The 138,928-nt window shown below is 48.8% G+C and overlaps 7 protein-coding genes across 9 annotated transcripts in view; 3 read left to right on the top strand and 4 right to left on the bottom strand.

Annotated features, from left to right (window-relative positions):
- AREL1 (apoptosis resistant E3 ubiquitin protein ligase 1) overlaps positions 1–5,577 on the bottom strand; it is an 18,156-nt gene extending 12,579 nt beyond the window's left edge. The window contains exons 1-6 of one of the 2 annotated variants that reach the window (XM_009909365.2): positions 5,397–5,577; positions 4,200–4,259; positions 3,330–3,556; positions 1,430–1,667; positions 264–433; positions 5–185 (exon numbers count right to left, since the gene is read on the bottom strand). In XM_009909365.2, coding sequence (XP_009907667.1) covers positions 5–185; positions 264–433; positions 1,430–1,667; positions 3,330–3,556; positions 4,200–4,215 — 832 coding nt within the window. In that variant the 5' untranslated portion in view covers positions 4,216–4,259; positions 5,397–5,577. The remainder of the gene's footprint in view (positions 1–4; positions 186–263; positions 434–1,429; positions 1,668–3,329; positions 3,557–4,199; positions 4,260–5,396) is intronic. The other variant, XM_054162031.1, reaches the window with a different exon arrangement.
- Positions 5,578–10,354: 4,777 nt separating this feature from the next.
- FCF1 (FCF1 rRNA-processing protein) lies at positions 10,355–16,296 on the top strand. The gene is made up of 8 exons (XM_054162030.1): positions 10,355–10,447; positions 10,531–10,598; positions 10,706–10,777; positions 11,036–11,184; positions 12,341–12,413; positions 13,284–13,371; positions 13,813–13,907; positions 14,749–16,296. The coding sequence occupies exons 1-8, from the start codon at positions 10,445–10,447 to the stop codon at positions 14,795–14,797; spliced, it is 597 nt and encodes a 198-aa protein (XP_054018005.1). The 5' UTR covers positions 10,355–10,444; the 3' UTR covers positions 14,798–16,296.
- A 1,917-nt stretch (positions 16,297–18,213) lies between these two features.
- Positions 18,214–60,736, top strand: YLPM1 (YLP motif containing 1). The gene is made up of 20 exons (XM_054162028.1): positions 18,214–19,311; positions 25,556–25,798; positions 26,950–27,144; positions 28,228–28,970; positions 30,836–33,205; positions 36,660–36,765; positions 38,483–38,963; positions 40,769–40,861; positions 41,784–41,958; positions 43,145–43,290; positions 44,169–44,356; positions 45,191–45,253; positions 45,549–45,668; positions 46,416–46,592; positions 46,813–46,896; positions 47,164–47,247; positions 48,633–48,719; positions 51,754–51,805; positions 56,931–57,061; positions 60,588–60,736. The coding sequence occupies exons 1-20, from the start codon at positions 18,277–18,279 to the stop codon at positions 60,732–60,734; spliced, it is 6,720 nt and encodes a 2,239-aa protein (XP_054018003.1). The 5' UTR covers positions 18,214–18,276; the 3' UTR covers positions 60,735–60,736.
- Positions 60,737–80,182: 19,446 nt separating this feature from the next.
- Positions 80,183–83,312, bottom strand: PROX2 (prospero homeobox 2). The gene is made up of 4 exons (XM_054162226.1): positions 81,750–83,312; positions 81,090–81,194; positions 80,490–80,684; positions 80,183–80,378 (listed from the first exon to the last, which is right to left on the bottom strand). Exons 1-4 carry the CDS (start codon positions 83,310–83,312, stop codon positions 80,193–80,195), a joined length of 2,049 nt encoding a protein of 682 aa, XP_054018201.1. The 3' UTR covers positions 80,183–80,192.
- A 5,347-nt stretch (positions 83,313–88,659) lies between these two features.
- DLST (dihydrolipoamide S-succinyltransferase) lies at positions 88,660–107,880 on the top strand. Its single transcript, XM_054162027.1, has 15 exons — positions 88,660–88,795; positions 93,042–93,075; positions 94,404–94,452; positions 95,430–95,485; positions 95,847–95,921; positions 96,300–96,355; positions 97,058–97,169; positions 98,391–98,543; positions 98,832–98,917; positions 99,609–99,706; positions 101,712–101,842; positions 102,589–102,662; positions 103,709–103,792; positions 104,311–104,478; positions 105,677–107,880. The coding sequence occupies exons 1-15, from the start codon at positions 88,727–88,729 to the stop codon at positions 105,809–105,811; spliced, it is 1,380 nt and encodes a 459-aa protein (XP_054018002.1). The 5' UTR covers positions 88,660–88,726; the 3' UTR covers positions 105,812–107,880.
- Positions 107,881–109,258: 1,378 nt separating this feature from the next.
- Positions 109,259–117,622, bottom strand: RPS6KL1 (ribosomal protein S6 kinase like 1). Its single transcript, XM_054162026.1, has 11 exons — positions 117,581–117,622; positions 117,152–117,406; positions 116,743–116,867; positions 115,443–115,535; positions 114,604–114,651; positions 113,723–113,855; positions 111,530–112,423; positions 110,652–110,741; positions 110,419–110,501; positions 110,043–110,138; positions 109,259–109,917 (listed from the first exon to the last, which is right to left on the bottom strand). Exons 2-11 carry the CDS (start codon positions 117,387–117,389, stop codon positions 109,807–109,809), a joined length of 1,911 nt encoding a protein of 636 aa, XP_054018001.1. The 5' UTR covers positions 117,390–117,406; positions 117,581–117,622; the 3' UTR covers positions 109,259–109,806.
- A 1,961-nt stretch (positions 117,623–119,583) lies between these two features.
- On the bottom strand, positions 119,584–129,585 carry PGF (placental growth factor). Of its 2 annotated transcripts, XR_008462265.1 has the most exons (8): positions 129,417–129,585; positions 129,206–129,245; positions 128,333–128,529; positions 126,883–126,959; positions 125,072–125,101; positions 124,919–124,981; positions 122,948–123,157; positions 119,584–119,840 (listed from the first exon to the last, which is right to left on the bottom strand). XR_008462265.1 is itself a non-coding variant. In XM_054162025.1 (7 exons), the coding sequence occupies exons 1-7, from the start codon at positions 129,480–129,482 to the stop codon at positions 123,136–123,138; spliced, it is 495 nt and encodes a 164-aa protein (XP_054018000.1). In that variant the 5' UTR covers positions 129,483–129,585; the 3' UTR covers positions 122,549–123,135. The 2 variants fall into 2 exon arrangements, 1 of the variants encoding a protein (XP_054018000.1); XM_054162025.1 differs by lacking the exon at positions 119,584–119,840 and having other exon boundaries at positions 122,549–123,157.
- Positions 129,586–138,928: the final 9,343 nt, after the last annotated feature.

The following is a 138,928-nucleotide window of genomic DNA, read 5'->3' as shown; positions in this document are numbered from 1 at the left end:
TCACCACTTAAAACAATGATGTCAAAATCACCATTGCTTATGGGCTGGTTCTGGTAGGAGATGCAGGCATGGAAACACCCCCTACAGTGCAAGGTGAGTCGGAAGAACACTTCGCAAGTCTGGCGATTGGACACCACAGACTTCTCAAAAACAACATCAGAGCTCTCTTCTTCTTGAGGACCCAGCTAAACAGAAAACAAATTAATAAAGGAAGGTCTCTAGCTCACCTGAAGTCAAGCATCAAGGGTTGAAGCTGCACTCACCTCATGGATGGAGAGGCTGTAGTTGTGCTCATCTATCAGGGACACAGAATTGCTGGTGGGATTGTCATACTCATCTCTGGGAGCTATCTGCAGAGTGTGCTGCTGCCCACAGGTCAGCACCAGAGTGGAGAAATGGCAGACAATTTTGGTTTTGGAAGGAACCACCATTCCTGAGGCAGATAACAGCAATTTAGAGTCAAACAAACTCCAAAGTGCAGCTACAAAGACCTAAAGAAAGAGCAACTGCGGCACAAATTTGACCCCTTAAAAAGGGAGCAAATCTAACCACATTCTGTGCCCACAGACTGAAAAGCCAAAGTATCTGAGCACTGAAACACACGGTGTGGTGCACAGGGTTTGCCTTGGTCAGAAACTTAATTCTAGGAAATAAAGGAAATGTAGTCAATAGCCCTCAAAAAAAAAAATGCTTTTCCCACCATTCTAAGTACAAAATGCATAAAAAATGCAAGTCAGGTGACATCCAAGGAAACCTGCAAATTCACATTTTCAAACAAACTCTGACTTGGAGGGGATCCAAATGAAACTTGGGCTTCCTCTTTCTGAAGGGGGATCTTAGCAAGCTTGGTGCCTATTCACAATGGCATGGAATAGAGGTACTTTCAATGAATATATGCACTAAAGGTAAAAGATGATCAGTGGTGTCCAAAAAAACCCCAAAAAGCTGATGGAAACGAATTTTAAATGGCTCAAAAAGGAAATGTTTTTAAAGAAGTGCACAATCAAAAGCATGAACTGCTCCAAGAGTTTAAAGGAACAGAGTAGGGTATTCAAAAGAGGAAGAGTCAAACCATGATGACATTTCCAAACTAAATACAAATCACACCTTTGCAATAGGCATTCTCTGACTACTAAATGGCTTGCAAAGAAGTTAATACAAAATGGAGAACATGCTACAAGTGGTAAGGGAGTTTAAGCAGCACCAATGACTTATTCTGTCAGGCAGTCACTAATTTGCCAGGTACTGGCAGTCACAAGAATGTTTTAGCCGTGGGTCTGTGGCTGGGACATACACACGGCAAAAGGAAAATGGCGAAGGGTAACCCTTTCCCTGCCACCTACCTATTTTAGCTGGAAACAGATTTACCTAATCACCTCCAATATCCCCAGGTCTACTTTGAAGCATGAGAAGGCTAATTAGACCTTACCTGGCTGAAACACCTTGTAGTAGGGGCTGTAGGCCACATTCAAGCCACCGAGTTTTACAGAGATCTCATATCTCCCAGCCCTGCGCACAGTGAAGGCCACTTTCACCACATTGGAATTAGGCTCCTGAAGAACTTCCTGGGTTACAGGAATATCAATTGCTAGCTCCACATGGCAGATGTGAACTCGCAGCCCCACAGGCCGGTGAGCAGGGAAGGGTTGCCCGTTTTTATAGAACAACTGCATGGGAAATGGAGAAGTTCAGGTCAGCAAAAATACGGAGTGAACAGAGAAAGAGAAAGCAAGTTGCCTTGGGAAAACCAAGGGCAAGAACCCCAGCCCAGCAAAGGAAAAGAAAACGTACAGCCAGCTCTGTCACGCAGGCTGTGTCCTCCGAAGCAAACAGGGCACAAGCGGGCATTGAACGGCTTCATTCTCTTTTGTGCTGGGGCTCATTTGAGCGCCCTGAAAAGAATATGCCTCTAGGCATTTCTTCTCGGTACTATTAGTGCAGTATCAGAGCAGAAACCAAGAGAATCTGCTACTGAAAGGAAAAAAGCAAGGCCATGTCCTTTCAGAGGAACAAGCAGATCTTGTCCTTTTGCACAGCTACACTTTGGAAAAGCTCTCGCTAATAGAGAAGAAAGGATGTTACAGAAACAACGTGGAGAAGATGTTGACCTGAGGAGCTGACCCGTTCTGTACTGATGAAAGGCATCAGCATGAAGACAACACGTTAGATTAAATCCCAGGCAGTTCAATCACACAAGTGATCCCCAATTTCAGAAGGTAACACACCTCCAACAGTACTTCCTTACACAAAAAGAATTACACCTGGAAACCCTACGGCTCTTCAAGAGCACCAACTTGTGTGCCAGCTCCTGCCTTTCATCTGCAACCAGCCTGCAGTTGGCAGAAGGTTACTACTATTCTCTGTTTCTAAACAAAGGAGGGCATGGGGCTTAAAGTAGCATGTCCCTTGATTGTCAGTGAGAGAAACCAGTGCATGCAGCAGGAGCTGTTGATGAATAAAGGGCTAAGCACATGGGAGACAAGCATGAAGTGCAAGGGCACACTGCAGGACCTGCCTTGAGTAACAGTAAGGTGAAGCAATTAAATTTAATTGGCAGGAACAGAACAAGTCCCTTTCCCCTCAGCTCTTTTTCACTGCCTGCCCTGGGGTTAGGACTCTTCATTTAGCCTCCAACAGAAGGGGTTTCCTTGCCTTCCCAAGAGGGACAGGTATGTCAACCTAGCTGAACCATTTTTATTTCAATACCCTTCTGGGTTCAGAAGGTGGAGCAGAAAGATGGGCACACGAGCCCAGCAAAACCTGTTCAAACTTTGTCCACATAGCTCCAAACTCTCAGTGTTCAGGCCTCTCATTCATTTGTATTGCTTGTCCCATTCCCCTAGTCTTGGCCTTTTGGTATTGGAGGGAAATGAGTTCTTGGCAAGCTTTTCCAGGTCAGACAGAACAACACTCAAATTTTTGAGGAACAGGGAGTGGCCATGGAGCTTTATTGCTCTTGGGCTGGTAAAATGCCCACTCCCACGCTCCCAACTTCAGCTGCATAACCAAGATAGCACCAAGTCTGTTGAAGCCAAGGCTCAGCCCACTCACTTCCCAGTAAAGGAAGCAGTAGCTAGCACAAACCTCTGGCTCTTCAGAGAATTCTAAAGAGAGTGAGATAAAATTTTAAGGAGTGCAAACCTGAGATGTGCACTTACAGAGTTCTACAACAGTTACAGGGGGCAGAAGACATAAACAGATAGCTTTCCTGCTCCTGAGTTACACCCAGCTTGGTTCCAACCAAAAAAAAAACCCCAAACATTTGAAGAGCACATCCCTAGCTCTGTTCCTGCCCCCAAAATTGCATGGAAACAGAAATATTGCCTTACATGCACTCGGAAGGCCATGCTATGGCCCACCTCATAGGGGTCCTTCCAATCCCAGGAGATTTTGCAGGACCGGGGATCCAGGTAGTTGCCTCGCACGTAGTCATAAATCGTTCGCTCCCCTCGGCGTTCCCGGTCCTCATGCTGAAGGAAGCTGACTATACGTGCGGCAAGCTCAAAGAGGAACTTAATGGTGAAGAAGAAAGCTACCACAGATACTGTGATCCCACCTGCAGCAAGGAGAGAAACAGAGGGCGGTCGTAGCAGCACGGCTGAGTCAGGCCACAGAACCCCCTCCGCATCAGCCCACCACACCTTTGATTAATGACACTCTGCTCAGCTGCAAATTAGGGGGTTTGAGGCAGAAGCTGCTTTGTGAACGCACCACGGTTCGCCTTATTCTATGAGTAAGGTTAGAGAATAACAAGGCCCTTAAAACTCTGCAAATGGCTGCAAACAGAGGAAATGGGTAAAGGGGATACAGAGTCTCAGGTACAGCTAACAGACATCCCAACAGAAGCATGGAGTTGCGAATTAGAACTACAGAGATGCCTTTAAAGGAAACAGTCATAATACCACACAATCCCTGCATGCCTCTGTGATGCTTCTTAATCCAGCCTTAATGAGGTAACGACCCTGCACTAGCTCTCCAAAGAAAAAAGGGATAGCTTAGGAATGAGGTCAACAGCAGGACTTTAGGAACAAGAAGAATGGTGGAGAGGCAAGTCTGCTGGAGGGCACAGTACAAGGGGACAGTAACTTTATGTTTGTTAGGTAGACTCTGAGCTAAGACAAAAGCAGAAGCTTTCAAGAAACCCTTCTAAAGCCTACGGAGAGGTCAACAAATGTAGTGACAGCCTTTCCTTCACTTACCAATAATGTAAAACATCAGGTCCCTTCGGTGAGACACACAGCCGAGGATCACAGCTGCATCTAGAACACAAAATAGGCCAAGTCCAGTCCAATGACTCTTCCTCACACCCTTCGGCCTAAACTTAATCTGCGATTTCTCAGATACCTATCGATCACCTATCTTCCTCTCCAGGGACATCCCCATTCTGCAAGACTGTGAAATGTCCAAACAGCACAGCATCCTAGGATCCTACAGCATCCACCTGTACTCCCTCCATCACAGATTCCCATTCACACTCAGGCTCTAAAAGAAGGACAATATACAGTGAGGAGTGGGCTTTGGGTACCGGAATACGGAGCTACTTTGTGCAGAGTCCCCACCTTCAACAGCAGTGGCCAAAAGCCACTCAGCCACATTCTCATACCTATTTGCTTCTACAAGTAATAAAGCTAAATTCCAGTCTGCCATGAAAATTTATCACAGAGCTACCACCAAAATGGACAGAAGCTGACCCTCAACTAGCAACTTTAGAAGGAAAAGCTATGGAATAGAAGGGTTGTGGACAAGACCATCCTCATTCCCTCAGAAGAAACAAAATCCTTCTAGGCCAGAGTCCATTTTTTGCCTTGCACTCTACTAAGGAAAGTATCAATGCAACCATAAAACAGCCCTAGCTGTATTCTCCTACTCAATTCTGCAAAGCAGAGCATCTCTGCTGGAACTCTTTCTAATCAACATGCAAGCTAAAACCTTGGGTTTGTACACTGTGAAGACTACAGCAATTTTTAGAGACACCAGTCTAGAATCGAGCTCTCACTGAGGAGACTGCTAAACAAACATGTAGTAAAAAGACCACATCCAGAATAACAACATGCTGTTTGGTTGATAAGACATAGCTGACAGATGGAAGGAGAGCAGTGTGACAATTAAACAAACTATTTGGCATACACTAATGCATACAATATAGCTCATTATGTCACCATTTAGTTAGTGAGAAGATACATTGTGCATTAAACTGGTCTTTCTTTTGTTTTAAGCAAACACAAAGGGAGAGTTATTCATCAGTCATCTCAAAAGCAGCAGCAATGGACATCAGCACCAGAAAGCTTAAATGAGGTATTTCCCCCCAACAATAGCCAGGACTTCCAGCCCAGCAAGTCCCCTTTGCTGGCCTCCACAGATATTCCATCCCTCCAAACAGAAGAGCAATCACGTACCTTTACACAAGTGCCCATGTTCTAAAAGCCAAAAGGAGGGCACCCATTCTTCAGCATCCTTCCTTTTTGTGCCCAACACCAGGATAAACGTCAACAAGAAGAGGTCATAGAGAAGATGATCACAGAAAGAGAAACTCCTGGAACTTGCATCACAGAATCGCTGATGAAGGGTGAGGACCTGAGCACATCAATTTCTTCCTCTTTGTGGAAATGGGTTGTGCTACAATGCTGCTCCCTGTAGCCTGTTGCCCGCCAGCTTCCCTGGAAAAGTTAATAAAAAGGAGAAAAGTTGAATCTCCCATTGTTGTGGACAAATCTAGCAAATGTGAGAGGGTGCAAGACCCCAGAGTAATTGGACTGGATGTCAAATCTATAGAAGAGATGCTATTAAGGTATTGCTGTTGACGAAGAGCTAAACTTCACCATACCCTCAACCTCTACCTGTCACAATCTCGTTTCATCATATGACCCTCTGAAACTGTCAGGTTCAAGACAGAACAAAACAAAGCAGATCCCATAGATTTCATCAGGTTCATGAGTTTGACAGAGCAGCTAAGGACCTGCATGCTATCCATGAACGGTGCTAAGGATCAGGCACCACTTCAAGGCTCCACACCCTACAAAATGCCGTGTACTATTCTCACACTGATTTTGCCTAACTCTAAAAGGCTAGCTTAAAATAAATACATAAATCTTTGAAGGTTCTTGGATCTCAAATCGAACTGGATCATTTTATTTTGCTGCTGTTGGTCTTGGTATCCAGGAAACCTGCATCTTCATAAGGCGTTTCAGTTTCAGCAGCACCATCCACTAAATTACAGCTCACTGTCAGGATGGAGAATAAAATAAAATAAAAAATTAAAGCATGCCAGAAGTAAAGCCACAAAGCCTACACAGTCAGCATCTGCTCATTCAGAGCACAGACTATACAAAGGAGTTAGAATGAACAATGCCAGCTTTACCACAGTAGCTGTCTGTAAAGACAGTCACCTTTTCTGTGGATGCAAGTTATGTGCTCCTCCTGCCTGCCTCAGCTGTCACTTCTTCCTTACTTCCTCCTCAACCATCTTCCTCTTCAGGATGCCTGTTACTTCCTTCCATCCCAATAATCATATGGATCTGGCTGCCTTTGCACACTTGCACTGAGCTTTCTAATGCGTATGAAAACTGGCAGTTAAGTTTGTGCAGAGCCCCTTGATTGCACTGCAGAAGCAGCCAGACTCTCCCTGGGTTTTGCTCCCCCACATCTCAAGGAAAATACCACCCACTCAGCTATTTTCTTCTTTCCTCTGCTTGAGTGAACAGTGTTGCAGTCCCCAGGGCATAAGTTCTCATCCTCCTCCTAGATGAAGCTTCAGGTTTCTAAATTCCTATCTCTGTGTATTAGGAATCACAGACCTGGCAATCCCCTTGATGTTTTAGTTCTTTCACAGCACATATCCAAGACGGCCTACAAATGGTCTAGCTGAAAATCTACTCCAGCTTGGCTTGGTGGTGGAAAGTGTTACGGCTTCTCCTCACACAGCTGCAAAATTTCACAGGAACTTATCAATGTTTGGGAACCTATGAGATCTCCATCCACCGCGTTAGGGAATCAGTCCCTTCATGTCGCTGAAAAAAACAATAACACAAAACCAGCCCTGTGCCTTCATCAACCTGAGCTATTTCTGCTTCAGCCCCTAACTCTTTCCCTTCTGTGAAGCAAAGCACAAGTCACACAGTTTCTCCCTCAACAGCATGAAGAGACTCATCATTTCAACTACAACAGAATAGAACAGAATAGAACAGAACAGAACAAACCAGGTTGGAAGAGACCTTTGAGATCATCGAGTCCAACCTATCATCCAACACTATCTAATCAACTAAACCATGGCACCAAGCACCCCATCCAGTCTCTTCCTACACACCTCCAGTGATGGTGACTCCACCACCTCCTTGGGCAGCCCATTCCAATGGCCAACCACTCTTTCTATGAAGAACTTCTTTCTAACATCCAGCCTAAACCTCCCCTGGCACAGCTTGAGACTGTGTTCTCTTGTTCTGGTTGCCTGGGAGAAGAGACCAGCCCCCACCTGTCCACAACCTCCCTTCAGCAAGCTTAAAAAGAGGGTTACAAGGGTTAAGTCAATTGAAGCCTGAGTCTCTTGATCTGAGTTGCAGAATTTCAAAGCTCACTGGACACAGAGAATTAATGATGTCCTTCAATCAGCAGAGCAAATTCTATTATCTCTACATAAAATGGTAACCAAGACACCAACACCAAAGAGATGGCCACCAGCTGTCATACTTCCCTCTTGTATGCACACTGCCCACAGCTTTAAGCACACTCCTGAAGCCAGGATACACCGGGGTAAAGAACCTAGCTGTGAGCAACTGGTATCCAAGATATGTTGTCACTCACTTGTCAGAACGCAGATCCAAGTTAAAACAGTATCTCTGCTGAGAACTGCCAGCTAGCAATCTAGGAAATGCATTCTGAAAATCAGCAATACAAGGTGCCATCAGAGCTAGGATGGGAAAAAAGTGCTGAATTGTCTGACAGGTCTTAGTGATCTTGATCCAAGGACAGCGCAGGCAACGGTCTCCTGCCATCTGCAGGGAAAACAGGGATTTGGAAAGCTTCACCTTGGTTTGACTCAAGAAGCAGCATTGGCATTATCAGGATAGACAGCACAGAATCATAAAATAAATTCTACTAGTGCCATTGCTTCTCTCAAGTCAGCAAGGAAAGGAAAGCCAGTAATGGAAATACATTTTATTTGTACTGGTGCCGCTGTGAAGCCAGAGGAACACAGTGCAAAGCTCCAGAAGGAACCACAAGCTTAGCTGCACGTACAGAAGGATCTGTAACACTGTAGTGACACATTCACAAGGCTACAACTACAAAGCCACTTAGAGACATGCTGTACAGAACTGATTTACTGAGATGCTAGGAAATCTGGTGCGCCTCTTCAGTTTTTTTGCCGCACTGATAAATTTAACATCCTTTCTTCTCTCCCTTGACAAGTTCCAAAATTAAGAATAAAGATGAGTTTAAAACCTTTCTGCAGCTTGATGCTACCTCATCCAACCCAGATGAAAGAACCTTTCATCTCTGTGCAGAACATCCACTTGATTCCTGCACACAAACGTCCACCACCAATGGCCTGTCTCATGCCACACACAGGATGGCTAATCTCTCTTGAGTGGAAAGGTGCAGTATTTTCTCACACTAAGTAAAGCTTGCACAAACTACCCAACAAGACTGTCCATGCTGAAGAGTCAGTGCAAAAGGCTCTGAGCAGTCTCCAGCATCAGCTGTCAAGAACCAATACAAAACTGCCATTCTGCTATCAGGGCTGGAATTTGCCATATGCACTTACATACAAGCCAAATACAAGAGTGGCAACAGGAAAATGAAACAAAACATCAAAAATAGGTGAGCCTTTTGCCAGCTGCCTAAGTGTAAAGACTTTTGATCACAACTGAAGCACCACCAGGGCTGTCGGCTCCCTCCTCCTCAAATACAGCAAGCTAGCTTGATGGTAACATTCAGGCCAGTCTCCTCTTGACACCAGATCTGCTTCCCAAGCCAGAACATTCAGTTATTTGACACCCTATACACCCGTGAGGAAAGCAGATCACTCCCCTCCTCCTCAATTCTTTCCTTCAGCCCCACCACTCAGGTCTACTTAAGCAGCATCAGGGGAGCTTCACCAACTGTGTTTCCTCAACCAACAATGAAGCCTGGCACCATCCCCCAGGCAGAAAGCTCAGCTGTGGTTTCCCACAAGAACTCAGTTCTCCTATCAGTCTGATTTTCTTTCTCATTGTCAGAGTCTCAACCACGTTTCCACTGAGGCCAGTGCTTCAGGAATAAACTTCTGCACAATCCCTCACTGGCTGCATAGCTGCTTCTTCTGACCAGCACATCATAAAAAAGCAGTTGCTTTTGGAAGATACCAACAGCTACAAATTCTCACTAAGCCCAGAAGTTTGCATGAGAAAGGTAACAAGAGAGAAGTCTCTCACCCTATCCTGCACAGGATAATAAGAATCAAGAGCCTGGAACTAGTGTGAGAATTTGGAGAACGTTTCCTCACACGTGTAAAAACCAAGGTCTTTTAGGTCAGACCACACCATTACGACCACAGGAAAAGCACTGTTGAAATGATGCTCACTTGCTGAGGTTTCAGGTCACAAGTGTTGGTAAGATCTACAGATAATGACAACCGCGGCACAGCTTTCCATGAAGCTCACGAGCGAAGCCAGCGCACATTAGCTCTTCAAAAGACACCAGATCAGCAAGCTTGAGAAAGCAGGCTGGACGCCTCCATAACCTCTCATCTCCACAGAGCGGAAAACGGGGGGAAGGAGGACGATCGGTGTGCCGCGGTTGCCCTCCAGCACGCACCCTCGGTGCTCGGCGGGGCCGCCAAGCCGCGCGGTCTTTCCGCAGACGCCGGCGCGCCCAACCCACCCGGCGTTCCCGCGGCACACCGACAGCGCCGCGCAAACCGCACGGCTAAAACCGAAATAAGCAAGCTGGAGGACGCCGCGCTTCCTGCCGTGGGGCAAGCAGAGGCAGCCCTTCCCGCGCACCGAGAACCTCGCCCCCGCTACCGGCAGAGCGGGGACCCCCGCTGCGGTAGCACCGGGCCTGCCAAGGGCAACGGCGGAGCGCCCATGCTCCGGGCTGGCGCGGGAGCCACCCTCTTCCCTCCCGCTGCCACCCGCGACCGAGCGGGGCCGGGCACCACCCCGGGGAGATGTCCGAGCGCTGCGGAACGGCGGGGCTGCGGCTGCAGCTCCCCCGTCCCGGCAGCCTCGCTTCCCCGCCGCAGCAGCCCGCCCCGAGGCGCAAGAGAGGACGCGGAGTTCCGTTACCCAGGGCTGCGGTTAGAGCCGTAACGCCGGGCCCGCCTCGGCGCGCGACAAGCGCCGGCTCCCGCTGTCCCGGGCTGGCGTCCGGAAGTGACGGCAGCGCCAGACCTTCCCGGCGGGGCATAGTGACGCGTCGTGGCGGCACCGGAAGAAGCGGCGGCGGCGGTGACGGTAGCGGCGGCAGCATGGTGAGCCGGGCGCGGGCCGGAGGGTGGGGGGCAGTGGCGGCCTCTCCCCGCTTCGTGGCTGATGCGCGTCGGTCTCCTTGCAGGGGAAGCAGAAGAAGGCGCGGAAGTACGCGGTCATGAAGCGGATGATCAGCCTTCGGGACGAGCGCATGTGAGTGTGGCCGCGGCTGTCCCTGTGGCCCGTTCGGGAGGAGATCCCGGCCCGGACCCCCTTCCCTGTCGCCCCCACCCGCCCTGAGTACCTGTGTTTCCTCGTAGCAACGAGAAGGATCGGAAGAAAGCCCCCGTGAAGAAGAAGGAGGACCCGAGCGCCATCAAGGAGCGGGAGGTGTAAGTGCTGCCGACCCTGTGGGAGGGGAGGGCAGGCCGCGCTGCGGGCCGCAACCGGGAGCTTCTGTGAGCAAAACTGTCAAGAGTAGGAAATGGTGCCCCAGAACCAAAGGATTTGGCCTGGGAGGCGGCGGGAGGCTTGACAGATCCCCATCCCACGCTGCTTTGTGTTATTTCTGCTTGATACCCTTTCATTCTGTGCAAGTTGGATATTTTTTTAACTATAATTAACTGACTTGAATTTTGTCTTCCTGGCAGCCCCCAGCATCCCTCTTGCTTGTTCTTCCAGTATAATACACAGTTGGGGCCCCCTTATCACATCCTGGTTGACACTAACTTCATCAACTTCTCCATCAAGGCCAAGCTGGACCTAGTTCAGTCCATGATGGACTGTCTTTATGCCAAGTGTGAGTATCTGCATCACTTGCAGCATCATCTGGACCACACAGTGCCGCCATGGTGTGCCCATGATGTGCTTTTTCAGCCTCGTAACACTAGCTGAGGGTAACAGAAATATTACCAAAAAGGGATATGTGTTGTGGTCATCTAGTTGATTGTTCATGGCTGGAGAACCTGAGACTGCCACTTATTTCAGTCAGACAGTGGCCTTAAATGCAATCTCAACAAAGGTATCACAGTTTCACAGTAACCTAAAATTCCAAAATTGCCAAGGCATGGTCAAACTCAGTGCCTCTACGTTTTGTTACTTTGCAACCTCAGCAGTTCTCATTAGTTTAAGAATCTTGAGTAATATGTCACAGAGTTCTATGATAGTTCTTCTGCTACAGGCTGGGGTTGGAGTGGCTGGAGAGCTGCCAAACAGAAAGGGACCTGGGGTACTGATTGACAGCCAGATGAATATGAGCCAGCAGTGTGCCCAGGTGGCCAAGAAGGCCAATGGCATCCTGGTCTGTATGAGGAACAGTGTGGCCAGCAGGAGCAGGGAAGTCATTGTGCCCCTGTACTCTGCATTGGTTAGGCCACACCTTGAGTCCTGTGTCCAGTTCTGGGCCCCTCAATTTAAGAAGGACATTGAGACACTTGAACATGTCCAGAGAAGGGCAATGAGGCTGGGGAGAGGCCTTGAGCACAAGCCCTACAAGGAGAGGCTGAGGGAGCTGGGGTTGCTTAGCCTGGAGAGGAGGAAGCTCAGGGGAGACCTTATTGCTGTCCACAACTGCCTGAAGGGAGGTTGTAGCCAGGAGGGGGTTGGTCTCTTCTCCCAGGCAATCAGCATCAGAACAAGAGGACACAGTCTCAAGCTGTGCCAGGGGAAGTTTAGGCTCGAGGTGAGGAGAAAGTTCTTCACAGAGAGAGTTGTTAGCCATTGGACTGTGCTACCCAGGGAGGTGGTGGAGTCACCGTCCCTGGAGGTGTTCAAGAGGGCACTGGGCGTGGCACTTGGTGCCATGGTCTAGTAGTCATGAGGTGTTGGGTGACAGGTTGGACTTGATGATCTTTGAGGTGTTTTCCAACCTTGTTGATTCTATGATTCTATGTGGGCAGTATGTAGGAGTCAGGAGAACTGCTTTATTTTAATAAAGGGGGTTTTTTTGCATGCAGGTATTCCATGCATCACAGATTGTGTGATGGGTGAAATTGAGAAGCTAGGACAAAAGTACCGTGTGGCGTTAAGGTAGGTGCAAAATGTTCTCCATTTCTAGAGCTCAATGTTTTAACATAAGTAATTGAAAAACACTTTCCATGGTGGTGCTTTTGCACTAGAGAGTGATTAGTTTGTTGCAGAGTTTCAAAGCTGGTGTGTTATTTCTCTGGCTGTATGAGATCTACACAATGGCTTAAGTTTTAGATTCTTCCTTTCGTTAACTGAATACTGGGCACAATCTCTTAAATCTTTCTAAGACTTGCAAAATAACAATTGCTCCTGTTTGGGTGTGTGTATCTGTACATACATATATCTAAAAATTGATTCTGGAATAGTCTTATGAAACCTTTCAGCCATACCTCCTGTTATTCCTGCAGGAGTAGGTAGCACACACTGATAATCTCGAGACAGGCTATTGTGTGATCCGTACAAAACTAGTTCAATGTAGTTTGTGCTCTCCAGGTGTACTAGTCAGGTGCTTTATTGTTCTTTTCATTTTGGGATGTTGTGTTGTAAAGTATCCAAGTGCATCCCCTAAACAGTTTTGATGTTCCCCTTCAGAGAAGAAATGAGATGTTCCTAGATGCCTGGTATGAAGGATCAGATACTAGTTCTTCCCACAGATAATTTGTTTCAAATGACTTTGTTAGGCAAGAGATGAACATTGCAGGGAACTTGAATCTAAGTAAGATATAACTAAGAAATACCTAACCTATAGTAATTAGCAAGACAATTGCAATCTTTTATTGTCCCTCATTTCAGTTGACTGTTCTGTATCATTCAGTCCATCACTTCAGCTCTTGCCTTTAGAATAGCATGCTGTATGTCACAGAAAGGGGCATCTGTGTCACTGTGCACTCTGGTCTGATTGCTGCCATGCTCCCTCATACGTCCCCACAGAATTGCCAAGGACCCTCGCTTTGAACGCTTGCCCTGTATGCACAAAGGAACCTATGCAGATGACTGCTTGGTACAAAGAGTCACTCAGGTATTTATGATTTAGAAATTTTCTAAACTGTGCTAACATACTAAAAATCCCTGCACTCTCCTAGTTACTGATGACTGAAATTTCCCACAAAAGAACTGTAAAATCTCACTAAGGCGCAGTTTCAGTCCCTAGCACTTTATTTGAGGCAAGGTGTAGTCTTTCCTGAGCGTTCTTGTTGCATGGGACAGCATCAAGAAGCACTTCAGATAGGAAACCTATCAGCTGGGAAGGCTGGACAGACTTTGGGTGATTCTATGAGTCTATTTTGATGAGCAGAAATATGTTACTAGTCTGCCGTGGAATTCTGTACGGGTTCTAGTAGTGGCTCGCTAAGGACTTGTAGCCCTCTTGTTTTGAATGAAGTCACTGAGTAGAAGCTTTTGCTCAGCTTTGCCTCCTTCCAGGGTTTGCTGGTATTGAATCTGCCCTCTTTTTTTGCAGCACAAATGTTACATTGTGGCAACAGTGGATAAAGAGCTCAAGCGGAGAATACGAAAAATCCCAGGAGTGCCTATAATGTATATTTCCAGGCACAGGTAAGGGACCTCTGACAGGAACACTGCTGGGTACAGTCCTTGTCTGACAGGGACTCTGTTAGGACATATTTCTCTCCTGCATTGTCTCTAGGGCAGTGTGCAGCAAAGGGGCTAGTGTTAACACAGAAGTAGGTGTACAGCTGCTGCTGGGAAGAGACTAGTCACAAACCCACTTTTCATTGCAGCCTACATGTTCACTTGCTTTCACTTGGAAAACTAATTTCCTTGAGGCCACTGTTTCCACAGATCAGTTTTGCTTGCCAGCAGTAAGACTACCAAGCCAATGCATTCTACAGGTTCTCAAGGAAAAGAACCATTCTTGTTCCACATTCTATTTGGGTTCTTTGTGTACCCTCAGCTAAGAGCTGGAATTTGCTTCTTAGCTCAGAACCCAACCAGTATGTCAGAAATGAGGAGGCTGATTAAATATGTAAAGTCTGAACTGTTCTATAATTAGAACGTGGCTCAGAAGATTTTTCTCTCAAAACATACTTGCCCCTTATTCACAGTGGCCATGAATCATAGGCTGAATGGCCACAGTTTTATTCTCTGTCATGGTCTGCTCTTAAATACTAAGCCAGATCTTACAAAGCCACCACTTTGTTTCCTTCTCTGGAGGTGAGCCTTTCGAGATGCCTAATTTGTGAGTTAAGGTGAAGGATGGCAGCAGCCTTGTGAAGGCTTTTCACTTTCAGAAGTAATACTTTTCTTCTTGGGGATCTGAGCTGTGGATAGAAATAAAGCTGGTTGCTGTTCAATCTGCCTCTGGGGTGGTTGCTGCATGGGGAAGGGTCAATGTGGAGTGGGTTGCCTTCATCTGTTTTCCCTCTTTGTTTCTCAGATACAATATTGAGAGGATGCCAGATGATTATGGAGCGCCTCGATTCTAACTTCTCCAGCCAAGCCATCAGTGCCAGGACTCTGAGCCAGGACAAGGGACTTTCTGGTTCCAGCCCTCTGCTGATAGGACTGTGGGTGACAGGGACTGGCTTCATACCTGTGATCTTCTAAGAAAAAGACACTTGGAAGAGTCTTTTTATTCATCCTCGTTCTGACTTGGTCTGATTACCTGTAGCTTTGAGAAGAGTATAGGAGAAAGAGGATGGCAGTGCCCAGAACATGCCTCACTCCCTCTTTACCGGGGAGTAAAAAGTAATTTCATCACTCTGAATTAAATATTGGTGATCCAGCTCTGACTGACAGTGAAACCACAGAAATTTTAGAAGTTTCTTACTATTGCATCTGCAGCAGGACAAGAATTCCTCTGGGAAACTCTCCCACACCTGGAATGTGTGAGGGAACTGGAATCCATGTTCTGGAGAAAAGCCATCAAATCTGCACCAGTTGATGTGCCTTCTGTGGCCCAGTGGCCTGGAAGATTTTAATTTGGAACTGAAGGGCTTTTATTCCACTGCACAATGAATGAAGTTTGCTTAAGTGTGCTGCTCAGATTCTTGTGTCTGTACTGGACTAGCTGGCAGCCCAGTCCTTTTGCTTACATACAGAGTGGTGGCAGGAGGGCAGGGTAGGGCTGGGACAGGTCTCTCGTTTATTTGGCAACTATGCACCTCAAAGCTTCATCACTTTCGTTAGGTGTGAGGAAAGAGGAGGAAGATATCAGTGACAGGAAGATTAATTGAGTGTAATTGGCAAGACAGAAAAGACTTGGGTATTAATTCAGAAAGCCTAGTGAGAAGAGAAACAGGATGGGAAAGGACCACCTGGGTCATCAACTCCTTCCCCTGCTATCCCAGGTAACCTGCAGAGCAGATATTGGTGCATACCATGCATGAGCCCTATGGAATCCTAATCTCAGATCCAATTTAGAGTATATCAAAAGGGGAAAGATTATGACAGGAAAGGCTTTGGTAAACAAGAATGCTTTGGCATTGCTGTCAATGCAGAACTCATACCAGTCCAGACCAGAAGGGAGAGTCCTTCCTGACCTGTGGCACCAGCACTCAACTCAGATATCAGATGCCTGCAATGTTTCTCAGTTTCTAGGGAATCCTGCCTCCCCACTAACACGCTGTCTCTTGCTTTAGCCAGTTTCCATAGCTTCAGAAGATGGAGAACAATCAGAAGAGCCATTTAAAAAGTCTCAAATTAGGCAAAGGATGGAAAAAAAATAACCTCTGCTCCTTTCTGTGGGCCACCAGGAGGTCCAAGATTGCTACAGCATTACTACCCAATGCAGGAAAAGCCTGAACTATTAGCAAAAACTTGACTAAAATTAGCATGGCAACATACTTTTAATGTTACAGACTGTAAAAGAAGGTGGCATAATGTGGACTTAGCAGGGTTGTTTTAGGACAAGGTAACACTGGGTAAAGGCAACGTATCAGCTGGTAGGAGTCAACTCCAGTGCTGCCAAGGCCAGATTTGGGTATTGACATTGTCTGACAAGGAATTTGGAAGCAACACTTGTAGGATGGGAAACAATTGCTACTGACATGGTTGAGTGTGTGTACTTTTACATAAGGGAATACTGTGAAGGAATCTGTTAGCTAAGTAACCACAACAAACAGCGAGAATATTGAGAGGCTGCAGGAAATAACCTTGAGTAAACCAAGTGCAAGAGAACTCCCTGTTAATTATTTTGAAAGGACAGACTTTGTTTAGTGAATAAACTGGCCCAAAGCTTGGAGATACAAATAAATACATGTATGATGTGAAGGACATTGAGGGGGGGCTAAATAGAAAAGCTATCTGGAAGCCATGTTCACTGCAAGAGAAATTGTAATGGAATACCACCTTAGGAAAAAAAGGATCAATGATCACCTCTAAATAAAAACCAAACCAAAAAACTAAAGAATAGAAAAGGCAGCCCTATGTGTTTTAAATTAAGATAGCTTCCTTAAAAGATTTACATCTCGTAACTTCAGTTCATGCTCTGCTTGAAGCTTTTCTTGTAGATTGATGCTGTATCCCCCTCTGGGGACTACCTGGAATTTAACAACAAATGATGGCAAACTCCATTTTTTCCAGCAAAGAGGACAAAGCTTTTCCTCTGCCTAGCAAGGTCATTTTCCTGATTTTGCTCCGTATTGAAAAACTTTTTGTCTCCCAACACCTGCCTTTCTCCACTGGCCAGGGATCCTCAATTCACCAGCCATGAACTTGAGATTGGACATGTCAAAAATGGCTCATATTTTTGTATTTGGGAATCAGGGCAAGTAGCAAGATACTACAATGCTGGTGCACTGCTGACCAAAACAGCAATCGCCAGGCTTCGTTGTCCAGCTACTAGAATTCACACACACACACAAGCCCTCTTGTCCTCTCTGTAATGGGAGCCCAGCACTTTGCATAAATCTTTGCTGTCTGCAGGGCTACTTGTATATTTCTATCTCCAGAGGTCCCTTCCAACCCCTACACTTCTATGATTCTGTGATTCAGCGCAGGAAGAGAGAAACACAAGGAATAACAATTTTCCTGCTCTGTACACTTCTGTCACGGCAGAGTCAATTTCACACGTGCTGCTCCAGCCTGGTTTGTCTCCTGGGTTTAGCACCAGCGTATTCACTGCAGACAACACCGTTCCAGGGGAAGGACCACCCAGCACGGTCCTTATCCCGGCGCAGGCGCCCCGTGACCGCAGCAACTCTGTACTCGTAAGTCTTTCCCGAGGCCCCGCTCAGCTGGACTTCGCCTGCACTAACATCACCCTTCAGTCCCTGCAGCGATTAACGAGCGCTGCCATCGCACCTCGAGGCACACCGGGTTTGACGTCGCCGCGTGGGGCTGAAGTAGCGCGGCGACACCGGCTGTGGGCCAGAGCCGTTACCGGCAGCCGACGGCACCGGCTGTAGGCCAGAGTCGTTACCGGCAGGCAGGCGCGGGAACATGGCCGCCGCCTGGGGATAAGCGAGGTCATTAGTGTCTCCGCCTCGGCAGCACCACGGCCTGCGGGAGGCCGCGGGGCCAGGTCAGCCACATAACCTCGCCTGTGGGCCCGCGGCGGGACTTAGCGGCACCCGCCTGCTCCTTATCACCCTACACAAAACGGAACCCGTGCTGGGGTTTCCTCTAGCTCCCGTCTGTCGTCCGCCCCTCCCTCTTCCGAGCCGATCCGGGGCAGGCGGGCGGCGACGAAGCGGCGCCCTGGACTCGCCTCCGCTCTTCTTTACGAGCCCAGCCGCGGGCTTCGTGTCCTCCGTCCCGCGGTGATGACAACTTCCCGATAGGCGGTGCGCTGCCGGCGCCGAGCCCCGACGAGAAGCACCTAACTCCGCTCTAGCGCCCGGCTAGCGCTCTACTGCCCGGGAGGGCAGGGCACCTTCCTGCGCAGGCGCCGTGGGCCGCATGCGCCGCCGCCGCCGCGGCCTGCCGAGGCTCTGCGTTCCGCTCCCGCCGCCGCAGCCCCGCCATGTATCCGGCCTGGGGCTTGTATGGGGCGGCGGGGCATTACCCGCCGCCACCCACCTCCATCCCACCCCCGCCGCTGCCTATCCCTCCCCCCAGCGTGCCGCCTCCCGCCGTCCCACCGATGCCGATACCCAGTTACCCGCCGCCGGGGCCCGCGCCCGCCGCTCCGCCGCCGCCGCCCGCCGGTACCTCGGGGTTCCTGAGCCTGCAGGAGCAGCACCTAGCGCAGCTCCAGCAGCTCCAGCAGATGCACCAGAAGCAGCTACAGTCCGTTCTGCTGGGGCCGCCGCCGCCGCCGGGGCCGCCCCCTCCGGGGCTGCCGCCGCCGCCGCTGCCGGGCTCCTTCACCGACTGGCAGCAGCCGCCTCCGCCTGTGCCGCCGCCAGTCCGCAGCTACCAGAAGCAGTTCGCCCACCGAGACCCACCGCCTTCATCCCGCAAGCCGCCCGCCGGCCGGGAACGAGATGGCCAGGAGCCGCCGGGCGGTCACGGCGACTGGGGTGAGCCGGTACCATCCTCGCCGGTGCCCATGGACATGGAGCTGTCCTCGCCGCCTCAGTCCCCGCAGCCGGCCTCCCAGGCCTATCTGCCCCCCGCCCAGGCCTACCTGCCACCCCCCCAGACGGAGCCGTACCTACCCCCAACCCAGCCGCCCCCAGCCCAGTCTCCTCCGCTCCAGCCCTACCTGACCCGGGCACAGGCCTCCCAGCCCCCCCCCTCCTTCTCCGAGCCCCCACCCTCCTACCTCGAGCCCCCGCCGGCCACCGCTTCCCAGCCTTACCTGCCTCCCCCTGCCCAGGGCTACATGGCACACCCTCAGCCCTACCTGCTGTCCTCCCAGGCTTCTCCCTCCCAGACAGCGCAGCCCAGCCTGGCCACCTCCATCCCTCCCCCGGCCAAGCCATCGCAGGCCCATTTCCCCCCGCCGCAGCCGTCCTTACCCCTGCCCGCCGCTGCCCAGCCGGAGGCCGCTCAGGGTGCCGCCAAGGAGGCGAGCAGCACCGAACAGCCGGACCCCTCCACCATGACTCCCCAGGTAAGACAGCGCCACCTCCGCTCTCGCCCCTGTGGCCCAGGCTGGCAGCAGGGAGTCACCAGGGCAGTGGTGGCGATAAACAGCGGGCAAGTACGGGCGTTGCAAAGGTCCTTCGTGTTAAACACCCTGGTTTTGCATAATACCCAGAGTTCAGACACAACCTTTGGAAGTCTGGAAATGGCACAGCTCAGGCTAGGCTCTGCAATTGCTTCTTTAGCCAGTGGTGGGTTTGGGGAGGTAACAGATCGTCATTTTTCAAGAGCAAATGAGTTGTTTAGGGGAAAGTCAATCTCTGGGCTGAATTTAATTTTCTTGAGGGGTTTGTTGGTCTCGGGAGAATTGTTTTCCTGAGCACAGCATCGAACCTGTGTTGACTTCATCCAGCCTTTTGGGAGATGCAGCGGTCTGCTTATTGCACGTGTCAGGATGAGTGCCTTTTGTCATCAATCATTTCTTCGTTTAGTCTTCTCAGGGGGTTGTGTTTCAGTTGTCTGAGCAGTGTAGAATTGTGACTATTTTAACCTTACTACATGAATAGGTATGGAAGTGGTTCTGTCATAGTACAGCCTTCCAGTATCTGAAGGGGTCCTTTTTACATAGAATACATAGAATACATAGAATAAACCAGGTTGGAAGAGACCTTCAAGATCATCGCGTCCAACCCATCAACCAATCCAACACCACCCAAGCAACTAACCCACGGCACCAAGCACCCCGTCAAGTCTTCTCCTAAAAACCTCCAGTGATGGCGACTCCACCACCTCCCCAGGCAGCCCATTCCAATGTGCAATCACTCTGGGCTTGTAGTGATAGGATGAGGGGTAGTGGAAGAGGGTAGGTTTAGACTGGTTATTAGGAAGAGACTCTTTACAGTGAGGGTGGTGAGCACTGGAGCAGGTTGCCCAGGCAAGTGTTGGATGCCCCCTCCCTGGAATTGTCAAGGCCAGGTTGGATGGGGCCTTTAGCAACCTGGTCTAGTGGAAGGTGCCCCTGCCTGTGGCATGGAGGTTGAGGCAGATGATCTTTAATGTCCCTTGCAACCCAAACTATTCTGTAATTCTATACAGTAGCCCTTTACTTAGACTTACGGTTTGTGCTACATGTGCTTGATCTTCCAGTCAAAAGTTGCATGGAGCATTGGAGGGAAATGTTCTGAAATGGTTTTGAGGTGAAAAATATTCTGATTGCTTTTTTCTGTGTATGCTAGGGCCACAATGTCTGCAAAACGTTCACATTTCACTTCCTAAATGCAGTGATTCCAGTGAACTTGATAGGACCATTCATAAGTTAAGGACAGCTCAGTGGCTTAAGGTTCAGCGTGCACAGAGGCAAATGTATTTTGACCCCCAGTCAGATTCACTGAGGCTTGTGCGTGGGTTTAGGGCTGGCTTGTAGAGACCCAACTGAAAGAACAAAGTTGAAGTGCATGCTTTGAAGCTGCATTTAAGTTTGAAAGATGTCTGGTTTTGACAAATTGATCTTAGAATTCTTCTTTGAAACTTCAGTTTACAGAACCCTTGTTGTGTCATATTAGATTTGTTAATTGTTGGCATACTTTTTTTCCTGTATCCATTAAAATTCCATGCTGCTACCTGAACATTTTTGGGGATGTATTGTTTCAAAGGTTGCACCATAGAACTAATCAGTGCCTAGCAAGGGTGCTTTCAGTTCCTGAAATTAATTTTCCAAAGGTTTTGGACAGTACTGGCTGGTTTGGGGTTTTTTTTGTGCTGATAGCAACGGGAGACCCATTAAATCTTCTAATGACAAAGTTAAAACCTTGAAAAATCAGGTACAGAAAGTGATGCTAATTCAGTATTGAGGCTGCTTGCTGACTTCTTAAATTACTGAGCTCAAGATTAAATGGTGTGCTGTAATTCTTCCCCAGTTGCATAGCCTGAAGTTTCATTAATGTTATTTAATTGTTCCTCAACCACTGTCTTCTTTGCAGCAAAGGTGCACGTAGTGAGTTACTGTGGTGCACACACAGAAGCAGCAGGATACTGCTGAAATTCACCTATGGCTGCTTATACAAACAGCTTCTGTCTTGAATAGTTTTACTGTCATGCACAGTTCAGTGTTACTTCAAGAAGAATACAGTGCTTTGCTGGTCATAAATCTGTTAGGAGGACACAGTCTCAAGCTGCGCCAAGGAGGTTTAGGCTGGATGTTAGATGAAGAAGTTCTTCCCAGAAAGAGTGATTGCCCATTGGAATGTGCTGCCCAGGGAGGTGGTGGCATCACCATCACTGGAGGTGTTTAGGAAGAGACTTGATGGGGTGCTTGGTGCCATGGTTTAGTTGATTAGATGGTGTTGAATGATAGGTTGGACTCGATGATCTCAAAGGTCTCTTCCAACCTGGTTAATTCTATTCTATTCTATATGATTTTTGACTTTAAAATGAATTGGAATTTGGAGCAACAAGTCCTTACACGACAGAATCATAGAATGGCTTAGATTGGAGTGAACCTCAGAGATCAACTACTTCAACTTCCCCACCATGGGCAGGGACACCTCAGTTAGACCTGGCTACTCAGCCTGGCCTCAAACACCCCCAGGTGGAGACATCCACAACCTTTCTGGGCAGCTGATTCCAGAGTCCCACCACCTTCATGCTGAAGAACTCTTTCCTGAGATCCAGTCAAAACCTACTCTCCTGCAGCTTCACACCGTCCCCCCTTGTCCTATTGCTGGACACCCTTATGAAAAGTTCCTCTCCAGCCTTCCTGTAGAATCCCTTCAGGTACTGTAAGGCATTCATAAGGTCCCCACAGAGCCTTCTCTTCTCTAGGCTGAGCAACCCCAGCTCTCTCATGGGAATAGGAAAAGCAAAGCATTGTGATGCTCTCTTGCTAATGACCTTAAAAGCTGAGTACATAAATACTGTGATTTGTCATTTTTAAGGTCCCGTTTAGCCTTTCTTTAAACTGGTAACTGAAAGCAGCGTTTTCTGTTCTTATCCCACAGTAACAGTGGCTGCAGCCAGATAGAGCAGTGTTTTTCTCTCAACATTATGTGATTGGCTGTGAGTTAGTGTTTTATTATTTCCCTTTCCTGTCTCAAAATAAGACATCACTCTTTGCCTTGACAGTATTGTGAATTTAGCCTAGTTTCATAGGTGGATGTGTAGTTGGATTAAGTTGTTGGATTCTTGTCTTTTTCTATGATCAGATGTATTTTTTTTTGTCAAGTCCTGTTAAAACACCCATGGCATTTCATTGATGTTCCATCTGATACATGGATATGGTGTGCTGCTTTTTATTTACAGTAGTAAACAAATGTGTGGGTGAATCTGCATCCATAAATATGCATTTATATACATCTCTTAAAGTTACCTTAACTATCATGTCACGTGTCCAGAGGAGGGCAACAAAGCTGGGAAGGGGTTTGGAGCACAAGCCCTGTGAGGAGAGGCTGAGGGAGCTGGGGTTGCTTAGCCTGGAGAAAAGGAGGCTCAGGGGAGACCTTATTGCTCTCTACAACTACCTGAATGGAGGTTTTAGCCAGGTGGAGGTTGGTCTCTTCTCCCAGGCAACCATCACCAGAACAAGAGGACACAGTCTCAAGCTGCACCAGGGGAGGTTTAGGCTGGATGTTAGGAAGAAGTTCTTCATAGAAAGAGAGATTGGCCATTAGAATGTGCTGCCCAGGGAGGTGGTGGAGTCACCATCACTGAAGGTGTTTAGGAAGAGACTGGATGGGGTGCTTGGTGCCATGGTTTAGTTGATTAGATAGTGTTTGGTGATGGGTTGGACACGATCTCGAAGGTCTATTCTATTCTAAATTCCCTTCCTTGGTTTGTTTTTAAGGATGCTAAACCATTCTTTTGTTACCTTTACCAGAAAAGAACTGAATGTCCCACAAAATAGGCATTATGTTATGGCTGAGGGTCACCTAAATTTATTTTGAAGTAGCCTTTTGGTGTGGGCTTTTTATTAATGATTCTGGTGGTATGTCCTGTGGTCAGGAGCTCATAGGACTGGTTTCAGTGCAATACAATACAACAGGCACAGTCTCTTGATGCTGGTTTGTTCCTTGGGCTTAAGGATTGTAATTGGATTTAAAGAATGGCAATCATCATGTGGAGATAAGCATTCAAGTTCAGATTTTTGCCATCAGGAATTTTCTATCCTAGCACTTCTGTTTTGCTCAGACTAAGCTGTAGAAATCTGCCTTTCCACCTTTCTCTCACTTTTCAGATTGAACCTGCAATATATATGTCACTGGCTTCATCTACTGTGAAAAAAACAGGTGGCAGGATATTGTCATAGCTCTTGGTATGAACCCTGGTTGTATTATGGGGTTTAGCCCTTTGTCCAGTTGGTAGAATGGAAGGAACCAAAATGGATCCAGGGAGACAACAATTTTGTGACAATAGAACAGGGGCTCGCCAAACATAGCATCCGGTACCATCGTGGTCAATCACCTTCTGATGCCTTATGAGAGTGATAACTGAATCAGCTTTTGTATAGCTGGGGATCTGTGCTCCTCCCTGGTGTTAAATTTATTGCAGCACGTTGCTGAAGGTTTCTGAGAGAGTCTGTGCTGGAGTGTGAATGCACATCTTCCACCCAAAGCCACGACAGCTCTTCTGAGTCATATTCTTGTTAAAAAGATTCTTGGCAGGAGTTACTGCAGGGTCAACATAAAGTCCCAAGAAGCATAGCCTCTCCTTTCGTTGACCTCATCTCCACATTACCATTTTACAGAAGTATTTCTTAAAAAATACAGCCCCATGCTTCATTATCTGCTGGATTGCCACCAATAGAGACGTCACTTCTGGTTTGAGTGTGAGGTGGTCTTTTGGAAGAAGCTTGCACTTCTTTTAAACCTGTTTTCAGGTGGAGAGAATGGTCCAGTCTTGAGAAATCTCATCAGATTTGCTGTTGTCACACTTCCATTTTCAAACAGGTGCAGCTCTTGGATTTGCTCCTCTGAGTGGGTTTTGTATAGATGTCTTTACTATGCATGCTTGGATGGAAGGGAGGAACAGAGCACATGAAAGATGTAGGGCAGGCACAGATTCTCAGAACTAGTGAAGCTGACATGAGAGCACAAGAACGGTTGCACTAGGTCAGACCAAAAGTACAGTATGTTATCATCCTGTCTTTGACAGTGACTAAAAGCAGATGCTGAGAATAACTTAAAAATCAAGTGTATAGCAATACTTCTCTAAAATGTAGGGGCTGCCTTAACTGCAACTGAGGTCTTTATTTCTAAAATCCATAGATTTTTATTCTCTGAGTTTATGGAGCTGTGTCTTGAATCAAACAAATTTTAGTCCTTGCAGTAGTCTCTGGCAGGTACTTTGGTAGCACAAGACCATGTCAGGTGAAGAGCTGCCTCCCTGTGCTTTAAATCAGTGTCCTGCTAGTTTGATTTGGTGCCTGGCATTTCTTGTATGGGAAGAGATACAGAACTGTCAGTTCCTGTTCAGGTCTCTAGGATGCACCACTACTGGAGTGTCGAGATACTTATCTTTAGTCTTTTGTTCTTTATTTGTAGCAGCTGACACTGCTTTGAAGCTCCTGTCATCTGCCCAGAGTACTCTAATTCTAGCCTGAAATGCTTAAAAATGAATGCACTTCTTAAATGGATAATTTTGGGGGCATAACCATATGTTGAACGAATCAGAATTAATGAGAATTCTGATGATGAATAATCCTCACTATATGCTGCTTCTGGATGTTCTTTTTCCTTTCCACAGCCTTTATTCAAATGTCTCCACAATTTCTCACCTGCCCTTTTCACTCTGCTTGATGCTTCTGTTTTCTCTTCATACTCTTAATTATTATTTTTTTCACATTTCCTTCTTTTTCTCTTTACTTCTCCCTTACTCAGACTTGTCCTCTGTTTTCCCTTCATTTTACTGAAGTTAGTCTCATAATAAGTACCTATAATTGTTAGGAGTAAAAAGCACTAAAAACAAGAAGCCTGGTAGTTCTCACATGGCTGTAGTAATCTGGTTTCTTACTGATTGTATTTCTGCTTTTCATTTTTGTCCTCTTTGGCTGTAAACTCTTTGAGGTAAGAAGTAAATCTGCTGTGGATGCTGTGCCTCACAAAGTGGTTTCTGAATTTTGGTTTGGTCTTCTGACATCCATTGCAATACTGCTGATGAAGAAGTGAGTTTTCCTTCAAAAGAGATTTCAGAACTTTTCTAGAGTATTATTCCAGTGACTGTCATGAATCAATTTCTGTGTTTTTTCCTATGAAGTCTGAGAGAATTCCTGTATGTTGCAGGAGCAGCAGCAATACTGGTACCAGCAGCACCTGCTTAGCCTGCAGCAAAGGGCAAAAGCCCATGCTCAGGGACAGCAGCAAATGAAAGGTCCAGTAGTGAAGGATTCCTCTGAACAGAAAGAGAAGTCTGAAGAAGGGAAAATGAGTGCTTCAGCTCAGCAGTCTGAACCTCCTCCGCTTAATGAATCCCTGCCTCCAGCTTCCAAAGAAGATGAGTCTTCTCTTGCATCCACTGACACTCAGGTGGGCTTTGTAAAGTGATGCCACTCCATCGGTTGTGCTGGATGGGATAAAGAAATGGCAAAAGAATGCCATCAGATTCTTGTGTATACTGTGTGACATTAACTAAATACCATAAACAAGCTTAAAAGAACACTTTCTGAGGCTGCACCAATTAAATTACTGAAAATACCCTCCTTATATATGGGCTTAGGTAGTCCCCTACACGTGCACCAGGTGAGTCCAAGCTTGACTGGCTTGTACTTTCTCCAACATTGTCATCTTTGGCTTGTGATGCTAAGTGCAAAATCAGGTACTCAGTAAATGAGAAATGCTGTCCTTAAAACATGATTTCTTAATTCCTCTCTGTCAGTTTGTCAATTCTGGCTCTTCTCTCTGTGTTACAGTTTGTCTGAAAGCCAAGAACTTTGCACAGGGTCTTTTCCAACCCAAGTGGTTCTGTGATTCTGTGTCGGGGTAGTAGATTACCCTGCAGCAAGTGCTCTATTTTAACATACATTGTGTGGGTTTCCTATCAAGTGGCAGTAACAATGCAATGGGAGTTACTTTACCTCATTGTGAAAAAGCACAGTTATCCTGTATTTGCTGTGAGCAACAGAATCATAGAATTGTTAGGGTTGGGAGGGACCTCAAGGATCATCTAGTTCCAACCCCCTTGCCATGGGCAGGGACACCTCACACTAGATCAGGTTGCTCAGAGCCAGATCCAGCCTGGCCTTAAAAACCTCCAGGGATGGGGCTTCTACCACCTCCCTGGGCAACCTCTTCCAGTGTCTCACCACCCTTGTGGGTGAAGCATTTCTTCCTAACATCCAATCTGAACCTATCTCTTTCTATTTTTGTTCGGTCCACCCTAGTCCTGTCATTAGAGAACAGAGCAGGTCTGCTTTAATCTCTTTCCTGTGAGTAGTTTCTGTATGTACAAATACCCTAACTACCCTCATCCTAACATTTAGATCAGACTGTTCACATGAAGAACACATTAAGTAAAAATCAACCTTCCAGAAGGTGTGGGTGGTCAGAACACTGAACTGCAGATTGATAAAGTAACAGATACTGAAAAAGTTCCTGTAAACTGGATAGTCACCAAGTGTGTTTCTCTTCTGACAGAAGATTTCCTTTCCTTCATTCATACTATTTGCCTTTTTCTGTAGCTCAATATTGAACCTCCTGATGACCCTGAGGAAGATTTGAGATTGCAGCAATTGCAAGCAGCAGCAGCTCAGTGGCAGCAGCATCCCCATCAGCGGGTTGGATTTCAGTATCAGAGGATAATGCAGAAGCATGCCCAGCTGCAGCAGATCGTACAGCAGTATCAACAGATCATGCAACAGCCTCCACACTTACAGGTGAAATACTAAGGAGATAGTTTCTTATATATTTCATGAGTCATCTAGCATTCATGGTCAGTAGTAAAACAAGTAGTTGAATAATTTGTTCATGGCTGGCACCTTTTTGTCTAGCTACTTTTTATGCTTGGGTAGAAATCTGTATCCCCTTTTCCTACTGTCACTCAACTTCAGAATGAAAAAAAAAAACTGACAGATGGCAAGGAAGTTTCAGCAGGATGAGAAATACAAGACTTTACACCTATCATAAGACTTTTTTTCAGACATACCTAGGTGATACAGGAGCAAAGCTGAACACCGTATTGAATTTACTCAGTTTTGAATGTTTTACTGCTGGAGAAGGAGGTCAGGAAAAAAAAAAAAAGAGGTTTGGATAATTATACCAGTGTTGTAACCTTTAAGCTTTTAACTGGAAGTTGATTACTGTATTAGAGCTGAGTCAGCTTTCTCAGGGTTGGTGGAGTTTGTACATGAAGCATTTCTTTGTTGCTTGGGCTGTCAATGTGTTTTAAAAAAAATCGTTGCACTGTGAATCCTGAAAGTCTCAGGCAAGCTCATGCCATAACTATTAGGACCTGTATCTACAAATAATGAAAGACAGTACCTCCTTGAAAGCAGCTTTGTTGTGCAAATAAGAATATCTGGCAAAGGCTTAGAGAAAAACCAGAGCTGGCAGCTGAAGCAGCTCTGAGTGGGTTAATAACAGAAACTGAAAGCTTGAGAAATAGCCCTGTACTGTATGTATTGAAAGCACGAAGATTGATTTGGCCTTTGGCCATTGGCAGTATGCATAAGTAATACATCTTGGAGCCATTTGATTATAGATTTCTTCAACTGACCCCTTTGGAAAAAAAAAAATGGGGGGGGGGGGGCAAAAAGCAGCATTTTTTCCATGTCCTCTAGTTGTAAAATGTGTGTTCACAATGACTTCAGATGTCGCAGTTGATGTTTGCTTTTGTTTCACTGTAGTTCTTCCTCAAGCTTCTGCCTTTCAGAAGTCATGATATTGCAAGTGATACTGAAATGTGTCTCTGAAAATAACTAGGATGGCATTTTGAAGCTATTTTTGTCTTCTCATTGCAGACAATGTCAGTGGAGATGCAACTGCGACATTACGAGGCACAGCAAAAACAGTTCCAGCAGCTTCATAAAGATTGGGAGCGATCAATGAACCAACAGTGGCAGCATCAGCTTCAAACCTACCCTCACAAAGACCAGCTTCAAGAGTATGAGAAACAGTGGAAAGCGTGGGATGAACAGATGAAGGTCACTCAATCCCATCTGCAGGAGAAAGTGAGCTCACTCCAAAACCTGAAGAACCAGTATCCTGCAAATGCTTCTCTGCCACCTCCATTTGTTCCATATTCTCAAACCAGTCAAGGTGGCATTCCTGTTATGCCTCCAACTTTACCTTCAACTACACCTTCACTGGTCCTCCCTCCTCTCTCTTCTGTTTCTCAGTTATCTAATTCCTCTGTCCCTTCAGGATCCAGTTCTCAAAGCAGTCAATCTACTGAAACACCAAGGCCAGCTCTGCTTCCCACCCCTGGTACCTATGCAGCAAAAATAGCTAGTACAACTGTCTATTCATCTTACCATTCTCAAGTAAGTTCATCCTTTGGGTCTTCAGACCATGGAAAGTCTCAAGCTCATCTTGGTAAACAAACTGTCTCTAGTTCATCTGAGCAAGCATGTGGGGAACTGAAAGGGTCCTCTTCAGTGTCTTCCACACATGCACCTACAATGCAGGATAAACCAGTGAGGTCGGGTGGACTGCTTCCAGACCCTCCCAGATCAGCACGTTTTGAAGGCCCCAGAGGCCCTAGGTAAGAATGTTTTTGTGAGTGATCTATACATGTTCCAGGCTGCAAGACCTTCAGTGCTTGTATTAAGAAATTAAGCATACATCTAATTCTTGAAGCTTCCTGAGGTCATGTGAAATGTGTTTGCACAATGGAGGTTTTGGCTTTAACCTATGTACACCATGCTCTGTATTCATCTTATTAAAGGAAGGATAGGTAGATACCTTCCACGTGAGCATTATCTAGAGCAAAATGCATTAGGTTTTTTCCTGGTAAAAATGGTTGGGCACACTGCACCTTTTTCATTCCCAGAGGCATAATATCCTTCTTGTGAAAATAGGAAAGCTGTTGTAAACATTTGAGCAATGTTTGGTGTATTTAGTTTGGAGATGATAACTCAAACTTGCAAAAATGATCCTGCTATGAAAAGTGATCTGAATTCCCAGCATTTCATAGAGTGGTCTGGGTTGGAAGGGACCTCTAAAGATCATCTCTGCAGTAAGCAGGGATGTCCTCAACTAGACCAGGTTCCTGTGTGGTATTTGGAAGACAGGACAATCTAAAGCAAAAATATTGAAGGCTTGTTTTAATACATTGCTATGTATGGTAGCAGTGTAGTGTAGGCATTCTGAAAAGGGAATCAGGAGAGTATTTGGGGTATATATTCAGCTGACTATCTCAACATAGCTCATTACTGGCAGTTCAGATGCTGTATTTATTTTTTACAAACAAGAGAAATTGCTCTTTGTAATCCAACACTGATTGCAAAAAGAAATGAAAATTCAAAGCTGTTCAGTAGTACTTCAACTTCCAGTGTGAGAGAGTTGTGCAGCTATGTGATTGTCCTATTCAGTGCACTTCTCAGAATGGCTGTTTGATAACAGTGCTTGTCTCAAGTACAAATCAATAGTTTTCTACATGTGCAGCATTACTTAGCATTCAAACAGCTACAAACAAGACAGAAATGAAGATTAAAGCTTTAGGATCCTAGCATTAGAATTCTTTACTATGTTTTCTTTGGCATTACATCACGATGGTCTTGATTTTAAAGATTGCTGTGTTTAGCTTTCAATAAAATACCGTTTGATTCAAATTTAAAACTGCATTTCATCAGGGGGATAGCCTCCTGCCTTACTGTAAATCTACTCTGAGCCAGTGTTCTGTGACTTTGATGTGCTTTTATGCCTGCTATATGGTTTAATCCATTTATTTTTTTCCTGGAATGTTTTTCTTTCATACTTGACATGATACCAGGTTGCAAAAGCAACATTTTTTCTGTCTGGTCATTAATTGAAGATGGGTTCATCACAATGCCTGCTGAATCAGAGCATGGTGCTCTGTTGTTTCTATCCTTGCATACTCCACTAGACTTCACAGTCATATCTTCATATTTAGTTCTCTTCTCTTTGCTTCCCAAGTGAGCATGTTATCTTGTATGAAACTGGACAGTATCACAGTTTGTTGCACATTCTGAAATGATCTGTCCTTAGTTGTTTTTTTCTGAGTATGCTTCTTTCATGCTATTGAAGTTCAGCAAGAGTTGTTAACTGCAACCAGACCTTGGTTAAACAAAACTTGAAAGCTTTTTTTTTGAAGGGAGTTTGTCATCTTTTTTTTGCCAGTCAGGTTTCAGTCCTGAGATACTGAAGGAAAATTTCCCTGCAGGGTTCCATAATCTACAGATGGTTTAAATTAGTCTTCAGTGGACAATACTGAGTTGAAGAACATGTCTCTCTGCTTCTGCACTGGTTCAGTAGGAATTAATCCTAAGGCACAGCAGGATTCATCACTTAGAAGTGACTTTGGGGTCAGGGGGTGTGAAACTATCTTCTAGAGGATTTTAATTCAACATCTTCATTTGAATAAAATTGCCATTGTGTCCTCTATAGATTTGATGGACCTCGAGGAAGAGGATATGACAAATTTGAAGGCTCTAGACAGAGAGGGCCTCGTTTTGACTCCCAGCGCTCAGAAGGTTACAGGTCCCGTTTTGACCGCCAGAATACAGACGGACAGTCTTCAAGTAGATGGGGGACTATCCCACGAGGACCTGCAGCACAATTTTATACTTCAACAAATGCATCACATGGACATGGTTCCCGACCTAGTGGCCCTCGGTGGAGGGAGTCCAGGCCTCATTTGGGACAGCAGCAGCAGCAGCAGCAGCAGTCACATACGGACTCACAGGCAGAAAACAAAGAACCTTTTACAGACGTGGCTGGTAATCAGCAGACTGTAAGCAGGACAGAGTCTAGTCCTGATGCACAGAGTTCAGGTCCCATTGAAACAAATAATGAGGACCTGACAAACACTCAGCAGGAGCCATCCAAACCCGAAGTCAAAGAAACTATTTCAGACCCTCCTAAAAAGTGGACATGGAGTTCACATGATCCTAACCAGCAAGCAGAAGAGCCCAAAGCCCCTACTCCACCTATTCAGAACCAGACATCGACTTCCTTTTCTAGTAACCCTGTGGCTTTGCAGTCAGGTACTGCAAGAACAGGTGGTGCAGTAACCCCTGTAACAGAAAATCAGGATTTGGATTCACCAGATGGCCAGTTGATTGCTTCAGATAGCACCCAGGGCCTACCTGGACCAGATTGCCGAGGAAAAGGGCCCTTTATGCATGAAGATAGAGGCAAGGGACCACTAAGAGGAAGAGGCCAAGGCAGACTGGATGATGGCCGAGGCAGAGGGCAGGGAGATGGCCGTGGCTGGGGAATGGGCCGTGGAAGGGGCATGAGAAGGATGGATGGTGGCAGGGGGATGGGAAGGATGGATGGTGGTTGGGGAATGGGAAGGATGGATGATGGCCATGGCCGGGGAATGGGCAGGATGGACAATGGCCGTGGCAGAGGATATGTATACAGAGGCAGAGGGCAGGCTAGGCAGGCGTCCATCCGTGGTAGAGGAATGTTCAGGAGAGCAGGCAGCAGGGAGAGGATGCCAGATAGACGGTCAGGTAGCAGGGAGAGGATGCCAGATGGACGATCTGGCAGCAGAGAGAGGGGAGTGGGTGGACGCTCAGATAGCCACGAGAGGGTGTTCTCTAGCCGGGACAGAGAGCTAGCTGGGCGGACTGGTAATCGGGACAGGGGCCGGGCAGGGAGCCGGGAGCGGGAGCCCATGCGGCGGGCAGGGAGCCGGGAGCGGGAGCCCATGCGGCGGGCGGGTAGCCGGGAGAGGGGCCCTGTCAGGCGGGCGGGTAGCCGGGAGAGGGGCCCTGTCAGGCGGGCAGGGAGCCGGGAGAGGGGCCCTGTCAGGCGGGCAGGGAGCCGGGAGAGGGGTCCCATCAGGAGGCCAGGTAGCCACGAGAGAGAAGTAGGAAGATCTGAAACCGGCAGCATAGATAAAGCCATTCACCTGGGAGATGACCCTGACAAGCTGCCTCCGTACCATCGAGATGAGACACTCAGGGGTTCTTGGGATCATGAAGATGATAGAATGCAGGAGGAATTCCCTTTAGATACTCAGGATGACCCTTCTTTAGAGCACGAAGGATTGGACGACTGGGAAAGAGAACGATACTGGAGAGATCACAAGGCTGATTATCAGGATGATTCGGTTGATGTGTATGACAGAGATGACAGGTTGCAGTCGCACCATTCATTGCCTCCGTTGTCTCCCCTACCACCATTACCTCCTTTATCATCTGATCACGACAGACGAGACTCATGGTGGGATGACTGGAAAAGGCCAAGAGAAAGGGAACTAGACAGAGATCTAGACAGGACTGGAAGATCCTCAGATATTTATGATCAAGATTTAGACAGAGAATGGGATAGAGACTGGGACATGAGACCTATGGATGACAGAGAAATGGGGAATCGTGACCTGGATATCCCTCCTCTACCACCATTGCCACCTCTTCCACCCCTGGACAGATACCGTGAAGACAGGTGGAGGGAAGATAGGAACAGAGATCATTATGACAGAGACCTCAGAGACAGGGGGGAGCTGAGGATTCGAGAATATCCAGAGAGATATGATACATGGCGGGACAAGCAAGACTACCTTCCTGAGAGGACTGACTGGGAGAGGGAACGGTTGCCAGATAGGTGGTATCCAGATGATGGAGACAGACTGCGGTCTTTGGATGATCATTCAGACTCATCCCTTCCTCCACCTTCACATTCCTCTGATATGCTGGGAGCAGATTCAAACCTGGATTCTGACCAGTCCTTGGGAGGAGTGATGGTCCTTAGCCAAAGACAGCACGAGATAATTCTGAAGGCTGCCCAGGAGCTCAAAATGCTTCGGTGAGTCACCTGGTTCTGTTATTTTGGGGGGGAATCCCATTCTTTGAAGGTGTTGCTCCTTTCATAATTCATTCCTTGTATCAATGAATCAGTAATGGCTTCATTTCATAGAATGGTTTAAGTTGAGAGAAACCTTAGAGATCATTTACTTCCAACCCCTCTGGCATGGGCAGGGATGCCTTCCACTAGATCAGGTTGCTCAAAGGCCCATCCAATCTACCCTTTAACACTTCCAGGGAGGAAGTATCCACAACTTCTCTGGGCAACCTGCTCCAGTGCCTCACCACCCTCACAGTAAAGAATTTCTTCTTAATGTCCAGTCTAAATCTACCTTGTTCAGATTAAAACTGTTAAACTGTTGTCCCTCATCCTGTCACTGTATTAGAGTCTGTATTAGAGTCCCTCCCCATCTTTCCAGTAGGCCTCCCTTAAGTATTTGAAGGCTGCTGTGAGGAGCCTTCTCCAGGCTGAATAAGCACAACTCTGTTTAGTCTATCTTCAGCCTCCTGATCATCTTTGTGGCTCTCCTTTGGAACTGCTGGAGCAGATTTAGGTCTTTCTTACACTGGGGGCCCCAAAGCTGAGCACTGTGGTGCTTTGTACGTTTCGTTTTGCCACGACAGTTGCAGTTCATGCAGAAAAAAAATTACTTGGAATACCTTCATCACATCACTTTTATGGATGGGCCTTTGTTTCTTAAATAGACAGTTGTCCTTTCCCCCAGGAATATGGCATTCCCTGCTTGTTATTTTCCAGGAAGAGATCCATCAATGTCATCTGACTAATCTTTTTGTTATGCTTAAAGGAGTTTGTGGATAACTGCTTTTCAGTCTCCTCATTACTGTCAAATGAGCTTGTTAACTATGGGTTTTGAGTATTTTGCTGTCAAGACGTATGTTAACGTGGTTCTTGATTCACAGAATGAGAGCTATTTAATCTTTTGGGTAGTGCTTTCCCTTTCATTAAAAGTGTAAGTGAGATGGTTTTTCTTTTGACAGTGATTCCACGTTAGAAATCCAGCATTGTCGGTGAATCATTTTGTCAGATGCGGTTGTTCTTAGTTCACTGCTGTTTTGTGTTGATGATCAGGAGGATATGAATGCAAGAGTTCCCCAGGAGCATGTTTTAGAAAGGAGCTGCTAGACTCTCTAAGGCTTTAATAGGTATTTATTTCAAGTGAGCAATAGTATGTCCCTTTGAACATCAGAAACATCATAGGACTCAGTAAACTTAGTCGTGTTAGAATGAATTGAGCACATACCATCTATCCAAATGTCTTTGTGATTTTATGCATGGATTTCACAGTATCACAGTACATTAGGGACCTCCAGAGAGCATTGAGTCCAACCCCCCTGCCAAAGCACGATCTCTTAGGGTAGTCCACACAGGAATGCATCCAGGTGGGTTTTGAAAGTCTCCAGAGAAGGATTTAGGCGCATCAAATGTAATTTAAAATACCCAAAGCCATAAAACAAACAGAAATATGAGTTTCTTTGACTGTTTTTAGTGAATGAGATCTTTCAGAGTAGACAGAGAGAAAAGATGAAGCATCATAAAGACACAGCTGCATGTGGTTCATCCTATTCACGAGTAAACAAGAGATAGGTGGGATTGGTACCTAGTAAGCAAAGAAGATATGCTACAATAATGGGCAATCAAAATAAATCTTTGGTTATCATTGCATGCACATTAAGCCACATTGAAAGATGTATTTTACATGATCAAGACATCTGTAGAGGGAGATGTTTTGGACTTTTTTTTAAGCTGTTTTTTTATCAGACTCATAAATTTGTTAAGCTTTTATCCCATACGGAAAGCCTTAGTTGCACACCAAAATTCAGGGAAAATAGAGTTAAGAACTGAAAGGAGAACTTCCATTCTGAGTAATTTAGTTCTCACTACAAATAGAGTAGTTCAGCAGGTGTCATTAAGTGTGAAATCTGTTATAAATCAATATTTGCCAAAGATTCAAAGCAACAGATCAGTTTCAGCTTCCTGATTTTTTCCCATTGCCTGGGGTTAGCATGCATATGTTTGGCTGTTTAATGTGGCAAGCTGGAAACCAGTGGACTTCAGCTGAGGACTGTAGTTTGGGAATCACCACCAAAGTGAATAATTTATTAGAGCTGAAAAATTTAAACATGGGAACTAAAATGTTTTATGTATGAAAGTAGATCATGTAACTCTTTCTAAGAGTAAAAATGGGAAATATAAACATGATACTGCTGATACTGATTTATTTGTTTTAATTGACTGTAGGGGTGAGCTTAAAATTAGCTACAGTGATACTTCTCATCAGGTTCATATAAGCAGGTGACCTCAGTCTAGACAGTAGGAACAACTTTAAGGAGACTGCTTTTTTTACACTTTGTGGGTTTTTTTGAGCCAAAAGCATGGTGCATAACTGATTTTTATCTCCAAAGGTGTAAAACCTTCATCTGGTTTTGCTTTTGGTGTGTATAAAGCAGCATACTCTGAGCTGCGTGCTGTTCTGTATTAGTCATCTGGTGTATTTTTTCCCTAAGCCATGTGTAAAAAAGACCTGAGTGCTAGCAGTTGCTCAGTTTACTCTTTACACTAATGCAGCACTTGAGATGCCTTTCTGTGAGCCAAGTTCCCCCTTGCACTGGACACTGAACAGATGCATTGCTAATTGGGATGGTCTCTGTTGTGCCTAGCACAAATGGGTCTCATTCATCGTTTTTGTTCAGGAACTGCTCTTTTAGGAGCTGCTACTACTACACATAATTAATATGAGTTATTAATAAATTAACTGATATTAATATGAGTTATTAGCAATAAAAATCCTAGATTTAAAACTGCTGACAAAAACTGAAAGGAAATTGCATCGAGTAGAACTGTGTCCTCAGCGGTTGTGGTACTCGCTGTTGGTCCTGGTCTGTGCTTCATAGACTTATGTACTGGTTGTATATTAAACAGCATTTTTATGTATAAACAAGGAAAGAAAAATTAAAATCAACTTTTTTTTTTTTCCCAAATGGTGGAATCTCTGCTATATTGTGCTTTGTTGGCTTCAATCCTGTTAGTGTGCAAAACAGAGCAAGTCACTGCATGTGCTCATGCACTTGTTTCCAACAGGCTTCTTATTTACAGAAGGTGTTGACAGAAGATGAAAGTCCGTCTTTGCTCTTTGCTGTCATAGTGGAAAGGTCCTGGCCAAGCACAAAAGCATAGCTGCATGTGTCAGGAGAAACTTGTGATCAAAAAAGGATCCAACTAAGACACTGAATACCTGTGGGGTTAGGTGGATGTGAAACAGAGATTTCAGAATCACAGCACTAGCCATGTAAAACCTGCTGTGTCCTTGTTGTCTTTGGACTCTGCCCCTGATATGGTTTATGTGGTAATACATGGTTTTCACCATGACTAGTGATCTCTTTAATTTTTCATCTAAGCTACAGATTGATAGCACTTTCTTGTGATTCATGTGCAGAGAGCAAAAAGAACAGCTACAGAAGTTAAAAGAGTTTAAACCTGACATATCCACGCAAGACTCGCCGAGACCACAGAACACAAGCACAAGGCCAGGTACCTTTCAGGTAAATTCACCTTATGGCAACTTAATAACACATTGGTAGTAGTTAATGTGTATGTCAGATCATTTCTACACTGTGATGATCAAACTTCTCTGTGGAATATCTCCCCAGCAGCCCTTAGAACCTCATCAATTTTCTGTTTATGCAGAGCAAAGCCTTCAACTCCACAGCCTACATTGCTGTGGGGTGATATGCAAGAAGAGGTGACCTCTTCCAAAACGAGGGCAGAAGGCTCATGAGAAGACTTTCCTGTTCCTTCCCTAAGTTCTGAGATCTTACTCTGCTTTTCCTACTTTAAGAGCTCTTTTCCTATTTGAAGACAAATTTGAGCATAGGTCAATCAGAAACTGAGCTATTTCAGTCTTGAGTGAGCTTTCCGATTGTGTTTTTGTTGGGAATTCTCATTACCCTCTGGAATATTATAAAGTGCCTGGAAGCTCATGTTTGTGTACCTCTGTGACTTCATCTCCTGTTATTCTCTGCTGCTTAATCTCCTGGTTGGTTCTTGGAACTCTACTCAGCTGTTCATTTGTGGTTTTTTCTGATAATTTATAAGCAGTCAGAAACCAGCTGAACTTCTGCAGCTGTGCTAACCCAGGCCTATAAATCCCTCCTAGAATGAATAAACAGTTTGCTAAATATGTGTTGGAGAAGATACCCAAGTCTATGCACAGTCTTTATTCTTCATCACATCTTAAGCCCAAGGTTGTTGTACTAATAAATGCAGCCATAATGACCCCTGGGTCTGATACTTAGCCAGACCAAGCTTTGTTTGTCCCTCCCTGCAGAGAAGTGTTACACAGCGTGTGAGGCACTGCAAGTTTTCTTTTTGCCTGGGTCACCTCTCCCTTGTTTATAGTATCTATAAAGTAAAATAATGGAACAGATTTGCTGCCACAAACTGCAGGTATGTTGATGCCTTTAGGAAGTGACTTTACTCAGCTTAGATACTCAGACTACTTCATCCATCTGCCTAGAGGTATTTAAACAACTCTTGTATTTCTTGAGATTCCTGCCTTCAGACTTCTGCTCTGACTTTGAACCATTATTAGCATTTCAGCCTTGTATCTACAACCATTCTGCAAGTTTTGATATATGGTGCTTATAAGGCTGCCTGTAACTTGGCATCTGCTGTGTTGCTGAAAAGAGCTTTTGCAATGCAGCATGTGTGTTTCTTTGGGGATGCTGGGTTCATGAAGGGTTTGGTTTGGTTTTTCCACTGCGCACGACCTCCCTATTTCTTATATTGATTTGATGTTGATTTTTATTAAGGGGTTTCCAGGTATTTCTACTCTGGGAATTTCCCAGTGACTTCCAGAAAGAAGCTGGCCTTATCAGTCCTTTTGTGCCTCACCAAGCTGCCCTACTTTCAGACTTTTTCAGCCTCCTCACAGAAAGCAGCAAGCTTTGCAGACAGCAGGAGTCTCTGGGAATAAAACCATAGACACTTTTGAACTGAGATAGGTCTACTGGAGCTAAATTGGTAAGGTTATTTTGAAGAAGAAAATAAATAGTGCTTAAGCCTTCACATAGTGAACAAACACCAAATTAATTCAGGCCACCACTTCTTAAAATACTCTCCTCCTACCTGTGGCACCTTAATGGAGGTACTCGAAAACGCTTATGATTCAATTACTGATTGCCATTGTGCTTACTGACTTACAGAGGATGAGAGAAGGTTAGTTTGCAGATCTACATTAAAAGTGCTTTCTGCATCTAGGTCTCATCTCAGCTATCTTCAGAGGCACCAGTAGAAGCCCAACCTATTAAATCTTCTCCTGCTGTTATTATAAAGCCTCCCGTGTTGTTCAGACAGCCCACCCCTGTGACAAGACCAAGTGTCCCACTGACAAGGCCTACTACACCTATGACAAGGCCACATGCTCCAGTCTCTACTGCAACTACAACCCCAAGTCATGGTCAGTCTTTAAAACCATCACCTTCTACTGTGGAACAGGAACGCTGGGATGAGGATTCCTTCCACGGACTCTGGGACACAAATGAGGATAAAGGAGCAAATATGGAGTATGACTTATGTAAGCAGGAGTCAATGATGCCTCCACCCATCTCCTCGCCTGTCAAAGTACCTGCTGTTCACACCTCTGTTCCATCAGCTTTACCAGTGTCTCTTCCTCCAGTTATTCCACCGGTTCCTAAGGCACCTGTAATTCAGCAGACTGTGGACTACGGCCACGGGCGAGGTGAGTGTTCTTGAGTATTCATTTGGTCTGTAGCAGAGCTGATGAGTCCTCCTGTCATCTTTCTAAATGAGTGTGCCGCACAAAGCATGCCAGAGATGTCCTGCAGTTGACCTGTAAGCTGTGGACATTGTGATCTCATGCTAAGCAATGCAGTTTTAAGGAGTCTGTAACCTCCAGCCTCAAATGGAAGGTTTTCTTCAGTGCTATGCTAATGAGCTGTACACTGAATGGTGTTCAGCCATGTCTGCTTCCAATAAACACCAGCTGATGTGATCACTTCTATGATGAGAGTAGCTCTGAAGAATGAGACTGTTGATTGATGAAAAGTTTACCATGAGCCAGCAGTGTGCTCATGCAGCCCAGAAGGCAAATCATGTCTTGGGCTGCATCATGAGGAGTGTGGCCAACAGGTCAAGAGAGGTGATTCATGCCCTTTACACTGCTCTTGTGAGACCCCACCTCAAATACTGCATCCAGTTCTGGTGTCCCCATCATAGGAAGGGCACAGAGCTGTTGGAGCAAGTCCAGAGGAGGGCTGCAAAGATGATCCAAGGGCTGGAACACCTTTGCTATGAAGATAGGCCAAGGGAGCTGGACCTAGAGAAGAAAAGATTCTGGGAGGGACCACCCTATAGCTGCCTTCAGTATTTGAAGGGGTTCTACAGGAAGAATGGAGAGGGACTTTTCATAAGGGTGTCTAGCAACAGGACAAGAAGGAATGATTTTAAGCTGAGGTAGAGTGGGTTTAGACTGGATCTTAGGAAAAAATTCTTCAGTATGAGGGTGGTGAGACTCTGGAATAGGGTGCCCAGGGAAGTTGTGGATGCCCCCTCCCTGGGGGTGTTGAAGGCCAAGTTGAATGAGGCCTTGAGCAGTTGAGTCTAGTTGAGCGGCATCCCTGCCCATAGTGGGGAAGTTGGAGTAGATGATCTCTCAGGTCCCTTCCAACCTAAGCTATTCTGTTATGATTTATGTTTAGACTGATACCAACACTTAATACCTTTGTAGCTGAATATGGAAATAACTGTGCTAAAAGGATTGTTACAGCTCTTAGTTGTGACTTAGTAACATCGAGTGTAATGTGACTGGTGTTTGCATGATTTATATACCACTTAATGGGTGTGAGGCACCCTCCAGACAGGGAGGGAGACAAAGGTCCATCTCTGAAGGGTGTGCCCTCAACAAACATTTAAAACATAAACAACAAAGGACTCTGATTTTTAATATCAAGCTTCTCAAAGCTAAAACTCAGCAGTGTTTTTTTAGGAGAATTTATTTTCTTCATTCTTCATGTCATAAAGAAGTTCTTAAGCTGTGCATTGTCAGTTAAAGAGTTAGGTTTTTTCTCTAAGGTGCCACAGCATGAATTGAAACCATATCAATTCCATTAAGTACTTGTTTTACTAAAAGCTGTTAGCAGAACTGTCTCTGGTAACTGAAATGCTCAGTTTAGCTTCTTAATATTCCTGACATTACAGTAGTTCTAACAGTTCTTGAAAGTCTCAGAGTGTTGCAGTTCTTACGATCCTCTGACCATGTGTGCTACCTGAACTTATCTGAAAAGGCAGGAGTCCCTTTCTTGAGGTCAAGTGGTACACATATTTACACACTCTCTTCAGACTTTCAACACCATGGCCCTGTGTATTTATGTATAGCTCCTTTTGCTTATCCATTAAAAGAAGTGTTGAGTAGTTATTCCCATCATTTGGGAATCATTTGACTGGTTGTTTTTTATGACAGGGGAAAGGATGTGGAAGAGGGGGATTTTAAGACTTTAATCAGGTTTTTAATTTTTTTTTAACTAGATATAACCACCAGCAAAGTGGAACAGATTCCATATGGGGAGAGGGTCACCCTGCGTCCAGAACCTCTGCAAGAGAGGCAACCATTTCAGAAAGGTAGGCAGTGCTTGGTTAGCTCTCAGGCAGCTATCTAGCTCTTAAGAAAAGTTATAAGGTGCTACAGGAATATCTTAAACTAAACTCTCATTTAAGCTAGAACCACTTTATGTTCTTCAAAGGCCCATAACAGCTTATTTGTCAAGAGGAGGCAATGAACTAGAGACTTCCAAAATGCAGTTTTGTGGCTCTAAGTAAGATTGCATGGCATGGCTGTCTGTTACAGTTTGGACAAGAGACTCAGTGGCTGATTGTCTGTCCAAGACCACACATCATATGTTTCTATGTACTTTTCTTGCACTCTTGCTTGTTTTTCATTTGAAAACAATGAAGGAAGGCTGAGAGAACTGGGTTTGTTCAGCCTTGAGAAGAGAAGGCTTGGGGGAGACCTCATAACCATGTACAAGTACATAAAAGGACGCTGTCAAGAGGAGGGAGACTTCCTTTTTACAAAGAGTCACACGGTAAAGACAAGGGGTAATGGGCACAAATTGCTACTGGGGAGATTTGGACTGGATGCCAGAAAAAGATTTTTCACCATCTGAACTATGAAACATTGGAGCAAACTCCCAAGGGAGGTGCTGGATTCCCCTGCATTAGACAGTTTCAAGGCCCAGCTCGATGGGGTGCTGGGCTAGCTCATTTAAACTATATTCTTACCTTGAAAGGTTGGATTAGATGATCCTTGAGGTCCCTTCCAACCTGGGGAACAGGTGGTAGAAGCCCCATCCCTGGAGGCTTTTAAAGCCAGGCTGGATGTGGCTCTGAGCAACCTGATCTAGTGTGAGGTGTCCCTGCCCATGGCAGGGGGGTTGGAACTAGATGATCCTTGAGGTCCCTTCCAACCCTACCGATTCTATGATTCTTTGAATTCTGTGAGTATGTTTTGGTAGTTTGGATTTCCCTGGGCTTCTCCTTTCAGAGCACCCTGGCCGTTACAACAGGGAACGAGATCGTGAGCCTTACTTTGAGCGGCAAGGCAATTCCACCACGGATCACCGGGATTTCAAGAGAGAGCGGGAGCTGCACAGGGACCGCGGCTCCATGGACTATGAGCGAGAGAGATTTGATAAAGAGAGGCATCCACGAGATGACAGGTAGGTGGCTTTGGGGCACTGTTGACATCAAAATCATTCAGACTGTGCTGCATATCAGGCTGACCATCTTGCTTATGGGAGTGGAACATCTGTACGAGGAGAGACTGAGGGAGCTGGGGCTCTTTAGCTTAGAGAAGACTAAGAGGTGACCTCATCAGTGTTTATAAATAGAATAGAATAAACCAGCTTGGAAAAGACCTTTGAGATCGAGTCCAACCTATCACCCAACACTATCTAATCAACCAAACCATGGCACCAAGCACCCCATCACGTCTCTTCCTAAACACCTCCAGTGATGGTGACTCCACCACCTCCCCGGGTAGCCCATTCCAATGGCCAATCACTCTTTCTATGAAGAACTTCTTCCTAACCTCCAGCCTAAACCTCCCCTGGCACACCTTGAGGCTGTGTCCTCTTGTTCTGGTGATGGTTGCCTGGGAGAAGAGACCAACCTCCACCTGGCTACAACCTCCATTCAGGTAGTTGTAGAGAGCAATAACGTCTCCCCTGAGCCTCCTCTTCTCCAGGCTAAGCAACCCCAGCTCCCTCAGCCTCTCCTCATAGGGCTTGTGCTCCAAACCCCTCCCCAGCTTTGTTGCCCTTCTCTGGACATGTTCCAGCAAGTCAACATCTTTCCTAAACTGAGAGGCCCAGAACTGGACACAGTATTCAAGGTGTGGCCTAACCAGTGCAGTGTCCAGGGGCACAATGACCTCCCTGCTCCTGATGGCCGCACTGTTCCTGATACAGGCCAGGATGTCATTGGCCTTTTTGGCCACCTGGGCACACTGCTGGCTCATGTTCAGCCTGCTATCAACCAGTAAAGGATGAGTCCCAAGAGGATGGAGCCAGGCTCTTGGTGGTGCCCAATGGCAGGACAAGGGGCAGTGGGTAGAAGTTGAGCCATAGGAAGTTTCACATAAATATGAGGGAAAATTCTTTCACTGTGAGGGTGACAGAGCACTGGAACAGGCTGCCCAGGGAGGTTGTGGAGTCTCCCTCTCTGGAGATACTCAAAATTCACTCGGATGCGTTCCTGTGTGATCTGGTGTAGGTGATCCTGCTCTGGCAGTGGGGCTGGACTGGATGATCTTTCGAGGTCCCTTCCAGCCCCTGAAATTCTGTGATCTGTAGCAAAAATTCTAGAAATATGCAAAATACTTTTTTTTTTTTTTCTTTTGGTCAGAGTTCTTCCTACTACACCTTCAAGGGCTCAGTCTTACCGTGAGAAGAAAGACCATCCCTCCTCCAGGCGGGGTGGTTTTGAGAGACCACCATATGAACGAAAGGCAGATCGCCCCGCGTACGATCATGGGCCTTCCATGTTTGGAGGTATGGTTTCTCAATCTTGAAGCCATGTGTGGTGGGTTGAAATTGCCCCCCTCAACATAAAACTGCCAGACCTGCTCATTTGAAAGCAAATGAAGCTGTGTTTACAAGCACAGCTGCAATCTAGAAATATGGAATGCAATGAATATGTACAAAATACACAATATTTACAGGGTTTTACCATTTATTAACAGCTCCCCTAGACAAAAACAGGGGGTTGCCAGCAGCTTCCCCCTCCCTGCTCCCTTCTCTGCCCCTGTACAGGGGGACAAGAGAAGAAAGGAGAAAAGCAGGGAGAGAGCTTATTAGTACTTAGCCACGACAAAGCAATGCAGCCAGGGTCAGCAAGCCAGCAGAAAGCCAGAAGCTAGTATCTGCTAGAGCAAAGAAACCAAAAAGAAAGAAAGTTATTTACAGATCTAACTTTGTGTTGGTTATCTGCACAGTGGGATTATTTAGACTATATCATTATTTTCCTTTTTGCATCCAATGGTAATCTATTTACCTTTTATCACTTTCTGTTCAATCCATGGAAAGTTTTTCTGGGCATAGCCTGAAACTACCACACCATGCTAGGGTGTTATGAAAAATAAGGACTTGCAGAGGTATGAAGACTTAATTGGGAGAATGTAAATTAATCTTCAGTGTTTCTTTGTTCTGAGTATAGAAATTAGGAAACAGTTTCTTTGGGTGATGTCTCAGTTCTGTTTCTCAGGGGTGATGAGATCAGGAGCGCGACCACTGTATGCTCTGCAAAACAACGTGTTTGATTGCCATGGGTTCAAGGTTAGATAACTGAATTTAGGGGACAACTCTGTGAATTTATCCTATAATGATGAAGACCTATTTAATTTGGTTTTTTGTTATTTTACCAAACCAAGAAAATTCTTCTGTACAAACACTGGAATTTGAAGGTGATCGTAGAAATTACCCCGAGGAAAGAATTCCTATTCCTGCTCCATCCATACCCCGTCAGCCACCACCTGCTCCACGGGTGGAAAGGAAGCCAGAGTCTAAAAATGTGGATGATATTCTCAAGCCACCGGGACGGGATAGCAGGCCAGAAAGAGTGAGTATGGATTCTGAAAGCAGCAATTGGTTTCTGTGAGGCCTATATTGAGATACAATGCTGATGAACACGAGGGAAAACTTTTTCACTATGAGGGTGACAGAGCACTGAAGCAGGCTGCCTAGAGAGGTTGTGGAGTCTCCTTCTCTGGAGACTTTCAGAACCCACGTGGATGCATTCTTTTGTGACCTGCTCTAGATGATCCTGCTCAGGCAGGGTGCTTGTCCTCGATCTCTGGAGGTCCCTTCCAACCCTTAACATAGTCATAGAATAGTCAAGGTTGGAAGGGACCTCTGGAGGTCATCTAGTCCAACCCTGATGGTAGCTGTCATAATTACATTCTGTGATTCTATGAAGCCTGCATTTGAGGAAGGTCTGGAAGTACTCTTGGTTCCTTTGCAAATGCCTAGAGTGCTGTAGCTTTATGCATTTTAGACTCTCCTGAGATCTTCACTTGGGTGTTTGATGTAGCAGATGGAAGACTTGGCTTCACATAGAGTCAGGAGATTATGCAATGCACCCTATGAAATACCAAAGAACAAGATTCAGAGATGACTTCCATTCAGTTAACTTTTTCTGAACTAGAATTATAACATCTTATGCAGTATAAGCTGCTGAGATGATTAACATCATGTACTCCTATTCTGTGGACCTACTACCATTCCTCAGAACCTGGTTTGAGAAACAGGCAGTGAGACATGGTACTGGCTTTGCTTGATGATATACAAAAAGTGTGAGCCCAGAGCACATCATTTTATAGAAGAAAAATTTTGCAGAAGAGATACTATTAGCTGTAGTACAGTATCCTATCTTCTTACATGACCTTTGTTTCAGATTGTAATCATCATGAGGGGGCTGCCTGGCAGTGGGAAGACTCATGTAGCAAAACTCATCAGGGTATGTAAACAGCCCTTGGCTGTGTAGTGCTGCCTGTCCTTTACATGCCTTTCCTCTGCTGTTTTCTTTGTGTTTGTCTGGAATCTCAGCCTGTTATTATTTCATGTTCCATGACTTTGTATCCTGTGTGAATCCCCTCCACTATTAGCAAGCACAGGGAATACTGCTCTCCTCTTGTGTTGAATAAAGACCAGGGAACTGCTCTTTGCTTCAACTATTTTGTAGCTCTTCTGTAGCAGACTAGTGTTTTTTTTACATTAAGGGTGTATGTTTTCCTTCTTTGCTTTCTTCCCAGGACAAGGAAGTAGAGTGTGGAGGACCTGCACCAAGAGTGCTCAGCTTGGATGACTATTTTATCACGGAGGTGGAAAAAGAAGAGAGAGACCCAGACACAGGGAAAAAAGTGAAAAAGAAGGTACTTTCAAGTCAGTTGTTTGTCTTGGCAAAGAAACAAGATGTGTTCTGGAAGCACACAGTGGCAATCAGAATTTCAGTCTGTGGCTTTGGAAGAGTGCAGAAGTCCAGAGAAGGGCAACGAAGTTGGTGAGGGGTTTGGAACACAAGCCCTATGAGGAGAGGCTGAGGGAGCTGGGGCTGCTTAGCCTGGAGAAGAGGAGACTCAGGGGTGACCTTATTGCTGTCTACAACTACCTGAAGGGAGGTTGTAGACAGGCAGATGTTGGTCTCTTCTCCCAGGCAGCCAGCACCAGAACAAGAGGACACAGTCTCAGGCTGTGCCAGGGAAGGTTTAGGCTGGATGTTAGGAAGAAGTTTTATACAGAGAGAGTGATTGGCCATTGGAATGGGCTGCCCGGGGAGGTGGTGGAGTCACCAGCATTGGAGGTGTTCAGGAGGAGACTTGATGGGGTGCTTGGTGCCATGGGTTAGTTGTTTAGGTGGGTTGGATTGGTTGATAGGTTGGATACAATGAGCTTGAAGGTCTCGTCCAACCTGGTCTATTCTATTTTATGTCTGTGGGCTGTTTTTCAAAATGGGTCAACTTAATATAAGGGCAGAATGGACAAATTCCTAGAGGTTGACCTGGAAGGTTTTGGGTTTTTTCTCATCCCAATGAACTTTGCGGTCATGACATTCTGCAGTTGAACGTTAGCAGTTTAATAGGTGTGTCCTCTTCCTTAAATGCTTTTGTCCTCTGATAAAGGTGATGGAGTATGAATATGAAGCTGATATGGAAGAGACCTATCGTACCAGCATGTTTAAAACTTTCAAGAAGACCTTGGATGACGGCTTCTTCCCCTTCATTATCCTCGATGCGATCAATGATAGAGTGCGACACTTTGAGCAGTTTTGGAGTGCTGCAAAAACCAAGGGGTTTGAGGTAACGGAGCCTAAAGACCATCTGAACCTGCTGGCATCTAACGCCGCTATTGCTGCAGTTTTGAATGCAAAGTCCCACCCACGTGCAGGAAAAATGCTGTAGTCTACAGTTACAAATTTACCTTTATTAACATGGACAACTCTGTAGAGTCGATCAGCAGGTAGAAAAGGAGCTCTACAAGTTGATATTCAGTATTTAACGATAGTCTTTCTTTTTCTAGGTGTACTTAGCTGAAATGAGTGCAGACAACCAGACGTGTTCCAAGAGGAATATTCATGGACGCAAGCTGAAGGAAATCAGCAGGGTAACTGTGTGCCTTCTGGAATCATAGGATTAATGACCTTTCGTTGTGCTTTCAGGGCTGCTGCTGTTGGGAAAACTGTTGACCTTTTGTAGGCTATAGAACGCTTACACCTTTCCTCTGAGCAGAGCCGGCAGTTATTTAATGGGATTGATTTGAATAACCTTTCCTAAGTACATGCTGCATCTTGTTCGTGCTCTGAAACCGAATTTTCCATTGAAGCTGTGATGTTTTCAGAGGTGCTTCACTTTTGGCTTGTTCTTTTGTTAGATGTCTGATCACTGGGAGGCAGCACCACGTCACATGATGCGCCTGGACATTCGTTCCTTGTTGCAGGATGCTGCTATCGAAGAGGTGAGAATCTTGCCTTGTTAAAATGATAAATCATCTACCTGTGACTATATACTGGCAATACAAAGCAGGCATGAGAACAGGGCAGTCATACTTGGCACTGTAGAAAGCCAGAATCACTGTCAGACAAATACATTCTGTTATGCTTCTCACTTCCCCAAACATGAAGGTATGTGTTACTTCTGTCAGCTTCTTGGAGCCCAGACATGGGTATGTTTGAACAAGCGTTGAAGCCACTTTGCTCTTAGCAGCTGTTAAATACCAGTTAAAGAGGATCTTTGTTCTCTCAGGTGTGAAACTTGTCACTTTTTCAGGCTACTGGTTTAGTTGGATCATAATTTGAGGAAATAGTTTGATAAGTAAGTAAATGAACTTGGACTCCTCTCAGCTCCTGCTTTGAGAAATGCAGACCTGTAGCAGAGAATATAGAAATAATGTGGCAGAAGATTATACTTTCTGTGGAAGTATGCTACTGTTTTATTCCACTTGCTGTTTGCTGTGACATGCATCTGTGTGTCAGCTTTCAGCGTGGCTGCATCTTCTTTGGCAGAAGTTTCAGGAGCCCTGGGAATAAATTCGTATGTCAGTTGTGTTGTCATCATGAATTTACTGTAGCTGCATGCTGCTGTCAGGACAGCTCTTGCCATGGCTGTGTAGGCTGGCAAACTGCTGAAGTAGAAAGGGACTTCGCTCCTTGCAGATTCTTACAAAGTCAGCAGGTTATTTTGTAATTTCTAAATTCTTTGTATCAGAAAACGCCAATCTTTAGGAGGGCAGCAAAAGGCTCAGCTCTGAAGGGGACTCAGAGAAGAGCCAATATATGATTTACTCTGTCTGCATCGAAGTTTTAGTAATGGTATGAAGAATTGTCCATACCTGAAGAGTTGTAGGTATACACATGAATTCCCATGAAAGGTGTAGGCCTCAAAATACTCTGTTAGATAGGTGGGGTTAGATTTGTGTCTTCAAGCATCCATTTCCTTTATTATGTTAAGATCTGGGGTGGTTATTCTTCAGTCTGAATAAATATGTGAAAGATAAAGGCTTGACAGAGATGTGCTTTACAGAGAGTGACATTGCAGTGATATGTAAATGGCAAGTTTAAGATCTCTTCCTGAAATTTCAGGTATTGAAATGTGATTGTGGGAAGCAAGAGAAGTGTCCTACTGTTACAGAAACTGGTAGCACAAAGAATGCATGTGAAGGAAGAGAATAAATGATTGCTACATTCCCACACATTCTGTCACTCTGTAACTGGAAGGGAACCCTTTTCTAACAGAAGACAAAATGAAGCCAGTGTTCATCATACTTTTCAGGATTAATTCTTTCTTTTCCCTGCTATTTGAGCTTGGGAGCCTCTACTTATCTGTGCTTGGGCTTTGAAACAGGTCGAGATGGAGGATTTTGATGCCAATATAGAAGACCAGAAAGAAGAAGCCAAGAAGGATGCAGCAGAGGAGGAAGAAAGTGAACTGGTAGGAGACACATCAGCCATCTCTAACAAAATGTTGGTTAATGTGTTTGAGGGAGAATCTCAGTCTTTTAAATGCCAACCCATTGTTGTTCTTAGCAGTGCGATCTTAATACACACATTTCTAGTCATTTGTTCCTTAAAGGTTTCTAGGAGAACTTTAATGTTGAATCATTTTATTTCTAACTGACTATTTGAAGAATCTGTGAGTATATTGCACAAACAAGCATTCTCAGTGGAGCAGGGCAACATGCTGCTTTACAGACACTTACAAACCACAGGACATTCTAGCACTGGCTTCCAGGTTACCTAAGAATTACACTAAGTCGAGGAATGGGAAGAGTGGGCAAAGATTTAGCTTCTTTCCTTCCATGTGTCTAAAGAATGCTCCTCAACTGTCACAGTATATGACAACAGCAAAGAAGAATGCTTCCTCTGCCAAGGCTCACTGACTTTGTCAGTAGGTATTTCCAAGATAAGGGATTAGGTCTCTTGGACAAATGAAGGTTAGAGACTTGCCCTAAGGGCTGGCGTGTTTAGGTATGTATTTAAAAAGCTACAGAAGGCTTCCTAATGTAACTTCTTGGTATGTGTTGGACCTGCAACTGGTCAGTGCTTGATGAGTTGAATGTGTCAAACCCTGGTTCCCACAACCAAGCAGTTAAACTCCAATAAACAGGAAGTAACCAGAAATGTCTGAGACAAGCAAAGTCCTTTTTCTTGATGAAAATTTGCTGTCCCTCAGGAGCATCAGTTTAGAAAGCAGTTGAAACGCAGAATTAAAAACCCCAAAGCTTAGGAAGAGTGGATTTTAATAAACATCTCTTTTTTACAACATGACTCACTTATTCTTTTTACTAAATTATTCTTTGGCACAGAGTATGAGACTACATAAAATGTGGTTAGAACCTTTCAGAGATGCATCCATGTTTAGAGGAATATGGCTGCTAGTCTCATTTCTTGGAAATGAGCTATATCTGAAGAGGAAGTTGTCTTTATCTCTTTAGATACCTGTGCATAAGTGTGTGTGTGTGTGTATGTGTGTATCTATGGGTTCTGGGGATTGTCCTTGTGTACAGCACATAAACAACAGGCCTTTTTGTTATGAGACAAGGAGAAAGCTTGCTGGTGAAAAATGCAAATTATTAACAATTAAAAGCAATGCACATATAAGAGTGTTTTCTGTTCAGATTCACAAGAGATGAAAAATAGCAAAGAATTGTCTGCTGTATGTTTTCTCTGCTATTCAGTCACATGGCTAATCTCAGAGAGAGGAATGTCAGACAGGAAGGTGGAACAGTACACTCTGTTTTCCTATCTGTTGCCGCCTTAAGAGCAGTTGGTAAGGGTTCTTCAATTCATTTTGCTGCCTTTAATCCTGTGGAAATAACAGAGGTCTGAAGCTCCTGCCATCTGGCAGATGTGCTCAAAATGCCCAACTGTGTTGTACCAAAGGCTGAAGTCTAAATCTTTTCTTGTCTGAGGACTGGGATATTGTGCAGATTCAGCACACAACAGGCCATTTCACACCATCAAAGTCACTCTTTTGTTGCTATTGTCAACTCCTGTAGGGTTCTGTGTAGCATTCAGACAAGTCCTGCTTTTCTGTGCTTGATGGTATGAATTATGGAGGCATTTACTTTAGTTTTCTCACCAGTGTATCACACATCACTTTGTTCAATACAGACTCTTGAGCCGTGGTATAAACTTCCTGAGCAAATTTCAATGTGCAACTCGTTTCACAAATATAAATACATATACATGAACTTTCTTTATTTGTTACAAAGAAATACTGTGGCACAAACTGTCTTAGTTTGTATTAATTACAGACTTGATTAAAAACAAGACAAAACAGAGGCCTGATAATTTCAATTCACTGGTAGATGCTTGGTAGAAAATCAAAAAACAAGGTCTTTTAGGGATTTTGGAAGGGCATGGCTGAACATAATCAAAAGCAGTGTAGCTCTCTGGAATAGTACACTCTGATCTAGTAACCCTTAGCATTAACAAATACACTTGTGTTTACCACAGGGCAAGCAATCTATAAATAGAGCAGGAAAGAAGTTAATAGAACTGGTCTGTGGATTGTTTGTTTTCTTGTTGAAATTTAAAGTAGCTATTTCTCTTCTGTATTAAAAATAACCCTTAAAATGCTCACAGGGCTTCCATTTCACTACATTGAGCTTTTTATGTAATTGCAGAGAAACAGAAGTAAGCAGTTTTACACCAAATCTGAACAGCTGAAATCAGTTATAAGGGATTGCTTAGTGAGGATTTACTTGTCTAAGAGTGTAAAATGAAAAGGTAACAAGAAGATATCTAAAATAAATACCTTTTTTGTGGGGGGGTGAATTTTAGTATCATTGAGTTAACTCTACAAAGAATAAACTGGTTAAAAATCCTTACAGGTGAAACATGCTGTGGTATTATTTGTATGGGAAAAGTGTTTTTTAGAACAGTGATTGAATTAAGAGGGTTATTTTAAAATGAACAACAATTTTTAAGGCTTGGTAACTCAACAAGTACTCTCATTTAAACTAGTTGTGGACTAACCACTTGGACAAGACTTTAGTATGTCCCTTTGAAAGGGTTATTAAGTGAGCTTATGTGTATTAAAGTGGGAGTATGTTCTTAAAAGCTTATGACTGCAGTGACTTTCTGATTTGTATTTGTAAAGCTTTGAGTATTCTTTATGCCTGATAATTTGTATTGCAATAACTTTGCCACTGGGGATAATAGTACATAGTAACTGTGCACACAGCACCCTTGCTGTCTGTTAAGACCCATTCCAGAGTTCTGATTGCAGAGAGTAGCACTCTTGTAATGATTTGCAGGGGCTGCTAAAATCACTGAGTGGGAAGTGGATGCAGAAGTTCTGAAAGACTGAGTAATTTGTTTCCTTCCTCTCTGATAACAAAAATTGTGCCTTACAAAAAGAAATACCTTAAGCTCCCATTATAATGCTGTTTCCAGTTCAAAAGTGATATGCATGTGTGTCTCTCTCTAATCCTCCGAGCTTCTTTCTGTGTATGATTTAGGGTTACATTCCGAAAAGCAAATGGGAGATGGACACATCTGAGGCAAAGCTAGGTGGGTATTTATTTTTTCCTGTTTCTTATAGCTGGTATCTGATGATGTTTGCAAAACCTGCATTTTCATTTTTACTGTGCCTCCTTCCCAAAACCAAATAAATGTATTGACCTCATACATGTGTCTGAAACTGCAAAAGTACCTATACAGAAATTTGTCTTCTGCCAGAGGCAAGGGAGTTAAGACTTTCTAACCATCATTGTTTTATATACTCATTAATTGTTCTTTCATCTGTTCAAGGAAAGTACTTGGTATTAAAATCTTCTAAAAGCAGGATTTCAATTGTTTATTCATCTCTCTGGTATTGTAAAAAAGCAAAGGTTCAACTTACATTGCACTGCATTCTTGTTCATGCTACATACCTTTTTCTCAAGCCTAAATGTCATCAATAACTTCTCACTTTCTTGGAGGCATGCCTCATTGCTAACTGTACTGAAGATGTTTCTCACCAAAACTGATGTGTGTGAAGGCAAAGTAGTGTGTTGCTTCATAACTGGCTCTGAATGATTAGGCCTCTCTATCATTTGAACAACTTGGGTGCTGAAGAGGTGAGGGTCACTGTGCTTTTCAGTTCCAGGAGGCTACTAGAATTCTTGGTAGGATGCAAAATGGACTTTCTAGGAGTACAAGGGCCCTTTTTGTTCTGATTAGTGCTGCTGGTTGCACTAGATGTAATACTAGGGTTCTGTCAAAGGCAGCTTCCAGGCTGAAATGCTTGCACCATGGCTATGGTGCACATGTGGAAAGGGGTTTCTAGTCATTATGATCAGTTTGGGGTTGGGTTGATTTTGTTTTTGCCTTTTCACTTAACAAAAATGGCTCTAAGTGAAGATTTTATCAATGCAGTCTGCATAAAACTGCTATTTTTTGTCATGTCTGTGAGCAGTAACAAATCTGAATGGGATGAAGCATGTCTTAACACTTTTGAGGTTTGCTTCTGCATGCGTGGTACAGCCCCGTGTATCATTCCTCTCCGATAACCGAAATCACAGTTGCATCATGGAGATAGCATTAGAAGTTCTGGCTTGCATAGAGCAGCCTTTCATCTTTGGCTGTTAACTGCATAGCTGCACCATCTCTTCTGCTGCTGTGCTTTAAGTCATTTAAATATTTGTGGAAATACGTTAACATTGTGGCACCTGCAGTACAACTGGAGAAGCCTTGTACTGCACAGTTCCAGCATAGCAAACAGCTAGGCAGTTAGAATTAATTCAAGACTGCTTTGCTTTTTTGTTTGTTTGTTTTAAAACAATCATTTTTTGCATGTTAAGATTCTTTCTTAAGTCTATAATGATTTCTTTTCCTGACTATGTATGAACTCCCAGTACTGGGAAACTGCATTGTTGAAGAATGGTCTGATGCATTGTGTGGTATTCCAAATAACACAGACCTCTTTAAATACAGTGGAGTAGGAACAGATGTGTCGTGCTTCATACAATGAACCTTAAGTCATCCCATGTGTTCTACAAACACCACAGGAGTCCAAAGCATGTGCTGAAAATACTGAAGCTTTTGTGTAGTTTCTAGCAATGTTGAGACTGCGACTGCAGCAGACATTTACAGATAGCTTTCAAAATTTACCTCTCTCATGATGAAATACTGCTAACAAATACAAGTGAAGAACTGTGTTGTATTTCTTTGCACATGAAAACTCCATAATAGGCAGGATTTTTTTTGTGTTCTCCACTTAAATGTAAAATGGGGAGCAAGCAGCAGAGTCACTTGCAGTTACTTGCAAAGCTGTTGAAATAAGACTTTAACAATCCAACTCCGTTAACAAACTGTGTGTTAGCATGCTGCAAGACACAGATTAGAGGTCTTTATATTAAATCTGTATTCACAATTTTGCTTCTAGAACTAACTACTAAATTAATTTGAGCTATAGATTAAAAGTAAATTCTGAGAGAGTGTGAGTTTTAAAACAGCCAGGCATCCCTTGGTAACGAATGCTGTTGCTTTGGAGTAAAACAACTTTGCAAGGGCTGGCAACTTCTAGCTCAAGGTATGCATTACAAGCACTTGCAGTCTATGAGTAAGTATTATTATATTTCATTCACAATGAGGCTTTTGTTATTAATGACCAATTAAAATTATTTCCTGAAAGGCATGTAAACTGTGGTAAGCATTATGTTACTCCAAACCTGGGACATGGCCTGCCCATTAGGTTTATTGCATTAGTCACAGAGGGCACACGTTTGCAACCACTAGCAGTACAAGTGCAGAATCCCAAGCCAACACTCTCAGTCTTGTTTTGCTTTTTGGTTTTCTTCCTGAGGAGATACTGTTACAGGAAAGCACAATAAGATTTTACTGACTGTAATAAGCCTCAGAAAAGGTCTGAAAAGTTTGAGTTCTTCAGCTGCACCACTGACTTGGGACAGTCACCATACCGTATGCCCCTGAGCTCTTGCTTTAGTTCAGATTTGCTTTGGCAGGGGTGATGCATTCCTCCAAGTATGTGTGGTATAGAGTTTCCTTATGTGTTGTGCGTGCACAGACACATTTTCAGTCTCGAGTCTGCTCACTGGTTTGTCTCAGTGCATAGTGCACACAGGTTCTTGCATTTCAGTTTACAGTCACGGACTCACATTTTCCACTATGCTTGAAGAGTTTAGCTCAATGCTCTGTTCCAAGGCGCGGCTTAGTGCCGAGTTCTGCAGACTTTCAGTAACAGAGAAATGAGCCCTGCCATAGCTGGAGTTTTGTTCTAGAATGCAAATAACACTTTACATAAAACTTGGTGGCTTTTGTGTAAGAGGACAGAAGTTTATCTGATTGATTCCTCTAGTTTTTGGAGGAGATAATTAAGTCGGTTACTCTCAGATGCTTTGCTAAAATTCTAAAGGTGAGTTTTTAAGCTCTCTGGGTTTTCAGAAATGCTGCTGCTTCCTCATTGCTTTTACAATGGAAATGGGAACATGTTTGACAGTTCAACACTCAATAATCATCTGCCATAAATATTCATGAGCACCATTGTTACAAAATGACGCCTTGTATGATTTTTCAGAAAAGGATATTCTGAAATAATGCTTTGTGTGGTAAGCTTTTGACACTTCTGTAGTATCTGCTGCATGGGGCATATCTTGAACCAGGACAGTGTGGATGGAAGCAGAGCCGTCTGGAAAGGCAATCCAACTTCAAACATGGAAGGAGATGATAACATTTTAAAGTAATCCCATGTAGCAGCAGCAAAAGGGGGCAGAGGGGAATTTCACACTCTGAACGCCTCTTGAACTTCTCTGTTGATGCTTTAGAGTTTCATGTCTCTTGATGATGTTACCTGTGGGTCTGCAAGCAGCAGCAAGTGGCAGACTCAGCTCCTTCTTCCACATTGGTACTGAGATGAACTTGCATCATAGCATGTTGCCTTCCAACAGGAATATGTCTGTGTACCTGCCAACAGAGCTGCTGAATTTTCAGTTCTCCATGCTCCTAAGCGCCCCTCAGCGCGTTGTTTGCTCTCCTTTTCAGTGTCTTTTTTTTTCTGGGAATCCTAAAGCTATGATCTACACTGATTATCTGAGAGTTATACTGAGGAATAGTGCAAGTATGTTATGTGCTGGTATAGCAGGAATATTGTATAAATTCTGTCTTCTGGAGGGAGTGCTGTGCTGTGGAGGGGGAGCTGCAAATTTGGCAGATTTAACTTAGAGCAAAAGAAGAACCTTAGCTGAATTGTGTAACAAGATACCGTCTAACAGACACAAATATTCTGCACAGTTCTCTCAAATGTTGGGGATTTTAAGCAGCAGGGAGAGAGAGATTTTCATAGAAGAAATTCTGTATCTGTTCAAGCTAAATGGTGCAAAGGTGGAGTCTTAAAAAAAAAAAAGAGAGTTGTATGAGAGAGAAATTACTTCGTTAGTTTATGGCATTTAAATTATACTAGCATGTCTACATCACCATTGCCTCACATTATCTCTGTTGCTACTCTTTCCTCTTCCATATTAATTTAAGAAAAATAATAATCTCTGAACTGAGCTTTAGAAAAATACCTTTGAACATCCTTTTGTGCTATCCAGAAACTATGCTGCCTTGTATTTGGTTTATTTGTGAGGCCTTTCATGGATGAATTTAATCACTTCCGTGACTTCTCAAACCATGCTACTGGCATCGCTGGAAATGGTTTACAGCACATAGCTGCCAAGCTTAGTATTCCTTCTGCATATACTTGAATTGTTGGTTTCTAAACTGGTGGCATGCATTGGCAGAAGTGCTAGGCTTCCCTTTGAGTCCTGAAGCCGTTTTTCATGTTCATGCTTTGTTGTTGGTAACCTTACAGTAAGTGCTTCATCTCCTTTCCCAAAGCCGTGTGCCACATCATCTCAAGAAGGTGTTGTTTTTTTCCACTGAAAATAGGTGTCCAAGGAGGAACAAAAATTTAGAAGCTAGGAATGGGATTGTTTCTCCTCATGCCTTATCGGTTCAATCAGAAAAAGAAGACAAATTATGACTGTTGGACAGAAGTGCTGCTCAGATATTCATGAATGACCTCTTACACCACGAAACAAAAGATTCTAAGATTTTTATTATGGGTTTTTTTTTTTTTTTGTCTCAGTCCTGGAGGATTTTTCAAGTGTGTTTTCCTCATTTGGAAAAACAGAGAGAGGGAGATCAGGGTCTCCAAGGAGTTTTTTTTGTTTTGCAGAAACAGTATCTCAGAAACTTGTCTTTGGTACATTAAAGATCATCACTTGTTCCCTGACACTGCATGTATGCCATGTTTGACACAGTATTGGACCCCACATTTGGGCAAAATGCTTTAGTGTTGTGTTCAAATACAGAAGGGTGGGTCTGTGTTCTCTAGCTGTTGGTGGCTATATTGTAACTGTAAGGGCAGACTCCATACAGTATAAGCACCCAGAAGAGCAAGCTTTGCTCCCTCGTACCAACAACAAGACTGTTATTGCCACACACTTCATTGTGAAAGATCAATAAAACTTGAAAATGGTGTTGAGTCTTCTCTACTTTATTTCAACTCCTATCATTTCACCTGTCAAGAGAAGCTGGATGTACCAAGTTCTTCTGCTCATTCTTTTGAGAATTTTTTTCCACTCTGGTCTTGTTTGTGTGAATGGTAGACAAAAATTCTCCTTTAACTCTGAGGCTCTGTGTTTGTTCTCAGACAAGCTGGATGGTTTGCGGACTGGCACTAAAAGGAAGCGTGACTGGGAAGCAATTGCCAGCAGAATGGAAGATTATCTACAGCTTCCAGATGACTATGACACTCGTGCTTCTGAACCTGGAAAGAAAAGGGTAATAAATTTTCAAATGACTTACTGCCTGTACATGACCATTTCACAGTCTCTGGGGGAAAGTGTTCTTATCAGCTCGTTCTGTGTCTATCAGTACGGCAGTTTCGCTGACTCACTTTTCATCTTCTTGTTCCATTACGTTCCTTAAGAAAATATTTTTGAGGGGAAGATCTTCCAGAGGTAGAGATCATAGAGTCATAGAATTGTCAGGGCTGGAAGGGACCTCAGGGATTATCCAGTTCCAACCCCCCTGCCATGCCCGGGGACACCCCACACCAGATCAGGTTGCCCAGAGCCACATCCAGCCTGGCTTTAAAAACCTCCAGGGATGAGGCTTCTACCACCTCTCTGGGCAACCTGTTCCAGTGTCTCACCACCCTCATGATGAAGAATTTCTACCTAACATCCAGTGTGAATCTATCCACTTCTAGTTTTGCTCCATTCTCCCTAGTCCTATCACTACCCAACATCCTAAAAAATTCCTCTCCAGCTTTCTTGTAGGCCCCCTTAAGATACTGGAAGGCTACAATAAGGTCTCCTCGGCGCCCTCTCCTCTCCAGACTGAACAGCCCCAACTCTCTGTCTGCATTTGTTAATTATAAGGAAGTGAGGAATAGTAGATAGATAAACTACACTTGGCATGGCTTTTGAGATTGAAAATGGAATCATATCCTGTTTCTTGCCAGGGGAAATGATGCATTTCATTTTAGACCAACCTGTAGAGTCCTTAAGCTGTGAATGCGGTGATGAGATAGTGTGAGGTACAGTGCAGATTCCAAGACAAGATGGTGATTTTCTTAAACTCCTTTTTGTTGTGAGGTGTTTTAGAGTGAGCAGGCAGAGAAACAGTACACTGTTATTACAGTCAAAAAGATTCATCTGAGGAAGGCATCAGCTATGTAGGTTTTAGATCAGTTAAGTCTGTATATACCTTGCATGAAGCTTGGAAGGTGGTGTATGAGAGATTGACTTCAACCTTTTATATTTAGTTCTTCTCTGAATACAAAATGCTGCATCTTTATAATAGCATTGTGGGGGGAAAAAAGTGGCAAAAAGATCATAGAGAAAGATGAAAGAGAAGTAATAAAAAGAGGTAATACTCTTCTGGTTTGGTTTGGGAGGGCTTTGTCCCCAAAATACAAAGACCAGCTTTTGCCATTAGAAGTAATTTGAGGGTATCATAGTATCAGTCAGGGTTAGAAGGGACCACAAGGATCATCTAGTTCCAACCCCCCTGCCATGGGCAGGGACACCCCACACTAGATCAGGCTGGCCAGAGCCTCATCCTTTAGGAAGGGCAGGTCCTGCTTGACCAACCTGATCTCCTTATATGATCAAGTGACTGCCTGGTGGATGTGGGGAAGGCTGTGGATGTAGACTGTCTGGACTTCAGCAAGGCCTTTGACACCATCCCCCACAGCAAACTCCTGGCCAAGCTGTCAGCTCATGGCTTGGACAGCAGCACTCTGTGCTGGGTTAGGAACTGGCTGGAGGGCTGAGCCCAGAGAGTGGTGGTGAATGGTGCCACATCCAGGTGGAGGCCAGTCACTAGTGGTGTGCCCCAGGGATTGGTGCTGGGCTCCATCCTGTTAAATACCTTCATTGATGATCTGGACAAGGGGATTGAGTCCATCATCAGTAAGTTTGCAGATGACACCAGGCTGGGGGCAGGTGTTGATCTGTGAGAGGGTAGGAGAGCTCTGCAGAGGGACCTTGAAGGCTGGACAGATGGGCAGAGTCCAACGGCATGAGATTTAACACATCCAAGTGCCGGGTTCTGCACATTGGCCACAGCAACCCCATGCAGAGTTACAGGCTGGGGTCAGGGTGGCTGGAGAGCAGTCAGGCAGAGAGGGACCTGGGGGTACTGGTCGATGGTAGGCTGAACATGAGCCAACAGTGTGGCTAAGAAGGCCAATGGCGTCTTGGTCTGTATCAGGAATAGTGTGGCCAGCAGGAGCAGGGAGGTCATTCTGCCCCTGGACACTGCACTGGTTAGGCCACACCTTGAGTACTGTGTCCAGTTCTGGGCCCCTCAGTTTAGGAAGGACATTGAGACTCTTGAACGTGTCCAGAGAAGGGCAACAAAGCTGGTGAGGGGTTTGAAGCACAAGCCCTATGAGGAGAGGCTGAGGGAGCTGGGGTTGTTTAGCCTGGAGAGGAGGAGGCTCAGGGGAGACCTTATTGCTGTGTACAGTTACCTGAATGGAGGTTGTAGCCAGGTGGGGGTTGGTCTTTTCTTCAGGCAACCAGTGATAGAATAAGAAGACACAGTCTCAAGCTGTGCCAGGAGAGATTTAGGCTGGATGTTAGGAAGAAATTCTTCACAGAGTGATTGGCCATTGGGATGGGCTGCCCAGGGAGGTGGTAGAGTCGCCATCACTGGAGGTGTTTAGGAAGAGACTTGATGGGGTGCTTGGTGCCATGGTTTAGGTGATTAGATGGTGTTGGATGGTAGGTTGGACTTGATGATCTCAAAGGTCTTTTTCAACCTCCTTAATTCTATTCTATTCTTTGTTTTGTTCTGTAATGTCTAATACAAGACATGGGTAGTACTGGACAGCATGCTTGAGAGATATGGAGATACTAAGGCATTGGCAGAGGAAGTGATGGTGGAAGCAAGCAGACAGTGCTTGTCAGCAGAAATGTCTGAGGAAATCCAGGTGGAATGTGGAACAGGGAAGTGCTGACAAAAAGGTGATAAAGCAGTATCCCCAGGTAACCAATCAGCCTGAATGGGACTGATCAGTCAGGATGTTAGGGAGGAGCTCCTTCACTTACTGGTTTGGGGTTTTTTTAGTCTTGCAACGGTGTGTTCCAGATGAGTTCCTGGATTTGTAGCCCTTCATCATCACCTCCCTCACACCGGGTTTGAAACTGGAGTGACCGGTGTGTTTGAATAGAATGAACACAGGTGACCTGCTTGGCCATGATGAGCCACAGAGGAGATGGGTGCAGCTGTAACGATGGAAGATAGCAAATGCATGAGGAAAGTTATTTAGTGTAAAGAAATAGTAGACAAATTTAAATAGAAATGCATCGCAAAGAGAAGGAAAATGTCCCTCATTCACTCATTCATTGCTGAGTTGCTCTTTCTGTAATTTCATAGTCATCTCTTAGATGTTTCCATTTGTACAACTGAAAGGGAAGTGGGGCAGAAAAATCAAGACACTAAATGAGTCTTTGCTGAATCTTCCTCCAGAAACCATTGCTTTGAACAGAGAAATAATTGTAGTTAATTTTACTTCAGCTCTCAGAATTATAGGAATGGAAATGGAAAAGGCTAATCAACTGTACCTTTCTTCTGCTCCATAAAACATCTGGATATCAAATTAAAACCAATGTGACCGGTGTAGTTCCCATCTTTACCCACTGCAAAACAAATTGCCACCTACCCATTTGAATGGGAATGAGTTCAGCTTGGAATATTCACAGCTCTGCTGGGGTTGTTTTTCTGCCGTGCAAAGCCTAGGCTTGTCTCGGGATGGCCTCAGGAGATTGTGCAACTGATAGCGTGTTCTCCCTAGGTGCGGTGGGCAGATCTAGAAGAAAAGAAAGATGCCGACAGGAAAAGGGCCATTGGTTTTGTGGTGGGACAAACAGACTGGGAGAAGATAACAGATGAAAGCGGTCATCTTGCCGAGAGAGCCCTCAACCGCACCAAGTACATATGAAAGACAAAAGTGGTTAAATGGAATTTTGTGCCTCTGAGGTAAGTATTCAGTCTCCCTGTGTCTTGATGGCCTTGATTTTTGTTGTTGGGTTTTTTTAGGGTGTTTGGGGGGTTGTTTTGCTTTGTTTATTTGTGTGGTGTGCTTTGTTGGGTTTGACTTTTTTCATTTTCAAGAGTTGAGGTGGCAGTTTGAGCTCTCCCAGCCAAAATTCTTTGATTTGGAGCCTTGCGTAGTAGTTGTCAGCTGTGCCCATGTCAAAGGGCACCCTCCTGTACATCATCTAAAAATGAAAGGAGGATTTTCAGCCTCCCAGCCTTATTAACAGGAAGACTCTTTTCATTGAAAGAGGAGCTTAGCTGTATGCCCTAATCTTGTCCAGTTTCGATTTTGCTTATTGTTATCTTCTCTCTGACCACGTTGACGGCCGTTTTATTTGGTGTAACAAACTTTTCCTTTCTTTACAGGCCGTTTGCTCTGAGAAGCGAACCAAGGTGTCATGAGCATCTTTGCATGGGTCATGTCACTCCCACCTTCACAGTTTGGGTTGGTTTTTTTTTTTCCCTTTGTTACTTTAGTTTCAGCAGTTTTCTTGAGATGTTGGCAGATAACCGGTGCCCTCAAGTAAAACAACGAATCCCGCTGCTCCTAAGTGAGAGAGACAGTTTACTTTTTAATATTTTTGGAGGGGAGGGAGGGGGAGGGCCAGTAGTTTTAGCTGCTGTTTGTGGGATAAAAGTGGAAGGGTTAGCCAGACGTTACCTCCACTGTACCGTCACAGAATGTTTATCTCCTTTGCTTTGTGGGCGTTCTCGTTTTATACTGTATGTACCTTGTAGCTTATTGTATTAGGAAGCAGAACAATAAATTTCACTATAAACTCTGTGTTCTTGGTGGACCATACAGCATGGGTTTTGTTTGACGCTTTAAGTGTGGTCTCTGTTCACATCCCAACAGTGCGCAGAACCATCCTTACCTGAAAGAGGTGCTGTGCTCGTATTCTGGAGTGTGTCCTGTCTTCCTAGGTTTGCCACCTGCTTTTTCCCTCATAGGCCGACTCCATTAAGCCCCCAGGTTTGGCTGGTCTTTACAAGTCATACCATTCTCATTCTTCCTGGGCAGCAGGAGTGATGGTTATTTTTTGGATGCTAGTTTCTCAGTTATGTCAAATTCCCATTACTATGTGAGTATTAATTCTATTGGATGGCTCTGAAATACTCAAGGTAGTAATGCATGAAAAACATGAATGCTTGACTTGAGAACAGGTTCTATGGAGCTCTCTGCAGAGCAGCCCAGAACATTCATTTTGGTCTTACTACGCCTTTTAGTCAACACGGATCCCTATCAGGGTATTTCATTCCATTCATAACTTTACTGTATCACAGAGAAACATCACTGAAAGAAGGACCAAAGACTGGCAGTTATACCCTCCTATTCCTTTACACATGTGTTTAACTTGCTTAAAAGGGTAAATGAGTAGCAGTCCACACCATTAAGATTGGTACCAGTTCTTCATAGATGCTGGCGTATTGCTTCAGCACACCACCAGGTTTCTTTTATCCTCTCAGATTCTGAAGCAAAGACCTTGTGTTAAACAATGATGTAACCAGGCAAGGTATTTAAATCAAAAATAATTGCTGCTGTACTGGTCAACTGAATTTTTCTCTTGGATCTAAGGGAAGAAATTGGAGTCCTGAATTTCCTTCTCTGCTATTGTTTGTTGCTCTGCTGAATGATTACATTGCAGTTTGCATCTAGGTTCTGGTGTGGTGGCATTTCATGCTGTTAAAGGAGAGCATTGGTGCTAACAGATGTTTTGTTTGCCATTCTGATGTTTTGGTTTATTGGATATTTCTCAGCCTTGTCTGTGATGAGTGAAAGCTCTTTGGTCAATGGTGTGATAGCTGAACTTTGTCCTGAATGCTCAGTACAAGAAAACCAAGCTCCCTGGGTGCAGCATTTGTTAAATGGAAGGTAATTAAGTACACACATAGCATATATGCTTGCTTTTTTTAAATGTTGCTGAGTACTGTTTGAATTCTGACTGAGAATTATTGACAAAAGGAAAGTATTAGTTGACAAGAACTAAGTGTTATGTATTGCTACAGAAATTAGGCAAGCTTTGCTTCAGAGAAGTTAATCTCTCAGGTATGTGTAAAATGGGTTTCAGTCTATCCTCAGTTGTCCAGTACAAAACTGGAGGTCTTGTGTCATATCACTGTTACAATTTGATGCTGTTTCTTGCCTTTTAGGAACTGATGATGATTTTCTGTGTATTTGGAAATACAACTGAACCAGATCCTTCTCTAACATTTTCCTATCTGTACTACATAATATTCCTGCAGCATGCAAATGGATAGCTTATGACAGAACTGAGCATACCATTTCCTGGTTTTAACAATTCTGGAAAGTGCTGTAGCAGATAACACCCTGAGGGGCCACACAGTTTATTCTGTAGAATTAAAGAGAGGGGAACAGAGAATACGCATAAAGTTATGCTTCACTCTGATGAGAACAGAGAGAAACTGTATCAATCTTCCAAGTTTAGGGCAGAATTTCAGTTATGAAATCACACTACTGCAGACTGTTTGTCAGGCTGAGAAGAAAAGGTGGAAGAGCTTGCAGGTTTGTGTTGTTACTGTTTTCCTGCTTCCCTGAAGTTCAGACCTTTTCCATTTCTTTAGTACAGAAATATTTCACGACTTTTGCCATTTGTTGCAGCCTATTTGAATGTTTAGCAGGTCGAGTTTTCATCTGCTTGAAGGAAAGTGGCTTTCAGAGAAGACAGCTTATGCCAGAACTGCAGCATGTAACAGGTTCTGTGTTCTCTGGTCCTTCAGTGAATGAAGAAGCAGCAAGAAGGAAAAAAAAATCATTATTGCTGCTGACAGATGTGAGAATAGCTAGGTAGTCCCATGCTTGGCTCACAGTCAGGGGCTGGTGATTAGTGATTTTGCTTTTGTCTGGAAAATCCTTCACTAGGGAATCCAGTAAGTTTTGACCCTGGTTTAGTTCCTACTCATCATCTGCTTGCTGATACTGGCAGTGGAATCTTTCGCAGTCCTGAACAGGAAGAATATCCACTTTCATTAATGGCTAAGTAGGAAAATATGCATCCCCTGCTCCCAGATAATGATCAGTCTTTGAGCATGCATGCAGTTGTGCTGACTCCAAGTTGGACCGTTTCAGTGCAGTGCAACTCTGAAAAGATCATCATCTGCTGCCGGACGGAGCTGCTGTGCCTTGAGCTGAGCTGACTGTTAAACCCAGTATTTTCTGCAAATGACAATCCCTTGTGGCACTTTTATTGTCTTAACACCATCTGCTTTTTGGGAATATTCCAACTACCTGTCTGTTGGTAGAGGCACGTGCTATTTGCAAGGGAATGTGCAGCCAAGAACGTGCTGCTCCTGTGTGAATAGAGCTTAGTCGTCATCTTCAGTCTCCTCGTGTTTTACTGTAGGATTGCTCGTGCTTAATGACTGTGTGTGGTGTGAAGGAGTGCAAACAAAGCATAGAGTATCATATCAGTTCTGGAAATGCCATGCTTGTCTTTTCCTTAAATGTTTGCATCAACATAGATAAACAACTTGACCTGTGTTAACCAGTTTCTAGTCTTTATAAGGGAAGAACTGGTGTTGGCACGAGTTAGTTCCACTCTTCACCCAGCAGATCAGTTTTGGGGTTAGTTTTTTGGCTTTTGCTTCAATCACCTTTGCAGACCCTTTTGAGTAAATTTTTCCTTGCTGGTCTGTTGGTAAACAAAACACATCACTGTTGTTATTGTCCACTTGTAACTGTTCTCTTAAACTTTTTAATCTCTGAACAGTCATTTAGATACCGTGGAAATCTTAAGTATCTTTTATGAAAGGATTGAATTGGGAGAGTTGAAATAGTACATGGAAACATGGATTAACTTGCCCTCAAAAAGCTCACATCTAATGTGGTTGAATAGTTGCAAACCACGATTCCTCGTCAATTTTAAGTTGCATTAGAAAGTATGCTTGCTGCAGAAGAATGATCTGTCATTGGGGTGCCTTTAAATGAGAGACAATGTGACCTCAGCAGCCAAAATCAGTTTTTCCCAATGTCAGCATAATGGAACATTCTGAGAATCCTTTTCAAAGGAATTAATTCATTCAGCCTCTGGGACTGCTTGTTGCCACCCCAACAAATTGAGTGTTACCAGAAGGAAAAATAGTCTTTGTCCATTTATTTAGTGCAGCTGTCATGGTGAATCGTTTGGTGCCTTTCTGACACAGTTTCCCTTAGCAGATCGTGCCATTTTGTTGTTAATATTGCTGCCACAAGATTGTGGAAACCCATACAGAATATTGGACAGACCTCAGGACTTGAAGGTAATGTGATTGGTCTGGGTTGGAGATAAATTGCGCTTTTTGCTACAAAGTTCCTCATGTCTCTGCCAGCTAACTGTGAGCTGCCTGAGCTGAAACCCAGGATGAGAGTATTGTAATTCGCTGTACTGGGAAGGGGAAGCAGCACTGAGAGTTCTCTTTGCCCATGGAGCATTCCCATTCAGCAAGCTGAATACTGATAGGTACATGGCTCCTTTTTATTATGCCTCTCTTCATTATTTAATGTTTCCCAGATTACTTCTAAGATCTCAGTACTAAACGTGACGTTCACTAACAACTTGGGATCAGCAGTACCAGAACAATCTGGAGCCCATGAGATAATGTGTTGGAGGTGCAGAGCTGGCCACTGGAGTTGAGATCTGCAAGTTTACAGCATCAATGAGAAATGGATAAAAAAGAAAGTCAGGTTCTTACAACATGGTGATGCAAGACTGATCATACTTAGCTTTCTTATCATAGTAGAAATGAGAAGAACAGAAATATCCTGGAATTTAAAATATGAATGCCTCAATTCTTTGTTTTGAGTCTAGGTAGGGCAATCATCTTTATTCTCTCATAAAACTTGAATCAAAGTTGTTTTCTCCTGCTTATCCATTCCTACAGCTGAGAGTCGGAATCCTTCAACTAACTGAAGGATCATTGAGTAACTGTTCTGATTTCTGCTCAAGATAAAGACTTCTTCATGGTCAAAATGTTTCATTCTTACCAGTGTAGTGTTCCAGTAATTGCAATATCTCTTCCAAATTTGCATGGTACTGCATCTGGAGCCTGGAGCCTTGCATCTTCCTCGTGTGTAGGCTGGAAGACTGCTAATGAAAATATTTCATTCAGTTTCAAGCTGATGAATGTTGTTTGGAAGCAGAATGTGCTCTTTTATTCATGGTTTTGCTTACACTGGGTATTAAGCACAAGTACTGTTACCAAACAAAAAGTATAGCAGGTTACTGGAAATTAAGAGAGACAAAACTGTTTTGAAGTCACTTATGTTTTCTGTTCCGCGTTAGGTTTCTAGTCAGGAGTCTGATCTCTTTGAATTGTAGCATTTATGATTTGAATATGCAAAACCTTAAAGCTACCTGTGTGGAAATGGCACATTTTTCTCACATTATTCTGACTTGGGGAACTTTCAGATAGACTCACCCTGTGAAGGAAGGCCTTAGGGCTTGTGCCCTGGAGAGTCAGTCTCCATACTGCTTCCTTTGTAGGTCTGGACAGGAACAAAGTTTGTTGTTTCCTTTTTTCTCCTTAACTGCTCAAGCCACACATTTGTGAATGGAAGTTCAGCTTTGCACAAGAAACTCCTGATGTGTTTTACTAGGGTGACATCCAACCAGCATGTTCCTGTATGCAGTTGCCTGTTTGAACAATGAGTAGTCTCGGGGCAGTATGTGAAGACTGCAAGATTGTTACCACTTCACCAGTTCCTGTGATGTTGGTGTCTTTTGGAGAGAAATTATAATTGCAGTGCTCCTTGAAGAACAAACCAAAACAAACTAAAAACCTGAGAAGTGAAGAGCTTCCATCCAAATGAAGAGGCAGCAGGAGGTGGGAAGACAACAAAAACAAGGGGAGGGAATTCAGTTAGTTTTCCTCTGATTAAGCTGAACTGGAAACTGTTGTGTGGCTAGAATGTGCTGTCAGCTCCGCTGTCTGAGGTGGCCACTGGCTGCACATAGATATTTGTGGAGGAGAATCTGAAGTTAATCCCTTTTATTTTGTTTGCAGGTCAAAAACATAGTTGAGCTACCTGGTTTATAAAGCATTTCATCTTGACAAAGCCTGTTAAGGGTGATTCAAAAGTTACTTTTCATTCACTTCAAAAGTGAATTTAGCCACTAACAGATTGCATACAAGCTGAAAGACTTCATCTTGTATGTAAGCTGAAAATAAAAACAAACCAAAAGGGGAAAAAAAACCACCACCAAAACCAAGCAAGCAAACAAACCCAAAAACAAACAAGAAAAAGGAAAGAAAAAGGAAAAACCAGGACACAAACCCAAACCCCAAAACCCCCACATGACCAAAAATAAAAATATCTTTCCAAAAAAATTGAGATTTCTTCCATTTAAGTCCTTGTAGGGATGTTGCTTCTCTGGAGATTAGCACAGGAGGGCACCAGAGCTGCACTTCCTCCCTGCTTCAGGTTGTCAATGTTGTTAAAGTGCCAAAAACCTCTAAGGGTTTGTTTTGACAGGTAGGTAATGCAGACAGTTGGCACTGCACCACATGTGGATGACAAAGGTATCTTAAGCAGTGCTTTAAAGTGATCTTTTTGTTCTGTTGTGGTTACTCTGATGCAGGTAGTAATAAAAAGGTTGGTTTGACCACAGGTGCTCCTCAGCCGGGGACTAGCTGTTGTAGCATCTGGGTTTGGGAGTACTGTATTACTGTGTGATGAACAGCAAACAGCCTTACCACAGCTACACTGTCTCAACTTACTCCTCTGTGGATGTTCAGAACTCTCATGCAAGACTTTACTGCGATTCTTTGAGGTGTTTGGGTTTCCTTTTGATCTGAAGTTGCCAAATAGCTTTTTCTCTGAAGAAGATACTGACAAATTAACTTGTCTGGCAGCAGATCTCATTGTACTCTTCAGTTAAGACTCACACAGAAATCATTCAGGTAATGACAACCAGATGGCACTAAAGCTTTGGTTTCATGTTAAGATTAAACTGGGGAGGAGAAAGGTGGGGGAAAAAAACCCACCACCACCACACTGTTTCCCCTATCATTATTTTTCCTTTTTTGTGGTTTCATATTGCCTGGTACAGTTTTAAACCATCAACTTCTGCTTCATGAAAGAAAAAGTCACTGTTTTCTATGGAGGAAAAAAACCAAACAACAACAGTGAATTAACATTGCACTGCTATGTGGAGTGTCACTTGCAGGCCATAGGCAAGATTTTGTGCTTCATTGAACCTACATGCTTGCTGCATGAGTATGGAACAAGATACTGCTTCTGCTGTGAGGAGAGGCATCAAAATTAAATGGTCGTCTTATATCCCACTACAAAGCTTGACAGCTGCTGACATCTAATGGAAAATGAGATTCAGCTTGCTTAGTAGCTGCTTTTAAATCTGAGAGTCTTGACATACCCAATATAGGTATATCTTGTAGCAAGGAAATAATACTTCTGAAGCCTTCCAAGGTTTTCCTGTTGAATCTTTTGCGCCTTTTTCCCCCCTCTTGGTTGAAAAATAATAAGGATAAATATCCAAACCGAAGCACTGAAGATGCTTCTGATAGAAGAACCTGCTAAGTGCAGTCTGGCTAAGGAATCTCAGACCTTCAGCTTGATCAGGGATACTACCAAGATCTCTCACGAGAAACAAACCTTATTTGAAGCTCTAATGTGAACAATTCAAACAGGTTTGTGCAACGTTACGACACAATTACTGCATTAATACTTTATAGACAAGGAGGAATGTGAAGACCCTTTTCCAAAGAGTTCACAATCTCTGTATTTCTTTGTTGGAAATTGTTGTGGTTTAAGCTTTCTTGGAGTCCAGAAGCCCAAATGGAATGGATTTCGATTGCCTCCCCTCTCCTTTTTTTCCCAGCATGGGGAAAGCAAATTAGGCAGGAGAAAAGAGAGGTAAAATCACAAAAGAAACAGTCTAGAATATTTGGGAGTAAAAAAGGTAAGTTTAACAAAATATATATGGCATTTGAGTGAAAGAGAAGCTACAAAGGGATGAGGGAAGAGGGTAAATAGAAGGATATATACAAAACCAGACACAGCTGGCAAAGGATTCTCTTGATGCAAATGTGGATTCTCTAGGTGCAGCTCATAGCACTTTGGATGCAGCATGGAGCAGGCCTCACCACATGGTAACAGCAGGAGCAGCCTCTTGGGCAGATGAGGAGCAGGAGCAAGATAGAGAGCCAGGAAAATGGCTCTCCTTAAATAGGCTTGGTGGACAGGAAAGTGGGAGTGGAATAGACCTTGACCTGGGGACCCCTCCAGCTGGGAGGGGGAACCAAGTCTCTGCCCACCTGGGCCAGGTTTCTTTGTCCACCTGGGGTCTAGGTTCTTCTCAGCCCACCCTGCTCCGGGGCTGGGTGTAACCACCCCCTCTTTTCCCTTCTCCCAGCAGGCAGAGAAAATCTGTTGTGAAACCAAAGGGCTGGCCCTGATGTAAAACTTGGATATAAACCTCCCCATTTTTACTGGAAGGTCTGCCTGCAGTATGCCTGCCTCTTTGCAGTATGTGTGTCTCAGGTGTAGCTTGAGAATAATACTCAAATATCCTTTAAGCAGATCTGTTGGGGAGAGACACTGACATGGTGAGTATGCTACATTGCTTGTAGTGTGCTAACATCTGTACCTCCTCCCTGGAGATGAACTTGGAGCAGAACAAAAATCTGACTGGAAATCCAGGTTTACCTCACTAAAACCAGAGGTGGCTGTTTGGCTTTGGGGCATTTTGGGGAACTGATGACGCCTGTGGCCTCTAGTGATAAATATTTCTCCATCACCTCCTTTGTCAGTTGTGCCCAGTCCCGCTTTGTGGAAGATTGTCCCAGTCCTGTGGATTTCCATCCTTCTCTTGTTCCTAAGGAAGCCTTGCAATGTACTGCACTGAAGTGGCTATCTAGAATTTAAAACTAGCATGATTTATGTTTTGCTAAAGGCAAAATGCTGGCCATATTACATTGGCACTTGACACTGATGAATTCTGCATCTAAGTCCCAGTCTTCAATCTCACCTGAAAAGCCACAGCTGTCCAGAGAATTTCTCTCTCAGAGGCTGTTCTCCACCATGTACTCTTGATTCAGCAGCACCCAGTGCTGTCAGAGTTTAGGAGATGAGTTCCTCAACAGTAGTGTCTGTTACAGCTGAGCAAGCTTGTAGGTGTTGTCTTTCTCCAGAAGTATTGCAGAGCTTCTCTCTGTGTGCAGATGTTTCTTCTCAGCATCAAAATCCTGTTGGTGCTCTGTAAGTAGAAGGTAGAAGCGCTGATGGGCAGTTGCCCACAGACAGCTGTGTGCTGTTCCCAGTGAAAACTTCAGGAATACACATGACTTTAACTCTGCACAACTGGTGGGCCAGGGTTGGTGATGTGGTGGCAGCGTTTTTGCAGGAGTGAGATTTATATATGTTCTTAATCTGGGTGGGTTTTATTCACAGAGGGATTGACTCCAAATGTCATTGCCTTGAAAAATGCTCTTTTTTCGCAGCAGTTCAGTATTGGTCTCTTGCTTAGACAAATGCTTTAGCTTCAGACTCTGGTTCTTCCAGTTTAGGAGACTTATTAAGATAAAGATGTATAGATTATGTCTGGTACACATTCATTTTATTTTCTGGACTGTTGTGGCATTTCCTTTTAGCTTAATTTGCCCTTGGCTACATGCATCAAGATGAGGGAAATCTATTGTCAACAGTTCAAGTTACTTGTTAGTCTCAGTGTACAAGAGAGACAAATAATGTACTTCTTTCCATGTAATAATTAGCCTAATTGGGCACCTTTCTACATTTTTCTAGCACTGGTCATAAACAAATGTGTAATGCACCTCATGTGTGTGTCATATACAACTTAAGTTTGTGATGCCAAAATCCATTTCATTTATGTTCAGCTCTCCAGCTGAATTGGTCCAGTCCAGCAGGGATTTAAGAGCTGTGATATGGTTCCCAGAGCTTTCTGCACTGCTGTTTCTCATGTTTCAATCCTTGCTGTGTTTTGTTGGTTGGTTGGTTGAGGTTTTTTCCCTTCTTTGTTTGTGTCAAGTTGTACAAACCTGGTGAGTACAGAGCACAGCACAGCTGAAATGGATGGATGGAGTCTGTGTGTTGTAGAAACATTAACTTTTTCTGTAGGCTTGTTGTGTTTGTTTTTTAATACGAGGGTGGGGGAGAAATATTACTGGTTGCATTGTTCCCTACTTTGGATACACCAGCTGTGGAGGAGGAGGACCTGGAAGCAATGGTGCTAAAATGGCATTGAGTTTGAAGTCACTAACATCATTAAAATATTTTACAAGCATGCACCTGGTTGGCATCTTCCCTGGCAAAGAGAGTGTAAATCAGCAGCAAAATCAAGACTGGACAGTACTCTGGGGAGTTTTGGAAAGTATAGAAGGGTAGGAATACATTGTAAAAATAAACAAAAATGAGAATTGGAATTCAATATGGGGTTGGACTTGATCATCTGTGAAGGCCTCTTCCAGCCCCTAACATCCTGTGATTCAGTGTCAGATTCCAGGTGGTTTTGCTGAGCTTCTGACTGATAAAAGACAAAAGTTTTGAAATTAGGGTAAGATGTAAAAATGCTGATTTTGGTGATCTCAGGGAGAGGAAATAGTAGCAATTAGTTACCATTTTCTGGCTTGCACAGTTGTCAGCTAGGGGTTTTCTGTTTGGCCGAGGCTTGTTTTGCTGATGTCATTGTCACAGAGTCTGGTTTATTTTAAGAGCTTTTTTTGGTTGCCTTTGGAAGCAGCAGCTTACCTGCAGCAGCATCACTGACATGTTGCCCTTGAACCCTATGCACACAGGGATTCCATCCTGCACCCGGGATGCATCTGAGCCAAGCCTTGAACAATTAATGTGGAGCAGATAAGCCCTGTTACCAGAGAGGGGATGGCATAGAGATGCGTGTCTTCAGTGATGCTTCTCAGAAGCCACTTTGTCACTTCTCATAGACTAATTAACTTCCTTTTTATCTAAGGTTTTTACCCTGATGAGGCAGTGGTATTCTGTTTTGCAGATGGGCTGGGGATGCTGCACCTTACTGTGGAACAGCGAATGAAAATCACATGTGATTTTTGAATCACCTGTGGTGCAGATTCACATGCTGGGGCACACTTGAGTGTCTAAAGCTGTGCTATGGTTGTATGTCTTGATAACATAACCTGCGTGCTAAGTCTTATGGCAGTGGGTTTTCCCAGTGCTGCAGTTCTGTTTGATTATCTTATGGGGGAAACAGACACTGGAGAATTGTCTGCTTAAAACCTTTCTTCCTGCTAATCTCAGTGCTGCTTTTATTTCTAGCAGGATTTGGGGCTGTTCCATCTAGATCTTTCACATGTAGGGCCTGATTCTTTTTTCCTGTAACATCCTATCTACCTTGTCATTACTCCATGACTTTTACATATTTCTGGTTTAGACCTGCATGATATCAGAGTTACATCAACAATACTTGCATTTGTCTATTATCTCAGCCTTCCTCTCCCTCTTAATTGTTAACTTTGTATGTCTGAGAATCCTTTCTCAACTTGAGAAACTTTGAGCATGCATTGTTGTGTTTTGGGTGTGGGACTCTCTAACTCTATGGTTTATTTCCAGTGGAAAAAGCCACTGAATGCTTGCAAACACAGAGCCATTCAATAAAATTGGCAATAAAGACAACTGAACTGGCACCAGAAGGCTTAGAGGAGGAACACTGTGAGATGGTGAACTGAGTTTTGCAAACTGCTGAACAAACAAGATCCTTGGATTCCTGGATGTAAGAGTCAGGAGCTTTCCTTAAGAAGATTTTCAGGACATTGCCCACTGCTTTGGGGTGATGACAGTGCCATGCTTCTGAGGAACACCTTCCACATTGGTTCCAGCCTCATTTGCAGAGAGTGGAGTGGCTCTGCAAAGGATTGCTACTGTCACTAGTTGCCAGAGAACAACTAATGCAGAAAGAACAGCTAGGTGGCTTTAAGGCTGATGCTTGACAGTGGTTGGCATAACAGGCCATGCAGTGGTATTAAGAGATGGGAGATCTTGTAATTGCCAGTCTGCTGGCTGACTGAGGCCCTAGGGTTTAGTTTTTGTTAAGAAGAGATTAGGGTGTTCACACATAAAGTGTTGACTGCATCATAAATCACAGGCCAAAAGCTGGAGTTGGTTCTGCTTAACCAGTAAATCTGGGGGCAAATGGTCACAGATGGTGGTGTGCTGATCTGAGTAAATGAATACCATGAGAAGGTGGTGGGCTTTACAATGGGTATATTGATGCAGATGGTGTGTGGGCTGTTAACAGGGAAGAGGGTGGCCACTGGTGTTCCCAAGTGTGTAAAGGAAAGAAATCACTCTCTCTTTGTTTGAAATACACACTGCAATTTTATGGAAACCAGCTCAGGAGAAAGAGAGTTCTGTAGTTTTGTCTTGGCTATGTGAGAGTTCATGTGGCACCAATATTTTTCAGCACCAGCCACGTGCTCTGTGCCATTGTAGTCTTCTCCACAGTATAATTGCCCAAGAAACACTGTTCCAAAGATCACTGTTCCAAGAACACTGTTCCATTCCTCCTGGCATGAAGTGGCCCCTCGTCAAAAATGAAATGCAATCATCTTTGAGTAAGCCAAGGATCTACAAGGATTTCATCTTGATGGTTGCTGTGACTGTTCAGAAAGCATTGCCTCCAGCGTGCTGGTTACACTGCAGGTATGGAAGAGGCTTGCACAAGCAGCTCATACAGTGTGGTGTTAACAGACACGTCTCTGGTTAAGTGCTAACACATGGGTGAGTATAGTATTGGCACCCCTTTACATTTCAATAAATAATCAAAGCTCCAAGAAGTACTTGGAACATTTGGCACCAGATCAAACACACCCACCTTGGCTTGTTGCAGCCTTTGGAAACCAAGATCCTGTGCCACAAATACAGAGACCTTCACTGACTGGACCGTTACTGAGATGATGTTTCCAACTTGCAGATGCTGCCAGGCCCTGTAAGGGTTACTCTGATTGTCTGGATAACATTGCTCGTTGGAAGTTTAGTCAGAAATGGAAGTGAGACTGGTTAGAAGGAGCTGCAGAATAAATGGTCTGTCTGAAGCCATGGTGGGACAAAGAAAATCACAGCCAAGGGCTTTACCTAAGCCAGCAGTGCTCACTCTGGGTGCTGCACAGTGGGGGTGTGCTCTACCCAGAGGTTATCAGAAGAGTCTGTTGCCAAGCAAAAAGCCTCTGGGATTCTGTGCTGGAAATGCCATGCTACAGGCCTTTACAGCCTTTCACAAAGAAACTACAAACAACAAACAATCTCTACCCCAGCAGCTGCCAGAGCTGAGAAGATGCAGCTTAGCTGTGGCTCCTCAGCGTAGTGCTCACAGCTGCAGCCAGGGACAGTTCTAAAGGGGAATAGATTACATTCTGCTCTGTAATGATGGCTCATGGGAGGAGAGCCTGGTGGCTTTTAAAAATACTGTTTCTACAGCGTTGTCTTTTTGTAACTGTGGCTGCTCTAATAAAACAGCCTTTGTAGTATTTTTATCTGAACAGAGATTGCACTGCCACTCGTGGGGACTCTGGAGATGCAGAGATACTTGGCACATGGCCTCACTTTTCTCTTGAGCATGAATTCATGGTGTTTCCAAAAGCTGCCTTTATTTCTACTGTTTCTTACTCCAAAGGCCTGGAATTGGGGTGGGGGAAATATAATTACTTAAGCTGCTGAATATTCCGTGCTTGCTGTCTGAGAAGCAAATGAGGCCAGGTTTTGTAACAGGGGGGTGTATACATAAATGTGTTAGGGATTCTGCTTAGGTTTTTTTTAACTAATGCAAAGTATTTTTTATAGTTTCTGTTCTTTGTGTAAAGCTATGGATGACTTACGTGCTTTGGGAAACCCAGTAAAGTATTTTCCTTGAAGTTTCAGGTTTGGTTTTGGGTTTTGTTCTCCTCTGCCTTGTGTTTTTCATGCTCACAGCGTTGGATTTCACTATTTGCTTTTAGCTGCTTATTTTCCATTATTGCAGTAAGACAAGAAGATGGATCTTGTTGGGTACAGGCTGGCATGTTTAAAAACGATCCTTGTTAATCTAATAGAGCAACTGGGGAGAAAAGAATGAAAGCCTGAGCAATAAACACCAGCGGGGCAACTGCCACGTTTGGCTCGTGGCAACTGGACTTGGTGCTGGGTCATTCAGTGTTGCTTAGCAGCTAATAGGGAATAGCCACACAAAGTGTTTGCAGTGCCCATTTTATTGGAATAGCAAAGCCAAGAACACAAAACACACACCGTGGAAATCACCCTATGAGCTTTTAACCATCTTTTATTATTATCCTAGAGCTAAAAAAAAAAAAAGAACAAATGACTAAATTTGGGAAGCACATTGAAGTACGGCAGAGGCTGACGGTAGGTGTGAGTGCTTGCTCTAAGTGTGCTGAAAGTCATCTCAAGAGGAGGAAGTGGGAAATTTCTGCAGGTTTAGGTCTTTGTGATGTTTGTGTGTTACCAAAAAAAAAAGTCATGACATGAGACTTCACCTGCCACTCAAGTAGCCTGTACAGTTAGCTGAGGAGGAACTGGTACGTAAACGTTGACTGTATCCTCATCCATATTGGGTGTTGACCTAAATCTTCTTTCTCTTGAGCTCCATGGCACAGCTCTCACTTTCTTTACTTGACTAGCCATTTTCAAGCATTCTAGATCAAGCTTGCTTTTAAAAATGGATTTACTAGTTCAGTGTTTATCCACAGACACGCTTTTTATTTGGCAGCCTGTCCCTTTTCCCACCCCAGCTGCCTTCCCTCCAGGACCAGCATTACTCCTAGCCCATCTGCTGGGTTTGGGTGGTGGAGGTCAGGCTGCCTATCCTCACGTTCCTCTGTTCACCTTTGTTCATAGTAAATAAATAACTTGAAAGTGCCTGGGCTGCACAGTGGCTTCCCTCTTGCACTGACCTGTCCAGGCAGAGCTCCCAGTGATATATCTCACTTCTCCATCCTGCTCTTCTCTGCACACAAGCTCCTGGAGGTAGGCTCGTGAGCTGAGGCACCCCAGAAGGGAGAATGCAGCCCTGTCTGTGTGGCTCCTTTGCCACTCTCTTATCAAAATGGTGGTTTTCTTTGTGTAAGTCAAGGGGGCACAGGTCAACTAGCTGCTGCCCCACTCCCCAGTTCCCATCACCTGCTCATGTCTCAAGCTAATATTTCATGGTGTGAAGAAACAAAAAGCTTTTGCTGCCAGATAGACCTATCCTAGGGTATTGTATCCTTGAGTCTGATCTCCACAGTTTTTCCATGCATGGCTTCACCTTCCCCTGAAGTGGTGTTGGATCTGCAGCACAGGGCAGCTCTACACACAGAGGCAGAGAAGGTGGTGTCTTCTCCAGCTGCAAAGTCAAATGTGCTATTTGCACTGCAGCCTGGATTAATCTGCCCTTCCAATGCATATAATGAGTGGGACAGTAAATGTTGCTGAGATTTCATGAGCATGGCCACTGGCTCACCAGGGGCTGCTTAGCTGGAGAAAGCTGCCCTGATGCTGTATGTGCAGCTGAGATGTGTATTTGAGGGGAGGTCCCTTTCAAGAACTTCTCCTTGAGCTGGGAACCTCTAGGGCTGGTTCAGTTACTGCAGACAGGTCCAAGTCATTAAGAGAAATAAACCAGAGATGTTTTATTGCTTCTCAGAGTTCCCCACCCCCAAGCTATTTTGGCATACAGGATGAACACTCACTAGGAACTTCTCCAAGCTCTAATTAGCTGTATGTGAGTAATAAGGACTCTTATGGTAAGTAATAACATGGATGAGTACTTAAGGGTTTTGGAGGCTGGCCAGGTTAGTTGGTGTGGTCACATCTCCCTCTTTTGGCTGTACAAGACCCCAGCAGCCTGGAGAGATGGAACAGCGATTTTTAGTGCCTAACAGTCTGCTTCTGTTTAACTATGTGGGCTGGGTTCATCCTGTGGATGGGTTATAAGTAGTTGGAAGTGCAGAAGAATAGCCCCAAGAGATTGTTCCCAGAAGAGGCAGTTGCTGGTGGCTGTGGGCTTTTTGTATCTAGCACAGAAATTCAGCCAGAGGGAAGGAAGGGTGTGGGGTTTGTAAGAGACCAAAGTGAGGTAGCAGTAGGTGAGTGTGCTATCCCCACTGCTTCCTTGGGCAACTCGTGGGAAATGGTGTAGCAAGAGCCCACTGAAACCTGAGGGTCACAATTTCAGTCGCTGTGGGGGCAGTGGTCCTCCCTTCTCCCTCTAGCCCTGCCAGCAGCACACAGTCAGTAAAAACCTCCCTGTGGCCAGCAGCCATTACTAGCTGCTGCATCTTGGACACTGCTAGAATGTGAATGAACTTAGACACCACACCCTGCACAGCACATCCAGGGCAGCCCTATTTCTTAGGCAGTCACACATTATTTCCTCTATGCTTCAGTCTCCACTGCCCCTAAAGTAATCCCAGCTCTTCCCAACGGATGTGCTGCCTTCCCCATATCGGTGCTCCTCTTGCCTAAAGGGAGGGAAGGCAGTGTGAGTCCCCCTTTTCTGATGCTTTATAAGGCTGTTCCAGGGGCTGTGGTTCAGCTCACTCCATCTCAGAGTTGCACAGCTTGGGTGCAGCCTGCCCTGGCTCTGGGCAGACAAGCACCCCTGGAGGAGGCAGCTGCACCCCACACTCCCCAAGCAGGAGCTCTCCCTGCAGAGGGTGTGTAAAGTGATTAAAAGGTGAGTTGGTGCCCCCTGTGCAACCCTCACACCTTTGTGCTCTCTTTCATGCTTGGCTGAAGGTGGACAAGGAGTTGAAAAGCTGCTGGGAAAGATCACAGGATGTTAGGGGTTGGAAGGGATGTCTGGAGATCAATTCCAACCCCTAACAAGATGCTCTCCCGACAAGTGTCCTGTGGTCTAATGTGCTTCACAGTCTCTCTAACCCTGCTTTTCCCCCTCCTTTTTTCCTCCATATTTCTATTAGCCATAAAATCTGCCTTAATTCAACCCCTAGGGAACACCAGACAAGCCCTCATCAGAGGCCAGGGATAGCTGATGTGGGATGCTCTTTGTTGTGGTCATGCAGGTCCACATTTCACAGGAACCACTGTAAAACACAGCTCTGTAGTTCCTGCTTCTTTGCAAATGCTGCAGCAAAACTACAGCTCCAAATACTGCGTCTGATCCTGTTCAACATCTTTGTTCATGATCAGATAATGGAGTCTCCCTCCATAGGAGGGAAGCCATCTGGACAGGGTCCTGAGCAGCCAGTTCTCAGCAGCCCTTGCTGAGCAGGGGGCTGGGCTGCCAGATGACTTCCAAAGGTCCTTTCCAAACATCAGCTGCTCCATGACTCTGAGACATGTGTCACTGCTTTGCCCTTAGTCCCCCACTTGTTGCTTTACTGGTGCCCCTGAACTTGCATTTTAGCAGCAGCAGCAAGCAACTGCTCCCCCAGGGACTCTGCATACCAGGGCTTTCTGATGCTCTCTGATTGTGTACCTATTTCCAAAAGCATTTACTCACCCCTTCTGTGAGCCTGGCCATCATTTCCTTTTTCCATCAGTATCAATTTTGCCTACTGAGTGCATTACTCAAGCTCTGAGGTGGTTATTGCCTACTTGGTGCCACCAGCAGCACTTCTCAAATGCATCTGACATTTGAGACTGGCACCTGTAAGCTTTAGGATGTGTTTCCTTCTGCCTCTAGCCCCTACTTCCTGATCCTGCTGGCAAGTTGCACTTTGGAACAGACTGCTCCCAAGGCACTGGGGTGAGGGTGCAGGTTTAAACAAGCACATTAGCTAGTAGGTTCTGCTCAGCCCCACAAGGACATGGGTGGAGGAAGTGTGAGCCCTTTTGCTGCAGTGTTTTCCCAACAAAAGGCAAGAGATTCCCAGGGTAACTCTTTAAAGCACAAATTATCCAGGAGGTCTCTAGGGATGTGAAAGGGTGACCTCAGCTCTGTGTTTATTTGAAAATGCATCCAGTCAGTTTGGTGTGTGGGGACTGTAAAACACACAAACCTCAAGAAACAAACAGGAAAGGAGCAGGAAGCTGCACTCGCGATGCACCGCTGTAAAACTGCTCCTGTTCGGGACACCCCCCTCCTGCCCGGGTGTTATCACATGCTTCCTTAGCCCCGCAGATACACTGTCTGCAGAACACCCTGTATTCTTCTCCACGCCATTTGCTGTCCTCTAGTACCCAGCTGGCACCTTGCTGCATATCCAACATCATCTTGTCCTTTTCTCAGTTTTCTTATTCCTGGTTTTGCACAGGGCTGTCGTTGCTCATCCACAGTTACACGTCGCTGCCTTGCCGGAGACTTCCTGCCATGCCCCCCCCAGGACCTCCCTCCTCTTCACAGACGTTCCCCAACACTGCCTCTGCCAGCACGAGAGAGCCCTTAACTCAAAATCCTTCACCATGCTCCACCAGGTGGAAAAGCAGTCGATGAGTCCTGGCCACAGAGAAAAGCAACCCCCTTGGTTTTATACTCCTACAGTAAATGGGGTGGCAGACATCAGAGCCCAGCTCCTCACCAGTTTGTGTTAAAACCCCCAGGGAGGGACTGGCAGGTCCCAAACAATGTGCTCCTCTTTCACCATGGGCAGCTGGGGCAGTGTAAAAAGCACAGTGTGAGGGGATTTGAGTGAGTGTTGAACATGGCACTCTCCTTGCAGGTGACAGGCTGCTGGGGGCCGGTTGTGGGGCTGAGCAGCGCAGGCTGCACACCCTGCACTCCTCCAGCATCAGGGGCACTGCTAGTGAGTGGTCACTCCTGGGCTGCTTCCACCAGCACACACTCGCCTGCTTGGCCACACAGCACGGCAGCCACGGGGGGGCTCTTGCCAAAGAGCCCAGGGGGAGGCAGGAGGGAGTGTTGTTCATGCTGGCTAAAACAAACCCTGGGTTTACACCTTTCAGACAGAGTCAGCTATCCCCATGGGGTGCTTGAAATGCTGGAATACACCAGCTGTTTTCTTTGGGCACTGGTGTATTGTATCTGGACAGAAGCCAAGGTGTGCTGTTGATCTGGGCACCTCCGCTGGTCTGCTGCACCAAGAAAGTTTTGCCAGCTGCTGGGCCCTCTGCCTGCTGCTTAAACAGAAAGGCTGCTTGCCCTGATCTGTAGCCCGCTGGTGAAGAGAAGGAAGCCAGATCACACAAGGTCACTGGAAGAGCTGGGGCAGGGCAACTTCCTGTGCTCCAGTCTGATGGTTTCATCTCTAACCCTCCCACCCAAGGGTCTCTGGCAGGACCCCACCGCATCTGAGCAAGGGAATAAAACACACAGCATAAAATCCCAGCACCTGAGGCATGTGATAGACCTCATCCAAGGAGCTATTTTACAGGCCAGAGAGAAAATATTCAGAATAATGGATGCTGTACAGAATGCTCATGAGGCGCTTAGCACATGGTGGCTGCATTCAGAGAGACTCAGCTGCAGAGCAGTTCCTGGGAGCAGCCAGTGGCTTTGAACCCTTCTGGGATGTCACTGTCCAGTCTGGAGATTATTTTGTAAATGGGTTTCTTCCAGGAGGGGTCAGCATCCTTGCCAGCCTTGATGGCACTGAAGAATTCCCGCAGCGTCAGGCTGGCCACCTCCAGGAACCGCCCAGGCACCTGCGGTGAGACAGGCATCAGCCCACGGCACCACTGGAGCTCTGGCTCCCACTCACTCTGGTAAACCCCCAGCACCCCACCACCCCTGCCCCCCCAGCTCCCCCTCCTCACCTCGAAGTCATTCCCCTTGTTATAGTGCATGTTCAGGGCACGGAAAAGCTCTGAGTCCCGGGAGACCTCAAGGGTGCCAGCATCCACGACGCCCTCCAGCAGGGCCTGCCGGGCAAACTTCTCCACCTGGATGTAGTAAAACTCACGGAAGTTGCTGAACCACTTGATGAGCTGGGAGGTGATGTAGCGGTTGAACTGCCAGGGAGGGGGGAGAGACAGAGCACAGACCTTACACCATCTTGGAGTCCCCCAACCCATGAGCTACCACAAGCCTCGCCATGCACCAGTGCCTGGCTCCAAACCCAGCCCTGCCCCGGGTGTGCCAAAGCACAAGGCAGGCCTGTGACAGGGGGGTGCCCACAGTGCCTCTCCCTCACTGAGATTCAGATCCCAGCAACCCCACAGAGGAGAGGCACACTTGTGATGTGCTTTAATCCCAGCACCTCGAGTGCACACAGCCAAGACCTGGCAGCCCAGGTCTGCTCCCGGGCAGCCAGTGCTGCAGGGGATGCCATCCCCCTGCTCCTGCCAGCAAGTCCAGCAAGGCAGGCTGGGCATCATTCCACATGGGAGCCCTGGCAAATACCAGTGCCATGTTACCTGCACATCAAGGAAGTAGGTCTTCAGCAGAGTGGAGCTGGGGTAGCGGGTGAAGAAAAACATCAGCTTGGCCTTCTTCAGGTGGCTGGGGGTCAGTGCCTCCTGCATCTGCCTAATGGTCAAGGAAAGCCTGCAGGCAGCAGCCCAACCCACTCCACGCATCCCTGGGCACTGGCCCTGGCATACATCTGCCCAATGCCCATGATAACCCCTCCCTGTGGCTTGCTGGCAGTGTGGAGTGGGCTTACGCCTGGCTGGGCAGCTGCTGGCTTTCCCCTTTGGCATCCCTGGGGAAGCTGTGCTCCCCACAACACGTCCCAGGCCAGCAGGAACAGGGGTTTCCATGAGACATCTCTTCCTGGCATAGGGTGACAGGACCACCTGGATGGCCTAAGACCAGGTTCAGGAGCTCCTGACTTCTATCCCCAGCTATGGTACAGCATCTAACCAACCCTGAGGAGCAGCAGTGCTCCTCCACTGCTCAGGACACCTTTCCTGCTCACCCCTTTTTAGCCTCCTGTGTAACTGCAGAGACACTGGCCTCAGGGAGACCAGCAGGTGCCCGGTCTGTGGCTCCAGAGGAAGAGGAGCACATCCAAACGGAAGGACCCCTCCTAGTTCCAGCCAAGCCCAGGGACCGCTCCAGCTACTCCCAAAGGATATATGGGTGGAGGCAAAAGGCGCCCTGTCAATGGCAGCCTGCAGCTCCCTGTGGCCATCCCTGCCAGCTGGCAGCAGTGCCAGGCTCTCCATGTCAGCAGGGCTGAGGGGCAGGGGCTGCTGCTGCTGCTGTCTCACACCTGATGACCTCAGTTTGACAGTTCCCCAGTGCAAGTCAAGGGGCTCTGGAGGACCCCTCTCTGGAGCAGAGGGGCTCCCACAAGAGCCACTGCTCCAGAGGCTGTGCTGGCTGTAGCCCAGCAGCTGGCTCAGCAGATGGCTGCCTTGGATGGGGACAGTCGAGCCCAGCGAATAACCCATGCTGGGTACCTGAGAGGATTTTCTGACCCCCTTTGAGCTGAAGGAGTCAGCATGAGAGTCTAGGCTCTTCCCCAAAGCTCCTGGCAGGGCTTCAGCCTGGGTTGAGCCCAGTGTGCCTGGTGCATTCATGGCAGATGGCTTAGCAAGTGGCTTTCTGCACTTCCCAGCAGCAAAATACTCTCTCCTGGCATCTGGCCCTGGCACCAGGAGGCTGTGGTGCTGCTGCAGGAGGTGACTGGCTGCCTTTGGCCAGACGGTCTTCAGAACAGTGTCCACCACTCGGGACACCACCCTAGACAGCTCCTGCTTCAGAGCCTGTGAGAGGACCATCTCTGCAGAGGGCAGGCTGCCTGTGTCACCTCTGTCTTCATCCTCCTCTGGCCCACACACCTCCAGGACACTCCTCCAGAGAGGTGCTTTTTGTGGGTCACTGGTGGCACTGTCCTTATCCAGTTTGTCTCCAGGCTTTCCAGGCAGTGGATGTACTTTCTCAGCACCTTCCTGCGTTCCAGCAGCATCCCTAGCCTCATAGACCTGGGAGAACTTCTCCTGAAGCCTCCTCAGCTGCTGTTCTAAAACGCAGAGCTGCTCCTTCAGCTGCTGGCAGCCCTCAGCATGGTGGCTGCTCCCTGTAGGGGCCACTTGACTGGCTGCCCCTGTGCCCTGCTGGGGCAGCCTCAGCTTCCTCTTGCTTTCCCGGGGCATCTCACCACCCATCTCTCTCTCAGGCCCAAAAGCTGCCTCCAGGCTGATGCCAAATGCCTGAGGGGTTGGTGGGAGGCTCATGCCTTGGATGATGCTCTCCACCCTCGCCCGCTTGGCTCGCAGATGCTGATCAGAGAGCTGGTCCTGTAGGTGCTGGCTGGAGACCTGGTCCATTTCACCATCACAGGGCACAGGAGCTGAGGTATGGGTCCTGGGGAAAGCCAGGGCTTGTGCTTCTCCTCCAGCAGAGGCATCACAATTGTAGTCCTGAGGCAGGGCCACTGCCAGAGAGGAAGGGAAAAGGATGGTGGGATCCAGGCTCCTGCCAGCCATTGGGTGGTTGAGGAGCTGTGAAATCAGAGATGCACTGGGGGAAGGCAAGAGAGAGTCAGTCTGGAAAGAGGGCTCCGACTTCAGCACCTGGCCATACCCCGAAGTGCTACAGTCTTTGTCCTGCTCACAGACAGTCCTGCTATCCATTGTCTCTTCTTCCTGCCTGGATATTGGAGAGGTGACCCTCAGCTGGTTGGGGATCATTTCCAGTGACAGACTGGCAGGCTTCCCAGGTGTTTGATGTTTCAGCCTGCTGGTGGCGTGGAGCTGGAGGAAGAAACATCAATGGGCAGGACCTCAGACAGTAGCTCTCTATGCACATGGTCAGAGATTTTACCTCCCAGGACTCTCTCAAGGGTTAGGGCTGGGCCAGCCACTACACAAAATGACTGATTCTCTTCCCAAAGAGGAACAGAAGGGGAATAAGGGAAACTCATGGATTGGAAAAGAAAACTAAGGCAGCCTTAATGAAAATAATAACAATAAAATTAAGTATGTACAAATATATACAAATCAATATGGAACCCACCTCCCCCGATGGCAGTTACCTTGCTGTCACCACTGACACTGTGGGCAGGCACTAGGGAAGTCCCAGACTGGCCTCAGCTGCAGATGGGAACAGGATTCAGGAATGCACAGATTGGGATCAAAGACAAAATGGACAGGAGAACTCCTCAGGCACCAGACATGAAAGAAGAGAGCTTGACCCTCATGATCCCTCAGCTTTGTACTGACTATGACGTATGTGGAATGGGAACACCTAGTTGGGCAGTTTAGGGTCATCTGCTCTCTCTGCTTCTCCCCACAGGTGCAGCCTTTTAATTTCTGCATCCCCAACGTGGCACACAAGATTTAGCAGTGACCTTGGTCTCCATAGGAGCAAGTATAAGCAAGTGCCTTTCTGCATACCAGTCCTTGGTAGTAACTGTAAACACCAAGCACTGTCACTACTCGAAGCAGACTCTGTCTGCAGAAATGTGCCATTAACTGCAGAAACTGCAGTTACTGAGAAGAGACTGAGCTGAAAAGTAAAATCACTGAACAGAACCAGTTCTACTCTAACTCAAACAAGGAGACCAGCTCCTCTGCAAAGTCTGTTCCAGCAGGAAATGACCCAGGCAGAAACCTTCAGACACAGCAAAACTCGTGATCAGGCTGTCAGGTGTTGCATGACAACAGCAACACTCTGGACACTATCACAGATCCCACCTACCAGCTGGGCATCCATCCTGCCAGGAGTACATTTCACACAGTGAGGGCTCTGGATGTGCCTAGCTGTGCAGACTTCCCACACTACCAGCTGCACCTGCACCAGAGGCATTGGGGTACCTCCCCTCTGGCCTGGTGGACTCAGGTACAAGGGTGGTGAGCAATGGATGGAACCTTCTGCCATGAATGCCTGGGTAAAGGTGGGTTTGGGTGCTCCCAGGTGTTGGCAGAGCATGGGGATGGCAGCTGCATCCCTGACAAAGGCATTCACAGCATGTAGCAGCTAGGGCAGGGTATGGCTGCTGTGCGCTTCTGCCAGCATCCAGCCAGCACCTGCCAGCACAGGCCTGGGGGCAAGACGATGGGCAGCAGTGCTGGAGGGCTGAGATGGCACAAACAGGCTGATGGAAAGGGGCACAGTGAGGGTGAAAGTGTGATGTAACCTGCTGCGAGCGGGACACACTGAGATGTTCAGGCTGACACAGCAGAGGGCTCCTAAGCGCCTGGCAAAACAGCGAATAAAAGGGATGGGGATTACTGGCGAAGAGAAAAACCACTGAACCAGCAGCCCTGGACTTAAAATTGTCACGTTGACTCCAGGCAGGGACCCACCCCCTTCCACTCATTCACTGGTTTGGACAGCTTTGTAAAAGAAGGTGCAAAAGCTCATATCCACCGCCCCGGGGGATGCTTCTTCCTCATCCACATTGATTAGCAGTAGCTTCACATCCTTTGAGTAGGACAGTTTATGTCTTTTCCAGGCAGCTTTAAAGTGTCTGAGATTCTTTTGCTGTATCCAGAAAGGTCTGATCATTTTCAGCCCCATCAGCCTCCTGTCCCTGTGACTGTCTGCTCCATGGCAAGACCCCAGGCTAACGAGCCATGTAGAAAATGGGATTCTTCTCACTCATTTTTCAGCAGGTTGCTTTTCTTTGAACATTCCATGCAGGTATCTATCTGGGAGAGTTCTACCTTTCACAGAGCTCTGCTCCTCAAAAAACCCAAGTATTTTCTGAGTTGTTCAACATCACTTGTTGCTCTCCCATGCTATTACCCCAACCTTCCCAACCATTAGGGTTTAATTTCAGTAACAGTCTGTCACAGGGGCATTAATACAGAGTACAGAATTAACCAGGTTGGAAAAGACCTTCGTGATCATCAAGTCTAACCTGTTACCCAACACCATCTAATCAACTAAACCATGGCACTAAGTGCCTCATCCAGTCTCTTCTTAAACACTTCCAGTGATGGTGACTCCACCACCTCCCTGGGCAGCCCATTCCAATGGCCAATCTCTCTTTCTGTGAAGATTTTCTTCCTAACATCCAGCCTAAGCCACCCTTGGCACAGCTTGAGACTGTGTGCTCTTGTTCTGGTGCTGGTTGCCTGAGAGAAGAGACCAACCCCCACCTGTCTACAACCTCCCTTCAGGTAGATGTAGATGGCAATAAGGTCTCCCCTGAGCCTTCTCTTCTCCAGGCTAAGCAACCCCAGCTCCCTCAGCCTCTCCTCATAGGGCTTGCTGTCCAAACCCCTTACCAACTGCTTACTTTACCTGTGGCCAGCATGAGGCCCAAGGTGCTGCCATCACTCTTGTGGAACAAGCTTCACCATCACCTGGGGCCACCTCTTAGCCTCTCAGCTTCTTCCCACAAAGATACACAGCAAATGCAATGCAGTCATAGACTTCATACAGCCTTTACACTCACCATGGGCATGAGACAGCTCGTCTGGCTACGTCACTTGGTTTGTTACAGACACCTTCTTTTGGCCTTTGGTCACAATTTCTCACCCTCCTCTGTGTTTTCCACAACAGGGTCAGGGAGTTTACCCATACCCTGAGCTGAGGCTTCCCAGCCCCACAAACCCTCATAAGCAGATCAACTCAGAGCTGGCAAGAAGTCGTCCCCTTGCTTAAAGCTTCCAGCATCACCATCTTTCTGACACAGATTTGGAGGCTGGGAGCAGAACCTGCAGTCCCAGGCCACGGCAGTTCATCACGAGTGCTCTCAGCTCCCCCCAGCAGCTGCCCCAGGGCTGCAGAACTGGAAGATGTTATCCCGAGCAAAGCGCTGGTGCTGGTGCAGCCCTTTCCCTGCTGAGTTAGCAAGTGTGTGCTTTGACTCCTACTCTTACTACCAGCCTTCACCAGTACCACCTTCCAAAACACTAAAAAGCAGACGAGGCTCCTCTTACCTGAGGCAAAAGACAGAAATGAAATGAAGATGCTCAGAAAAGCAGGCAAGCGTGTCCTCTCCGAAATGGGAGCCACCCCAGGGGGGCTCTCCAAGTGCTCCTCGGTGGGAGAGCCACGCACGGAGCAGCCTGCCACCCTTCCAGCACTGAAAAACCCTCGCCCAGCTCACCCCAGCCACCGCACCCGTCTGTGCTCAGCAAGCGGTCCCTGACCCCAGCTGCTCGCACCTCTCTCCACCCCCACCCCCTCCCTCACCTTGGTTCCAGGGGCGCAGGGAGCGCAGTGCCCTGAGGGCAGGCGTCCGGGGGCGCCGGGTGCTGCGGAGGCAGTGCCAGCACATCCTCCTGCTGCGCTCAGGTCCTTTAAAGAGGGAGTGGGGAGGCTGGAGGCAGCCAACCGGCTGGGAACAACTTCTGAATATGCAGATGGACATCCAGGAGGTCACGTCCAGCACTAGGGTCCAACCACCTTCCCCGCGGCTTGGCTGTCTCCCAGGCTTATGGCTTCTGGGGTCGGACAGGCAAAGGCTGCTGCCAAGCTGCTGGCTGTTTATGTGGGAAGAGGGCTGGGTGAGCAATTCTTCCCTACAATCCGGCCTGAAAACCCCATCTGGGACCTAGGATGGTGAACCATTGGTGAGATGATGCAAATACACACCAGGCTACAGGCAAGCAGTGTCACAAAGAAGGAGCTGGCTCAGAGTTCCAGATGCTGCCCAGCTGCCATAGAAAGCACCCAGGCATTTCCACCATGCCCCACCACGGGGACACTGGACACTTCAGATGGCCTGGGAAGTCTGAGGTGTAGAAAATGGCCAGGAAATGGAAGAGCACAAGAAAAGCAGCAACAGCATGTCCTTTGCTTACCACAGGTGCCAGCAGAGCCAGCAGCACTCTCATCTGAGCGTGCCTGGACCCCAGCTCCAGGGCAAATCTACTTGCCCCAGAGGCATGCATGGTTGTGAGACACTTCATGCAGGAGTTGTGAAGGTGGATGGGCTAGGTATGCATGCCACTCCTGGGGCTTCATCTGCTTTGCCTCCACACACTTACTGAACATGGTGATGTCTGGTTGTTCAATGGTAGGAAGGAGGCTGTGGTTAAAAGTGGTTGACATCAGGTGGTCTCATCCAAAATACTAGCCTTTGAGAGTCGTTGCAGAGAAATCTCTAGCAGAGAACCTTTCTGGCTCAGTTGGCTTTTATTAAAGCAGTTCACTCATTCTCAAAGCCTCAGAGGCTGTCTGCTGTTTTTATTCAACTCCTTTTCTTTGAAAATGATCCCAAGGATGTCTGTTGCAAATTTTTATTAGGAAGGTTTACCACTCATACATTATTAAGCAATGGCTAAATTAAGGACTTGGCTCCCTGAGAGATGCCTGGCTGCCAGGCAGCTTTCCATGACTATCCCAAGCTAATTCTCAGATTCTGCAAATGAGTTCCTTGGGTTTCTTCCAACGGTTGCCTACCTGGAAGCAGGCAGAAAACAGAAGCTAATTGGGGGGGGGGGGGGACGGGGAGGGGGCGAGGGGAGGGCTAACATTTGCCACACACAGACCACATCTGACAAGGCAGGGCTTAATCGTGGACTCATTTGCCCTTTTTGCCACGGTGAGACGACCTCCTGGCCTGTTTCTAACCATGCAACTGGCTAACACCTGCAGCATCCACAAGGCTGACCCCATGATTCGTCAAGGTGAGCAAGAAGACCACTGGTACAGCAATCCAGAGCTGCTTCATCGAAGAGCATCGTGTGATGGCACCCTTTGGTAACACACAGGGCCATTCACGTACCGAGAGCGGTAGGTCACATAACTCCCAGGCTCCGTAACAGGTAAGGTGAGAGCCCCTGGCGGCCGCTTGTGCCGGGGCCGTGCCGCACGTGGGCAGCTAGGGCTGCGGAAAGCTACAGACGAGAAGGACACGAGGCATAACCAAACGGCCTGCCGGCCACCCAGCCCCACGCGGGGCCTTGGCACACACCTTACGTATGGCTCAACAGGACGTTCCCGAGCTACCACTCCCTGCCCCAACCTCGTCCCCACGCCTTTCCCCGCTCCCGCTCGCAGTGGTGCCGCCCGTTTACGTCTCGCTCCCCCCGTTCCGGAGCCCTTGGTCCAGCCCTGCGCACTTCCGGCTCGCGCCGGGCCTGCTTCCGGTGTCCGCCCTCCGGCTCCTCCCGCCGCTGCCGCCACCGCCGCCGCTGCCGCCGCGATGCTGCTGCTGTGGCGGTCCCGCTGCCTGGGCCGGGCGCTGGGCCGCTCGCTGCGTGCCCTCCGGCAGGTACTGCCCGCCGCGGGCACCGGCTGCGGGGAGGGAGGCGAGGAGGGCGGCTGGGCGGCGGTTGGGCGAGCGGGGACGGCGGCGCCAAGGGCACCGGGACACGTCCCCCTCTTTTTTTTCCCCCTCCCCCTCCTGCCCGCTTCCTCGGCGCGAGGCACCGCCGCCCCGCAGGGGAGAGGGCAGGGAGGGGCGGCACCGGCGGCGGGGCTGCCCCCCGCCCCTACCATCCGGGAGGGGCTAAGGGTGAGCGCCGAGCTGTCCCTTCCCGAGCTCGGCGCCACCGGCTCGTATGCCGCTACCCTGCTGCCGCCCCGCCCGGGCCCGGAGAAGCGGCAGTTGGTTCGGCTGCGGTGCCGTGCAGAGGTGACCGGCGGGAAAAGCTTCCGAAACCCGCCATTCTCGGGCTCCGCTATCCTCGCTTCTCGCTGGGCTGAAGCGTTCGGAGGGGCTCTGCTGGCCGCCGCGACTCGCTTCGCGTCACACCCCTGCCGCTGCAGAGATCCTAACCAGCTGGGGCCGGCCCGGTGCAGAAACGGCGAATAAGCCGCTGTCTACTTCCGTATTTAATTCCTGTGCTCCATTTTCAAAGCAGTCGTTGAATGGATGCAAAGGGTGGTAACCTGTGCCGGCGGTGGGCTTGCAGTCTAATAGCCAGATCCAGCTGCGTAAATCAACACCGGGGCTGCACTTGGCCAGCTGGTTTCTGTCCTTTGCTGCCTCTGGCTACATCTTCCGTTTAAATAGCAAGCACACGCAGCTTTATGTACATAACGTGTATACATATGTGCATGCATATACCTGCATACACTTGCATGCCTACAGGAGGAAAAAGATCACTTCTCTTCCCGTTGCCCAGCTGAAGCCTTAGAGCATGAGATTTGATTTTAGCCATTGCACGAATGTAGGCAACCAAGTGTTGACAGCTCATAGTAATGCTGAACAGTTAACTGTGTCACACTTCCCCGGAGGGCTGTGGTATGTTAAATGCTTGTCTCTGGGTGTTTATGAATGAGTGTATGTACATAAAACTGCACCACAAAGACCTAGTAAGCCTATAGTTGTGTCCTATTTTATATATGGAGATGTAGATACAAATTGGTTGCAGTGCAGCTTCTCGAAGTGGTGTTTTAACAACATTTAAGCATTGTCAGGTGTGTAATTATAAAGAACAAGGAGGAAAGCTGGATGGAGTATTCAAACATTTTACAAAACTGATCTGCAAATCAGAAGGTTCCAGGAGGTTATAGCAGAGTACCAGGCATGGGAGATAGTTCTAGTGATGTACTAGAGAAGTTGAGAGGTCAAGATGGTGGTTTGATTTCCATTTGAACAGGAATGTGGGAAGTACATTTTGACTAGAAGGACAAGACAGGCCTTTTGGAGAGAGAAAGAAATACCAGAACTTGGCAAACTCCTGATGGGAGAAGTGAGAACAACAGATATGTAGAAGTGTAGGGTTGAATGGGAGACCAGTGGAGTCAGCAAGAAACAGCACAGGTGGGGAGGGACAGTGCTCATTCTGATGATCTTGTAAAAGAGAGAAGAGTCCTGGATTCATATATCGAGTAGAAATCATGAATGTGTATCCATAACCTGCCATCCAAGCATGTAAGACCCAGTGGGCTTGGGAGGGAGCATCTGTGGAGAGATGACCAGAAAAAGTCCTGAGTTGACCTCATCTGAAAAAGGAGGGTTTGATCAGGAGCTGTGTTCAGTGCTTTGAGAATCAAGTCCTTCTGTTTGTCTGGGGAAGAGTTTGTAAACTCCTCTTTGATCCTCTCTGCATGCTGGAAGAGTTCTCAGCCTGTCACCTTGGTATCCTTCACCACTCAGCATTGTTCTCTGCATCCCATCTTACCCATCTGCCCTGCCACGCTGCATATAATTGTGTTAGAATTCCTGGAAGGTGTGCAGTGGAGTTTCCTGTGTAGCAGTGGTTCGTGCTCATCAGTGGTGTCAAAGCAGCAGCTTCTTTGCTTTGAAGAAGCCGTGGCTGGAGAGCCTGCTCCTGCTTTGCCTGTTGTCACAGCTGCTCAGCACTGGCCTTCTGTTTTGCCTCTGCTGAAATCATCCCCTGTGCCCTCCTGTTCCGTTGGTGTCCTTCCCTGGACTGGTCCATTTCTGCTGTCGGAGAAGAAAGCTGTAGGTATGCAGGCTGTCCCTTCGGCTGATGTGTTCCATAACTTAACTGTGTGGTGACCTACTGGAAGGTGGCAGCTCCTCGAAGGGTGTGGCATGGGACCCCGTGGGCCAGGGTCACTTTGACAAAGTAACAGTTAGGAAAACAATCCTGAGAAGTCATGTGCAACGTGGCGGAAAAATTACTCACTCGGTACGTGAGTCACCAGCTAATTAGACCAAGGTTTATGGCTCCAAGTGAAGGCTCTCTCTTTAAAGTGACCCAAAGTGCTAATGCCAGCTGGTGAAACCTAAATGTTTGCATTTTCAGTCAAGAAGCTCAGGCAGAGGGCAGGTTTCACCAGGTGATATGAGGAGCAGGTACAATCACAGTGATTCCTTCAAGGAGTATTTCATTTGTGATTACATATTCTGTGGAACGCTGCAGAAGGTGAGAAGAATTCCATCAGGACAGGAGCTAACATATGCAGTGATGATTATGGTATTTTAGATGCCTGACCAAGCAGCATCAACTTGAAATTTGTCTTACTGATCACAACTCAGGGCTTGCTCGACATGAACCAGATCTGAGTTAGCAGGGGGCCACTGGTGCACCAAGATAAAGCATAGTGCTTGGGATGACTCTGCAAACTCTGTGCAGTGCTCCCTGCTTTCTCTTCCCCAGCCAAACCTGGGGCAGAGGCTCCTGTGAGCCCTTGCCCACAGCTGGGTTTGCATGACTGTCAGCCTGGGATTGTTAGTCCCTGTGGTAGGTCGGCAAACAAGGCAGCTGCTTGGTGCCGTGCTGGAGCTCCAGAGCTGTACTAGACCCAGGCTGGCTTCGCAGCAGGTCAGCCTGGCTGCCTGCATGCTCAGCACTGCTAATCATAACCCAGTTACCTGCCCATCAGTCACTGAGTTGAGCGCTCATTAATATCTGAGAAGCCAAACCCCTCAGTAAGTGTGGGTAACTAAATTGCCAAGGTGCTGATCCCAGACCTGTTCATAGTTCTGACCATACAAAGTGTTCACTGAGTGTATATTTGCATGCTAAAGAGCTCTGTCCTGTGGATGGCATGAAAAGCTTAAGTACTTCTTTGATGTCTTTGTATTATCACACACAGCTCCACAAATAATTCTGATGTTTAAGGTCAGCTGTATCCCATTCTGCTTGCTCCAGCAAAGCTGCAGTCAGGGCCTATACATAAACAACTTCCCTTCAGACACTGAAGATGTGAATGACATTTGATTTTTGCCTCTTACCTTAGCTGCTGGGTAAAGGTGCTTTGAGCTGTTGAGTAGCTGTTGTTCCAAACCAGTCAACTGCATTGACTGTTGGATGGTAGGTTAGACTCAATGATCTCAAAGGTCTTTTCCAACCTGGTTAATTCTGTTTATTTATTTTAGTGATGTAGTATTCTCCTATAGCTTTTAAAGAGTTCTTAAGTGCTCTAAGTCTGTAGTTTGATGCTAAGGAAATGTACAATAACAACAGGGAAAGTAACTGAAGTGTCTTGAAATGTCTTTTACTTCTGAGAAATGTTTTTTTCTGAGCTAGGAGTCCACTCAATGATTCTGTGGGTATGAAGTGAAATGTCACCAGAGGGATGAATTCCTGCCTTGCTGAAGGCAGTAGAAACTTTGCCATTAAGAGAAATTGTGGCCTGATGGACTTCAGAGGCTCCATAGGCCTTAACAGAAACAAACCAACCAAACCAAATGATGAATTTGTGATTAGGAGTAAACATCATGAGATGTTTCTTTTTCATCATCCCCACTATCTTATCTCATTCATAGCAAATTTTAGTGAATGAGCCTTTAGAAATCTGTGCCTTCTTAAAGTGGAAAGTGTGCATGACAGCTGGAGCCACAACTAAGAGCTGAGTGTGTCAGGTTTAACAGCACTCCACAGGAAAGCATCCAGGAAGGAAATGAAGCAAAGAGAAGGATGCAGATGCTTTCACTGTCTCCCAGTCTTGCACATTATAGAAAAGTAGCATGCCTGCAGTCTGGAGCATGGGAATGGTGGATTCCCATCTCTCTTCTGGGTCCCCTGGGAAAACCAAAATCCTCCTAGGGTGAGTCGTATCTTTTTGCAATACTGATAGCTTCTCTTCTCTCTTGACAGGGGAACTGTACTCTGGCAAGATGCTCTCTGTCTGGTGAGTCTTACACATTCATTTCATTTCAAACTGCTTAGAGCAGAGCTGATAATGAAAATAGGTAATAGGTTTTGACTGGGGTTTGTTTCCATCAATCATGTAATGAAGAAAGAGTTGGCAAAATCAGCTGTGCTTCCATGTGAGTGCCTCTCTTGCCTGATGTAGCTGCTGCCTGACCCATTCAGCTCTGCTGAGGATTTCCCTGCAGAAGCAGAGTGTGTTTCAAGCATTGCAGACATGCTATTGCAGAGCCTAGCTCTCCAATAAGCTCCTGTGAAAATGCTGGGTGAATGTTAAGTGACATGTCAAATCTCATATGCCTGTGGACTCTTCTTTGGTGCTTAAACTGGATTTTCCCACAGCTCTGACTTTTTATTCTAGCTGTTCTGTGTTTGTATAACATTCCATCACTCACCTCTTATTCCACTTTGAGAAACCAGTTGAATCTGCTTACCTTCTCCAGTTTCTGGAGTTCCAATGTCAACCCTTTACTAGGGGATGGTGTTAAAGTCATATTGTTTAAAAAGGAAAAAAATCAAGTGGGGAAATGGTTCTTCCTTCTGGCGCTGTGTTCTCCAGCTGCTTTGCTGTGACTCTTTAAGATCAGTCTGGAGAATTGCCAAGTGCTCTGAAAGAGACAAAGGACAGGAGTTCAGTTTGTAACAGAAACTGCAGTGTCAGGGCCGGGGAAGCAGGGTGAGGAGGAGACAGTGGGGTATGTGAAACTGAGAAGTTATGCAAGTACCTCTCTGCTATGAGTTCTGGAAAAGCATTCTTGGGCCAGAGGATGGACAGAGAAGAGGGATGGTGGTGGCTTGTTACTCCATTCTGCACCCTGTTTCTATGGGTGTTTTTATTCCTTACCTGTCCATGTGACTGTGAAGCTTTCTGGAGCTGCCTCTTATGTAACTGATCCCTTGCTCCTATTGGGAACTCCTTTGTATTGGTGAGGATAACTCAGCAGCAAGCACCAAAGGTATTGCAGTCCTGAAGGTGTCCCTCATAGTTGTCTCCTGGTTTTGTTCTGACTGGGGTAGCCACTGCTTTGTTTGCCCTCTTCAAAGTGATCCTTACTAGCTTTGAGGTGAAGATATCACTCGTTTTCCCACCTCTGTAAAACTAAACAAAGGCAAGACCACTGGTGTTGGCAAACTCTGGGCCAAACTGTTGACACTGAGGTGCCTCTGTATGTCTGTATTCCCCTCTTAGTCCTGAACCTCTTTCAGGATGGACACTGGTGTGCTCTGCACTCTTTTACATGATAGGGACGTTTGAGAGCTGGACGGTTGGGTAACGTTCCTGTGGAGTAACACCATTCTCATCCACAGGTGTGGCTGGGAGCCAAGGAATGGCTTACATGAACAGCAGGAAGCTTGTGTAAGTATCCCCAGGAGAGCTGTGATGTGAAGAGGCTGGGGTTGCACTAATCCTGATAAGATTTTTGGGCCTGGGAGGCAGGACATGGTTGGCTGTCACAAAATCCCTGTGTGCACTGCAGGAGCGTGGAGCTCGCCCCAACAAACTCCAGCTTTTGGAGGTCAGGAAGTGTGGCATGTTTCAAGAGCATAAGCTTTGTTTGGAACCAGGTACCAGGGCAGGAAAGGGACAAGAATGAGGAGACTGTTGATAAATGGATCTCTGCTACCTTTTGATTATCTGCTTAGAAATCAGGTGTGCTTTATGGTGGCCTCCTGGTAGGATTTCTGTCAGCCCAGGGGTGGTGCAGGGAGCTGTCGTTCCTAGGACAGATCTGCACTGCTGAGGTGGTCTTGTAAATGTGTTTGGGGAAATAACAGCACATCCAAGAAAGCCTGCAGTGCAGTTTGCACCAAGTAGCTTGTTCTAGAGGAAGTGCTAAAGCATGTTTGTTTCAGGTTTCCAAATGGGATGTCAGTAGGTATAAAAATCCCCCATCCTTTGGAATGCCTGGGATTGCTAGCTGCCTTTGAAGGGGCACGGGGGAGAGAAGTAGCTGTCTCTTGAACACGTTGCCATAGGCAATTTACAGTGCTTTCTCCTTTTTTTGGAGCAATCCAATTTCTGTGGAGATGACAGTCCTGATGGGGTGGGGAAAAAAAATGGTTACTAGCCATCTTAGCTGTAGGGTGTGCGGGCTAGGTCAGCCTGTCATCAGTGCTTCATCCACAGTGGTTCTGTTGGGTTGTCTCCCTAAATTAGAATTCCATCCATGTCATTTCTCACTGAGTTCCTGAGAGCTTCAGTGATGTTTCCTTTCTTGTTGCAGCTTGAAATGTAAGTAGGAGTCCCTTGGAACAAATACATCAGAATAGCTGAGCAGCCTACAGAGGAACATATTTCTGTGTTCATACCTTGCTCTCTCTCTCTCTCTGCAGAGTAAATAGCTCCAGTGTCTTCACTGTCCGTTACTTCAGAACCACTGCAGTACGTAGTAAGTAAGAAGGAGCCCTTGGGATGGCTCTTGTGCTACCTGTTGCTATCCTGCTAACAGCTGAAACCGCCACTTCCACCCTTGGCCTAGGTCCACTGCTGTCTCTCACCTCAATGGATGGCTGAGGGTTTATGTCCTAGGGCTCTCAAAGATTTTGTCTGGCATCCCTGTCACTACGTGACTTCCAGTCAAGTGGCAATTTCTCTTGTCTTTAAATGTTAATCAGTGCTGGAGCAAGGAGGCGACCAGCATTTGGTATCTGTTGACCTACCCTCTCCAGCAGAGTGCTGATGGCAAGAATGAAGCAATGCTGTAAGTTTTGAGCTCTGAATGCATTAAAGCCTGTCTGTCTCTCTTACAGGGGATGATGTGGTTACAGTGAACACACCAGCCTTTGCAGAGTCAGTCACAGAAGGAGATGTCAGGTGGGAGAAAGGTAAGAGTTGCCTTTTCCCTGCAGTTCTCAGCACTTGGTGCTGCACTGCACAGCATGGGGATGGACTGTGGCTCACTGGTTGGAAAGCATGCTCTGTGCCTTTCAGGTTGTGACAAATGAGGCAGTTAATGGCAGTTTTCCTAAGGGGTAAGGATTGCAGTCACTGCCTTGGCACTTTGCTGTCATGGGTGATGTTGAGCAAAGGGTGATGTCTAAACTGGACTCTGACCGTGCAGTAGATTGCTTGAGTGAGACTTTCGAAGCTGCAGAGAACTGGGGAGAGAAAATTCTGGGTTAGTGGGGCAGACTGCTGTGGGTTAAGAGGGGAGGCTAGAGCACACCTCCTTCCTCACAGTGGTCTTCATATCTGTCATTCAGCTGTTGGAGACACAGTGGCAGAAGATGAAGTGGTGTGTGAGATTGAAACAGATAAGGTAGGAGTTTTCTGGACCAAAACTACTTCTAGTTCTCCATCGGGTACCCTGTATGGCTCCTCTCCTGCTAAGAGCTCATAGAGCCTGCAGGCCCTGGCTGTGTCTCCTGCTCCCTTCATGGACAAAAGCTTTTCTCATCTAGTATGAAAGCTGGCTGTACCTTAAGTGCAGATTCTTTGATAACTCTTCCTTTCCTCATACATTTGATTAAGTGCCAGTGGTGGTCATGATTGTTGGATCTCCAATTCTATTCCTCCTTCCAATTTCAGGGCTCTTAAGTTTTGAAACCTGTTTGTGTTTAAACAGAGGAGGAATCTGCAGAGCCATAGGGTGTCTTCAGATTGTTTTAAATTTAGCCTTTAATTTTATTCACTCCTTAAATGATTCTCAAGCTTTGAAGTTCTTGCTAAAACTCCCTGCTTCCAGTGTTACCGTCAGGAAGATGCTGGCAGTGGGTGAGTTCTTGCTTGTACTCTGGAGCAAGAAGGTTAGGCTGTATGTTACACTGCCAGCATCTCCTGAAACTCCTAAGTATTGGCACAAAATCCCAGTAGAGGGTGTGAAAACTGGTGCAAATGGTGCAAGACAGAGCTGCTGTCTGTGTCAAATTACAAAGTGTATCTGCTCATACTGGCATCTTCTCTTGGGCTCTTCTTCTCCATCCAGTGTTTGGGGGAATTTCACTGATTTTGCTTTTTGCAGACATCAGTGCAAGTTCCAGCCCCAGCAGCTGGTGTGATTGAAGCCCTTCTGGTACCTGATGGTGGCAAAGTGGAAGGGGGGACACCTCTGTTCAAACTCAGGAAAACTGGAGGTAAGTCACAGGATCGCAGGAGGTTAGGGGTTGAAAGGGATCTCTGAAGGTCATCAGGTCCAACCCCCCCAGCCAGAGCAGGACCATAGAATCCAGCGCAGGTCACACAGGAGCACATCCAGATGGGTCTTGAAAGTCTCCAGAGAAGGAGACTCCACAACCTCTCTCCACAACCCAGCCTTGGGCCTGCTCAGGCCCAAGGGAGGCGGCTCACGCCATGTTACCTAGGCAGCAGCAGGGGACGAAAGAGGAAGTGAAGACCCCGCATGGCCTTTTTATAGGGGAGCAGGGCATTATGGGAATGGAATACCTGGTCCCTGTGACCACCCCCTGGGCTGGGCCCACCCCTTGGGACCTCCCAGGTGTGGCCTGCGCAGTGGCATCTGGGCCAGCACCCAGCCTAAACCACCACAGACCACCCCTTATTCCATACCATAATCCCTGCACCCAGAACATATCATCAAATTAGAACTCTTCTTATGACATGTGTAGCAACAGTCCATGTCTTCTTCTGGGTGTCCTTCCACACAGTCTCTCATTCAGGCTCAAGCATCAGTCCATTCCAGTTGTTCTTCCTCATATGATGGAACCTCCCAGCGACGCAGTCCTTCTCCTGCAGTGTGAATTCCTTGTGGAATACAGGCTCTGGGGAGCCTGTTCCAGTGCTCTGTGACCCTCACAGTGAAGAAGGTCCCCCTCATGTTGAGGTGGAGCCTCCTGTGCTGTAGTGTCAGGCATGTGTAACTTGCTCAGGCCTTTCTGTTTCCTCCAGTCTTCTTCAGAAGATGGAACCAAAGCCTTTAGAGGGATCTTGAGAGAGATTAAATAATTTTTCCATATGCTGCTTGTAGTTGGAAGAAAAGTCTGTTGTCCACTAGAAAAACATGATTTTTGTCCTTCTGAGTGGGGGACTTTCCCTTTGCTCCCTCTGGAGGAGACTGCAGCTCTAAGCTAAAATTATTTGAGAATTTACCTTGTGTAACTCCATTGTCTGCCCTCTTTCTTTAGTACCCAGTCTCCTGCACAGTGAGGAGATCTGTGGTGTTGATGAGTAAAGCACTTTCCCATGGAATCCCCTTGTGGTGGCTCCTGTCAGTTCAGTAGTGTGAGAACATAAAGGCACTCTGACAGAGGGTTAGCTTTTATCAGGTGGGTTGGACTCAGAGATCACTGACAGTGGAAGCTGTTGGTGCCTTACCGTGGCTCTTCCTTGTCTTTCAGCTGCTCCTGCCAAGGCCAAACCAGCAGCAGCCCCTCCTCCTCCTGCAGCCCCTGAACCTGTAGCTGCGGCTCCTCCTCCTCCTGCAGCGCCAATTCCCACTACAATGCCACCAGTGCCACCTGTGTCAACTCAGCCCATCGACAGCAAGCCAGGTGAGGCAGCAGCCATTTTCTCCTATTTTCAAGCCTCTCCTCCTTGAGGAGAAGGTGTCAGGTTAAAGGCAGCTAAACAGTCTGGCATTTATGGTGAAGGCCTCCTCGCATCACTGCCCTGCATGCTCCTGACTGGAGAGCTCAGCTATGCCTGGAACCTGCCCAGCCCAGTCAAGGCTGCTTCCACACAGTGTTGCTTGAGCAAGGAGCTCAGATGGGCTTTCTGCTTCAGGGCATTGCAGTCGAGCCCTGGCTTCCCTGTATGACTGATGTGTTCTTTACCCTCAGTGTCTGCGGTGAAGCCGGCTGCAGCCCCAGCGGCAGCCCCTCCTGGGGAGGCAGTGCCCAGCAAAGGTGCCAGATCAGAGCATAGGGTAAGCTGTGGGAATAGGGGCCTTGCCAGCACTGTTGCTGGGTGACAGTCTCTTCTTGCATAAGCCTCGAGCTTTCTGGATGTGTCCATATCTACCTGTTTGCACCCAGCTCAGTATGGCTGTGAGAGATGGGGAAACTCTCTATGTGAGGGCACCACTTGGGGGTGGGGTAGAGGAAGAGCCAGGTCTGATCTGACACAGGTGTTTTCTAGGCAAAAGTCTTGTCTTGAGCTCTGCTGAGTGAGCAAAGAGGGCTCAGTGTGATCTGCTTGGTCTGTCCACAAGTCCTCAGGAAAGGACTGAGGCTGCTGCAGCTGCCTTGTGCGTTCTGAAGAGAACATGGTTGAGCAGCCTGCTTTCTTAGCTGCCTTGCTGTTCTCACTTTAGCCTCATGCTGGAAACCTGTGTATGCTTGGGGGTCCTGAGGAACACACAGGTCAGTAGTAGTTACACTGTGATGCCTTCAGCACTGCTTTTCAAGTGAACCGTGTGTTGAGCTTGGAAGTTTCATACTGAAATCAACGCCTCAGCCTGCCACGCTCCTCAGGGAGACCTGAAGTGAAAGCCTTGGCCCTAGGCATCTGTTACTAGTCAACCTGATGGCAAGAGGAAGGACCTCTTGAGTTTCCTGTACGTTTTGCCTCTTGGATGAGCTGGAGGCAGCTTCTGCTTACCTCCTTTTGCTTTCCAGGTGAAAATGAATCGGATGCGCCAGCGCATCGCCCAGCGGCTGAAAGAGGCTCAGAACACTTGTGCCATGCTGACCACTTTCAACGAGATCGACATGAGGTGAGGAGCAGACCTCTTCTTCTCTGCACAAGCAGAAACAGATGCAGGCAGTCATCTGCAAGCAGGAGTCAAGATTCTTTTTGGAGAGGTTGGCAACGTTTCTCTTGGGACCTCTTAGCTGTGTGCCGCTGTCTGCACTGCTTCATCGGTGCCCTGGTGGTGTTGCAGTAGAGTTACAGAATCAGAGGGGTTTGGGGTGGAAGGGACCTCCAAAAGTCATCTAGTCCAACCCCCTCTGCAGTCAGCAGGGGCATCCTCAACTAGATCAGGTTGCCCAGAACCTTGTTGAGCTTCACCTCGAATACCTCCAGGGATGGGGCCTCAACTACCTCTCTGGGCAACCTGTTGCAGGGGTGCATAGCTTCCTAATGGCCTGGTCTTCCTCTGGAGTCACCTGCTGCTTTTAAAAGGGATGGTCTGGTTCCTCATCTGTGTGGTTCTTGGTTGTGGATGTGTTGAGCATGAGACCAGGAGTGATCAACATCACTTGTATAGTGGCTATTGGAAGACAGCGAGATGTAGCATTTGCTTTCTGCCACTACCAGGTTACAGCTTTTGGAGGTGGGCATATTTAACTTCTGATGAGGTGGTCCCCCAGGCCTCCTCAGCCTTTCAGGTGATCATTACATAGGTTTGAGGCCTTTGCTGTCTGATGGTGCAGCTTTCCAGAGAGGGACTAGCATCCTTCCTCATCCCCTCTGGGTAGGTGGGGGTCTCCTGACTCAAGTGCTTGCACAGATTGAACTCAGTAATGGCTTTGGAGGGTGGGCAGCTTATGTTACAATGCATTAAGGGGAAATTGTGCCCAAATCAAATTGACTTGTGAAATCCTATTCTACTCCTTAAGACAAAACATGTAAATATTTGGGTCTGAGAACAATAAGGTTGGCAAAATAGTCTGGATTGGAGGGGAAGTGCTGCAGCTTTATCTCCTCTCAGAGGCTCTTTGAGGTGTCACTTTACACTGGCCTTAGGCTCTTATTGCATCTGGTAATCTTGTTTGGATAGATTGCTGTGAGATTGGCTCATGAGGACCTGTGCTGGGGCCTCCTGCTTTCCACAGGGGTCAGCATCTGAAAGGAGGAAGCCATAATGAGCCAGTTTCATAGCAAACCTCATCCTCATTGCCATACTCCTTGTGTCTTGGGAGGCACTAATGCCTTTGGGTGGTAATCCTAGCCCTAAACAAGGTTAGGCACAGGAAAACAAACACTCTAAACATGAAGACCCCTGCCCCTTGTTGAAACTGTCTCTTCAAAGACTCAAAGATCTCTGGATAGGGGGAGGAACGGACTACACAATTCCACAGCATCTGATATTAGCCAGCAATACGCAGAGGTTGTAGCCACAGCTTGGTTGACTTTCTGTAAACAGGCTCAGTTGTGATAAATAGAAGCAGTAGGGAAGGATGGTTTGTCTGGTTGAGGGCTGTGGGTGGGCTGGCACACACCACCAGTGCATCTGGGGAGCTTTCCTTCATACTCACTGGACTCCCAGGGCTGGAGTTGGCTCTGGAGGTGTCGCCGTGCTGGCTAGCGCTGGACTTGCACAATGACTGAAGCCTTTTCCTTCGGTCCCCACGTGCATCTTCTCTGCTCGTGACATTTCTTGCTTTCTTCACCCTTGCAGAGCTGGCCCAGCTGCCCCTGCAGCTGCTGGCTGTGGCACTGCACTGCTGTCAGCAACGGTGTGGACGTGTGAGGCCTAAGCGGGAAACGTGCCCTGCCCTATCTTGCTTTTGTGCCTGGCAGTGCAGATCATGCAGCTCGATCCTGTCCCGTGGAGTTTACGGTCCAGGACTACTTCCTTTTAAGTCCTTTGGCCAGCCTCAGGGCTGCTTTCAACTCACTTCACTTATGCCATTTGAAGGGTGTTGCAGCAGATTAGGACTTTTCCTGTTGGTGCAGGGTTGCAGCCCGTGAGGCTTCCTCTCAAATCTATCCCAGAGCACGGGAATGGTGTTTCTTGGTCTCTCTGATGACCAGTGTCACCCTGTGTTTTACAGCAACATCCGGGATATGAGAGCTGTACACAAGGATTCCTTCCTGAAAAAGCACAACCTGAAGCTAGGTTTCATGTCAGCTTTTGTGAAAGCTGCAGCTTTTGCTCTGCAGGACCAGCCTGTTGTGAATGCAGGTGAGTGGTGATCCTTGCTGGTGAGTTGCATGCCTGAATGTGGCAGAGGAGGGGAAAGCAGGTGGCCCTGTCCATGGCAGGCCTAGTAGCTTGGATAAGCATGTCAAATATACAGGGAAAAGAGGGACAGTCCTACATGCTGCAACTGATTTTGCTCATGCCACTTAAGTAGGTAGAGGACAACTTACCAAGAGGGGCTCTATCAGGAAAGGGGTGCCAGGAATGGAGCTGGGGCCGTGCGTTTGCCAGCCCACAGAGGGCAGAGCCTGCTGGTCAGTGTAGAGGTAGCTGCTGTAGGTGCAGTGCAGATTCTGGGGGGTGTCAGAGGTGCTTGCTCAAAACTAGAAAAGGAGAATAACCAAGGGGGATGTCTGAGAGGAAATGACCTGTCTGGGCTGTGTTTGATAGAATCATAGAATGGTCAGGCCAGAAGGGATCTCCAAAGGTCATCCGGTCCAACCTCCCTGCAGTCAGCAGGGACATCCCCAGCTAGATCAAGTTGCCCAGGGCCTCGTTGAGCCTCACCTTGAATATCTCCAGGGAAGGGGCCTCAGCCACCTCCCTGGGCTGATTCCTGTCTGTCTCTCCTGGTGCTTTTCCCACAGGTGCAGTGAGGGCTAATTCTTCTCTGGAGTTACACTTAAACTAGAGATTAGCACATTGTTAGGATTTCGTGGCCATCTGGGGGCTCTTGACATGTTGATCTTGGGTGCTGAGTGTGTAACACAGCTTTTTGATCCTTCTAGTGATTGATGACACGACCAAAGAGATTGTGTACAGGGACTATGTGGACATCAGCGTGGCTGTAGCGACTCCCCGGGTAGGTACCTTGGATGTTTTGACCATGGGGCCTCAGGTCTGGAATGGCCACACACTTTGAGACAACTCAACTGTGAGCTCTGCTACAGCAGAAACTTGCTGATGAGATTGATCTTCTAAAGGACACATCTGATGCATTGTGGACTGCTGAGATGGGGGTTGGGAGAAGATGGAGGACCAAGAACACTATGCCACTCTGCTAGGAGATGCAGTAGTGAGGTCAATACAGATCTCGGTGGTTAATAAGTAGGGCCAGGTTAGGAAAACTGGGGGGGGTTGTGTTTCTATGGACCTATAAAGGTATGGCATAGACAGTAAAAGCTTTGCATGTCCTGCCCTTGGCTGACCCTGCTGTGCTGTTCCACCATTTCTCTAAATGCTATTGCTCCTTCAAAGAGATGTCTCTGTCCAGAGCATATAGGATGGAGGTACAGATGTCATAGTATCACTGTATGTTAGAGGTTGGAAGGGACCTCCAGAGATCAAGTCCAACCCCCCTACCAAAGCAGGATCACTTAGGGTAGTGAGCACAGGAATGCATCCAGGTGGGTTTTGAAAGTCTCCAGAGAAGGAGACTCCACAGCCTCTCTGGGCAGCCTGTTCCAGTGCTCCGTCACCCTCACTGTAAAGAAGTTTCTCCTCATGTTGAGGTCAAATTAGTTGGTTCTTTTGTGAGGCAGAGGTTTGGCCAGGACTGAAGTTCTGTCACTGCTCCCAAAGTCTAAGGGAGGTCCATCATAAAGGGACTGCACTCTTCTTGCAGAGAGAGAGGTGGCAGCTGAACTCTGCCCAGTGCCTCACCTGCTTCTTATGGACATGGAGCTGGATCCAAACAGGCCTTGTTAACTTTATGAGATGGGCTTACAAAGACAAAGCTGGTATCTCATTTATAGTGTTGGCCCTTGGTGTGTGTCATGCCAGGTATCCTGGCAGCTCTGCTGTGCACTGAGGGGGCAGCAGGAGCTCTGCTGGGCTGAGGCCAGGCTCCTGCCCCTACCTCTGTGTCGCTGTGGTGATTTGCTGATCATGCACTTTGCTTCTTCCTAGGGTCTTGTGGTCCCTGTTGTTAGGAATGTAGAAAACATGAACTATGCTGACATAGAGCGTGCCATCTACGAGCTGGGGGAGAAGGTAAGGAAGGTTGAAGGCTTTACTGAAAAGGGTTCAGAGGAGTGGGAAGCATTGGGGGTGCTGGAGTAGGCATCAATTGATTCAATTCCTGTGTCATCATTTCTGCCCTCTAACACAGTGAGTCGTGCCGTGGGCCGTGACCCAGCTGGCATCTGTAACTCTGCCCATGCCTGTTTACTTGTTACCCTCCCAAAAGAGTGCAGACAATGCATTGGTGACGTGGTGTATCTTCATCTTTGTCTTTAGAGACCAAGGCTGAACTGCCCTGGTGTAGAAATCCCTGTGTCTGTCTCTTGCAACAGCAAGAGCTGGAAGCAAAGGCAAGTGAATTCTTCCCCAAAGCCAGTCAAGGTTCAGATCTAAAGACAGGATGCTTTTCAAGTAACTCCTGTTATTTGTAGCTGAACAGATCAATAAGTGAAGCTCTGGCCATCAGCATTTATTCCTGGAGAGAGTCAACCTCCAAACTTGTCCTTTGCCTTCTATGTGGCTTTCTAAGACCTTGCCTTTTCTTCTAGGCAAGGAAGAATGAACTGGCCATTGAAGACATGGATGGTGGCACTTTCACAATCAGCAATGGAGGGGTTTTTGGGTCATTATTTGGGACACCTATCATTAACCCACCCCAGTCTGCCATCTTAGGCATGCACGCCATCTTTGACAGGCCCGTGGCCGTGGGAGGCAAGGTGAGTGGAGCTGTGCAGGTTTCAGTGAGCAGAGGAGAGAGCTCAGTGAGATGAGGGCCACAGCACAAATGCTTTTTTAGGGGGTTAGTGTCAGCTTCTAAAAGGCTTTACTATGAAGGAAGAGTGGAGGCTATTGGTTCAGGGAAGTTTTGCTGGCACTGGTTCTTGCATGAGGTGTGCAGAGGGCTTTGCCACAGAAACATTCAGGCTGGAAAGACCCTCAGGATCACCAAGTCCAACTGATAACCCTGCTCTGCAAGGCTCACCCCTAAACCATATCCCCAAGCACCACATCCAAACCACTTTAAACACATCCAGGGTTGGTGACTCAGCCACCTCCCTGGGCAGCACATTCCAATGCCTGACCACTCTTGCTGGGAAACACTTCTTCCTAATGTCCAGTCTAAACCTACCCAGTCACAGCTTGAGGCTCATGTCCTGTCCATGAGTGGGAGAAATGTGTCATCTGCTTCGGTGTGGAGAGGAGGAGGCAGCTGTAACTCTTGTGGTAGAATGACAGAATCAACCAGCTTGGAAGAGATCTCCAAGATTGAGTCCAACTGATCACCCAACCTTAACCAATCAACTAATCCATGGCACTAAGTGCCTCAGCTGGCAGGGAACAGCTCCAGAAAGAGACTGAGTGTTGTGTGGTGCAGACCCAGCCTGGGTGGCGATCAGTAGGCCTGGCTGGGTGAGTGGGTCAGGGATCCTGCTGGGCAAGACACATCGAAGGGGGCAGGACATTAGAACAGGCAGGTGTTCCCCAAACTCCCAGGAGAGGATGGTGCAGGCTGAGCTCCCTGATGGCTGTCTTGTGCCTCCCCTTCAGGTCAGGCAGGACACATCGAAGGGGGCAGGACATTAGAACAGGCAGGTGTTCCCCAAACTCCCAGGAGAGTATGGTGCAGGCTGAGCTCCCTGATGGCTGTCCTGTGCCTCCCCTTCAGGTCAGGAGGACACATCGAAGGGGGCAGGACATTAGAACAGGCAGGTGTTCCCTGAGCTCCAGGAGGGCAGGGTGCAGGCAGTGGGACAGAGCTCCCTGATGGCTGTCGTGTGCCTCCCCTTCAGGTCAGGCAGGACACATCGAAGGGGGCAGGACATTAGAACAGGCAGGTGTTCCCTGAGCTCCGGGAGGGCAGGGTGCAGGCAGCGGGGCTGGGCTCACCGGGGCTGTCTCCTGCCTCCCCCGCAGGTGGAGGTGCGGCCCATGATGTACGTGGCGCTGACGTACGACCACCGACTGATCGACGGCAGAGAGGCTGTCACCTTCCTGCGCAAGATCAAGGCAGCGGTGGAGGACCCCCGCGTGCTGCTGCTCGACCTGTAGAGCACCCACACCCCCACAGCACCCACCCAGGGCAAGGCCGCAGCACCAGCAAGGGCGATGCAGGGCATTCAGGAGCTGGCAGGGGTCATTCCGGTCTCGCTCTCTCCGCTGTGATTGGGGCTGTCCCAGAGGGAATTGTGGGGATAGCTCCTACCTCCTTCCCTTATTCCATTGACACAAGTTCAGTTTCTCACGAGGATTGCTTTGCAGTGGGCCGGCCACTGAACGGCACTGCCTTTCCAGAGTTGTCTCTGTGGCATTCTCTCCCTCACAGCACCAAACTCTCACCTCGAGCTTGTCCTATACTACTGGAAACTGCTTGCTGCTGCTGTGCTAGGGTACCCTTCCCTGCCACTCCGAGGCAGGTTCAGCTTTACTTTTCCTAGCACTGAGGTTCCTGAGAGGGAGAGGAGAGGAAAGGCTACTGCTCTGTCCCTGTTTTGCTTGAAAGTATTTCACTCTTGTCTGCCATGCAGGGGTAGTCTGGGGAGCCCCAGGTCCCTTGCAGCGGAGGTTTTGACCACAGCAGGGCTTGAGGTAGATGGCAGTGCCCTAGTTTTACACTCCCTCCACAGACAGGAACGCAGCAGTGGCAGCTCCCCTGCTTTCCCTCGGAGATTGTTTGTTTCTCTTCAGCCTAGTCACTGTGGCACAAATGTCTGTGCCCAGGTGGGCAGAGCCTGTGACCTCTATGAAGGTAGCACTGTTCCTGGGTGGGCAACCCTGTCACCATTACATGCCTGACACAGGAGAGGTAGGAACCAGCCCCCAGCAGCTGTCCTTGAATCACAGCTCCCTGACAGTGGATCTGACTGCTGGCTTCCTGCGTGCGAGGGCTTGGCCTGCTACCAGCCACGAGACAGCTGGGGAGGGCCAGGTCCTTAACTGTAATGTATATCCCAGCCTGCTGGTTTGGGGGGGAGGGGGGCAGTCCTTAATCTGATAGCGCACACATGTACTGGGGAGTGAGGGGGTTGCTAGTGCCTGCAGAGTCTATTACCCTCTACACAGAACTTGTAACTAAAGTATTTAACACAGCGGATTTTAAATGAAATAAAACTGGGCAATGACTGCAAGGTGGGGGTGTGTTTGAAGGGCTGAGCAGCAGCTCCAGGCTGAGGACTTGGGCAGCAGCAGCAGCCATAATGTAGCGTAAGAAACCTGTTACTTGAGAGCAAAGGGGAAGTGGGAGTTGTTCCCATCACTGGTGGTTACTAAATGGAGAGCGCTCTGGCTGGGGAGTTTGTACTGTCCTCAAACACTTTCTGGCACAGGATTGGCTTTTCCCAGCACAGGATGAGTTCTTCAGGACTGGAGATCATCCTTTTTTTGGTCTAGCAGCAGAACTGTTAGGGACAGCAAGGAAATCCCCAGTGTTTGCTAGATGGGAGACAGATTCTTCAAGTACAGCTGTGGAGCCAGGATGGTTTTTGTCTTGCTACAAGAGGGGAGAGTTGTAAATCCTGCAGGCAGGGAAGGAGGCTGTTAAGGGTCGCAGAGGGAGAAAAGAGGCAAGATCAAAGAACTGTAAAGCAAAAGCTGTGGTGCTGAGAGTGTTTCTGTTAAGGAACTGCCACTGTTGGAACAATATGAAATCATTCCTGGATCACAGTGGGGTTTTTCCAGCTCTGACATCAGTGTCAGGGAACGATTTGCCATTCCCAGCTATGAGTGGAGAAGGCAGCCCCTTCAACAGAAAATCGCTGCACTCACAACTGCTGTGCTGGTGAAAGGTCCTAGTGCAGCTCCTAGTACTGGTTCCCATGGCTTCCTGGCAGCTATGGACAAACTGGTGCGTGGAGCCAGCTTTCCTCTTGCCTGTTCCTGGTTGAGGTAGAAGTTCAAAAGGAGAGGGGAAAAAACAAACCCTTCTGTGTGTTGTAGAGGAAGGGCAAAGAGTCCAGCTGCTCTTGTATAAATAAAGTGACTGAAAGAGAAAGTGCTGATGAAAAAATTGCTGTGAGCACCCAGCCCTCCCTGCTGGCTTAGGCTACAGAGGGCCCACCTTGACTTTGTACATGAGCAGGAGAAGGGCACTGCCTGTATCCCACCTGGAGCTGCAATAAATGAGGCCTTTAAACTACCCAGGGAGTGAATGTACAGTCAGGCTCTTAAAATTATGCAGCCTAGCAAACTGCTTTATTTAATCTGCTCTGTTGGAGCTCGCTTGCAGGAGGGTCACACAGTTACTCTGCCTTTCTTGGACTCTCCCGGGTGGACACGCAGGGAGCTGTGTTGTCACAACGTGGCTTTGTCCACAGAGGTGGTCCTCCTTAGGAGGATGGTGGCCACAGGTAGAAGCCTGCTGCTGAAGGATTCAGCCAGTTCACAGAATCACCAAGGTTGGAAAAGAGCTCAAAGATCATCCAGTCCAACCTGTCACCACAGACCTCATGACTAAACCATGGCACCAAGTGCCACATCCAATCCCTTCTTGAACACCTCCAGGGATGGGGACTCCACCACCTCCCTGGGCAGCACAGTCCAATGGCTAACAGCTCTCTCTGTGAAGAACTTTCTCCTCACCTCGAGCCTAAACTTCCCCTGGCACAGCTTGAGACTGTGTCCTCTCGTTCTGGTGCTTCTGGGAGAAGAGACCAACCCCCAGTTCAGGCTGCTGCAGAGAGGAGAAGCCCCACACTGCTCTGCTCCTACTATCTGGCCTTGCTGTGGCAGCTTCCTGCTTAGTCCTCCTGCTGTGGCACAGCCGTGGCCGGGGTGAGAGGAGTTTCTGCTGGGCTCTGCTGCCCTCTGGCGGACAAGCACTCCGTGTGCAGAGTCAGCACGGTGCAGGGCGGTGGTACTGCTGCTGGAGTAAGGTGCTGGCACCAGCTAGCTACAGAAGAGGCTCACTGGTGCCAGGAACGTCTTTGATGGGGCCTGAGTGAGCCATGGGATGAAGTGCTGGGAGCAGCCAAAAATGCCCTGCTGCCATGCAGCCTACAGCGTTGGCTGGCACAAATGAGCACAGCAACCTCTGCACTGGGCTCTTCTTGGTGCTGCTTTTTCTTCCATCCTGGGTTGTATTTACTCTTGTCCTGCCATTTGTGCTGGCTCTCAGAGCTCATCCCTTTAAACCTTTGCTGTGTGGGCTGCCTGTGCTCAAAGCACAAATGGAGGGCAGTGGGGCTGCAGTCCTGTGAGCACCCAGGCACAGGAGGCCAGAGCCAGAATGGGCAACAGTGACAGAAGTCAAGGCTGGAAGAAAACCCAGGTGCTCTGGGCTCCCTGAGGCTGAGCTGCAGCTGCCTGGTTGTGCTGACTTAAGAGGCCATAAGGCAGGCACTCAATGCTATCTTGTGGGGTTTGTCTGCAGGGTGCCTACAAGCTGGGGGATGACACCAACCCTGGGCTCCTAGGCAGGCTTGAGAAAGAGGTGTGGGGCTTTCCCTCACTTGGCCCAGGCCTGGCTTGTCCAGGTTAGAAACAAAGGGCACTTCTGCAAGTAATGATGAGTGGTTTATTTTTCTCAGCAGGCAAGGAGAAGAGCAGAGTGCTCCTTCTCATCTTGCCCTCACAATAGGCATTATCCACACACAGTCAGGCACGGGCACAGTGCTCAGGCTCTGGCACCAGCCAGCAAGGCCTGGAGATGCACTTAGAAACCACCAAAAAATAACAGGGCAGAGGGGTCACTGTAGTAGCAGCAGAGATAAAAAACAGAGGAAGGGAGTCCCAAGGCTAAGCTGAGCAAGGGACATAACAGAAGGAGAACACAGCCTCTCCCTGAAGGTGGGAATCTCAGCTCTCCTGCCCAGGAACAAGCTCGAGGAGGGGACAGCCCGGCCCAGACCACAGTCGCCTCCCTTGGAGACACCAACAAACACAAGCAGGGACAGCACATGTAAGGGTGACAAACCTCATGCATAGCCCACCCTGGGACAATCCTTCCAGGCATATCTCTCCCAGGAGGCAGAGCTGCCATTGCCACCTCGAGGGACAAGTGCCAGGGCTGGTGGCTCTACGCTCAGCTGCCTGGGGGAAGGAGAGCCTGCCTAGCCCACCAGCTTGTTCCATGGGATGGTGCTGAAGAAGGAGTGGGACTTCAGCTTCGCCATGCCACCGTCTCCAGACCCCAAGCGCCGCTTGGGGTTGTACTGCAGGAGCTGTGGAGAAAGGGGGTGGGACAGCAGGGACAGGGAGATGGGGACACTGGGAAAGTTACCCAGGCTGGACCCTGCCTTTCCCCTGACTAGCCCCATCCTCCCTCCCATCCACTCGAGGCCCTCACCTCGGTGAGCAGTGATGTAGCAGCCAGGCTGAGCCCCTCTGGCAGATGCAGCTGGGTGTGAGGTTGAATCCCTGAAGGGTGGTTCTGGCACAGTGGCTACAGGAGACAGGGTCAGGGTGAGTGCAGGCAGTGAGGAGGGTAGGAGAGCCCTGCTCAGCCTTCATTGCTACACATCCCCAAGCCTTGCATGGCAGGATTGAAATGTGGGGCCCAAACAGCCAGAGGCCATGCCCAGGCACTAGGAATCACATGCCTGAAGCAACCCTGAGGTGCCAGCAGGACAAAGCACCCTTGGGCCCCTGCATGGCAGGGAGCCCTTGTACTACAGCGTCCCCTTCTCCTCCCCCACTCCTTGTACAGTTCCTCTGCCTCTTACCACTCCTGTCAGCAACTCATACAAGAGAGCGCCATAGCTCCAGCAGTCAGCTGCTTCGGTGGGCTCCATGATCCCTCCCACTTCTGCAGAAAGGTCAGAGAGGCATTAGAGTTGGAGGCAGGGAGGAGCAGTGGCCATACCACACTGGGCACATCTCATTGCCTGCAGGAGCTCCCCATGGCACCAGGTCAGTGGCACCAGGCAGAGGACATGGCAGGGGACACGTCTCTTACCTGGGGCACTGTACATCTCCTCCTGTGCCTGGCTGCAGCAGTGGGGCTCCACCTCTGTCCACTGGCCAAAGAAAGTGAGAAGAACATGACCTGCAGAGCAGCACCAGAGCCAAAAGCAGGGAGATCAGAGCAAAGGTAGGGACTGTGGTCAGAGCACAAAGCCAAGCCTCATCCCTGCAGCTGGAAACAGCCAGGTCGCTGTGCCCCTGCCAGGCCTGAATGCAGAGGCACTGGCACTGAATGCATCCCTGAATGCATCCCCTGACACTGCACATTGGCACTGCACATTGTCCAGCCCCCCAGTGCTTGCCCGAGATGCCCAGCAGGCACTCACAGCTGGTGAGAACATTAGGTGGGCTTCAGTCTCAGGCTATAATGAGGAAAGAAGCAGGTTTTAAAGTGAGGAAAGTTAGATATCCCCTTGCAAAGCCCTCTGCTCTCTTTTCCTAAGCAATCTGTACCTCTCCAGTTTTCCCCAGATGCTGCCATCTGAGCAGGGACTTTCAGCTGGCTTACACTACAGTAACTACAATCAGAGCAGAACTGCAGTCCCACCAACCTCAGGCATAGTTCAGCTGGTCTCAGCTTCCCCGAGTTGGGATTTCCCAGGCAGCCAGCACCCACATGGGATCAAGGGCAACACATTCCTGTGGCTTTGGCCCCTGGCTCTCCCACTGCAGAGCCATTGCAGTAACCCCTTGGAAATCCTGAGGCTGCACTTTCAGGCTCAGGAACATCCAAACTTCCCCAGATTTCCAACTGTCCCACACAGCAAGCTCAAGAAAGTCCATGTCTCCAGGAAATGGGGCTAAGGACAGTTTCCCAGGCAAGAGGTAAACCTCCTCCTCCCCAGGGCCCCAACCTGGGGCACTACCTACCGCCTGCATCAAGCAGCAGGTTCCTGGGGTTGAGGTCCCGGCACAATACACCCTGTTGGTGAAGTCCCTCTAAGGCCAGGAGGATTTCTGCTGCCCACAGCTGCACCTGCTCCTCCTTCACAGCCCATGCTCTCTGGCTGTGCCCACAGGAAGCCAAAGCCTTGCACTGTCCTGATGCTGGCTGCTCATTGAGCTGGCCACGGGTCAGGCTTCCTTCCCATGAGGTCTCCTTTGCCAGGCCAGGCCCATTGGGCTTGCTAGAGCCAGATGGGGCAACTCCTGCATGAAGCTGCCTCTGACCTGAGGTTGGGAGAGGCCAAGCCCAGGGGGTCTCAGACACTTGCTGAGACAATGGCTGCCCTGCCCCTGCCTGGCCCCCCCTCACAGTCTTCGGTAGAGGGGCAGGTGTCTGAGGAAGCCTGGGGTCACGCTGAGAGGCTGCTCTCTCCAACGTGCAGCCTGCACTGCTGGCTACAGCGTCCCTGGGACTGATGACCAGGCCCTGGCTGGGACCTTTGGCTGCTGCTGCTGGAACATGGTCCACAAGGCTAGACACAGCCTGAACCACACTGAGATCCTGCCCTCCAGGTGCAGCCCTCACGCTGCTAGCAGGAGCCAGGTGAAGCTGGCAGTGGTTCCCCGAGCCAGGGTCCATGGGGTCAAGGGACTGCTCCTGAGGGAGGGAGGCACCAACGTTTCCCAGTACTTGGTGAGTCACAGAGCCTGGGAGGCCACTGTCTGTCCAAGCAGAGAAGATGGAGGCTTGGCTGCTGCGCTGGGAGCTTCCCACGCTGTCCTCTCTGCCATGGTCCCTCAGGGCTTGAGCGGTGTTTGAATTGGCAGAGCCCTGCTGGACACAGTACTTGGAGCGGAGGTGAGACCACAGTGTCTCCCCTGGAAAGCAGAGAGAGCAAATGATGGGGTGGAAAGCACCCCCAGTTCCCCCAGTGTAGATCTGGCCCACCCAGACACAGGCCAAGGCCCACATGCTGGGGACATAGTTGAGCATTGTTAATGACCCCTGGCACAAGCTCAAGTCCGTGCAGAATACTTCCCCCAGCCCTACAACCACACCATGCTCAATGCCACACCTCTCCTGGGTCCCAAGCCCACCAAAGGCTCATTCTTTCCTCCTTCAGCATCCCTGCCCCCCATTCTGCACAGTCTCCTTGATCTCAGCTCTGCCACTTCCATGTCACAGGCCAGTCACCTCTTCACACATGCCCTGCACCCACCACCATCCCCACTTTCCCTGAGAGCTCTTCCTCCTCCTGTGACAGAGATCCAGAGAGCTCCCACAGCAGGGCACAGGCCCCGTGGGTCAGCAGTGAGCCAGAGCAGCAATCCCCAGAGCCCACAGCACGCTGCCAAGGGCTTCCCAGCCTCACCACACTCAGCTGCAAGCTGCTTTCTGCAACACACAAGGAGTTGAGGCTGTTCTCCAACACGGGGCAGCCTTCATGTGTCATTGCTGCACTCCAGCAGCTGCTCCTTACACATCTCTTCAACCAACAGAGAGCAAAGAAGCTCCTTGGGACAAGCCCCTGCTTCGCTACACTCCTTCACCAGGATCTGGGACAAGCCTCAAGTTTGCCTTCTTGTACCTGAACCCTAGTGTGCTCCCTGCCCAATTCTCCATCTCCTCTCTTTCAGTCTGATCTTAAAACCCAGCAAGACCTCCTCTTTTGTAACCAAAAAAATGTTTTATCAAAGATTGGTTTGTTCTACAACATCCAGCTGAACTACTTCACTTGGTTCATTTTCCATCACCTCCCTGTCATGGTCAAGCAATGTCAATAAAATGAAGATGTTCTTCTTTGTGAGGTGCTGGACCACATCAACCTCTTCACCTGAAGGCATGACCACAGGACTCAGCATTTCCTCAGACTAATTTCCATATAACAAACCCTAAGATAAAACCTCTTTCTCCTTGTAGGTCTCCATGGGCCCATTTCTAGGTTACTGCCCCAGTCAGCTCTTATCAAACCTTCAGAATCACCCAAACCAGCAGCTGCTTCACAAAGTCTCCAAGGCCTGGTAGCCATCACCCTTCTATGAAGAAGTCAGCTTCTGCTGCCGCTATCAAAAACACTTCCAAAGCAGCAGCAGAGCCACAAGTGAGGTTTTGAAGAAAGGGAGGTTGGGCATCAGGGCAGGACACTAAGGACAGGAGGCAAAGCTGTCCCCACTCACCCTGCACGTGCTCCAGGTGGAGGAAGATGGAGTCCTCACTCACATAGTAGCACAACAGCTTGACCATGAAGGGCACCCCATGAGGGATGATGGTCTGTCGCTCCCGGGTCTCAACGTGGGATTTGGGGAGGCTCTGAGGAGTACAGGTAAATATTACAGCATGGTAGGGACTGAAACTCCCTGCAACCTAGCACCCACCAGGGCAGGAGGCTAGCCAGGAGCGTGCCATCTGCCAAGCCCCATTGCTGCTCTCCTGCATCACCTGCAATGGAACCCTGTGGAAACCTGCTGAGAGGTTTGTCAGTGCCTAGCACCCACCTGTGACAAGGCAGAGCTCTGCAAAGCTCTGCCAAGGCAGAGCACTCCCCACCTGCACTGTGGCACCTAGAGGACACCTCTGGTCCAGAGCAGTTGCCCTTCCCAACAACTGCCCTTACTCCTTTCAGCCAGGAACCTGCCACTCCAGCCCCCTCTCCTCCTCCCTCTGGAAGTGATTCTTCTCCCTCTCATGCCAGTGCCTCCTTCTGCAATTACTAAAATCCTTTATTTTTAGTCTCGAGGGCACTGGAAGGGCTTCAGGACTTGTACTAAGTACATCTCACCTATGACCTGTTTCACAGGTTGACACAGATTCACACGAGGGTGAGGCTTGTCTGGCAGCATTACAAGGCAGAGAAACAGATGACCAAGGAGAAACATTTCCATTCTGATCAGAGAAGATGGCCAAGGCATCCCAAAGAAGTTTTATAAGCAATGAACGTCCTTCAGCACCTCTCTGTGGCCCTATTTCTTGGTCCTCTTATCTGCCCTAGCCATCTGCTTGGAGAAGGAGGCTCTGGCCTGACAGAGAGCCACAGGCAGGTGAAACTGAAAACACCCACCTTAAGTATAAAGGTGCCACCAGTGGCTGGATCCTGGACAATCTGCACCTGGGGGCAGTGTACACAGCACTGGTTAGCAGCAGTGACTGCTCCCACCCCAACACACAGCCTACAGGAATGACTCAGACTCCACTCTGGAACTGAAGAAACTCCCACCCAGCCAGAGGAGATGGTGGTGCTCAAAGCCCTCCTCACAGGTTATTAGCAATGAGATAACCACACAGCCAGGGAGTAGACAGTTATTAAACCAAGAAGGGAATCCCACACCATATTTGTTTCCTTCCCAAAGAAGGGCTTCACGCTGCCCTTCAGAGCTCTGCAGGGGGCAATGGGCTGCCCACTGAGGCCTCAGCAGGACAGAAGGACCTCATCAGTCCTGACAAACTGAGAGGAGTGAATGGCAGGACAGCAAGGTGCCAGTAAGCCTGGCATCTGAGCTCCAAGATCACAAAGTACTCCTGAGGTTATTCAGCCAGACAGCTTGTCTTCATCTGAAGTCCAGATTACATATGGAAGTCCCCCAGCATGGTACCTAGGCATCAAGCATCATTTTGTGTATGGGAGTTAAATGGTTGCAGCAACCTCCTTGTAAATATTTGGGGAGCTCTGGTAAGTAAAAGCAAAGGGGACATCAAGACATCTCCCAGCTAACTCCTAAAGGGTCTTGCTCCCTCACCTGCAAATTTTCCTTGGTGGGAACAGCGTGGACAGACACCTTCACGTTCCTTGGTGGGTGTGCTAGATGCCAGCACCTCCATTCCAGCTGCCACGACCCTCAGCTTACATTCCCTTTGGTCTAGGCCCAGCCTCACCCTGCCAGTTCCAGAACAAATTATTACCTTATCGATCACTCCCACCACCTTGCACCTCCTCAGGTTCTCCACTGCTGAGCTGAGTGTCCTGATCGGCCTGAAGCGCAGGCTGCTGTACCCCTGCAAGGTGGGGAGAGAAGAGGGTGAGGGACCAAGGGATGCTACCATCCATGACAGCAGGTGGGAGAAGTCCCTGCATTTTCCAGAGAGGGCAGCAACACTGCTGGGCTGCTCAACATCCAGAGCCAACACTCCAACACTCCATTCCTTGCATCAGCTGGACCCTTTTCTTGGCCAGCTCCTGAATTTCTGAAGTTTTCAGGGCAAGCTTGTGCCTGCAGCAGAGGTAAAATCATTCCAAAATTGGGACCCGGACAGCTCCAAAGCCAAGGGGATCTGTGTGGAAGGTAGCTGCCTTTCTCCCATCATCCTTCTCACCAGGCCCCAACTCTGCCCTGGCTCACTTCCCTCTCCCTTCATTAACCATCTACTTCCCACAACGCAGCAAGCAGGCATCATCTTTGGTTACCACCCAGCTGGGAGCAATGACAGGGAAGACAGCATTTTTAACAGCTGACAAGGTGGCTCCCTACAGTGGCTTCAATCCCACCAAAAATGACCCTTTTCTCTATGGTGACAGCAAGCACCTTGGGAGGTCCCTTGGAGTGCCACAGGCAAGCCAGACCCACTTCAGCTCTTTGATGAGGCAGGGTGAAGGGCTGCCAGCTCTCTCTCAGCCACCAACACACCAGGACACGCTGCAGTTGGTGTGTCTGTCATTTTCTCTGCACTACCTTAACCGTGGCATTTGCCAGAGGCAGTTGAGGAGCCTCATTGGGGCTGCAATATGCATGTCCCCCCAAAAGCTTCCCAGTGCCACAGATCCACTGCCATCCCACCCATGCCACCCCTTATCACAGAATCACAGAAGCATTCAGGTTGGAAAAGACCCTCAGGATCATCTAGACCAACCGATAACCCTACTCTGCAAGGTTCACCCCTAAACCATATCCCCAAGCATCACATCCAAATCACCTTTAAACACACCCAGGGTTGGTGACTCAAACACCTCCCTGGGCAGCCTTTTCCGATGCCTGACCACTCTTGCTGGGAAAAACTTCTTCCTAATGTCCAGTCTAAACCTACCCAGTCACAGCTTGAGGCCATCCCCCCTTGTTTTATCACTAATTACCTGTGAGAAGAGACCAGCACCAGCCTCTCTACAACGTTCTTTCAGGTAGTTGAAGAGAGCAATGAGGTCTCCCCTCAGCCTCCTCCTCTCCAAACCAAACAGTCCCAGCTCCAATGCCCCAGGCCAGCCCCTCACCGTGGCCGTGTGGTTGCCATCCCCTGCAGCCCGCTGGAGGTGGCAGTTGAAGATCTCCTCCGCACGCCTCAAGTACTGAGTGATCTTCCGCTTTACAGCCTCTCGGCGCTCCTTGTTGGGGTCAACTACAGTCGGCACAGAGAGTGGGCATGAGAGGCCTGCCACACTGCCCGGTGGGATGCCCCAGTCCCCTCATCGCTCTCCCCAGAAGGATGCTTTGGTTCCCTCACCCTTCTCCCAGCAGGGATGCCCCGGACCCCCGGCTACAGTCCCCTCGCAGCTCTCCCCACAGGGCTGTCCCAGTCCCTTTCTCATTCTCCCTGGAAGGATGCCCCTGGCCCAGGGGTGCCTGGCCGTGCTCCCCGGAGGGACACCCCGGTCCCCCACCCTCCGTAGATGCCCCACGCACCCTGCACGCCGCGGAGCAGCACGTCCACGCCATTCTGATAGTGGTTGAAGGCCTCCTCGTAGTCCTCGCTGACGTCCCGCTCCAGCGCCAGCCGCAGCTGCCGCGCCGCCTCCACCAGGTAGTCCCTCCGCCCGCCGCCCTCGGGGCCCCCCGAGGCCACGCGGCTCCGCAGCTGCCCCAGGTAGACGCGGGCCTGCGCCAGCGCCCGGGAGCAGGGCTCGGCCTCCGGCCGGCTCATGGCCCCGCACCGCCGCCCTGCGCCGCCGGGAAACAGGCAGCGGGGACGTGCGGGTGAGGCGCCGAGCAGCCGCGGCCCCTCCGCCGGCAGGCGACCGGCACGCCCCCCGCCCCCCCATTCCTCTTCCCATTGCTCTTCCCATTCCCGTTCCTGTTGCCCGCCCTAACCCCACCGCTCCCGCGGGCACGCACCTGGCGCAGCGCTGCCGACAGCATCCTCCGGGCGGGGCGGGGCGGGGCCGAGCGCCCGGTGCGGCGGAGCTACGGGACGGCGCTGATTGGCTGCGGATGAGATAATCGCCCACACCCCTCGGGGGGCACCGGGCCGGGGGTCCTGACCAGGATCCTGCCTCAGAGCAGGTCCTTCATAGCTCTATCAACGTGCGGGGAGCGCTGTTGCGCTTCTTGCTCTGTGAGCATCGTTAGTCACTATTAATTGTCCTTAGTTAATGAAGCTCCCGTTCACACTGCCTTGGCTGCCGTATTTCCTTCCTCCCGTCTTGAGCTGTGTTCTGAGCAGCCGTTGCCTCCACCTGCCTGCCGTGCCAGCAGCGGGGCCTGGGCCGGGTCTCAAGCTGCTCTTTGGACGCCTCTCGCACTTTCAAGATTCAGCTGCGCAGGCGGCTGGGCCATCTTGTCCAGACCGTGCTTTTGCCAAGGAAGCTTGGACCAGAAGATGCTTAGGTCCCTTCCAGCCTGGTAGTCTGTGATCCTGCATGCCCTGTCACAGGGCAATGATGGTTCTTTCTGATGTGCATCCTGCAAAAGGTTGTCATTCCCTCCCAACCCAGGGCTTGTTTTGACAGCTCTTGCAGACTGGTTTGCTTTTAAAACATTTCAAACACCTAGAGCAGAGAACATCAGCACAAATGCACTAAGGTGCAGCAAAATGACCGTGCAGTCCCAGCTGGTGGCTAACAAATGCTTTGTAAGTGGAAAATATCAGTGCCTGGTTTAACCTAGAAGCACACATTCCTGGCCTCCTGGCCTGGCTTTTTCTTGGAATAGCCCATTAGACTACTCCAGTTACTAGCCAAGGAGATCTGCTGAATCTGGAGTGCTCAACCAGATATGGCTCAGGCCAATGGGTTTGCTGTGTCTGTGGGATGGTCAGTTCAGGTCCTTTGAGAAGGCACAGCAGGAGACCTGCAAAGGGAGGACAGCTGGAAGGAAACCCCAGTGATACCCTAAGAAACACTGTGCTAAGGTCAGCTGGGCATGTCCCATTGCAGCAGAAAATGCTTTTTAAAAGGTGATTTTACTTTGACAGGAACTGCTCCCATGCTATGCCATCACAGCCTGGACACTTGCTGCATTCAGCCCCTCTTCAACTGGTATTTGCTGGCCCCAGCCTTTCCCATGGTGTGACTAGATGGCATCTGAGCCTGGAGCAGACTGAAGGCTCCAGAGCCTGGCCAGGATGCCCAAGGAGGCTCCCATTTGAGGTTGACCCATTACTCAGCACCCTGCACACACTGATGGCAAAGAATGTCCACTGGTTCAGTACCCTCAGGCAGCTCTTCTGCACATCCTAGTCTGACAACAACAGAAACATGAAGCCTGTGCCCATGGCAGCTCAGACTTTAACTGCCAAATATCTTTCTTGTGAAGGCCACTTTCTAGGGAGTGTGAAAAGTGAATATTCTCTGCCTCAGAGAGCAGGTCTGATACAGTGCAGAGGGTTTGCTTGGTAAGACAAGCTGCTTCCCAAACATGACCCCACTGCTTGGTTCTTTGGTTTCTCCTCCAGACACTTTCTGCTTCTTCCCCCGCCCCCAGTCTCTACCTAGCAGAGACCACATTTTTCTGCCCAGTCTGTTTACATCCCCTAGTATCTAAGGCCTTTTAATTCCTGCAAGAGCCTGGAGGCTCCTCCTTTGAGTCAAAAACTCTGAGCAAGCAAGAAGTAAAGTGAGGCCCAGAATGAGAGGACTGTGCCAGCACAACTCACCTGCTTGACTTCAGCAGATCTATGGGGTCCCTGTAGAGGACAGGGAGCACAGGTAAAGTACAAAATCCAGAGCAAGGTATCTGTAGAGGAGTTTGGGTATCGGGGAGATGGTGCTAGAGAAGCGCCTGAAGAGGAGTCACTGAGAGGGGAACAAAACTCTGCTGAGGTCTTTTCCAAACACCTCCTTTAGCCATTACAGAGATAAACCAGCCATTACCCAAAGACCTTTCAGGTTTGCATTTAAAGCATTTTATTGCTTCACACAGTTAAAGCTGCATCCCCTCTGGATGGGAAGGGAGGATCTGGAAGATGGCTCTTTTGACCTCCTTTTGGGAACCCCCTGCAGAGCTTTGCAGAGCTGAATGGGGCAGAGATTGGGCAATCCTGGGGCCACTCAGCACTAAACAGTCATGGTGAGGGACCAGCAAGGCAGAAGGAACAAGGAACAATGCAGAAGAAAGTGAGCCAAAGGCATCATCGAGAAGTCTCCCAAGGACTGGCCTGCAAATGAGAGGTTAGGAGCTCAGTGGGTATTTGTTTGCATGGAAATACATGGGAAACCTGTGCTGGCAAGTGCAAGGGAGAAGCTGCTGGGAGGCAGTGCTCCAATGGCATCCCAGGATCGGGAAGGCTGGAGGTTATCAGCAAAGCTTTAATGTCAGAGCTTCATCAGCTACAATGCTGCATCTCTGGGCCGATTGCCACATCACCTTTCCAGGTACTTCCCAAGAAATACTTGTTGGTTTGTTTTCAGGGCAGCCTGGAGCCCAGCTTATGTTTTCTCTCCCCTATAACTCTCCTTCTGAACCACCTTGCTGCAGCTCTGGCTCCTAAAGCCTTATTAAATAAACCTTTGCTCTGTAAGGCTGGGAGACCCAGGGAGCCCAGGGACACTGATAACCCAGTGGCATGCTGCTTCTGTGAGACAGCTGCCTGTCTGCAATGGGTATGCAGGCAGGGAAAGGATGAGGGGATTTGGGAGCACTAGGGCTGAGGCACATATGCTGCCTTCCCATGTAGGACCATCATGGGGTTGTTCTGATCCTTTACAAGGAAACTAGTGCCCTCCTGCAGCTTTAGGAGACATGGGGATCTGTAGCTGAACTTAGTGGTGCTCAGGGAACACCTGTGCTCTGAGGCCAGGGAGGTCTGACAGGAGCTTGTGGTGTAAGCCTCCAAAAAAGACACAACTGGGACCAACACAGAGGGGAGACAGGCAGATACTGGCTGGTCCCTTTGGGACCATGGGTGGTGGCCACAAGAGCCAAGTCCAGGAGCTCATTTCCTCCCTCACGCCACCATTGTGTGCAATGTCCTTCTGGAAGTCCCTACCACCCTGGGACAAGGAAGGTCCCAACAGCTCCCAGAATCTCCCCTCTAGGGACAGGGGAGGGAACCAGTCCTCCTCTGGGTGCATGATGCTTGCTATAACCCCCGGAGAGCCAAGGAGCTGCTGAGGCTCACAGGGGTGCCTTCACCAGTGAAGCCTCAGTGAACCACCACCTGGAGCTGAAGGGAGCCGACACCTGGAGATGCAGCTTCCAAACCCCCTGTGCCTGCGGGCGGCGCCGTCCCCTGCTCCTGCCCTGCCCCGGCCGATCCTCCCAGCACTGCAGCGGGGGGACAGCCGCACCCCTCCCGCACACCACGTCCCTTCCCCGACACCCCACGCCACAGGCATGGGATAAGGCCTCCCAGCACCCGGGGGGCTCGGGTCATGCAGGGGAGAGGCGACACGGAGCGGCCACGCAAGGCAGACACCCGGCCCTGCCTCTCTGGGCACAGCTGCCTGAAACAGCCCAGTGCCCAGCAGCAGCCAAAGAGGGGATGCCAGACACCAGGAACTGTTGGAAAAGCCACTGGGCAGGAAGCTGAATTTTTTGTAACCCTAATCACTACTCTTGACAAATTTATTTGTATTAATTAACATCTTGGGTTTATGTAATTTCCTTTTAAAAGGTTTAATACTACTGTGGTGAAACTTTTGCTGTTAAAAACAATACAGAAACCATCACCTACATCCCTCAAGTGCTTGCACACAGTTCTTAGCCTCGAAACAAAACCAGTCAGGCTGAAAGGGGACACAGGAACGGGGAGAGCCTGCATGTACCAAGCCAAGCAACCAGAACTGGGGTCCCTCATGGCCCATGCAAACCCTGAGCAGCATGGGAAAAAGAACAGCAAGACCCCCTCATACTTGAGGCAACCAAGAAGGAGCATCATATTGAGGCAGAACCCCTGGTGCGTTGTGTCCCAGGATGCTGTAGGTGCCAGAAGTGGAAACAGGATCCAAAAGGCATCTAGCAAGCTCCTGGAAGATATGCCAGTCTGCACAGGTACAACTTATCCATGCCATGCTGCACGGTGGCAACATTGAGGTTCAAACTGCCTCAACACTCACCACTGTCTTTCCCTGCCAGGGAACCACTGCCACAGGGCATGCACTCTACCCAAATCCTTGTGCCCGCCCCAGGCAGCACCAGCATTACAGCTCTGATGGAGCCTGTCCCAGCTACAGGCTGCCATGTCAGAAGTGGGGAGGAGCTGCCTTGGATCCCAACATCTGCTACATTAGGCTCCACTCTTGTTCCTCACTGCCAAGAAATCCACAGATTATCTCCTTTGATGGCAACATTGAAGCCTTTGCACAGATTGCCCTCCAGCCTTTTGCTTGGAGCTCTGAAGAACAGACCCTGATTTTGTTTCAACCCAGTGCCAGGAGGGCCCCACAGGCATGCTGAGGCCCACCTCAGCCCTAGGATTTCCAGCTATGTGCACGCTCCAGGGTATGGTCTGCACAGAACAGCACTGGATGCATTTGACAGCCAGTCCTGTGGGGGCAGGAAAGAGGAGAAAGACCCCAGGGGCACAGAACACAGAAAGAAGGGCAGCAGCTACCCCCACCAGACCTGGGCATGGACCTGTCTGAGTGGGGAAAGCAGGAACCAGCAGCACACAGCCACCTCGATGAGGACCACCAGCCCCCTACACACTCATGGATGTTCCTAGTAAGAGATAGGGCTCCCAGAGCAGCCTGCCCCCATGCTGGCTGAGCAAGCCTTGGTAGGGTGTTTCTTAGGTAGGAAGGTTGATGGGCAGCCTGCTCCTGCTGCTCTAATGTTGCATCAGCCCAGCCAAGCAGAAGGAAAGCCAGCAGGCCCACCCTCCTCCAGCCAGAGTGGGTGTCCATGGGGAAGGGCCTTGCTGCTGGAAAGCAGACAGGAGTGCTTGCACAGCCAGCCTCTGCCTCTGAGCAGCAGGTTTTATTGAGCAGGGCAACTCTGAGATGTGGCTGTATGTGAGGAGCCCTGGCAACCCCAGTTCCCTCCCCTTCCCCATGAGAAGGGCTTCCGAGGCACATTCCCTGGCACCCTCCTGGACTGCTCTGTGCCAAGGCTGGGATGGACACAGACACGCAGCCTTGCCTGCCCCAGGTTTCCTTCCTCCCCAGCTGCAAGGCATTGGCAGGACAGAGCAATTTTGCAGCTGCAGCCCTCTGAGCCCTCTCTGCTCACCCCCCATGTCACCCTGTCCCCAGCCTGCTCCGGCAGCACATCCACCAGCCCTGCTCCTTGCCATCCCCAGGATGCACTCAAACACCAACGCACTGCTTGAGCTCCTCATCTTCGGCCCCAGGGTCCTTCTATTCTGCTGCTGGTGGTGCAGATGGGGCAAAGGAGTCCTCAGTTCCAGGCTGTGTTACCACTAGGGCTAAGCAAGGGTTCAGTCAGCTCTTCCCTGCCAGAGTCCTGCTCCCCACCGCTGCCTGGAGGGGCACCCCACTGGTGCTTGGAGGCTACCTGCGTGGTGTGCCACATCTGCAAAGAGAGCATCACATTGGGTGAGCATCGCCAGGATGGGGAGACACTAGGACCCCTGAGTGCATCCACTCTGCCCTCTCTCTGCCTGGCCCCTCCAGCACTGAATTGCATAGGTGAGAACCACAAGCAGCTTCTTCACTGTGGGGAGTGAGGACAATGGAGCTGCAGGTGCTGGCTGCGACCTGAGCAGCAAGCTTCAGACGAAACAGGGAAATGTGTCACAGAAGTGCCAGCCACAGGTGTCATACCCCAAAAGTGCCCACAGTGTGTCCAGCCTGCCCTGTGACAGCAATGTCAGGGTTTGAAAGGCACCTCCAGAGATCACCGAGTCCAACCCCTCTGCCAAAGCAGGATCACATAGTGCAGGCTGCACAGGAATGCATCCAGGTGGGGTTTGAAAGTCTCCAGCGAAGGAGACCCCACAGCCTCTCCAGGCAGCCTGTTCCAGTGCTGCATCACCCTCACCATAAAGAAGTGTCTCCTCGTGTTGAGGTGGACCTTCCTGTGTTCTAGATTGTACCTGTTGTATCTTGCCTTACCACTGGGCATCACCAGAAAGAGCCTGGCACCTCCATCTTGACACCCACCCCTCAGCTATTTATAGATGTCGACAAGATCCCTTCTTAGCCTTCTCTTACAAGGCTGAACAGCCCCAGTTCTCTCAGTCTTTCTTCACAGGAAGGGTAGAAGAACCCAAACAACAACCAGCCAAGGGCAGCAGGAAGGACACAGCAGGCAGCAAGATGAAGCTGAAACTGGAAAGTCATGGCTCCAGGAAATTCAGCATGGTCTGTGATTGTGATAGAGCACACACCACCAAGTCACCCAGTCCATTCATCTCCAGCGTGAGTGACACTGGCCAGCTTTGAGCAGTGGAGCCTGGGAACTACTGAGCATTTATTAAGCCTTCAGGACAAAGCCCATTTCCCCACAGCCACCCACTCTTCCCCCTGTCCTGCTTTCTCCTGCATAGGATCACAGAATTGTTAGGGTTGGAAGGGGCCTCAAGGATCATCTAGTTCCAACCCCCTTGCCATGGGCAGGGACACTTCACACTAGATCAGGTTGCTCAGAGCCACATCCAGCCTGGCTTCCACCACCTCCCTGGGCAACCTGTTCCAGCGTCTCGCCACCTTCATGGTGAAGAACTTCTTCCTGACATCCAATCAGAATCTACCCATTTCTAGTTTTTTTCCATTCCCCCTAGTCCTGTCACTACCTGGCACCCTAAAAAGTCCCTCCCCAGCTTTCTTGTAGCCCTCTTCAGATACCAGAAGGCCACAGTAAGGGCTCCTCAGAGCCTTCTCTTCTCCAGACTGAAGAGCCCCAGATCTCCCAGTCTGTCCTCATAGGAGAGGTGCTCCAACCCTCTAATCATCCTTGTGGCCCTTCTCTGGACATGCTTCAGCACGTCCAGATCCTTCCTGTAACAGGGGCCCCAGAACTGGACACTGCTCCAGGTGGGGTCTCACCAGAGCAGAGCACAGTGGGAGAATCACCTCCCTTGACCTGCTGGCAATGCTTCTCGTGATGCAGCCCAGGATGTGATTGGCTTTCTGGGCTGTAAGTGCACGCTGGTGGCTCATATTGAGCTTCTCATCCACGAGCACCCTCAAGTCCTTTTCTTCAGAGCTGCTCTGTGTTCTGCATAACCCCCTCACTGCTCACAGTGTCAGTAAAGACCTAAAGGCTTAATGAAGCTGCTCATCCCAAAGAAAATCAACCCAGAAGACACCATCCATGCCGGCCCCTACTCACAGTTCACAGTCTTTACGTCTCTTCTTATCTTGTCTTCTCTTACCTCGGCCCTTGGACTTCCTCCTTCAAAACAAAAGTTCCACAAGAGAGGCTGATGAGTGGGAAATGAGACCCACAACAACAGCTGGCAATGCCACTCCTGGTGTCACTCACCTTCCCAACTTCATCAGGTCCTGCCGGGGCCTGTGGGGTAGCAAAAGGACAGGGTGAAGTGGTCACTTGGGCAGTGCTGTCTGTTGAGCTGCTGGAGGTGGTTTACAGAGAAGTCCCAGTGCACAGCACAATTTACATGCTATTGGTCATGCTTAAAACACACCCAATATGACCTCCCTCCATGTTATGAACTCCTCATCCAGAAGCTGATTGCAGTGGTCAATATAAGGCAGAGAGAAAGGGGCAGCAGATGGTTGGCTTTGGTGGCATCTCTGAGGATGTGACATTCTGCCCCCATGAAGCTGGCAAGCACGGTTTCAGACACTGTCAGTGACAGCTTTCATGGCTGAGCTAGTTAAACAAGGCCCAACATCCTGAGTAAACATGGGTCTTGCTGCAAAGCCTCAGCGGTGGTTCTCAGACAGCAGCCACGACACACTTGGCTTAAGCATCCTCCTATAGGTGCCAAGGCCAGGACATCCACCACATCTACACTAAATTTCAAAGGGGAGCTATGTAAGTCTATGGGAAACAGCTTACAGAGAAGTGGAAAAGTGCTGCATAAGCAAGAAATTTACAGAGAGTCAAAGGCAGGCTGTGCTTGTAGGAGATCCCCTGGGAGTTACCCTAGGTAGGAAAACCACAACAGACTCAGGAAATTCCCTGCATGGAAAATAGCTGGAAGCAGAGAGGGGAAGTAACACATGTGCTTCTTCCCACTCTCCCTTCTGCATCCACAGACAGATGCTCCAGAAACAGCATGGAACAGGACAGGCCTTTGGGTCTGCTCCAGCACAGCCACTCTTACAGCTGCAGGGGAATACCGACCTAGGGATCCTCAGGCTTTTCTTCCAGGCAAGAGTCATGCCTGACAACTGCCCAGCTGGACACTCAATCCCCAGCTTTTATAATACTGAATTTCCCTGGGATCATGATGGAGAGCAAACACCAGGGCCTCCCATGCAGAAGGTGCTGGAGAGGCGTTGTGACAGGGATCCACTGTGAGCAGCACTGGAGCTACTCACTGCTTCCTGCTCCCAGAGTGCTGCAGCCCCTGGGCAGAGGCCCAACCCTGACCAAGCTCTCACCAGCTCTGGGACACACAGTGAGTACACCAAGGGGTTAATTATTTGCCAGGAGGCTGTGGCATCCATCCCAGGCCAGTGCTGCATATCTGTGCCAGGTTGGTGCTGCATATTTTAAGCTTTTATTTGTCAGCTTGGATATAGACCTCTGCTCTCCAGCCCTGGACAGGGCAGCTTCCCTTAAATAGAGGTGCAAGGTCCAGTCCTTCATCTTTCTCTTTGGGCCATGGTCATGCTGAGTTATGCCAAGCCATGCTCAGCCACGCTGAGCCACCTCCTTGGGCACACTGCCCCATACCAAACACCTGCCTCAAAAGCCACCAGCTCCATTACCCACAGGCAGCTCCTCCAGCCAGAGGAGGACACACACCAGGCACGCTAAGGCAGCCACAGGGATGGCAGGTGGGGGGGACACAACACAAACATCATTGTGCGTGGAACTGGGGTGCTGCAGCAGCTCCAGCCCTGCAGCCTGTGCACAGTGTCCAGCCTGGCTGCACAACACTACACACCCCCTTGGCTGTGGGGAGCAGGCTGCCAGAAGCACAGCAGCCTGCAGATAAGCAAGGGCCCTAAGCACCAGTAAAGCCCAATATGGAGACAGTAGGGGTGTCACAGCACAGCTGAGGTGTCCCCAGGGCATCCTTTTCTGTCATGCTGGGTGAGCTGCCAGGGGTGCTTTAGCCGAAGTGGCAGAGAGGTGCAAAGGGAGCCTGGGGTCCCTACCTGCACTCGCACTGCTTGTGCTCGGTGAATGCCATCTCCACATAGGGTGCCTCCCCATTCGGCTTTATCTTCAGCAGCTGAAAGAGGAGCAAAGGTTACTTCCCAGGTGGCCAGCGGCAGGAGGGGGCTGGAAAGGCTCCCACCACGCTGCCTGGCCACCCCCGCCTCTCGGGCAGACGCGTGTCTAACCTGTTCCTCGGGACCTCCGGCGGCAGAGGCTCCACCTCCGCATGCAGGCAGCGTCAGCCCGGCCCGGCCACCCTGGCAGCTTGGGAGGTTCTGCTAGCGCTGCCCCGCGTCTCCAGGGCTGTAATTTAGTCCTCTGGTGCTGGCATTTCCCAGCCTTAAAGGAGATTTTTCTGCCCCTGCCTTTGTGGAGAGCTTTCACATATCTGACCACTTAGGACATCTCCCTTCTCTGACAGAAACATCCCCCGATAGTGTCCTCCAGACCGTTCCCATTGCTGCTGTCTCCTCCTGGCTCCTTTCCTGCAGCACCAAACTTGGAGACCATACCAGAGTTCATCTCCAGCCCAGCAGTACAGAAGATCAGGTCGAACACCCAGGGGCTTCACAGGGTATGCTCCTCATTGGTGTGATCCATACTAACCCCACAGAAGTGCCTGGCCTTGCCATCCCACACACAGCAGCAGGATCTCTCCCATGGAGGAAGACCTGTGCTTGCAGAGCTGCCTCCCATTTACATCAGGTTCTTGCTCCAACTCAGGTAAGATTTTTTTGAAGACTCCTACTCTGCCTTTCAAGCTGAGGGGCCAAAATCACTAGTGATGTATTGCAGGCACTCTTTAGTCCATCACCCATGGCAAAGTAGAGCTCTTCCCTGCTCCCTGTAAGCAGCAGCAGGGCGACAGCACAGCACAAGGGTTGCAAGGTGAGGAGGATGGTTGCCTGGTACATGGGAAAGAGCCAGTCCACAGCTTCTTCCTAGCCCAGGGCCAGCCACTCCACTTTGCACAACTCCCACAGTGGGGACTGGAAACAGAGCAGGCACAGCTCTGCTCACCATGCTCCCAGCACTCATTCCCCGTCACCAGCGCTGCAGGCATTTCCTGACAGATGAAAGACTTGCTTCTCCCTGCGATTCAGGGGCAGAGCCTGCTTTGCTACAGCGGGTGGAGTCATAGGCAACCGGGACACCCCCAGCCCACTGTGGGATGGGTCTGGAAAGTCAGAAAGAGGGACTTCACAGAGAAGAGATGGCAGGGAAGCAGGGAGCAAAGCCAGCACCACCAGGGGTGGCACCTGGCCTCAAGGAGATGCCCAAAGGGCAGGCAGAGGGACCCTCCTGGTTTGGCGTGCATTTGAACAGTATGAATAAGCCCCCTGTCCCGTTTTCCGTGCTGCTACTACATCTAGAGGATGTGAGCCTGCAAGTCCATCCTCTTAGCACTTGACAAATAGCTCCCTGAGTACCCAGTGCAGTGCTTACCTGCATGGTGACCGTGGTTGTCTCTACAGGAACACAGCGGAGACCCTCGTCCCCACAGCAGCCTCCGCAGCGCTGCAGGGAGACGCAGGAGGGTCTGAAGATGTACTCCACCTCGTTGGGGAACTCGGTAATGACGTCCACCAGCTGCTCCAGAGGCCGGCAGAAACTACGATTCCAGATCTCCCGAAAGGTCAAGACTGCAAGGGACAAGGATGAGGTGCTAGAAGGAGGTGCCCCGGAGAGTCTGAGCCTGGCTGAAACACGGCCGAGGCAGGGGCACCGCCCGCGGCAGGGTCCTGAAGCCGTCACAAGGGCACAGGGATGCGGAGGACCTTCTTGCGCCCCCAGTTAGCTCATCACCCCCCTGGCGTGGGGGCTCGCACAGCCACCACACCCACCCCGGTCAGCTCTTTCGCCGCCGTCTCGCCCGCCCCGTCTCAGGCAGTCCACCTTCCCCTTGCCTCCTACCAAAACAGGACTACCCCATGCCCCTGCCCTCCCTCGACAGGCACAGAAATCCAGCTCCGCAGCAAGCAACTGTCCCCTCGGGTTTACCAGCGGGGATAGCAGAGAGGAGCCAAGGCGGTGTGTTCCTGCTCGGGTCCTACAGCCCAGCCCCGGCGGAACAAGCCTGGGGCAAGGCTGAGCTGCGATCCGGCCCGCGGCGCTGCCCGCTGCAGCAAGCGCCCGGGGCGGGCTGGGGGGAAAGGGTTGCTCCGAGCCTCGGCACAGCTCACCACTCATCACCACAGGGCTCCGAAGGGAAAACGGCCACGGGGCAGTACCGAGCCCCCCACGGCCCTGCGCGCAGCCCGCCCCGGGCTGCTGCCCCCTCCCAGTCAGGGCACCGGCTGCCGCCCACTGCCAACGTACCGGGTGGCTCCGCGCCGGCCGTTCCTCGCACCTCCGGGACCTGCAGGGTGGGAAAGGCGGGCGCTGGCGGGGGCGGCATGGGGGGACCCGCCGCCTTTTCCCCACCCAGCACCGGAAGCAGCTGCCCCGCCGGCCACCGACAGCCCGGGCAGGAGCACCGGTGAGGCCGGTCTGCCCCACTTCAACCCCAACTCCAGACCTCGGTTCTCACCAGGGCGGGCGGCGCTCCCAGCGCCCCGGCCACCAGCAGCCGCAGGATAGCGCCGAGCAGCCGCATCGCCGCTCCCGCCGCCCCGGCACCGGCTCAGCGCTACCGCCCCGCAGCCCCCAGCATGCCGCCCCCTTGCCGCCGGGCCACCGGCCCCGCCGTGCCGCCTCTGCTGCCGCCGAGCCATAGGAGAACGCCCCGCTCCGCCGCCGTATTTCACCGCCACCGCCCCGCCCCCGTCCTCTCCGGCCCCGCCGCGGGGCGGGAGCAGGTGCCCGGCCCGGCGGCCGCGGGGATCGCTAGTGCCCACGGGAGGGAAGGAGTGCCCCCGCCTCCAACCCTCCGTACCAGTACTGGCCATTTCCCCATCGGGCTGCACCTGAGCATCCCCAGAAGTCGGGAAGCACTGGGACTGTATCGGGGCTCCTCAGCTAGCCAGGCTCCCCCGAGTCCTGTTCGTCTCTTCCAGGGTCGGTGTGTGCTGCCCTATGCCCATCCAGCCACGAAGTGCCCACCTGACTGCCTTGTGCCCACCCAGCAGCCTCCTTCCCATCCATTCACCCCATTCTCCTGCTGTTGCCCTGTATTCATCCAGAAACCCCATGCCCATCCCACCCACCCCATTCCCCTCTAGCTGCACCATGCCTCCCAGCCAGTCCCTGCTGTCACAGCCCTGGCAGGGGGTTTCCAGCTCCCTCAGCCCCAGGGTCAGCATTCTGGTCCTGTCCACCATGAGGGTCCCTCCAGCTTGTGAGGGGAGGGGGCACAGTAGTTCACTGGAGCAGGTCTGGGGCCAAACTCTGCTGCCGAAGAGCAATGTGGCCTTTTCTGTTCTATTTTTAACCCCTGGTGGCTGGGGAAGCTGGAGCTACAGGAGGTGGGAAGAGATGCCAGTGGGCAACATGATCCCCCGTGGGTTGCAGGTCCCAGGGAAATGGCAGGTTCTGTGCCCCTGTGAAGGTTCACATTTCTGTTCTGGGAGAGTGAGGAGGCTGCTCCAGGGCTTCCCTGCCCACCTCTGTGTGAGGTCTGTCTCTGTGGCACGAAGACCATGGGGTCTGCCTTTCGGGGAAGCAGGACATGCCAGATGTGTTCCCCCAGCCTTGCCAGGCCATGCAGGTGACAGCAGCTCAGGTTTCAGCAGGAGCTGAACTTCAGCTGGAGCTTCCCAGCATTGGTACCACTGAGTGTGAGAGCAAGCTCCTGGAGTAGGGCCTGGCAATGAGCAGAAAGATGCTGCAGAAATAAGCATGCAGAAATCCTGACCTCTCGTGGGGGGAGGGCAGTGCTCTGCAGTTCACCACCCAGCAGTACAACATGGCTGTAGCTGGCAGCGCCAACAGCTGCCACAGCAGTGTTTGATGCCCGTTCAAGCGCTCACCCCTGGCCAGGCAGCAAGGAACAGGTAATGTCCCCACTGCAATAGCTGTAGCATACCTGTGTCTTCCTTCTGCCACCCAACAGACCCTCCTGGGCCAAAGGAACTCCCTCACCTCCCTAGGGGTATTTTTGAGATGGGGGTGCAAAGGGAGTATTTCCTCCTACCTGAGAACCCTAACCAGAGGCCACCCTGAGCAGCAGCTGCTGTCAACTTGCTGGACAGACAGAATCCTGTTATTGCAAAGACCGTGACCACACTGGGCCTCATGCCTGTCCTTGCAGGAAGGTCCCTCAGGGCCACCTCTCAGACACAAGGCCAGCCTCTGGCGCTGGAGCAAAGGGCTCTGCCCCAGGAGTGGTGTGGCTGGGGAGACCAGCCCTTAATTGCTGAGTGCAATCCTGTTCCTGGTCTGAAGATATTTCCTCAGAGGCCTTGGGCAGAGTTTACATTCCTGGGATGAGCATCCCCTTTCTAGGCAGAACGGAGCAGAGACAAGAGCAGAGAAATAATATTTGGACGCTGGTAACCTGTGACCAGCAACATCCTCCTGCAAATGGGAGAAATGTCCAGCTGGCTGGGGCCATGGCAGCTTGCTTTCCCCTCTGCTGTGCTCCTTCCCCAGGGACTGAGTCTACCATTCCCCAGCTGCAGGACAGGGATGGAGGTCGATGCTATAAATGCACCACCGTGTCACTTGCGCCGCCTCCCACTGAGCTCTGGGGAGCCAAGCTATGCACTTCGGGAACAAGGGACAGAGGAGGCTCCAGGGACCAGTCAGGGATATAAACCAAACAGAGACATTTCCTTAAAGGGCAGATGCCTCCCCTGTGGTGAGCCCCATGCAGCATTGCCTTGAATATGCCATTGCCCGTGCCAGCTCCCTGCCTTGCTCGGCTCGCAGTGCTGGGGAGGGAGGCAGGTGGGGAATGATGGTGCACCCCTGCTCTGGGTGAGGCCTGGCAATGCTGCAAGGATGGCCAGCCTTGGCACCCCAGCTGCAAGCACAGCATGGCACAGCCCTCATGGGGAACAGGCTCACCTCCATGCCTCTTACACCTTCTGGGTGAGAGACAAGAACAGGGGCCCAGGCTGACGGCGCACTGAAGGAGCTCAGCACAGGCAGCCATTCTCTCCCACAACACCTTACCCTGCTCACCACAGATGCCGATCCTCTAAGTCGCCTTTTCCATAAAACCACCCCATTTGAGCATCAAAATGCTCTGACAGGCATCTTCTCCCCTGCACACTCCCACCTCTGGCATCTCAGATGAAAGGAGCCCATTAAAATTAGTCCCTGTGTTACTCTTAAGCTGACTGTAGCTAGCACCACCCCTGAAGCCCTTGGAGAACACCCCTGAAGTCCTCAGAGCGCCCATATTTCAGCCTTGGAGTTTCATTTGCCTGTTTTCTCAGCCCTGTGATCTGTCCCTTAGACTCTCCTCAGCTCCCTCCGAGTGAGTGTGGAGGACTAGGTTCATAGCTAATGATGAGATAAAACAGGTCAGTCTTCTGCAGGTTGTCTGTAGGGATGGACAGCTAAAGACAGAGGGCTGGAGACTGGCTGGTTGGAGCTATACACACCTGTGTGTGAGAGTGTGAACAAGGATAGGCATGGGCTGGTAGGAGCCTCCCCAGCAGCAGCGCCTCTGCACAGGGAAATCCAGGCCTCTCTGCCAGGAGATTGCCAGGGATTTCTGCTGGGAAACACAGGAACCTCCAGTGCCCTCGCAGGCTGCACCAGTGAGGCCTGGATGGTCAGCACTGCTCCTCAAGGAAATAACATGCAAACAACCTGCCCGGGCATCTGGGCACTGAAGAAGTCCCTCGAGCCATGCCAGGGCAGCTCTGACTCTGAGAGACAAGGGTGGTAGCACATCCCTCGCCCCTGGCAGCTGGTTCTCGTGGCGTCAGCGCCTCCTGCCAGGCCAGGTGCGCAGGGGGATGTGTTTGCCGAGGGGGAGGCTGACAATAGCGGGAAATGAGCCGTGCTGCACACCTCGATGGCAGTGGCTTGTGGCCCCAGCCGCTGCTGCCCGTGGCAGACGGAAGCGTCCGGCCTTAGTCAGCCCTGGCCGCACGTGGCAGGAACTCTGCTGTTTGTTTTGGTTTCTCGGCTGGGGAGTTCAGCCTCCCTGGGACCTGTGGCCTAAACCGCAGGCACCTGATGGTCCATCCCATGCCTGGGAAACACACAGTCTGGCCCCCTTGGGTTGCAGGCCCTGGGGCCAGCCCAGGTCAGACACAAGTTTTGGAGGGGCACAGAGTTGGACACCAGGGCTGTCCAAGAGCTCTCAGAGAAGGAGATTCGGGTGAGAGGAACCCATGTCAAGCCTGGCTGCTCCTCTCAGGCACAGCTTAAAGCCCCCATGGGGGCCAGGACAATGCCACCAAGGAAGAGGCCCCCAAGATCTCCAGATCCAAGCCCTGGGAAGCTGTGGGACTCAGCCAGCCAGTACTCCAGGAGCAGGTCAGCGGCTGACAGACCCAGTGCCACTCAGCTTCATGCACAGGCCTAGTTCAGCGCCAAGGCTGAGCCCAGGGCAGAAGACAAGACACCGTCACACCAGCGCAAAGCTGCAGGCAGGTGGCAAAGTGCACAAGAGGGTTAATGATGACCAGCCATCTCCCAGCCCAGCCATCCCAGCAGTGCACAGTGGAGAAGCGGCAGAGCACACACCACCAGGTGCAGTGCTCAGCGGCCAGCCAGCAGGGACTGGCTGGACCATTGGTGTTTGCAGCAGAGCACAAGTCTGCAGCAGGGCGAGGCACTGGAGAGCTGAACCACAGCCCCAAGCATACGTGGGTGCCTGCAGGGAAGCGTTTGGTCAGCAGCCTCCACAGGACACGCAGGCACCAGAACACCAGCCCCTTGCAGGTGAGCTGCCGAGAGCCCGCAGCACCCACCGCAGAGCTCACTCTGCTCTGCCTGCACTCCTCTCCTGAAGCCCTGGGCGGGAGCAGAGCCCTCAAATCCCAGAAAGCCTGTGGGAATTTCTCTCTGGCAGTTGCAGAGTGTTGCACCGGGGAAAGCCTGAGCAGGCTGCGCCCAGGACAGACTGGTGCAGCAGCGTGTGTGGCCCTCCGCCACCAGCAGCCATGACACACCCTGGGCCTGCAGCTGGCAGGGGTTGTGGCAGCCCCAGGAGGGCTGGGACTCTCCCAGCAGGAGCAGAGCAGACCCTCTCCCCAGGAAAGAGACAGAGGATATTATTTTTCCAAGCAGATCCTACACCTCTCCCCTGTTTCACCTCTCCTGGGAAAAGGGCAGTGAGCACTGCATGGAGAGGCACGCAGGCACAGATCTCCTGCTGCTCTGCTGCTGCCTCTCACCGCCCAGCCCTCCCAGCCCAGCCAGCTGGTGGGCAGGGGGGCTGCCAGGCACTTTTCTCCCCTGCCAAACTCAAACCCGATCCACGCCCAGCCCAGAGCTTCTGTCTGCTTATCATGTGGATGCAGTTCTCCTGCTTTTAGCTGTCATAATATTGACACAAAGCAAAATAATAGTGACGGCAAGACTCTGCCTAGCTCTGGAAGGCAAACAGGAGAGGAGAGGGGGAGCAGCAGGCTCCACTCTTGTGCAGGACAGGGCAGCAGCCCAGGCTGCTTCCAGGCTCTGCTCCCCAGCATCATGCCTGCTGATAAGGGGTAGGGGAATTGGGATGCAGGTAGGGGGAGGGATGCAGGCTCCACGGCAGACTCCCCGCCGAGGAGTGAACGTGTGCATCGGCAGGGCTTCGTCTCGGAGGTTTTCCCAGAATGTGGGTGGAGGAGTTGCTCATCTCTCCCTTTCCCTGAAACCTGGCAGCTGCTGAATAACTGCCATCACCCGCAGCAGACAATGAGCAAAGCGAGCCCGGGGCCAGCTGCAGCACTGAGAGTGCATCAGCAGAGGAACTGCGGGGAGCTGGCAGGTGACCAGGAAGCAGCCCAGACTGCTGGTGTCATGGACCCCTTGGTGACCACAAAGTGGCTAGCCTTGCTTCGTCTTGCCCCAAGGGCCTGGCTTCCTGTAGCCGTGCCAGGTTTGCTTAAGGGCTTCTCCAAAGCCAGCCTGGAGGGACAAGCCCCCATTATCACCCCCCTCCTGGCCCAGCCAGCCTGCCATACACCCTCCGAGGGAGGACAGAGGCACAGCAACACCCGCGCAGTGTCACTGAGCTTTCTGAACCGTTTGTGCCTGTGGTGGCACCGTGCAGAGCCAGCACCTTCTCCGAATGTGAAGGCCCAGCACACTGTTAGCGATGCTGGGGCCAGCACCCCCCACCCAGCCTCACACCACGCTCTCCAGTCCCTTGCTGGGGCTTGTTTTTGTACATGACACACAGTAACTTCCCACACTTCCCCTGTCTCTTCCTGACCAGCCTGGCCTTTGAACTGTCTGCCTCCAGCTGCCTGCATCCCAAGAGGAGACCTGGGGAACTGCCGCAGATGAACGAGCTGACGAGTGAGGTTCCACATCCAGGAGAGGCATTTGGACAACAGCTTCCCATGCCTCTCCCAGGGGCCAGGAAGGGCGAGGGACAGCCCAGCCTGGGCTGCTTCCATGAGCCTTAGAAAAAAACCCTCACACTTCCCAGCCTCAGTCTCTATTTTTAAGGCTCCAGAAAGGAGTGGGGCACAAATGGTAAACTTGCTGGCAGGAGAGAAGGACCCTGAGACGGACTCAGAACCACCTACTCGTTTCCCATAGGGACCACAGACTGGATCAGTACTGCGAGGGTCTGGCTACACGCTTGGCCTGCCCATGGGCGCTGTGCTGACACGAGGATTAGCCAGCAACTGTGTTCCACACAGAGACAGGCACACATACACCAAGCTGCTGCATCAAAAACTTCGCTAACCCGAGGTGCTGAATCCATTCTGTTGCTCCCCACAGCAAGCCCTGCGTGTTTCTGGTGAGGGACTTCTTAGGGTGTCAGGTAATGACAGGACTAGGGGGGATGGAACAAAAGTAGAAATGAGTAGATTCAGATTGGATGTTAGGAAGAAGTTCTTCACCATGAGGGTAGTGAGACACTGAAACAGGTTGCCCAGGGAGGTGGTGGAAGCCCCATCCCTAGAAGTTTTTTAAGGCCAGGCTGAATGTGGCTCTGAGCAACCTATCTAGTGTGAGGTGTCCCTGCCCATGGCAGGGGGGTTGGAACTAGATGGTCCTGGAGGTCCCTTCCAAGCCTAAGAGTTCTATGATTCTCCGTGGCTGCCCAGTCAGTCACGGCAGCCATGGCTTCCCGAGGAAGATCAGTTTAGAGGACAGCTGTTTCCAGAGTCATCAGCACACCCCAGCAGAACACATGCTCTGCTACCTGCAACACCAGTTGTGAATTTCAAGTATGCTAAAACTGCCAATGACTCAGGCAGTGCCTGCGTGCGCCTTCACTCACACAGCTGAGATCTCCAGCTGTTCACATACCTGCTTTTGATCACAGGCTGTGTTTGGCTCTTTTGGCTTCTCTCCCTGGTAGTTTTAAATGTGCATTCAGCACTCAGTTCAGCCCCTCATTTCCACCCCCTTCACTTACTAACTGACCTACTTTTTCCCCTGTAGCATGGAGAAAATACCAGTTGGGGGGGGGGGGGGGGGGTCCCTCAGCCTTTCAGTAGATTCACCCCTGCCTCCTTACTGCTCTGCCTCCACATCTATGGCTTTGAGAGTTTTGGGCTTGAGCCACCCCCTTGGTTTTTGCCTCAGGCCTTTGAGCATGTACTTTCCAAATAGCAATGATGTGACACCAAGGATACCTTTGGTCCAGAGCAGAGACACCAAAATGATGGAGTGGAACATCTTCCTTACGAGGAGAGACTGAGGGAGCTGGGGCTCTTCAGCTTGGAGGAGACTGAGGGGTGACCTCATTAATATTTATAAATATGTAAAGGGTGAGTGCCAAGAGGATGGAGCCAGGCTCTGCTCAGTGATGTTCAATGCCAGGACAAGGGGCAACGAGTGGAAGCTGAGGCATAGCAAGTTCCATGGAAACAGAAGGAAGAATTATTTCACTGTGAGGGTGAAAGAACACTGGAGCAGGCTGCCCTGGGGAACTGTGGAGTCTCCCTCTCTGGAGATATTCAAGCCCTCTGGCATGGGGGTTGGACTGGATGATCTCTCAAGGTCCCTTCCAGCCCCTAACATTCTGTGATCTTTCTCCTTAGACTGTGTCACTCCCATACACCATGCCACGCTTAACTCATCACTCGTGCTCAGCTTAGGCACCCAGTGATGACCCTGCACTGCTGCTTCCCATGTCACCTACGCAGTCTCCACAGTCCATGCTGCGCTGACGGGCGTCCCCGTCGCTGCCGTGCTGGGCCCTGGCTCTGCTGGCTCTCGCCTGCCGGCTCCTTCCCGTCGGCTGCACTCTCTGCTCACCCGGCTGCTGCAGACGAGTCCAATTACTAGAGTTCAGCAAACTCCAATTCCCCTCCCTGGCATTTCATCCAGCCCACTTATCCGCCGAGAGCTTCTAATCCAAACAGCCTCCCAGTACACGATGTTCCACTGATCCCAGGCTCTACCCAGCCTCTGTCCTGCCTTTTCCTCCCTCACATGAGCGCTGAAGGATCCCTAGGGGATGCAGAATTCACTGGGTGGAGGAGAAGCAGTGTTTCCAGCAGCCAGCCCTGATGGCACAGAGCAGGACACAGTCCTGGGCAGACTGGCAGTTCTCCCAGGAGATGAGCCAGATTTCAGCTTCTCTGCAGGCCCAGAAAACATGCTGCCTTGCTCGGCCAGCCAGCTCATCCCTTGCTCAGCCCTTCTGCCTACAGCATCAAAACTGTCTGCAGTCATGTCAGTCTCACTGCTTCCTCACACAACAGCTAGAAAGCTGTAGTGGCCAACTCTGCCCCAGGGGACCTGAATACACGCAGGAAGGGGAGTGCGCTGCACAGGAGGCAGCTGCCTGTGGCCATGGCAGGAGAGTGAAGCCCCACTCCATAACACTTGGCAGCTGTGGACCACCAGGTCAGTCTCCTTCCAGCTGCCCAAAGATGCACACATGCCCCCCTCACCACGTTGTTTTGGTCACAATGGCCAGCACGGCCTGCAATGCAGGGAGATTTTAGCTGACTACTCCAGGATATCAGTATGTGTCTTTCCAGTTGTTTTCCCCACTTGCCCCATGCTCCCTGCGTTGCCCCTACTGCCACTCCTCTTCCCCACTCTCTCCTTCTCAGTCCTCCTGGACACTGTTTGTTTAATTCACTGGGTCCTGGCAGCAGCTGGAGGCTAATAACAAAGAGACATCTCATAACCATAGTGCTTCCAAGCAGCCAGAATGCAAGATTTGCCTTCCAGCTCCCCAGAGAGGCAAGGTCTGGCTCAGCTCAGCTACACAGGGTTAACAGCTCCTGAAATCCCCATTCAGAGGCTTTCATTCATGAAATACAAGGCAGCAGACCAAGCACAAGGACTCTGCCCCTCAAGGGACACCAGACTGCTGGCTGTCTTTGGCTGGCTGTGGCAGCAGTGCCCAACGGAAAGCACTGTAGGGAACAGGGCAGGAACAGCACAAGCAGCAAAAACCTCTGCAGCCTGGCAAGGCACTGAGAAGAAACTGCCCTGCAATAGCTAGTGGGACCAGAGCAGGGAATGTAAACAGTCCAGTATCCACAAGGAGGTCATAACCTCAGAGTCCAGTTTCCTTTCCTCTTCTCCCTTCTGCCTAATCTCCAAGAGCTGCTCTGTTTACTAGCAAGATAAGTAAACAAACAAAGGAAAGCTCCACAGCAATCATATTTTTTTCTGGCCAACTCACTGCACGCCCTGGTCCCAGGGTGCACACATGGGAGCCAGCTCTGCACGCCACGGCAGCCAGCAATGCACAGGCAGCCTGATGGGCATGGGTGGCCCTCCTCTGCCTTGCCTGCAACACAGCTGTGGAGGGGCAGAAGGGGGGACTGTGTTACCCTGCATGAATGCAGAGCTGGGCAGGCCTTGCTGCCAGGAACCTCCAATTACAAAGGCTGGCAGAAAACAGACCCCTAAAGCTGAGGAGGACAGAAGGCAATGGGGAACAGGGACATTCCTGGTCAGCACAGCAGAGCCCAGCACAGCGAAGCCAACAGGGTAAACACCCTGTTACCCTCCACTGACTTTCTGTAGGGACAAAAAGGGAGACAAGTTAATTGAGAAGGGAAG

This window comes from Dryobates pubescens, chromosome 5 (assembly GCF_014839835.1).
Source record: "Dryobates pubescens isolate bDryPub1 chromosome 5, bDryPub1.pri, whole genome shotgun sequence".
In the NCBI taxonomy this organism is placed as follows: domain Eukaryota; kingdom Metazoa; phylum Chordata; class Aves; order Piciformes; family Picidae; genus Dryobates; species Dryobates pubescens.
The sequence above is the reverse complement of the archived record's forward strand: the minus strand, read 5'-3'. Positions and strand labels throughout refer to the sequence as shown.

Bases quoted from the DNA above. Each gene is read 5' to 3' on its own strand.
- FCF1 (XM_054162030.1), top strand. The intron at 10,599-10,705 runs GTGAGTGTGGCC...GTTTCCTCGTAG, and splicing joins AGCCTTCGGGACGAGCGCAT to CAACGAGAAGGATCGGAAGA. The intron at 10,778-11,035 runs GTAAGTGCTGCC...TCTTCCTGGCAG, and splicing joins GCCATCAAGGAGCGGGAGGT to CCCCCAGCATCCCTCTTGCT.
- YLPM1 (XM_054162028.1), top strand. From the start codon at position 18,277: ATGTATCCGGCCTGGGGCTTGTATGGGGCGGCGGGGCATTACCCGCCG. The intron at 33,206-36,659 runs GTGAGTCACCTG...ATTCATGTGCAG, and splicing joins CAGGAGCTCAAAATGCTTCG to AGAGCAAAAAGAACAGCTAC. The intron at 51,806-56,930 runs GTGGGTATTTAT...GTTTGTTCTCAG, and splicing joins CACATCTGAGGCAAAGCTAG to ACAAGCTGGATGGTTTGCGG.
- PROX2 (XM_054162226.1), bottom strand. From the start codon at position 83,312: ATGATCCCCAACCAGCTGAGGGTCACCTCTCCAATATCCAGGCAGGAA. The intron at 80,685-81,089 runs GTAACATGGCAC...CCTCCCTGGCAG, and splicing joins CCTACTTCCTTGATGTGCAG to TTCAACCGCTACATCACCTC. The intron at 80,379-80,489 runs GTGAGGAGGGGG...GTCTCACCGCAG, and splicing joins ACAAGGGGAATGACTTCGAG to GTGCCTGGGCGGTTCCTGGA.
- DLST (XM_054162027.1), top strand. From the start codon at position 88,727: ATGCTGCTGCTGTGGCGGTCCCGCTGCCTGGGCCGGGCGCTGGGCCGC. The intron at 94,453-95,429 runs GTAAGTATCCCC...CTCTCTCTGCAG, and splicing joins ATGAACAGCAGGAAGCTTGT to AGTAAATAGCTCCAGTGTCT. The intron at 95,486-95,846 runs GTAAGTAAGAAG...TCTCTCTTACAG, and splicing joins CAGAACCACTGCAGTACGTA to GGGATGATGTGGTTACAGTG.
- RPS6KL1 (XM_054162026.1), bottom strand. From the start codon at position 117,389: ATGAGCCGGCCGGAGGCCGAGCCCTGCTCCCGGGCGCTGGCGCAGGCC. The intron at 116,868-117,151 runs GTGCGTGGGGCA...TGCCGACTGTAG, and splicing joins GCTGCTCCGCGGCGTGCAGG to TTGACCCCAACAAGGAGCGC. The intron at 110,502-110,651 runs GTAAGAGACGTG...ACCTTTCTGCAG, and splicing joins GGAGATGTACAGTGCCCCAG to AAGTGGGAGGGATCATGGAG.
- PGF (XM_054162025.1), bottom strand. From the start codon at position 129,482: ATGCGGCTGCTCGGCGCTATCCTGCGGCTGCTGGTGGCCGGGGCGCTG. The intron at 128,530-129,205 runs GTACGTTGGCAG...TGTCCCTTGCAG, and splicing joins GGCCGGCGCGGAGCCACCCG to TCTTGACCTTTCGGGAGATC. The intron at 123,158-124,918 runs GTGAGTAGGGGC...CTCTCTTTGCAG, and splicing joins AGACGTAAAGACTGTGAACT to ATGTGGCACACCACGCAGGT.